Source organism: Cynocephalus volans, chromosome 9 (genome assembly GCF_027409185.1).
Source record: "Cynocephalus volans isolate mCynVol1 chromosome 9, mCynVol1.pri, whole genome shotgun sequence".
NCBI classification, from domain to species: Eukaryota; Metazoa; Chordata; class Mammalia; order Dermoptera; family Cynocephalidae; genus Cynocephalus; species Cynocephalus volans.
In genome coordinates this window covers 95,580,938-95,702,833 of record NC_084468.1, presented here as the reverse complement: position 1 = coordinate 95,702,833, position 121,896 = coordinate 95,580,938, and the positions used below count along the sequence as shown (strand labels likewise).

At 36.8% G+C, this 121,896-nt stretch overlaps 1 protein-coding gene and 1 pseudogene across 5 annotated transcripts; one reads left to right on the top strand and one right to left on the bottom strand.

The window, feature by feature from the left end:
* Positions 1 to 6,497: 6,497 nt before the first annotated feature.
* SEC24B (SEC24 homolog B, COPII coat complex component) lies at positions 6,498 to 90,473 on the bottom strand. 5 transcript variants are annotated; one of them, XM_063107986.1, is made up of 24 exons: positions 90,162 to 90,473; positions 70,332 to 71,078; positions 61,756 to 61,929; positions 54,065 to 54,169; positions 43,933 to 44,013; positions 38,337 to 38,566; positions 30,624 to 30,805; positions 28,063 to 28,165; positions 25,916 to 26,042; positions 25,047 to 25,156; positions 23,225 to 23,337; positions 19,699 to 19,817; positions 19,385 to 19,440; positions 18,926 to 19,132; positions 16,841 to 16,964; positions 16,295 to 16,453; positions 15,328 to 15,501; positions 14,563 to 14,673; positions 14,231 to 14,406; positions 13,287 to 13,424; positions 12,444 to 12,548; positions 11,522 to 11,614; positions 7,644 to 7,747; positions 6,498 to 7,399 (listed from the first exon to the last, which is right to left on the bottom strand). In XM_063107986.1, the coding sequence occupies exons 1-24, from the start codon at positions 90,286 to 90,288 to the stop codon at positions 7,285 to 7,287; spliced, it is 3,780 nt and encodes a 1,259-aa protein (XP_062964056.1). In that variant the 5' UTR covers positions 90,289 to 90,473; the 3' UTR covers positions 6,498 to 7,284. The 5 variants fall into 5 exon arrangements, with proteins under 5 accessions (XP_062964056.1, XP_062964054.1, XP_062964051.1 ...); XM_063107984.1 differs by lacking the exon at positions 54,065 to 54,169 and adding an exon at positions 81,861 to 82,055 and having other exon boundaries at positions 30,624 to 30,808; positions 90,162 to 90,218; XM_063107981.1 differs by lacking the exon at positions 54,065 to 54,169 and having other exon boundaries at positions 30,624 to 30,808.
* LOC134386640 (U2 spliceosomal RNA) lies at positions 21,105 to 21,231 on the top strand (annotated as a pseudogene).
* Positions 90,474 to 121,896: the final 31,423 nt, after the last annotated feature.

Below are 121,896 nucleotides of genomic sequence, written 5' to 3'. Positions count from 1 at the left end.
TCCTATAGGTCCCAGACATAGTTCTCCCTATCCTCTTATATGGCAGCAAATCAATTCCTCTTCATAATCAGGATCAATCCCCTTCCAGCTGTTGGTATAAAGAGCACAAAATGGCCAGATGGTAGTTATAACTCCCAATTCAGTGGGACCATTATTATGTCCTTTGGGAACTAGGCATATCTTTTTTGGGAACTAAAACCTTAAAATTCTGTGACTAGATTAAGAGGGAATGCTCTCACTTCCAATTCTTGATTCTTGGACCTGAGTGTTCTGGCTGTAGGAGAAAAATGTTGGTTGCTGATTCAAAGCATATACTGCATTTTGTAGGATAGTTACCCCACTGTCACTATAACTGAGTCTTCAGAATGACATTCTACCTTTCTATCAGGACAGCTGCTTTTTGGGGTGACAGGTGGTAGTAAGACCCATGAATTCCCATTGCCATACTTCTTTTGCTATAAAATGAGTTCTTTGATCTGAAGCTATGTTGTGGAAATCCTATGGCAATGATGAAGACATTTTGTAAGCCCATAGATGGTGGTGTTGGCAGAAACACTGCAGGCAGAGCAGGCAAGTCCATAGCCTGATGATGTGTCTAATCCACATGCTCTCAGGTGGTTATCTGGTTCCCCCAAGGAATATCATATTGAGGAACTAAAGTAAGTCTCAGCTGAAGTCAGGTTAGGAATACAGTGGCAGTAGTCAGATCAGCCTTGGTGATGGGACATCCATAATATTTAGCCCACGCATAGCTTCTATCTTCAGAGGTATGGCAACTTTGTACATGGGCCATTGAACAAATACTGAGGTAGCTACAGAAAAAGTCTAACCATCATAGGATAAGTCACCTCATCCATCTGATTAAGGTGGATAATTCTTGCTGCAGACACCCTTTGGTGTACATTGATATGGAACACAAATATCTTCATACTCTGTGTCCATTTCATGAAGTCTATCCAAATACCTGTTTTCCAAACCTCCTTGTCACCAAATCTCTAATCCTGTTCCTTCTAAGTCCTTGACCATCTAACTAGTCATTAGCCATTGCTTATGAAGCTGTACAGATGTACATCTCTTAGCTATCTCACTGTATCCAAAAGGGGCAATCAGTTTACTGCTTAAAGTTCTGCCCACAAAGAAGATCAGGACTAGACTAATACTATAGCAGTCCAGTTGGTGCCCACATTTTGTCTTAAAACCAGATTCTGGTATCTTCCTTAGTTAACTGATCATAAGGAAACTCCCCATGAGGCCACAGACGTGAACTGAGGGAAAGGAAGCAATGTAGCAGGAGCAGGTGTCAGAAGAGTCTGGGCCACCTGCTTATGACCCGATGAGCCTGATCTCTTACACACTGTTTTCACATAGTGATAGATTACTGCTGTGCATGTTCATTCTTACTGTTTGGTTCACACTAATCAGCTCAGATCACAAGGGCACTTAATAAATGTAGTAGACAGTTCAATAGCAATCTAAGAGCTGTTCTCAAAAAGTTAAGTTTTTTGCAGGAGAGTGCACGGCTGTACTCCAAACTCCTAGAGAGGTCTGATTCTCTGGCTGAAGCTCCATATGACATTTGTATTTGCCACAACCACTCCAAGTTAGATCTACTGGGCCAATATAAAGCCCAAGTAGCAGAGCAGTTTGCACTGCAGCCTGACTTGATGTAGGGCCTTCTCTTGCTCTGACTGCACCCCAGATTGACAGCCTTACAGGTTACTTGGTAATGGGTCAGAGCAACACACTGAAATTTGGTATACATAGCTTCCTGTGCCAATCGTTGTGGAAGGTAGCACAGGGAGCAGCAACTTGTCTTTCATACTGGAGGGGATCTTGCAACATGCTCCAGAGCACTGAACCTCCAAAAACTTCAGAGATGGTACACTCCTAAATTTTCATAAGGGTTATCATCCAACTCCTGGCTCTATTCCCATTCCATCTGTCAAGATTTTCTTAATTCCAATCTAATGTAGTATGTTTCTCTTCTCATCAAAAAGAGACTGTTTTTACCTTCATTTGCAGTTCTTCAACTCATTTTCTTTTTAACTTGGAATTATTTAACATTGATTCAACAATTTACTGAATGCCTACTATGTCAGGCATGAGGGGGCACTAAGACAAAGAGGACATAGGTCCTATGTTTAAAGGAGAATGTCAATCCTAACAGCATGATGGGGACTATCAGAGAGATAAGCAGAAGGTGATATGGTGACACGTGGGAGGGGTATCTAATCCAGATGGGGGAGCAGTCAGGAAAGGGTGCCAAGAAGTCGTGATACCCAGGCTGAGTTCTGAGGATGAGCAGGGCTCAGTGAAGTAAGACATAAGGGGTTGAAAGCCTTTTCCAAGTAGGGGAGCAGCATGTGCAAAGCCTGGAGGTGAATGAAGGGGAGCTCTCAAAATGATGTGGTTAGCCTTCTTTTCCTTTTAAAACTCCTTGCAAGCATGCCCCTTCTTCTCACCCAAAGCTCCCTGCCAAACAATACAAATGGCCAAAGATATATGTCCCATAAGGAAGAAATGAGAATGGCTTATCTACCTCCCATAAGGATCAATCGCATGATGCCTATATCCTGGTCTATGTCAGTTTCCACATACCCTAAATGAAATCTGGCTATCTTCTGAAGACACTACCTCCCTTGCAAACCTTTCAAGGGGCAGTTGTTTTTGATCCCAAATCACAGGTAGGCATCCTTCTACTCCTCATTTGTAGGAATCCAGATTATTCCTTCTCCTTACCTACCTCAGGTGTTCCAAACTTATGTCATCCAACCACAGCATATCCCCTGCCACTCTTCCTTACTGCAGTCATTTACAGTCCCCATTTTTCCACCACTACTCCTGTCATTTTGGGGGGGCAATTTTCATAATCAAATAGATATCCATTTAAAATCCTGGGCTCCAAGTTCTGACCTCCTCACCTTGAGTTATCTCTAATAACATCTCAATCACCTACTCTCACAGATTATACCCCAGATCTTATCATTACCAATATCTAAACTTCCTTCAAATCTCAGCTCCAAGCATCCCATATATACTGGTCACTACTTCTTATCTTTCTAGTTCATTCTTTCTAGTATCCATACTCTAAGAGGTCTTTGACCTCGACAGAACTTCCAAACTACTAAGCCCACTACCTTTTCTCTAACCATCTCCCATTTTGTGCTCCTTTAGCTTAAATTACAGTCACTCTCTTGTATACATTCTGAATTTCCTTGCTCCTCTTTTCCTTGCACCCAATGCTGGTTAAATACAATATTCCACCAAACACTGAACATAGCAAGAGGAAAGAGGCATAGTTATGCTAACTGGTTTCACCTTAAGTTCATGACTCACATCCCAAGATGGGCCTTCAGTGCTGCCTGACGATCTTACTATGTGCCACTTGTCAATTCAATATGTTACTCTAAGAGACTATTTCATAAAATCTCTAGTACTCTTTCCCCTTTCTCAGCTGATAACTCTACATATAGAAAAAAGAAAAGCAATCAGAAGGTAACTTCCACATTCTACCACAAAGTTCCCCTACTTGGACAGTTCTTCCAGATATCCACACGGCTTTAGGTCTCTGCTCAATTCTCACCTTTTCAGAAGGGCCTTCTCTGGTTACAATCAAAAACAGCATTCTCAATCCCCTTATCCAGCTTTATTTTTCTTCACAGAATTCATCACACTTGACAAATTATATAGAAATTGTCTTTCCCTAGTCTTCCACACTCTCACCCTAGAGCTTTGTGAAAGCAGGGATTTTGTTTTGGCTAGAACTATACCTGGCACATATTAAGAGCTTGGAAATATTTATTGAATGAATGACAAAATATCCAAAGACAAAAGATTTTGTCTTTTTTAAAGTAGAAATATCATACTTTTCATTGTAAAATTATGGTATTTAGTCTTAGAGTACTGCAGTTTCTCCTAACGCTCAATAAGATTCTTTCTGGAGGCAGCATGGTGTAGGGATGAGTACAGTCCTGGGGGTAGGGGGTTTGGTGGGAGTAAGCGGTGGGTGGAAAGAATATTTGGCTTTTACTATCAGCTCTGTCACTAATTAGTAAGTAATGTCATTTAGGGTGAGTCATATAACCTCATTTCCATCAGGAATGTAAGAAAGTACTTATATTTTTATCCAAGGAAAAGAGATCCACAAAAGCACAAACCAGAAAAAATCATTCCCCACATAAACTAAGAACCTTTTTCCTTCCAAAGTTTATTGATGAGAACTTTCATAGTGTACAAAATAAAATTCCATTCCACAACCTAATGAATCATTAACAGTTTTTATAGTAAATAAGCTGTTAGTCAGTGAGAGATTTCTTGATCAGAATAAAATCACTCTCGGAACACAACAGGGTTCCTAGACAGGAGCCAAGGGCAGCCCCCTCCGCCTGAAAACAGGCAAGAAAGCATGCCTGGGGTCCTAGGAAGGAGCTGAGGGCAGCCCCCTCTGGCGGAAGCAGGCAAGAGTATGCCCAGGGTCCTAGGTAGGAGCCGAGGGCAGCCCCCTCCGCCAGTAGCACACTGAAAACACCACTGCCACGTGGGTGGCCCATCATAGCCACAGCTACCACAAAAGTGGTTCAGTGCAACAGCTGTAGCCACAGCCCACCGTGGCAGCCCACCAGACACTCAACTGCATTGACTCAAGTAGAGTCACCAGTGCAGACCGGAAAAAGAAGAGGCCATCTCTCTCCTCAAAGCCCGCTCCAGATTAATATAAGCAACTGTAGAGATACTAGAAATACTTAAACCCAAGAAAATGTGACACCACCAAAAGAATACAGTAATTCTCAAATATCAGACCCTGCAAAGTACGAAACCCTTGAAATGACTGAAAAGGGAATCTGAGCAACAATCTTAAGGAAACTCAATGAGACACGAAAAGACTCAGGCAACGTAATGAAATGAAAAAGAAAAAAAAAAAAAAAAATCCAGGATATGAAGGAGGAAATTTACAAAGAGATCAATACCTTAAAAAGAGTGTAGCAGAATTCACAGAACTGAAAGATTCATGCAATGAAATAAAAAACAACTGAGAGCTTAAGCATCAGGCTAGAACAAGCAGAAAAAAGAATTTGATTTGAAGACAGTCTTTTAGAAATAACCCAGGCAGACAAAAAAAAAAAAAAAAATTAGAAAATGAAGAAAATCTAAGACAGCTAGCAGACAACCTTAAGAACACAAATAATCATATCATGTGTGTTACAGAAGGGGAGGAGAAAGCAAAAGGCATTGAGAACCTATTCAATGAAATAATACCAGAAAACTTCCCAGGTATAGGGAGAGACACAGACATCCAGACCCAGGAGGCTCAAAGATCCCCAAATAAATTCAAACTAAAAAGATCGTCTCCAAGACACATTATAATCAAACTGACAAAACTCAGAAAGAATCTTAAAAGAAGCAACAGAAAAGCATCAAGTCATCTATAAGGGAGCCCCTATCAGACTAACAGCTGACTTCTCAACAGAAACTCTACAGGCCAAAAGAAAATGGGATGATATATTCAAAATACTAAAAGAAAAAAACTGCCAGCCAAGAATCCCACCCAGCAAGGTTGTCCTTTAGAAATGAGGGAGAAATAGTGTATTTTCCGGACAAACAAAAGTTGCGGAAATTCACCACCACATGACCGGCCATACAAGGAATACTCAAGGATGTCCTGCATCTGGAATCCGAAAAATGATGATCACTACCACAAATACACAAGAATGAACAAAACCTACTGGGAGAACAAAAATGCAAATAAGAAAGAGAAAGAAACTAAATCTTACTACCACAAAAAAACCATAATGACAATGTTAATAATGCCCCTGCTTTATTTCTGACTTTGGTAATTTCAGTCTTTTTTTCTTGGTCAGTCTATATAAAGGTTTGCAGATTTTGCTGATCTTTTTAAATAACTGGCTTTTGGTTTTGGTGTTTTTCTCTATTGTTTTTTAATTCCCTATTTTGATATGCTGTGCTTTGATTTTTTTCTCCAATTTCCCTGTGATTTTTCTTTTTACCCACTGTTTATTTAGGAGAGTGTTGTTTAACTTCCACACATATATGAAAATTTCCTTCTGTTATTGTGGTCAAAGAACATATTTTCTATGACCTTAGTCTTTTTAAATGTATTAAGACTTGTTTTTTGGCCAAAGGAAAAAAAAAAAAAAACAAGAATAAAATCACTCTCAAAATTCAAGATGGCAATCTTAAAGTCAAATAAAGAGGATAGTCACATATATTATTACAATTTTCTTGCTGTAAGTGTGCTGGAAAAAATGCCTAACTTAAATGAGAAAGACAATTTAAGATTACATTTAGTAATTAATTGTATTTTGAAAGTAGTACCACTTATTTTTAGAAAACAAACAGAATAAATGCTTGGTAATGTCCACAGACTAATGAAAACTTATTGATTCACATATATTACTACCCAAGTAGTAAATTCAATATATCCTATGTGTAAAAAAAATACCACCAACCTGCACACAAAACAAAAACATCAAACCATATTTTCAAGCAAAATATTTTTAATTAGTAGGCTGATCATAAATAAATCCACATAAAAGATTTAACAGAATTACAAAGAGTTTTATGTTTCTTTTGTGAACTCAATTCATAATACGTTAGTCAATCTCATTCTCTAACTGTGACAAAAAGAGTTGTCATCCAACAAAGCAGCACAGTTTAAGCAATTCATATTCTGTAGTTACATTTTTACATTTTTTTACAAATGTAACATTTATGTACATTATATATATTTTTTCTATAGTTCATGTACTGAAACGCTATTGTTTTTACAGGGAAAATGTTGAATTCATCTAGTGAATATGAATCATTACTTGTTAAAAAGTAATTCATATAAACAAACAACAAGTTACCACTGCCTTTTGGCATCTATTGTCAGAGTTCAAGTCCAGAAATGTTATACTAATTATAAGAAAAAAGAATTTATCTAATTTTACATTGTAACATATCATTCCACATAGCTACATAAATTTGCCAGCTTGCAATGAACAGAGCACTGTACTGGTGCACTACTGGAAATGTGTAGAAACCAATTCAAAATGTACTTGGTGAAACAGCATCAACTTTACCAATTAATTTAGGCTGAAGAAAATCTGTCAAATTCTTTCTTCCCCTTTACCTTTTGGCCAAAGCCTCAAACAGAGCGATGTGCATTGTCTTATAACAATAGATGCCTTCATTTCAAATTTCCTATGTGCTTCTCTGACAGATTAGATTATGCTTTACCTACGTTATGGATCTTTTTTTTTTCTTATTCAATTTTATTCCACTTCACTTACAAATCTGCTGCTGAACATGAAGCAAAAACTCATAGTAAGAGAATGCAGCTTCTGTCCGGTCTTCAATCAAATGCTGAAAAAATTCCATTTTGGCAGGACTCTCATCTCTGGAATACAGAAAAGGGCATTTATCTAAAAATGCTTATTAATAAATAGAATAATTATGCACTTAAAAAGTTATTAGTACATGGAGACATTAGAAAAATGGAACATGGGGGTTATGAGTTAAATAACAACAATCTACCACCAGAACATATTTTGATATTATTTAAAGTTGCTTTGAAGATAAGCAATTTTACATAGATTGCACAGGAAAAGACAACTTCATGATTAAGTTACAAAAGTACTTACTTTACCACATGAAGGATTGGGCTTAACGGTCTGCCGTCTCTAAGCCAAGTTATAAAGGATCTGGCTCTTTCTGATGAAAGTGTATCTAGCTCTGGAAGATATGTCTGGTAAAAAAAAAAAAAAAAAAAAATCGTAATTAGGAAATTATTTCCTTTCTCATAGACTTTGGCAATATTAGAACTAAATCAAAATTCCCACTATCACCAGTCAACTGTCAGTACTCTATTTCCCAGCCCTGACAGAAGCAACCAAACAAAAAAAAAAATTAAATTATTGACAAATCTGTTTATATTGTTCTGGATAAATCAATAAAATATGCTTAATGATAACTACATCACTGACATTTTACCTAAATATATTTTTCTGGATAACTCAATAAAACATGTACAATGATTAGTATGTCCTAGTATTGTGTCGCACCTTTATGTATCTTCTAAAGGAAATATTCCAAAGAAGGGGGCTCCGATTAAGTTCCAAATTCACTTAATTATACATTATACCCTGTCCTAAAATTAGCCACTCAGGGAGAATTTCATGTTTCCTTTAATCCTTAAATTTTAAAGGCAAGAAGTTTTTAAAAACAGTGTGGATGTGTAAATATATTTAAGAACTATATGAAGGCTATTTTAGAAAGACCTAAAAGTCTAAGTCTATTCTCTCTCTCTCTCTCACTCTCTCTCTCTCTATATATATACACATATATACATATAAAAGGAAAGATTTATTTTTCTTTTACAAAGCCAAATGTAACAGTAAACTAAATATAATTCAAAGTATATAGTAATAAAATTTAAAAAGAACAGTTTGGTCGTGGCGCACTTGGTAGAGTGCTGCGCTGGGAGCGCGGCAACGCTCCCGCCGCGGGTTCAGATCCTATATAGGACTGACCAGTGCACTCACTGGCTGAGTGCCGGTCACGAAAAAACGACAAAAAAAAAAAAAAAAAAAAAAAAAAGAACAGTTTGGGTTAATTATAAATCATGTCAATATTTCAAAAATTTAAAATTCCAAAAATTAAAAATTACATTTTGATGTGATTTTTTCCAGATATTTTCTAAGTATATACAGCTACTATAATTATATATACAAACCACATTTTAAAAAGTACAAATGGGATATTACACATACTATTCTCTCTTCAGACTGTATTCTTTTTAATAAATGCACAGATATTACTAATTTAATGCTATAAGCATCTGTGTACATACACATACTCCTGTGAATACATCTATGGGACATGCTCTTAGGAGTACAATAATTTACTGCATCACAGAGTACATGATTTTAATTTTAACAGATACTGTCAAACAGTCATTGGTTTTCCATAAAGGCTGTATAAATACACACTCGAATCAAGAGTGTTTGACAGTGTTTATTACCCTACACCCTCTGCATTATTGCCTATTATTAAATTTTAAACTCTTTACCAACCTGGTAAATGAAAGAAATGCTGTGCTGTTATTTTACTTTGTTTTCTTTGCTTATGAGTGGGGCTGAATATTGTTTCATATGGCCAGTACTGTATTTTTCTCCTCTGATTTGCCTGTTCCAATCCTTTGCCTATTTTTTCTTTTTTTCTTTTTTTTTTTTTTTTTTTTTCCTTTGCCTATTTTTTCTTTTCTTTTTTTCAGGGTGGGGATGGGGATGACGATGGGGAAGTCTTTTTCTTAAAGATTTCTAAGGGAACTTTTTAATACTAGAGAAGTTAGCGCTTTCTCAGTCTTATGAGTTACAAATAATCATATGATTTTGTTTTTTGTATTTTGGCTTTATTTGTTTACTTTTACCAAACAGAAGTGTTTTATATTTATGCTTTCAGATTTAGTCTTTTGAATCACTGACGCACAAAGGCCTTACCCATTTTAATATTATTTAAAAAATCATAAATATTCAATAATGTTTCTTTTAGTGATCTGCATGATTTCCTTTTTTTAAAATCTTCATTTGTTTTGATCCATTTACAAATTATTTTGATATAATAAATAAGGTAATATACAGCTTTGGTTTTTTCCTAAAGGCTAATCAGTGGTCCCAAGATTATTTTTGTAATATTCCATTATTCCCACAGTGATTTGAAGTGCAATCTTTACCACATTCTAATTTTTATTAATTAGATCCATTCCTGAACTCTATTCTATTCCACAGATCTATTTATCATGCCAGTACCATACTGCTGAAATAACTACAGCTTTAAGAATAATAAGGTTTACCATTTTTTTATTTTATTTTTTAATAAATTGTAATTTTATTTGTGTCTCCCTCTGTCCTTTTAAATTTCATCCCCACAGCTTATTGGTTCACTTTTAGGTAATAAGTACATTTATTTATTTTCTTATTGAAACATAATTGTACATATCTGTGGGGTATAGCATTGAATATCAATACCTGAATGCAATAAGTGATGCTCAAATAAGGATAATTAGTATATACAACATTACACATTTTTTTGTGACCCATTATCAATTTCTTGCTAACACCCCCTTGCCTTCCCTCTTCCCCACCTCTGGTGGCCTCAGTTCTGTTCTCTCCTCTTGAAAGTTAGGTTTACTGTTTTATTGAGTAGAATTTATTTTTCATATGCTTTTACTCTGTGCTGACATTATTTTCCCTTTTCAAATGTTTCCTTAAAAGAAAGGAAGAATGAAAAGACCACAATAATACTTTAAACTTTCAGAAGGAGAGAACAAATTTATATTTACTAGAGGGGGTGGAGGGAAAGGAGAGAGGGGGATTGAGAAGATACTGGGTAAGGAGCCCAAAGAATAATTACAATTTGTAATAATGAATATGCTAATAAAAATAATGAATATGCTACTAATATTGATTTGATCATCACATGTTGTACACAGGTGATGGCAGTCAACACTTTACCCAAAAAACATGTAAAATCAATTATGTTTCAATAAAAACAAAACAAAACAATCAAAAGTTTCCTTATTATCCTTATTGGTTGGGTCTTAGAAATGAACTCTGCGATTAATTTGTCAAATTTAAAAAAATCAATCAAACAACAACAGATTTTAATAAGGATTACATTGAATTTATATTAATTTCAGGAAACAGGACATATTTACAATATCCAAGAATAAGGCAGGCCTTCCTTTTCAATTAATTAAATATACAGAACTGCTTTTAGAATATTTTCTTGATATTGGTTAACACACAATCGGTAAAGATCTGTTGAAAAAATTATGATTATTATCAGCAAAATAATTTAAATCAAAAGTCAAAGTTGTTGGAAAACAGTTTGGCAGTTTCTCAAAGAGTTAAACACAGAGTTACCATATGACCCAGCAATTCTATTCCTAGGTGTATACCCAAGAGAACTGAAAAGATGTTCACATAAAAATCTGTATGCAAATATTCATAGTAGCACTATTAACACAACAGCCCCAAAGTAGAAACAACCCAAATGTCCATCAATGAATGAACAAATAATAAAAATGTGGTATATCCATACAATGGAATATTTTTCAGTCATAAAAAAGAATAAAATGCTAATACAATCTATAATGTTGATAAATCTTAAAAACGTTATGGGAAGTGAAAGAAGCCAAACACAAAAGGCCACACATATTATGTAATTCCATTTATATAACATGTTCAGAACAGGCATATTAATAAATAGAAAGTAGTTTAGTAGGTGCCAGTGGAGGGGAGTAGGGGAGAATTGAGAGATACAGGGTTTCTTTTTTAGAGTTATGAAATGTTCTGAAATTAGATAATGGTGAGGGTTGTACAACATTGTGAATATGCTAAAAATCACTAAATTGTACATTTTAAAATGATTAAAATGGTGACTCTTGCTTGAGTTTTATGTCAATGAAAAAATTAAAAACAAGCAAACAAAAAGTTAAAGTTGTTTAAAATCCACTGACCATTTTCTGTGGTATTGATGTAAAATTAGGACACCCAAGCACATCCTCTATGAAGTTATTGTCACAGCCTTTTCCAATCCAAATGTAAAAAGCCTAAAAACAAAATGCAACAAAATATTAAAACTTTCTGTTAAGAAAACCCATTACAGCTAATTTTCTCAAAATTATCATGCATAAAAGAGATAAAGTACACTATCTCAAATAAAGTAGGAATAAACATAAAACTAAAATGGAAACGTATTAATTGGTACATTGTGAATCTATATGCAAGAATCTACAGTGGTTCATATCTTCTTTGCTTAAATTTTAAGGTTTTCGATAAAATATATTTTACCTTCTTTCACACTTATCTCCTCAATAGGCATGTAATGATTTAATCAGAGTAATAAACTCACAACATTTCCCATCCACTATTTCAATTACTGTCTCCATATTTTAACTCATGGGTTTTCTCCTCTTTTGTGGCTATCTAAATCCCTTCCCTGCTTCTAAGGTATTTTGAAGCTACCTTGACCACTATGACACCTTCACCACCACCCCTGCCCAGTGACTTCTCCTGAATTGTTAAATAAGATTTCTGACAATGGATGTAAGCTGAACTAGATCTTAAGGTCCCTTAAATTTTATAATTCTAGATGATAAAGTCCTTGAAGGCAGGAATTTCTCTCTATCAAGTACACATAATCCATGGTAGTAAATAATCCACGATAATAAAATTTATTTATCTATGATAATTAAATGATGTCCAACTAGAAAAGTTTAAAGTAAATTCATACTTCTAGTGTCAGTTACCAATTTATTGCCTCTCAACTCCAAATCCACCTTTCAATGCCTACTGTGTGATAATAGAGCTGAACCCTGTAAGTGTTTCTTTTTTTGCTAGCTGAAACAATGTAAAGCTTTGTTAGTAAAGGGTGCTTACAGAGCCACAGTCCATAAGGAAAGCACCTTCTCTTGTCAGCTTCTCTGCAGACAATTTTTGAAGAGGTGGCTGAGGTACAACCCTGTCATTAACATGTACTGCACCCTGAAAAGAAACAACATGAATGAGCTTACATTACTATTATCACAGTTTGAGAGCTTTCAGGACACTAACTCTATGAGATACTGGAAAACAACACTTGAGAATTTTGCAGGATGCAAAAAATATTGATTATATGTTACCATCATGGCTATAGAATCAAGACACTCAAATATATTCGAATTTTAAAAAGTAAAAACATGTACATGTAAAAGGGTCTGTCACATTTCCTTCTCCTTTGGGGTCAAGATATATTAAAAGTATGACTGCTGACTCTGCCATATAGCAAGCTACTTTTTTATGTTTCTTTACTAACATAATACTACATTTGGAATTAATACAACACAAAGAAAAAAGACTACACATTTGTACATTAAATTTATTGTGGATACCAGATTTAGTTTACTACTGCAATCTGATCATATCAGAAAATTAATACCTACAAAACATAAATGGAAATGTCCACTGTACAATTTAGTTTTGTAATAAATATTATAACCAAACCCACAAGATAAATTACTTCCCATATAAAACTATTTTTAAAAACTCCATAACCACTGATAGTATATGAGAGCCCCATCATCCAATCAGATTCATAGCTAGTGTTCTTATTTAATGTATTACTAACAAAGGAGGTAGAAAGAATGGGAAAAAAAGTCGATAATACATTATTACCGTAGCCATAGAATCAACACACTCAAATACATTCAAACTTTAAAATTTCAAATGCACTTAAATGCATACCTCATCTGTTAATCTGTCTATCCTGTATAAATTGGGATGAATCATTTTCATTAGATGTACAAGTGGCTGAGACTTTATCTGACACATGGCATACACACGATCATCCAGGCGTGTGCTCGTACCTGTTCTAAATGCTTTCTACAAGGGAAAAGATATACATTTTCAAATAAAATAAGAATATAGTGTTCAAATATTAAAACAAACATATACCATCAATCACAGAAAAAACACGGCCTTCAAAACAGACAGACCTGGATTCAATTCTTAGCTCTGACATTTAATAGGTATGTATGTGACACTGGAGCAAGTTACTTAGCTTCTCTGAGCTATATTGTCATCATAAGAAAAACAGGGAAAATAATACCTCTGTAGGTTGTTGTAAGTATTAAATAAGATGATATATATAGGTATATAACACCTACTGTGGTGCCTAAGACATGGAAAGATGTTCAATAAATATTAGATCCTTTTCCTTAGTCTCTTTCTAGAAACACATATTAAGAGTAGGCTATGACCACACCATTATTCAAACTGCTCATACATATTAAAGAAATAGCATATGGCTTCACAAGAATCATCTCGTAAAAGGGGTCTTCAAAAAGTTCTTTAAAAGATTCATATTATCTTATCTCTTTCTTTTTTCTGTTTTTGGAGGATGGCCTGTGTGGGGATCTGGACCCTTGACCTCAGTATTACAACACCACGCTCTAACCAACTGAGCTAACCAGCCAGCCCTCATATTATCTTTTAATTCTATTTTTCCACAAACTTGTAGTATCTTCCTATTTATACACCTTCATTTTCCACTGATCTTTTATTTTTCAAAACTCTTCCTCTGTACAATCCTCTAGTTAAGTATTAAAAAACGTAGATTTCATTTCTTCATATATGTATCTAAGAATTTTTTAATGCTTTATTAAATATAACAATGTATAGATAGCTACCTGTTTGAGAAGAGCCAAAACATAGAGAGGAAACAACTTCAGGGAGCTGGGTGCTATCAATGCAGAGTGCTGTAAATTTGAGATAGTTGAGCCATATGCAGATAATGAGTCCACTACAGCATTCACTAAAGCATCTCTTGCATCTGATAGACTTGATGAAACTGATCGATCCACAGCTATGAGGCAACCAAAATGAAAAGGTGTTTAACCACTGGAGGCCAATGAGCACTATGAGATAAAATTTATATGCATTATTTAAGAAACAAACAAAATTTATTTAAGTTTTTAGGACGGAAAAATACATTCCACCTGTTCATTCACTTTTTACTCACCCATGTTTGCCAGAAGGCAGATGGCGGCTTGTACATCCACTCCTGCATATACATCTGCTAGTGAACTTACCACTGGCAAACAAAGTGTATGCACTCTAATTCTCCGCTCACCTAAACAAAATGATGAATAAATGTCATTGCAAAATACATTAAACCAAGAAAGAAATAAAGCAAACAGGTCAAAATTTTATTCAAGTTATTGTTTTTGCTAGAGTAAATCACCAACAGCACTTTGAAATACAAAAACAAAGTTTTACAAATAACATGTTTTAAAGAAAATTAAACACCCTCCAAATCTGAAAGTAGACTATAAACATATGGTACATTTTGTATATAATTGAACATCAGGTTCTAGTTTTTATTTTAATGTCACTCATTCTAAATTATATCCAACAGAGTAAAATATCAGAACACTGAGACTGTCAAATAACAAATGAAGCCCTTAATTGCTACAGTTTTTTTTTTTATTTTCTGGGGCAAGAAATAATGCAAAAGATGGCATAGCTGGATTTAGCATGAGTTGTTTACCAGAAACATATAATTTTAGAAATACAAGTCTTCCACAAATCAAAAAGTATACTTTTTAAAGATTCAAAAGTAGGTGTTAAATAAAAAAAGAAAATAACAGAACACATATTTGATTAACCAATTCAAATTCTACTGCTTCCCACTGTGTATTCGTTCTTTTTCCTTGCCCACTAATGGGCATGTGAAAGCAGGGGTGAATTACTGCTGCAGGGTATATTTCCTTTCTGTTAACATTACCTTTGCTTGATGTATATAATAGGGCCGTTTGAAAGCACACTAAGGAAGTATCTGTCAAACTTTCTTCAATTGATAACTGTACTGCAAATCCAGCATCAGGATTGATGTTTGCAAGGGATAACAAATCAGTGGAACGAACAAAGAAGTTTCCATGAAAAGTGTGCATTGAAAGACCTAGAAAAGAGAAAATTTGATATAAAAGATGAAGTTAACAGTATCTTCACCTCAAGCTAAAGCTACCGTTTAAAGTCAAAGATGCCTCTTGTTTTGAATCAAAAGGATAACTGGGGAGGGTAAGGTTGGAATGTAGGTAGAGTTTCTAAAATACTAACACCAAAAAATGAGTGTAGGTTATATCAAAAGGAGACTATACATTTAACTTGTCCTGATACCTATTCTTGTTAACATTTTCTCATATATGATTTGAAACAAACGAGGGTTACTATACAGCTCATCTTAGATTTAAAATAAGGGATCAGAATCCCTCCAGCAAACATTCACATAAAACCAAGGAAATGTAAATTAACTTATTATGCAGACAAAAATCCTTAATTTGACAATTTTTATTTAAGATCTTCCCTATTCCCCTAACTCGTTCTCAAACCATTCCACTATAGGCTTTCTCTTAGGTTCTTCCTGAATAAACCAAAACATTACTTTTATCTACTTATTCAAGTTATTTTAAAAAACTGGGCAACGATTATTGAATAACAATAAATTTTTAAAACAGGGTATGCAGGCTTACTGAATCAAATAGAAAGCCTTCTTTTCTTTTTTCTTCTTTTTTTTTGGGAGAGGGGGCAGGTTGGCTGGTACAGGGATCGAACCCTGAACCTTGGCAGAAAGTCTTCTACGATGAACAGTCATCATCACAGGTAATTGATATATGACTCACTGATTTTTTTTATTTGCTCAATGATTTTGACTCAAGTATGTGACATAAAGCATAATTTTTACAATTTCATACCTTTAGTACACCTTATTCTCATAACAGCTTCAAATCCAATTTTTCTTGTGAGATATCGTTTTAGGTCTTTTTCTAACTTTTCTGCTTGTGAAGGATTGTGAGCACAGTGGAAAGATGGATAATAATAGATGCACCCTGCAGAATACTTGGACATGCAAGCTTTAAAGAGAAATACAAAAAGTATTAGCTATAGATATAATAACATCCCACTTGTCCAACAGTAGCATAGATTCTATATTATGAAGAAATCTAAGTCATAATAAGAAAACCCAGGCTGTCAAAATAAGTATATAAGTCTGAGAAAACAAGAAACATTTATAAAATATACAATAAAGTTTATTGTTGAGCAGAATCATGTAATATAGACAAAATACTAACGGCATTTTATATTTGTAGAGAGCTTTAAAGTTTACTGATAATTTTCATAGGTATTATCTATCTAATTAACATGACTTTCTTCTTAAAATATTAAGAATGCTTACTGAAAAGTTTAGATTTAATTATGTGCTAATTTGTAAAAAGTTAAACAAAATGATATCATCTTACCTAGAGAAGCAAGATCAGAATACTGTGAACTTAAAAGGAATAAATCCACTGCAGTTTGCTGTCCTGAGCAATCTAAAGCAAGTTTCTTGTAAAAATCAGTTGCAGGGCCAAGATGCTGTACCACCTAAGTTAACAAATTAAAGTTAAGAGCTAGAAAATTTTAATCATGCACATAGTTTATGTCTCTCATAATGTAATAAGAAAGAGGATATCCTCTGCCCCCCTACCAAACTAAGGAGTTTTTAAAATGTCTATGCGTTGGAAACAATTTCCTATAAAATAATAGTAGCTAATATTTATAAAAAGCACTCACTTATGCATCAGCACTGCTTGAGATGTTTTATAAAAATTAGATAATTTAATTTTCATAATAAAAACCCATAGGATCTACCTTTTATCGATGAGAAAACTGAGGCAAAAACTGATTAAGTAACTTGACCAGGTTACATAGTTATTGAGTGATGGATGCTGGAATATAAATCCAAAATGTATGGCTCCATAGTGAGTGCTGTTTAATCATTATTATGTACTGTTATATAACATGAGAGAGTAAAAGATTAAGGGAGGTTTTTCTTATTAGTATGAGCAAACTTAAATTGAGAAGGTGGCAATGGAGAGTCTCCAAGTTCTTAATCACTATGCCATATTGCATAACAAAATGTTTTAATCCTCTTAATTATATTAGTTTACTCAGATACGAAGGAATATACAAACCAGAACACATATGCAATCTTTTGAATAACAGGCAGAAAGAGAATATTTTTGAAAGTTAAAAGAGAAAAAACAAAACCAAAGAATTCTGTAAATATACAGCAGCTTTCTGTGTTCAAAACACAGCAGTAATTTATAATGGGCCATAACAGACCAATGAACTGAATGCTAGCTATATCTGTTGATGAGTTTAAAAAATATACTTGCCCCAATTTATTTTAAAATTAGCTTCTTGTTCAAAAGCAACTTGAAAATACAATTTTTATAAAAAGTACAATATGGCCCCATTTTTCTCCAGCAAATTGGTGATGAATAAAAAAGCAACAATACTTAATGGTGGCTAGAGGATGAGAATCCTTAAGAGTACAGGTTGATAAAAAAAAACGCAAGAAGTAAAATACTCTATTTAATAACTTAAATAAAGTTTATACCCTTTGACGCAATAATTTCACTTCCAGGAATTTATCCTAAGAAAAAAATGAATATGTGGCTAAAGACTAATGATACTTTTAAAATGGTTTAATTCATATTCAGAACTAATTATAATGGCATTTTCCCAAATGTAAGTTGAGGTCAGACAGAACTCATGTATAAAACAAAAATGAATGTTCTAGTTCATTTACTATTTGAAATAAGGGATTAAAAATACCCTGACCAAATCTTCATGTAAAACCCAAGTAATATTCAACCTCATATCCTTTTTTTTGTAACAGTGAAACTACTGGAGACATCTTAACTATTAATGTTGGGGAGGCAATTAATTTAATTAAGTACTTTCACATTTACTTAAAGATATATATGTATAGTTTTAGGGACCTCAGAGAATGCTCACAATATATCTGATAAAAAAGGCCAGTTAAAAAGTACAATATGTGTGATGCTCAATTTATGCTTACTTGTGTGTGTTTGTATAACTAACTGCTAACATCTTGATAGTAGATTACTGATATTTATATTAATCCCTACTTTCCAAGATATACAGTGATCTGTATTACTTTTATAATTTAAAGGTTTATTAGTGTGAGCATGTTAAATTATAAAAGCTCACATTTAGTAAGTTTTACCACTTGTGTGACACAAAAGAGCACTGGAGTCAGCAAATCAATTCATGGCAAATAAAAAAGTTATTTAACCTTTGGCAAGACACTAATCTGTTTCCTCATCTGTAAAATGAGGGGTTTTTTTTATGACTTGCAAACAAAATAATAAAAAGAGAACACTCTGCAACACAATACAAAATGATAATGTGAGTTAAACACTCCTTCCAGTTTTTAAAATTATTAATGAAGTAGAAAAGTAGAATAATAAGCAAATAATTACGTAGTCTATAGAGGTAGAAAATACCACCCTGAATATGACAGAGAAACTAAATACCTTTGTACTTGATCTCTGATTAGGATCTTCTCTGGACTGCAGAAGTCCTGCACCCAAGGAAGGTAACTGTGTCTGAAATACAGACACACGGCCACCTGTTGGAGACATTAATTTAAAGGCAGCCTGAAGTGCAGGACCAAGGGCACTGTGTGTTTCTCTTGTATTGGTGAACATATTTGGTAATGCATTCAATAAGTCTTTTATAAGCTGCGAAAACAAAAATTAAAAGTTGAATTACTAAGAAGACAAGGCAATATTCTTCTTTAAAACATTTCAGACTACAATATGTGTCACTGCATTTCTGGGGACTATAAAGTGAGGAGTCAACAAATACAATAACTACATATTGTCTATTTGTTTGCAATATTAATATACCAAGTAAACAAATATTAAATATCTTAGTAAAGAGTTGAAATAACAGAAATATTTTGGTACTTTAAGAAAATAAGTCAATCTCACCTCTTTACTTTCATATAGATTCACAAGTAAACTATCCGGTGTTGGTAGAAAAACATCTATAGGGAAAACATATTTTAATCAACAAGTCAAGTCAAAAGAACATAATAAATAAGAAAATATTTGTTTATCAGGTCATACATATAATGTGTACTATAATATTGCTTTATTAAATAAACAGTATATACTCTGTACATATTATATGTGTGTGTGTAATAAGTACACAGGTGTAAAAAGCAGCATATGACAAAATGTATTGTAAAATAAAGTCACCCCCATTTCAATGTAGTTAGAAAGACATTTTGCTGACTGCTTACCGTCTATATCAGACACAATTAGCATTTGAGGCTGTGATAATCCTTCTTGTAAATTATAGAAATGAATAGTGCTATCAAAGGTCATAAATCCTATTCTTGTTCGTGAATCTCCAGGAAGCCTAAAGATAAAAATGGCCATTTTAAATTCGAAGTGCTCAGTAAAATATTTTATTTCAGAAAATAACGAAACAGTAAACTAAGTCTAAGGATAATTACACATATACTTTTTTTTTTATAGGGGACAGAAAAATTAGCCCTACCTAAACCAATACATATCAGAGAAGAGCAAGGATGAAATATTCCAGTTTCAGATGAAACTATGGACATGCTTAGAACTGATACTTCAGAAAACTGAACGACATCAGTATTCAAAAATAAGAATAAACCAAAACTAAAAATAAAATGATTTAAAAAAATTAAAGACCTCTTGCTATCTTTCCTTTGAAACATATTCTTCTAAGTGAAAAATTACTCATACTTTCAGTTCCAATATTACAATAGTTTAACCATGTTTAAGCATTTTAAGGGGAGAATGATAAGTGAGTACTTTCTAAGAAAAGATTGAATACAATACAATGTGTAAAATTTTGAACAGAAACCGCATTTTTGAACATTAAAATATTTTATATATCAATCTTTTGAAAATTTTGTTAGAACTCAGTTTTCAAAAGTTGATGCCACAGCATAAAAGAATAAATTACCATTTCTTTGCCTGCCAAGCTTTCCTTATTAAGATAGATGTTACAGAAGTATATTTCAAAGTACCACCAACCATGTTAACTTCAGTTATGTAATTTATTGTTTTAGCAATCCTTTAATATATTTTTTAATATTAGAGGATGCTAAGATAGAATGTGCCTCAAAGCAAGAAACATCTTTACTATTTTGGATGATTGATCAGGCTACTCAGATACCTGTATAGTCCGCAAGGTAGGTTAAAAGCATTTCAGAGAACAGAATGCAATAAGTTATATGGGTGTTCCGCTTACCAATACTGGTCAAGATTTATAATGTTTCCGAAGACTAACAGAAGAAATCTTCCTTGAGATTTCTAAGTTCACTCAGTATTAGTCATTTGTTACCAACTAGAGTGGAGATTACTGACCTATCCCAAGTGCAAAATACAGAGTTGAGCTGGAACTCCTCCAGCATCAAACTCCTCTTTCTAAAAGATGTTTTCAGAGCTCTTTCCAAAAACATGTTACTGTATTTTTGCTATCCTATCCCCCTTACCTCTTTTTTAAAAAATTTTCCTAATCCTTCTATTTTCTGCTATGATCAAATAGAAATATTTTTAAGAACTATTTTCCATTCCCAATTTTATCCTTTTGGTTTTGCACAGTCTATTTAATTTGCAAATAGTCACTCATCTTTGTCAGGTGGCTCCTATCTGGAGCTATATCCCCATACTTTTCTAATCAAGGACAATATATTAAGAGGAATTTTAGAGCAGGGAGATGGAATAGGAGCTTGCTCTGTTCACTCCATGCATCAACCTGATATTGCAGTACCTCCAGGAAAGATGTTATCCCCTCAGGGGATTAAGCCTTGATGTGTGAAGACAAGAAAAACAAAACAAAACCATTTCTCTACGAAGTAGTTGTCCATTGCTACTCACTGCCATTCTGAAGTAAGCACTTGTGACTAAAATAAGGACAAATACTTCAACCAAGGATAAAAACATGAAAATTCTGAATTACTAACAAATACTAAAAGCACATCTTTCAATATCTTTTGATTTTTAAAATCTTGAACATCTTAATGTTATCAGTTTCATTTATAGGCCAAGATCAGTGATAGGTAGACTACGAAATCAGTAATATGCAGACTACAGTGACTAGAAGTAGCACTCACCAGGGCAAAGATCTCAAGTTCAAATGGAAGATGAGGAACAGCGTTTTGGAATCACCCATAGTATTTGTGACAAAGTATGAGGGTACGTAAAAAAGTTCATGCAAAGACTCGTATTATCTTTTAATTCTATTTTCACACAAGTTTTTGGAAGTATCCCTGTATTCACACATAACCACCCCCATACATCTACACATGTCAAGAACCACTGCAGAAGAGAACCACTCTTACTAACAATCTTAAGTCGTATCTCTTATGGGTGTTGAAGTAAAAAGAGAAATGTATAAACAACTTTGTTTTCCAGAGACTTGGATGGTTCGTTTTCGAAGCTAGTGAGGAGCTCCTTCAGGACCAATATTGGTAGACACGTAGGCAGGAATCAGTACCAGTATAAGCCACCTAACCTATACTCTGTTTCCATTTCCACAATACAGCTCATTACTAATCTGACAAAATGAAGAGCTTAGTTTTTGGCTTCCTAACATATTTAGCACAAAATCAGTTCCTTCCTTCTCTTTATCTGGTTCATTTTTTCATTAGTGCAATTAAAACTAGCTTATGAAAAAATTCCTTGCTCAGGCGTAAATTATAGCTAGATTTCTCTCATCCAAATTCCTTTTTAAAAATTAAAATTAAAACTTTTTATTCTATTTAAATTGACATAAAACTATTGCATACAACGTGATGTTTTGAAGTATATATATATATATACATCGTGGAATGGCTAAATCTAGATAATAAACATATGGACAACCTCACAAAGTTATCATTTTTATGGTGAGAACACTTCAAATCTACTCTGTTAGCATTTTTCAAGAATACAATATTGTTCTTAACTATGTCACCAAGTGATACAATCAATCTCTTGAACTTATTCTCCATAACTAAAATTTTGTATCATTTGACCAATATCTTCCCACCCTCGCCCCCATCCCAGCCCCTGATAACAACCATTCTACTCTTTACTTCTGTAAGACCAACTTTTTTAGATTCCACATATGAGTGAGATCGTGCTATATTTGTCTTATTTCTTATTTGTCTGGCTTATTTCACTTAACAAAATGTCCTCCAGGTTCATCCACGTTGTCTCAAAAGACTGAAATTTCCTTCTTTTTAAGGTTGAATAGTATTCCATTCTGTACAATATATACTACATGTTCTTTATCCATTTATTCACTGAGGGACACCTAGGTTGATTTCGTATCTTGACTACTGTGAATAACGATGCAATAAACATGGGAGCGCACACACCTCTTCGGCATACTGATTTCACTCCCTTGGGATATATGCCCATTAGTGGGATTGCTTGATTACACGGTAATTCTATTTTTAAATTTCTGAAGAACCTCCATACTGTTTTCCATAATGGCTGCACTAATTTACATTCCCACCAACAGTGTGCAAGGGTTCTCTTTTCTCCACATCCTTGACAACACTTGTTATCTTTTGTCTTTTTGATAATAGTCTCATCTCGATTCTTGATACTCTTTTCTTGGCCCAGTGTTCAGATCGGCTAAGTCAGATGGATAGTTAGACAAGATCTAAATTCTTGACTAAATATTAAACATGTAAGTTAACCAAACAATAAAATCCAATCCCATAAACTGCTAGTAAACACTTCATATTTATATACATTTATATACACAGTCATTATGAGTAAAAGAAAGATTCTTACTTGTCTAGATTTTCTAACAGTGACTGGCTCAACACTGTCAAATATCCAGCTTCTACTGCATTATGAGACACATCCAAAACAAACAAGTAAACTGCAGGTTGAGGAGGACGAAGCTGAAAGAAATAAAATAACGTACTTTATTTAGTAGGTACAATTTCTTTTACTACCGGGTATTTACTGAGTGTAATGTACCAAAAAATACAAAGCTAGGACTGCTGTTTTGTGAGGTTTTATGAGCTAATAAAAATGACATTCCTTTAATTTTTTTCTTGTAAAGTTGGTTGTGTATTAATCATGACAAGGCAATTATTACATGGTTAAGAAGAAGGGTTAAATGTTTTCCTGGTTAAAGGTATGTTGGCTAAGATATATTTTAAAGAAAAATTAGGCTTATATATTATTTAATACTAAGCTCTCTCTCTATATATATATCCTTTTCCTATTCCTAAAAACATTAAAAATTTTTTATTTTTAAAAATAAATTTTAAGCTTGTCAGCCTGTCACTAGCTATTGGGTCACCTGGTGGTGGCTGTCTCCAAAGGGCTAAGTGTAAAGAAAGTCCTTGTGATGGTATTGTAGATATGATTTTTTAAAAAATTCCTTATCTGTTAGAGATATATACTGAAGTATTTATGGGTGAAATGATATGATGTCTCAGATTAACATTCAATACAATCCAGAATAAGTGAGGGGAAGGCAGACTGGGGTGGGCTGGGAATAGATGAAATACATTTAGGAGAACGTTGATAATTATTAAAGCTTGGTGATAGGGATGGGTCATTATATTATTTTCTCTTCTTTGGAGTATGCTTGAAAATTACTGTTATATTAAGTTAAAATTTAAAAAAATGAAGCCTTTAAAAAAAAAAAGGCCAATAAAAATATATGCCAACCAAGGGTCATATGAATCATAAGGCAAAAATTAAAGATTATTTCTTGCTTCACCACTTCAACTAGATTAAGATTACTAAGGTCCCAGAACATGAGTTAGTAAAAGTGATCAAGAGAAAGCTTACTATAGTTAATATGGAAACAGACATGAAAATAGTATTTAAAAGGGCATAGGCTAAATTAGACTCAAAAGGCCATAGAGATTACAAAAATAAAGATGGGCTAAGCACCAAGAATTTAATGCACATCAGTTGTTCCTATTCACCTTTTTCCACTAGCAGCACCTTAAATTTTTGCAGACAGCAAAGATTAGAAATGAGAATACAGAAGAAACATAGTTATTATAAATGTATTAAAAATGAAAAGATATGATAAAGATGAGAACTCAGGCCAAGAATTCATTTTTGTAAGTGAAAAAGAAGAATGAGATCTTAGAGTCCATATAATTAAAGAACAGGTAGAATTTTATGATTGAACCAGAAAAAGAAAAATTAGAGTGAAGTCAACATCCATTTATCTTGATGTAAGTACTGGGTGAACCAGTAAGATGGTGATATAGGACCCTGAAGCTGCAGTTTTGGGCAGAAACATTCATTTTTCTGTTTTGAAGGTCTTAAGCAGTAAATGGTAAAAGAATATCAATATCCATTCCATGCACGTAACCAAATGAAACTGGTAATAAGTTGTAGATGTTAGTGCTTGCCATAAAACATTACTAATACTTCTTAGTGATATAATGCATTCTTTAAGGAGATCAAATAACCTCTAAAAAGAGTTTTCATCTGTTAAGTGTAAACTTTCAGTATTATTTTTAAAAATTAGTATCATGGGCAACTTCAAAATATGGACAAGAATTCACTTAACAGCAAATTACAAATTACCAATATAATTATATCCCAAGACTAATAGGATATAGTCATGAATAGTTACCATGTAATCTGAAGAAGCAATGAACTCCACAGTTGAATTCTGAACTTCTGGTCTTTTATGAGGTTCTCCATAAGATCGGGTAAGGGGGTTATACATAAATTCTTCAGGAACTAATTAGGAGGTAGAAATCCAGTACAAATTTAGCAACCATTTGCAATTAAGCACACATATACACACCTAGAAATAAACACCTTTATTATCAATGTTTATATGAGGTTTACCAACAGTTCTTTGAACATTTAATGGTAAAAACAAATCCCTTAAGCCCTCTCTAAAAAATAGATCATAAATATAAAAAAACTTATTTTCTGAAATCAGGACACAAGTTTCCTTGCTTCCTAGATTTGTATTCTATTGATTATATCACATGACATGGAAAAAATCAGAGAGAGAAACATAAATTTGAAAGTAATTATATATAACAGGGGGACCCGAGAAACGAGTGAAGGGAACAATAGACAGACACATACATAGGCATGTGTCCACATACTAGTGAAGGTCTACCTGAGTTGAATGAACCAAATATACAAACAGCAGACAATCTTAACTGTCAGCAACAAGCATAATCAGTCTGCATGAGGTCACCTGCGTGACTGTCACTATTTCTTTTTTTGGGGAGGCTGACTGGTACTAGCTGTCACTGTTTCTTTTATGAATGATTTTTCACTTTGCTCTCTCCTGTTACTCTCCTCATTGTCAATTATCCTTTTGGCCAGCCAAAATGAAGGATCCCTAGCCCTAGCCTATATTCTATTAAGAATGGCATAAAAGTTGTTTTTAAAGCAATGAGAAGAGAAACCAGGTAATGACAAAAATGCCAAAAAGTGTGGAAAATAATAATAAAACACACTTAAGAATCTGAAACTCACCATCATTAACTCTATAGCACAAATTGCATTTCCATCTGCGCTGATCAATGAAGGATACAAAAGGGTTGATATATGTTCGACAAGATCGGCACCTCACAATGGTATTTGATGTTATCACTGGTAATTGCTAGAGAATAAAATAAAGATGTTATGGCAGAAAAAAGAACCCCAGAAAAAAGAACACTGCTCTGCTCCATATACAGAACAGAAACCATAATTGTGTCTTTGTGTGGTTTTGTATTGAAGCATATTAAAATCCAGGGGTGTGCTGAGCAACACAAGCAGCTATCAAGTTTTCTCCTTCTCTAGTCACAAACCATAAGTAACACTAAAATAAAGTCATATCAAATGTAATAAAAGTTACTTGCTGACAAAAAAAAGCCTGGTTGTCTGAGAAAATAATAAGTTAGAGCTCATCAACTAGACTCAAGACATAACAGTGAGAGAGAAACATATGTCATATAAAAATGCCTTTGTCTTTGTTGACTGACTGTACCTGATTCTAGACTATCAGGCACTGCTCATTAGACAGACACAGCAGTGTGAATGGGAGCTGAGGTCAGAAGATGCCAAACACAGAGTGCCTTTTTAAAAAATAATAAATATCTACGCTTAGTTTGGGGAAAAAAACCCTTTATATTCAATGCAGAAAATATGAAGAAAAGTTAAGAGATCACATATTATTCTATCTCCCTGAATTAACCCCTGTTATCATTTTAGTATATTTCATTCTGGCTTTTTTTCCTATCTACATATAAACATTCATAGTTTTATATTTCAGGGTTTTTTTTACATTTACTATTTTATACATATACTGTATATTTGTAGTACAAGTAACTATACAGCCTTTGGAAAAAAATCAGGAAATATAACTAACTGAAAATTAGAAAAAAAAAATTGCCTAGAGAATGTCACTGTTAACAATTTAGTGTATATACTTCTAGAAGGTATCATACATGGTATCTCTATTTACAGAAAAATTATCACCTGTGTATACAGGAAATGGCCTATCTTGGTTTAGAGATAAAGACTGTAAGAGTACTATTGTAGGTGATTAAATAGTATTTGGAAAATGAATAAATTCATGGTACTCATGCATATTATAATTATTTGACTTTCTATTCACTTTGATCCTTTCTATACAACCTAGTAGGATGGTAAGCTCCATGATGAAGCTTGATGACATTTATATCTCTAACATTTAGCATGATAGATAGTCACAAGTATTTTTTGGAAGAATGAGAGCAAAAGAAACTCAGTACCAATAGAAGAGGTAAAAAATAATAGTAAAAAAAGTGTGAGGGAGGAATCCAACTTATGAAGTATAAATAAAATGCCTTTGGATAAAATTATTTCTGGAATTTAAAAACTTTAGCTTATAGAAAATGGTGCTGATAACACCAAGGTCTGCAATTTGACCCCTGTACTGGCAAGCCACCAAAAGAAAAAAAAAATTAGTTTAAATACAATTTATTTGCATGAAATACCAGAATGTATAAAAATCTAGCAAGCTAGGTATCAAACCAAATAAACTGTAAAACCTTAAACAAGTAATATTTTAATTCAACAGATGAAGTGTTTTTAACTTCCCCTAATACTATACAGGTTATGTGTGTAATTAACAAATGTGTTAAACTTGTTAAGAAACAATCAAACAGCTTTTCTCCCTAACTAGATATCATTGTTGGTACTTCATGTTTAATAAAGCACTCCTAAAGTTGATCATCTTCTCTGGCCACTCCAACTTCCAAAACTACTAATCTTTACAAATCCATCTCAGACTTCATCATTTATAGAAGACTTCTGCATACTGTATCCACAGGGAATCACTTCTTATAATGTACTCACTATCTAGGTATCTCATAAAATTTGGTTAATTGCATGCAGTAATTATCCTGCACTGTAATTATTTATTTTTACATCTTTGTCCCCTGTTAGATGTGAACTTCTTAGGGTCAAGGTCAATGACTTAATCATCTCTGTATTACCAGTGCTTAGGTTAGGGTCTGTCACAAAGCTGGCACTCAGAAAATGTTTGCCAAGTCAAATTTAACAGATTATTTCTAACTTCAAATATAAAATGTAATTACTTTGTACATAAACATACATGTCAGTACCAACAAATATTTTTAAATATGTTACTTTACCGTTAGGTCTCTGAAGGGATGTAACAACAATCCCAAAGGAAGCTTAGCTTTATTCAGTAAAGCCTGTGTCTGTGGAATATTTGTCAAAGTACACCGAAATGAACTGCAAAAAACATAAACAACATGGAGTACATTAGCTATCAGAAAAAAAATACACTGAAGTAGACAGGATGATTAAGAACATTTAAGGACATAGTAAAAATCATTTAGGCATATTATAACTATAAGCAGGAAAGTCCTGATTACTTTAAACAGGCATAAATGTAATAAACATCAAAAGACCTAAATTAAGGACTCAACATTTCCATGGTAGAAAAGTACAACACATTCAATAAAACACAATTAGTAGAAAACACAAGTGCCAAGGCATACTTCTTTGTCTTAAATGATGCTGTTCCTGATTTTCTGCTCCTTTTTCACTGATTGAATTCCCACTCTTACTAAAAGATTTGTCAATGTTATTGCTTCTTCTGAAACCACGCTAACCTCTACTTCCTCAAGTCAGAAGGCATGACTTCTTGCTCTGAGCTGTGAGATATGTTTATGCTCCTATGGTATCAATTAGTCTGATTTGCTTGAGTTGGTTGTGTACCTTATCTGTCTTCTCCACTTGAGATCAGAGATAATTTTGTTCTTATGGCACTCTAGCACTATTTCTCTCAACAGTAAGTGCTTATCACTTATTAAGCTGTAAGTTAAGGTCAACAGGCAAAGAATCAATAAAAAAGAACACAGAAGTAAGAAGCAGAAGTACTGGAAACTAGAAAGGGAATTTTAAGAAGAGTGGTTAACATGTAGAGAGAACCAAATATCTATTTACTCCAGACTTAGTGTTGTCCTTGAACACACCAAGCTTGTTCCTGCTTCAGAAACTCCACATTTGCTGTTCATGCAGTGTACAACACTTTCCACAGAGAGTCACATGGCTTGCTCTCTCCATTCAGATCTTTAATGTGAACACACTGGAAAAACTGTCCGGACTCAATTAAAATAGTCACACTTCACCACTCCTCCCTACTCCTATTTATGTTACATTATATACAGTACTTACTAGTTTGATGGTTCATAGTATGTCTTCTCTGATAGAATATAAGTTCCATAATTCCATAGAGATCAGCAACTTTTTGTTTACAACTCTATCCCCACTACATAGAAACAGTGCCTTGCACTTAACTTAGAAGGCGTTCAGTATATATTTATTGAATTAATAATTTATCTTAACATGTAGGCCCTATTATTATTCCTGTGTTACAGTTGACTACTGAGATTTGAGAAGTAAATTGCAGTCGCATAGCTACTTATTAGAACAATGGTGCAAACACAGGTCTGTCCAACTGTAAAGCCTATACTCAATAACTCTGTTATTTTGATAAGAGGGATATTTTCACACAAAAAAACACATAACTGGGAAGAAATATACACCATTCCTATACCTCGGTATATGAGGGTACTGGTTCCAGCACCTCATGCATATACCAAAATCTTTGGATACTCAAGTCCCTCAGTTTGCCCTGCGGAACCCACATAAATGAAAAGTAAGCCCTCTGTAGATATGGGTTCTACATCCACATATACTGAATTTTCAGTCTGCGGATGGTTGAAAAAAATCTGAGTGTAAGTGGACCTGTACAGTTCAAACCCATGTTGTTCAAGGGTCAGCTGTACTCATTCCCCTACTTAGGGAATGCCTTACCATTCATACTACAAGGCCATAATTCACAAACTCATCAACCCTACTTCTAAAAAACATGTAGGTCCAGAGGAATATCCTGTTCTTAGGAGACAGAGGTACTGAAAACATGCAAGAACAAAGAACATTTGGTTTTGGAGTTATTAAGAGTACAGCCTTTAGAGTTGGACAGACTAGGTTCTTACCATTGTTCTAATAAGTAGCTATAAGACTGTGTAATTTAAAGATAACAGAGCTCATCCACACAGAACGTATACCAGGACTTGGTGTCCGCCAGATGGAGTCTGTTTGCTAAACATCTCCACGAGATGAGGAATACTAAATAAAAAAAATTCAATTCTAAATTGAGGCTGGATCAATAAGCCAGAGGGTTAAAAGTTTTCACATTCTATACTGAGTAGAAAAAAAAAATTCAGAGATAAACCATTTTTTAAACCTGTTTTGGGGATTACATAAGTGAGGTCTGTGTTCTTCTGAAGCAAAACCTGAAGAAGGGTATACAATTTTAAAGATTTCACCTTACTTAAAAGATATCAGAAATTATTACTGAGGAAAGGTAAGAAGAAAGAGATTTAAGAATGAAATATATAGTTAGATTTGGGTTTCGGAAACTTTCATTCAAACAGAAATAATTTTCCTAGCATTATGTGATAGGGGAATGGAACTGGATTGAGACAGAAACGGAAATAGGAACAAATGACCTAAGTTGAATTTTACATCTAGAACTTTTACACAAATGAAAATAGAAAAGTCCGTGTTAACAAAACTTCCAATGAGAAGATCAATACCATTCTACTTTTACTATTTTTGAATGTCATACAATGTTTTCACCAAAGTATATTACTTAAAAGACTATAAAATAAATACCTACTCTGGGCTACAGTTTAATTTTTTGAGTTCTAAATTCAAGTTAGGTACAGGAGCCAAAACAGGAGTCATGGGTAAAATATTCCTCTCCTGAGTGAGGTTTATAGGTCTCAGGCTTTCTGGTTGTGGAGAACTCTGAAGACTCAATCCTCCTAGACTGGAAGACAGCTGGTTCATACCAGGATACTGCTGAAAGAGCAATTCAAAACAAAACAAAAGAATAATATAACAAACATGAATAAAATTTCTTACACTATATATAGGACATCAACATACAAAAAAGCAAGAAGGTAAGAAAATTGAAATCTGACTTGGTAATAGTAGAATGACTTAATACGACAGTTTAAATAAAGCATATTTCAAAAAAACACAAAGCAAAAATAATGAATAAATTTAAATCTTATTAGCAAGGTTAAAATTCACAACAAAATTTCAGTAACAATGCTTTTTAAACATCAAGAATTTGGTTTCCCTGAATACAGTTCATACAGAATAAAGGCATATTTTCAATGTTTTTTCAATGATCAATTTTCAGAGTAATGAGTTGATGTCATGGAAATGTACAACGATGTTCAATGAGTTTTGCTTTACTTATTTTTCTATGTTTCCTATATTTTTAATATTATTATAAATTCATGACTTTTTGTTAATTCAAACTGATTTAATGAATTACAGTCATTACTCATTTGATGTTCAAACTACCCAATCCTGGGCCAGTGAGAGCTCTTTCAAGCTGGCCCCAGTATCCTTTTGATATGAACTTGCTAGCCTTTGTTAACTTCCTTGCTTTCTGACATAACATTTTGTACTTTCCCTCCTCCAAACCTAGAACTAGTTATTTATCCAAAAAGGAATTCTGTTTCCTTTTAAGTAGGAATGGTATCTAGAAACCATGATCTGGTTGATAAAAGTGCTCATTGCCAGTGTGCTTTTATTACTTCCCAACTTTTGCAATGGATAGAAACAGAAAACATACATGTTTAAATAGAAGAAAAAAAACAATGAATTCACATCAATGTTTCCAATTCAAATTTAAGATGGCAGAGTTTTCACTTTTGATTTTATACCTGTATTTCTCTGTTGGTGAAAATCTTGATTGCTAATGGTTAACAGCATTATTTGTTTTATCCCATAATACACTAAAATAGTTTCAAAACAACACCAATATTATTATAAATCAGATTGTTAAATTAAATTGAAGATTTTTTTGTAGTTCTTTTTCATCTTAGATTATATCCAACTAAGATGTAAAAAATCCTGAGTTTTGAGATCGGCTACAATACTTTTCTCAGTTATCAGAATGTTCCCAACTTGATAAAAAGGTTCATTTGTTTTTGTTTTTAATCTTTAATGATTGCTTTTTATCTTTTTTGACTCAATGTTTTTTGAATAAACATAACATTGATATAATTCTAATGTCAAAACTTTACAATAAAGTAGATTTCGAGATATCGCATTCACTCTTGACACCTCACCTATAGTTAACTATTTTTATTAGTTTTTGGTTTAATCCTTCCATTGTTTCTATTTACAAATATAAATTAACACACAAGGGTACTGCAAAAAGTTCATAGAAGAATTTAATTAAAAGATAATTTGACTCTTTCCACGAACTTTTTGAAGACCCCTCATATATGCGGCTCTAAATATAGCCCTTTCTTCACCTAAAAAAAAAAAAAAAGTCCGGACATTGCCATCTCTGTATATAAAGATCTTCTACACTCCTTTTTATAATTACCCAGCACTCCATTATGTGAACGCACTGCAGAGTTCCAGCTATTACATGAATGATAAATTCAGGAAAATCACTATTTCACACCCCATACTGAAATAAAAGGTTCAGGGAATAATCATCTGGAACACATGATAAACAGATATCAACAGATTATAAAGCCATTAAGTGAAAGCTTAATGAGAAACTTCACAATGAAAGGATCAGAATGTCACCATATAGACTATTAATCAAGGCCTAGTACCACTACAAGTAAGACAACCAGATACTATTATGAGGTATGCATCACCAAAATATATCATATTCTGACCTAGGTGAATAAATTAAGTAATAAACCTGAATATAATCAAGCCATTAGGTAACTTCCAGTCCATAGAAAATGAAATAGAGGAACAAGTTAAATGAGACCACAAGGAAGCAATCAGCTAAATTCAGAATGTGGGACATTCTATCGCACAACAGTGCCAGTTTTTTTTTTTTATCAGATCAAAGACATGGAAAAAAGGGGGGTGAGGACTTGTTTTAAATTAAAACAAGAATTAAGAGACAAAACAAATACAATTAGTAAATTATTGTTTATATCCTAATTTGAATAAGCCAAGTATAAAAAGGCATTTCTGAAACTGGGAAATCTGAATATGAATTTAATAAAAGGGATCCTCTGAGTTTTCAGAAGTGCTGTTAAGAACGAGAAAAAAATGATCATATGGATCAACAGTAGTATATAATGGAAAACCCAAAAACAGACTCAAGTTTATAAGAATTTTGGATACAAAATACAGGTGGGATATTTGATAAGTGAGAGAAGCTAGATTACCTAATAAATGACATTATGAGCTAACCATTTTTGTGGGGAAAATGTGATTTCTTATTTATATTATGTACTAAAATAAAACCTTAGATGGATTAAAGATGCAAAACTGAAATCACCAAAGAACTAAAAAAAAAATATGTAGCTAGAATATCATCCTAATCTTAAATTTGACAAGAACTTTTAAAAAAATACAAACAAAGGTAAAAACAACAATAGGAATTATAATGTAACTATATAAGGTTTAAACATTTCCCCAAGGTCAAAAAAACCACTATTAAAATTAAAAACATATGTCAAGATGGGGAAAAGCTGCAATATACATTAGACAAAAGGTTTATATTTATTACAGATATACAGAACAAAGGTAAAAGAATATGAACCGGGATTTTTGGTAAAGAAACACAAATGACTAATAATTACAAAAAATATTTTTAGTTTTACAAAATAATTCTTATTGTACTTAGTAATGTAAAGAAATGGGCAATCATATATGAGGGTATTTCAAAATTTGTAGAAAAATGTAATTAAAAGATAACACAAATCTTTCCATGAACTTTTTGAAGTACACGCACACACTTTTGCTTAAATTATAAATGGGTACAATTTCTCCATATCTAACTACTAACCGTTGATCAACTACTGACTGCCTGATATCTCCATCTGGATGTCTATTAGGCATTTTTTTTTCTTCTGGCTGGCACATGGATGTCTATTAGGCATTTTGACTTAACATGACCAACTCGATTCCCATTCCCAGACCTATTCCTCCCTTTATCTTCGCCATCTAAATAAATACACTAACCTCTACCCAGTTGCTATGTGAAAAAACCTAAGACTTACCTTTGATCCCTTCCTTTCTCTCACCCACCACATTCAATCCATCAACATGGCAAAAATTATGCTTTATCCACTCACTTCTTACTATCTCCACTGATACCACCTTAGTACAAGGCACAATCATCTTTTTCCTGGATTATGGCAGAGCTTCAGTTTGTCTCCCTGCTTTCTGTCTTTTCAAATACTCCCATCCCTAATCCACTCCATACAGCAGCTGAAATGATTCTCTAAACATGTAAATTAGATGCCATTACATTACATAAAGTCTCCCATGTCTCTCCCCTTTGCATTCCAACTAAAATACAAACCTTTGACAATAGTCCTTCTCTAGCTCCCCGATCTCATCCCCATTACTCTTCCCACTGCTGAATTTTAGCCACTGGGACTTTATTCCTGGAACATGACAAACTTGCTCCTGCTCTAAGTCTTTGCAAGTATGTTTCCTCAGCCTGAAATGATCTACCCCCAGATTTTTCTATGCCTCACTTTTTCTTGTTTTTCAAATGTTAACTCAAACATAATTTCTACCATGACGACTTCTCCAGTTCCCTACTTCATATTCTCACCCCACAAATTTCTTCAACTTGTCTTACTTAATAGCACTTGTAACTACTTGAAATTATCTCATTACTTTATTTGTTTACTTATTTATTGTTTCGTCAATCTTGTCCTCCACCAGCTTTCTTGAGAGCAGGAACTCTGTTTTGTTCATTTAGCCTCCTGTGTCCTCAGTGCCTAGAATAGTGCTGCCACATAGTAGGAACTCAATAAATTTTTATTGAATGTGTAAATAGAGACTCTGAAATCTTATAAAATTAAGTGATTTGATTCAGTAATTCCACTTGTAGAAATTTCATCTAAGAAAATAAAGAGACAAATGCACAAAGACGTGTGTATAAAAGGATGCTGACTTTGACTTATGCCCAACAAATGGTAGACTGGTTGATTACAAAACATACAGGTTATCAAAATAATGAAGGACATACAATAATATAGAAAGGTCTCTTCTTATACTGCTAAAGAAATTAAAATATTTCTAAAGCCAGTATCCATATTTATCAACCTTTTTTGTTTGTTTACACAAGTTATTTGGATGACAAGCTTCTTTACTGGCTTTCCACTCAAGATGTAGAGCAAGAAACATGAAAAGACAGACCCCAAGAATTGCTGTTTATTACTTGATGGTAAGAATACTGGTTGATATTTACTGTCTTCTTTTTGTTTATCTCCGTTTCTATAATTGATCATGTGCTACGTTTGTTTAAAGAAAAAAAGCTATACAGAACAGGTACAAAACTATGCTATCTACCCTTAGTGAATCTGCGCAGTATATGCATATATTGAATCAACACAGTGTACCCCAAAAATACGTACAAGCAAATGTTAAAATTTACAAAAAAGAATTAGTTTTTAAAAAGCTATACAGTATCTGGTTTTTTATACATTCACTGAAAATATTTTTCTAATTTTTATTTTTAAGCATTAACTTTTTTCCTGTTTTTTAACCCTGAAAAACAAATTTTAAGTTTTTTTTTTTTTCTTCTTCAAAGGCCAACTGTTGGAGTTTTCCCACTACTCAGTAAAGATCATATCAAATTAATCAATACAAAGAAAGCCCTTAGATTTCAAAACCCTCCCACTCGGTTACAATATTTGCAAACTTTAAAGATACTTTATTATAGAAGACTGCTTAAAACTAAGGAAAGATATTCTTATCCTAACTAGGAGTTCAAAAACAAATAGCTTCTTGTAAACTTAGTTTGGTAATGTTAATCTTAGATAAAATTCTACAATATTTTTCAGTAGATAGGTAAGAATTTAAATGTAAGTCCTAATTGTATGCTTAAATAATTACCATTCAATGACCCTGAAACAATATTGTCCAAAATCTATCTTAAATTCAGATCAGATGAAAATAAATCACTACTTTGTAATCTTCCTTGGAGAAATACATATATCAAATCTGACACTGATTTTCTACTGCACAAGTCTCTACCAGTTAAAGGGGGAAAAATGTGGTTAATTCTGTACTGCAAGGACTTTTGCATTCTCAGGAACAAGTCTGGTCTTGGACAGGTGATTTCACTTATCTGAGTCTCAATTTCCTCACTTACAAAATGAAAGGAAGGTGATGGTCTAATAGAAAGAAGTCAAAATTCCAAGTGTTGACAAGGATGTGAAGCAACTGGAATTCTCACATACTGCTAATGAGATATAAATCAGAACATCTGCTTTGGAAAACTGTCTGGCATTAACTGCTAAAGTTAAACATGAATACCCTATGACCCAGCAATTCCACTCCTAGATATATACATTCACTTAAAAGACATGGACAGCGATGTTCACAACAGCCCATTCATAATAGCCCTAAACTGGAAATTTACTGTAATGTCCATCAACAACAGAACAAATAAACTGGTGTATTCACATAACGGAGTACTATGTAACAATAAAAATGAATAAACTACAACATAATAAGCATAAAGTTGAACAAAAGATTCTAAACACAAGAGTACATACAGTAGTATGATTCTACTTATATAAGGTTTAAAAATGGGCAAAACTAATTTGTAGTATTAGAAGTCAAGATAGTGGTTACTCTTGTTTGGGGTGGTTAATGACTAGAAGAGGCAGGAGAGATGCTTCTGGCTGGTTAAGTGAGTGTGTTCAATTTGTAAAAATTTATCAAATTGTATGCTAATTTGTATACTTTTATATAATATAGATTATATTTCGATAAAAAGTTAAAAAAATGCAAGGTAAAAGCAGATGATCTCTAACAATCTACTTCTAAGTATTTTGTGCCTTTATGATGCTCATTTCAACTGTGATTAATAACCCATTATATTTTTTAGTTTGTGTCTTTTCCCTTTGTCTAAACTCTTCTGACCCTTGTATTAGACATACAGTATAAAAAATTGTGATCACAGAATAGAATAAGGTTATATTTAAAAATCTGGTATTTTAAATATTAATTTTTATTTTTACTCCAAAGACAATCTCTTAACTTTTCTAAAATAACCTCTCAAATAAAATGGGATAAGAAAGAATACTTCCTATACTCCTATGTCACAGGTCAGGAAGCTTTTTCTGTAGAGGGTCAGATAGTAATTTTAAAGCTTTGAGAGTCATATGGTCTCTTTTGCAAGTACTCAACTCCACCACTATAGAGCAAAAGCAGCCATAGATAATAACAAAAGAACAAGCATGGCTGTGTTCCAATGTTTCAATAAAACTTTATTTACCAATATAAGCAGTGGACCAGATTTGGCCAAAAGGTCATAGTTTGTGGATTCTTGTCCTAGATCATTATATAAGAACACTTATTCAAAAATAACATTTTTTTATCCTTGCCCAAAACTTCAAAGAATCAATCCTTTCTTTGAACTTAGTTTTCTTCTCATTAAAATGCAGAACTAAGTAATATGACCTCAAACAGGAATTCATCTAAAGCACAAGAGTCAGGCAAGACTAACTTAAAAAGTGTGAATCATCTGGACCAACAGAGCCACAAAGAAAATCTAACAAGGAAATCTGTACTAACCAACCACATTTCTCCAATGCCTTTCCCAGTTTTATTCCTCCTTTTTCTGCACTTTACTTCTAAGATTAAACGCCATAAATAAATAATTTTCCTTTTTCTAATTTTTATTCTTTGTTCACCATAAGATGAAATTTCTGTAAAGTTAGTCTACTAAGAACAGTTTATTATAAGTAGAAATGCTTCTGCCATTTCAGCTGTTTCCCTATATTTTTTCTTAATAAACATAAATGTAAAATACTCTTCTTTAAGTATTTCAGAGTATGATAAATATCATAGCAGTTTCATAACTGATATTTAAAAGGTGGCTCTGGAACAGGTCATGTCAGCACAGGTACTGGCAGCAGTTAATGAGCATGCAAAATGAGGAGCATTTACGTGTGTGGAGGCTCTCACCAAAGTCAGTTATACTTCATAGAATTCTCCAAGTGAAGAGGGGGACCAAAATAAATCCCAAATCATATTTTACCATGTCATTTTCTGAGGGGAGTGCCAGCTCAGTAATAAAGAGATCTAAAAACCTTAACATTTACTTTAATTTCCTGATTATAAAATTAATACTTGTACATTGCAGATTCTGAAAACTAAAGGTAGAATGAAGGAAATAAAATAAATCACAGCTAATGTACACACACACACACACACAAAACTAGGATCAAATTCTATGTATGTTTGATCTAGGTTCATCTGTACTTGTACATGATCCATTTGAATCACCAGGGATTTGTTAGAATTGGTAGTTAAGTTTTACAATTTTTAGAAATGCAATGTCTTTACATGACTGAATACATACTTGAGGATACTGCTGGAATCCAGAATATACTGTGCTACTGGGCTGTACTCCAGAATTAAGTGGTGCTGTAGCATTCTGATAACCAGGCTGAAGAATCGGATAACCATAGCCAAAAGGCTTAGCCATTTTCGAAGGCTGAGGAGCAACAGAAGGGGAAGCTGGAGAAGGACCAGGGTCAGGATCAGGGGTAGGCTCAGGAGCAGGACTGCTTGCAGCTGAAGAAAGCATATCTAACAAAGGGAAAAATACAGTATTAGGAACTGAAAATCAGGACTCAATAAAGACTTGACTCTTGGGTAAGCCATAACCTTTGGCATTTCCATTTTAAAAAAATATTTATTATGAGAAATTTTGAACACACACAAAGTAAAGAGAATAGAATAATGAACCACATATACTCGTCACTAAGCTTCAATAACTATCAATATTTTGCAAATCTTGTTTTACCTATTGTTCTGCTAGATCTTTTTTTTTTTTACAGAAGTATTTACAAGAAAAACCCATATTTCATATCATTTCACCAACAACTACTTCATTTGGTATTTCTAACAGATGAGAAGTGTATATACATATGTAGCTAATACAGTTTTTAAAAAATTCTCTCAGCAGAAATGGGGCTAAGATGCAGAAAACAAAGCAAAGCAATAAAAAGGGTGTCAACTATTCTTTTCTCTAATTGCTTTTTACTCTGACACTGCAATCTATATAAAAAGTCCATGGAGAGAGTGACATGTTTCTACAATTCCCTAGAAGTCTGAATAATTTGCAGAGGCAAAATTGTAAGGTATGAAAAATAGTGTCTAGAACAGTGTGTAATATGCCAAATGAAGTATCTCAACACAATAAAGGCCACATATGACAAACCCACAGGTAACATCAAACTGAATGGGGAAAAACTAAAAGCTTTTCTCTAAGAACAGGAACAAGACAAGGATGCCCACTCTCACCATTCTTATTTAATGTAGTACTGGAAGTCCAAGACAGAGCAATTAGGCAAGAGAAAATAATAAAGGGAATCCAAATTTAAAAAGATAAAGTCAAATTTTCCCCGTTTGCAGATGACATGACTTTATAATATATAGAAAAACCTAAAGACTCCATCAAAAAACTCTTAGAACTGGGCTAGATGGTTAGCTCACTCAGAGCTGTGGTGCTGATAACACCAAGGTCAGGGTTCAGATCCCTATACTGGCCAACCTCCAAAAAACCCCAACTCTTTGAACTGTTCAGTTAAGTTACAGGATACAAAATTAACATACAAAAATCAGTAGCACTTCTATACACCAACCACAATCTAGCTGAAAAAGAAATCAAGAAAGCAATCCCATTTACAATGACTAACAAAAAATAAAATACCTAGGAATAAATGTAACGAAGCAGGTGAAAGATCCTTAAAATGAAAACTACAAAAGACTGACGAAAGTAATTAAAGTAGACACCAAAAAATGGAAAGGCATTCCACATTCATAGATTAGAAGAACTAATATTGTCAAAATGACCGTACTACCCAAAGCGATCAACAGATTCGATGCGATCCCTTTCAAATTACCAATGGCATTCTTCACAGAAATAGAAAAAACAATTCTAAAATTCACATGGAACCACAAAAAACCCTGAACAATCAAGGCAATCCTGAAAGAGTGAAGGTATTACACTAGCTGACTTCAAAATATACTACAAAGCTAAGAAATCAAAACAGCATGGCACTGACATAAAAACAGACACATGGACCAATGGAACAATAGAAAACCCAAAAATCAAACCATATACTTACAGACAACTTTTCTTTGACAAAGGTGCCAAGAACATACATTGGGGAAAGGATAGCCTCTTCGATAAACGGTGCTGGGAAAACTGGATACCCATATGCAAAAGAATAAAACTAGACCCCTATCTCTCACCATCTACCAAAATCAACTCAGAAGGATTGAAGGCTTTAATGTAAGACCTGAAACTATAAAACTACTAGAAGTCAACATGGGAGAAACACTCCAAGACATTGATATGGGCAAAAATTTTATGGAGAAGACTTCTAAAACACAGGCAACAAAAGCAAAATTAGACATATGGGATTACATAAAACTAAAAGGCTTCTGCAAAGCAAAAGTAATAATCAACAGAGCAAAGAGGCAACCAATTGAATGGGAGAAAATATCTGCAAACTATTCATCCCACAAGGGATTAATATCCAGTATACACAAGGAACCTAAACAACTCAACAGTAAAAAAACCTAAATAAGAAGGGCTGACTGGTTGAGCATTGGTTAGAGCATGGTGTTATAACACTAATGTCAAGGGTTCAGATACCCTTACTGGCCAGCAGCAAAAATAAACAAACAAATAAATAAAACCAAACACAAACACACATATTCACACAAAACAAATGAACACAAACAGAAAAACAAATCTGATTAAAAAATGACCAAATGACCTGAATAGACATTTCTCAAAAGATACACAAATGGCCAACAGGTATATAAAAATTGCTCAACATCACTAATCATCCGGGAAATGCAAATCAAAACCACAATGAGATATCATCTTATCCTAGTCAGAATGGCTGTTAATCAAAAAGACAAAAAATGACAAATGCTGGTGAGGATGCAGAGAAAATGGAACCCTCCTACACTGTTGGTGGGAGTATAAATTGGTACAGCCATCGTGGAAAGCAGTATGGAGGTTCCTCAAAAAACTAAAAAAGAACTAACATAGGATCCAGCAACCCCACTGTTGGGTATTTATTCAAAAGAAAGAAAATTAGCATACCAAAGAGATATATGCACCTCCATGTCTACTGTAGCACTATTCACAATAGCCAAGATATGGAATCAACCTAGGTGTCCATCAACAGATGAATGGATAAAGTAAGTATGGTATATATACACATGGATACTACTCAGCCATGAAAAAGAATGAAATCTTGTCATCTGTGGCAACATGGATGAGCCTGGAAGACATTATGTTAAGTGCAATAAGTCAGGTACAGAAAGATATATATCACATGTTCTCATTTACATGAGTGAGATTAAAATAAAAAAAGTTGGACTTGAAGTAAACTGCCACCTTAATCATACTGACTCTTCCAATTAATAAACATGACATACCACTCCCTGTATTTACAATTTCTTTAAATTTATTTTGCAATATTTGGAAGTTTTCAGTGTATAGGTCTTGAATATCTTTTATTAAATTTACTCCCAAGTATATTTTTTGGTGCTATTATAAACTGAGGGTTTTTAAAATAGCATTTTCAGGTTTTTCATTACTTGTATATAGAAATACAATTGACTTTTGTATCTTCAACTTTGATAAACTCATTTATTCATTTTAATCCCTATATACAGATACTGTAGGGTTTTCAATATTTGTAAGCATGTAGTTTGCAAATAAAGACAGTTTCACTTTAGAAAAAATAAAATTCAATTAAACTGAAAAAACTGTAGAAAATATAAATATCATATATAAGAAAAGCAACAACAAAAAGAAACTCTAAGAATTACTCTACTGCATATAACCATTATTAACATTTTGTTATACTAGTCTTATTTTAAAGTCAACTCTAAAATGTATATTCATTTTATTTCTTTCTATAAAATTAAGACATAATATTCTTCGCCAGCCATCATATGCTGCAAAAACATGTTCTTAAAGGCATCTGACTTAATAAAATTTATTTTAAAAAGTTTCTTGAGAAATATCTTCTTTCTACTGACTCTGTTGGTTCTAATGTTGAAGACACATTCCTAGACATTCTGCTATAATCTTGTGCTGACTAGGCAAGGGTCAGCTTACTGGCTTTCTGATAACCTTCCAGACTTCTTACAAGGACAAGAATTTCAATGTAGTGTCATAATCCTTAGATCTCCTGCTTGTCCCACCTCATGGTGATGGGAACATACATAGGTAGAAAGGTCTCTTAACATGATAAGAATCATCAGCATAAGAAATAAAAAACTGGAGTAAACATGGAGGTCTAAATCTTTTCCCCTTCTTTATATCATATATATCTCTATAGTCATAAGATCTATCATAGTGCCTGAAATAAGTAGACCTTTAATTCATTTAATATTACTGTTACAGATGTTCAAATATTTTCTTCGTTTTGGTGTAGTATAATACCTAGAAAACTTGCCCAAGGTCACTGACATACTGTCAAAGCACAGTTCATTATAAGATTAAAATCTGTTGATTGAATGAACAGAGTAAAGTCTTACTCTAAGGCCATGATCTTTTAACTACACCACACTGGATATTTCATTTCAGATTAATTTAAGCTCATGAGATACTATATAGTTATTTTCATCTTTTAGTAAATGAGTTAACTCTTCTAGAATACTTTGATAATAGTGGTTACTTTTGGAATAGTTTACAACTTCTTACACACACACACACACACACACACACACACACACACACACACACACACACACACACACACACACACACACACACACACACACACGTTTCCAGGGGAAAAAATCTTACCACTGAAGACTGAATAGCTTATTCAAGTATAGCTGACCCTTAAACAACACAGGTTTGAACTGTGAGGGTCCACTTATACTTGGATTTTTTCCAACCAACTACAGATCCAAAATACAGTATTCATGCAATGTGTATATGGTGGGCCATCTTATCATATACACTGGTTCTGCAGGGCTGACTGAGAGACTTGAGTACTTGCAGATTTTGGTATACATGGGTCCTGGAACCAATCACCCATGTATACCAGGGGACCCCAGTAGTCTTAAAATATTAAAAGAAAATTCTGTACTACCTTGAGAAGATTAAAGTTTTCTACTGATTCATAGGATAGCGATAGCAAGACAGTGTGTTTAGTTAAGTACAGCACACTCCAATTAAGCTTCATCCTGGATTATTATCAAAGTGATAAGAAATAGAGAATGGCAAAATTACTTCTGTTAGTCCTAACGTTGGAATCATTAGAAAAAAAGAAAGAGAAAGAGAGGTCAGGTGAGATTGTCAGGTTGTCAGTGACAGGAGAAAAGGAAAATCACAATATAAGATATTATAATAAAATGACTATGATTATCAAAGGGCTATTAAAAATCTTTTAATACTATCATCACTCCTATATCCTATGTAATGACTGAAGTCATTTCCAGATATGGTTAAAAGTGATGCCCCTAAACTGGCTCATCTATTTACCTAATGGAAGCAGCCAGGAGCTATAGGGGGAAAGCAAAGAGTCAAACACTATTTATATTCAGGGTCTAGCTGGAAGGAATTCAAGGACCTAAGCATGAGAACAGAAATAGGAAATTTATTTAAGGAGTCATTTTTTAAAAAGGGAAAAGAAGAGGAAAATTATTCACCATTAAAAGTCTTTTATTATGATAACAAAAATAAAATAATAAATTTACTTAGACCTCCCAGAAACAACATTCTTATTTATTACATGACAATTAACACTATTAAACTAAGGCTGAGAAATGCTGGAAAAATGTCCCCTTTTTTCTATTAAAAATATAGCTTGCTGATTATGTATAATACCAGTATACATTCATGCCTGAAAGCAAGTGATGGTCAATAACTTTTCAAATGAACATTAACCATGCACAAAACAACAAATTACCTGGGTAGCTCCCTCCTTCTAGGGCATCGTAACTGTTGGGCACTGGAGAAGCACTGCTTGTGGTAGAAGAACTGTCAATACCTAAAAGGAAAACCAAAATATCTACTAAGTTTAAAATGACAACGTATCTTAGAGCCACCTTTGGCAATTTTGAAAAAGATGTTTTTGCTGAACTAGGAAAATTCCTGACTCTAGTACAAAAGTAAAATGATTGATGTTTAAAAACATTTAAGACACCATGTATGAATTTCTGCTAATAAGAATAAGGGACAAGAGTGTGAAGAATTTGAAGGTGATGAGTAGAATAAAATTCAGTCAGACATATGTAAGGCATCTTAGAGAACAATAGACATCAAACTATTAAAAGTAGTCAAACACAAATAAAAATTTCAGGTTAACAGAAATGTTAATAGAGTCACACCTTAAAGATTATATCTACTAAATCTCAAGCTATTAAATACATTTTATCAGTATTAGGGTATTTTAATTAAATTTTAATGACTTTTATAACATAGCACAACTGTTTGAAATAGTCATAATGTTGCTTGGGTTGCTACCTAGAATGTTACTAAGCTTCCTTCTGTCTCAGTTTATTCATCTGCATAATGGAGATTAAATAATATCTGCCATACTGACCAAGGTAATATAAATGAAAAGCACTCTAATAAATGTGTTAGACTATAAGAAATTTTATTACATGTATTCATTCAAAACCAGTTATATTAAGGCTGACCAATTAGCTTAGTTGGTTAGAGCACAGCCTTGTAACACCAGGGTCAAGGGTTCGGTTCCAGCCAGCAGCAAAAACAAAAAACCAAAACAAAACCTGTAAGATTAAGAGGAAAATTCAGTGGCAATGTATGACGAAATTTGGTGATAGGTCACACGGATAGAACTTTCTTTCATTCACTTATTTCATTCATTCAACAAATATTTTATTGAGAACCTACAATTATCCTACATAAATCCACTAGAATATATACTCATGAATAAAACAGAAAATACAAATTGTCCTTCTCTGGTGTCTGAGATCTTAATCTGTTTCATAGTAAGACAAAATTCAATGGTACAGAGGTTATCCCTGGCTCTTAATACCAATATCATAAATGGAGTTTAAACTACATTTTAGGTTAACTTTCAACTATGATATGAAAAGAACAGGTATGCATATATCTTTCATTGAATAATATTGTGGGCTGGCTGGTTAGTTTGCTTGGTAGAGAGTGGTGCTGATAACACCAAGGTCAAGGATTTGGATCCCTGTCAGCCAGCCCCCCCCCAAAGGGAATAATTTTGGATAAACATGGAGTCAGGTATAATGACCAAGGACGTAATAACTAAAGTTATTTGTATAGGAACATTTTTACATCAGCAAAGAACATGATTTACAGGCAAAAGATAACAATTACATCAGACACTGTCATTTACTTGCTGTATAACTTTGGGTAAGTTACATCATCAATACTCTCTTCTGCAAAATAAAGATAATTTTTAAAATGTCTCATGTATACTTTTCAATGTCCTTGTGAGGCTTAAATGAGATAGTGGAGGTGAAGCCATTTATAAAAAGTATGAGGGCTATAAAATAAATAATAGGTAGAAGACACTAATATTCACTAAGTACCTTTTTTATGATAAATAGAAAATTTATGCATATATATGTCATTCCTCTTAATAAAGGATGGGAAGTAATGGCTCTTCCTTTTTAATCCTTATATTTGTGAATTTATAACTAAACCAGAATGCTGCTATATAAGGCCAAAAGCTTTGCAGTAATAGCATTTAAAAATGATATATCAAAACCCAAATATTCATGAATATTCACAGATGAATGGATAAACAAAATGCAGTATATCTATACAATGGAATATTATTCAGCCATAAAAAGGAATGAAGTACAGATACACAATGCAATGTGAACGAACCTTCAAAACATGCTAAGAGAGAGAAGTCAGACACAAAAGGTCACGTATGATTCCATTCATAAAAAATATCCAGAATAGGTAAATCCATAGAGACAGAAGTTGCCAGAGGCAAAGGGGAGGGGAAAATGAGGAGTTACTACTTAATACATACAGTTTTTCTTTTCAGGATGATGAAAATGTTCAGTTCAATCTATTATAGTATGTTTATAAAGTTAGGACTAGATAGAGGTGGTATTTGCACAACATTGTTAACATAGTAAATGCCACTGAATCACACACTTTAAAATGGGTAATTTTATGTTATGTGAAATTTACCTCAAAAAAATAAACAATTACCAAGACATTTCAGTGGGGGAAAGAATATTCTTTTTAACAAATGGTGCTGCAACCAACACAATATATCCGCATGCAGAAGAATGAAGTTGAACCCCTTCCTTAAGCCTTGCACTAAATTAACTCAAAATGGATCAGAGACCTAAATGTAAGTGCTAAAACTATAAAACTGTTAGAATGTAAGAGTAAATCTTCATGACCTTCGGTTAGGCAAGGATTCTAAGATCTGACATCAAGGCACAAGAAACAGAAGAAAAAATAGATCAATTGGACTTCATCAAAATTAAAAACTTCTGTGCTCCAAAGGTTACCATCAAGAAAGGACAGACAGCCCACAGAATGGGAGGAAATATTTGCAAACCATATATCTGCTAAGAGACTCATATCCATAATATATAAAGAACTCTTACAACTCAACAATAAAAAGACAGAAAACCAAATTAAAAATGAGTAAAAGGATTAAACAGATCTCTCTCCAAAGAAGATAAACAAACAGCCAACAAGCATAAGAAGAGGTGTTCAACATCATTAGCCATTAGGGAAATGAAAATCAAAACGAGATACCACTTCAGATCCACCATAACAGTTATCACCAAAAAGACTATTAATAGCAAGTATTGGTGAGGATATGGAGAAACTGGGAGCCTCATGTAATTTGTAAAATGGCGCTGCCACTTTGGAAAAGTTTGGAGTAAATGTTTATGTCAGAATTATTCATAAGAGCCAAAAAAATGGAAACAACTCAAATGTCCATCAACTGACAAATGGATAAATAAAATGTGATATATCTACATAATGGAATATTTTTCAGCAATAAAAAGGAATGAAGTACTGATACATGCCACAATATTGAAAATGTTGAAAACATTACATTAAGAGAAAGAAGCCGGTCACAAAAAACCCCATGTGATCTATTTATAGGAAATGTTCAAAACAGACAAATTTATAGAGACAGAAAGTAGATTAGTGGTTGCCTAGAGCTGTGTGTATTGTGTAGTGAGGGCAGAACAGAATGTAACTTCTAAAAGGTATGGGATTTGTATTTTGGAGTGACAAAAATGTTCTGGAATTAAATAGTAGTTATAGTTGCCAAACTTTGTGAATACAGTAAAAACTGCTGAACAGTACAATGGGTGAATTTTATGATATGTGAATTCTATCTCAATAAAATGATTATTAAAAAACCCAAGGTATTCTCCCTGATCAAGAAAATCTTTCAAATGTAAAAATCAGGAAATAATTATTCCTGAAAAAATAAAGTCCAAAGATAAAAGATTACTTATATATATCAAATTATTTCAAAGAACATAATACTACTTAATTATGCTGCTTAGCTTCTTTCATGTCAAATCAAAAGTAAATATTTAAAATATTGTCCATTTTAATAATACTATAGCTATAAGCTTTACAGTATTAATTTTGTAGAAACTTACTCTATTTTATTTATTGAATAATTTGAAACCTGCTAGTCTACTTTAAAATTCACTTTCAGAAGAGTGCAAATCTATATTTTGAACCTGTCAAAATATGAAAGCAATATTAATAGTTACAAATTCAGATGCACCACTAAGATAAACTAAACAAACAGACTTGAACTTTGCTAAAATTTATTAAGACTAATGCATTCTAATTAGGTCATGCCATCACTGTCAACACAAATCAAGGTAGTATTAAAAACACACACACATAATACATTATGAAACTTACACATTAACATTCTGAATATGCTTAAAAACACTTTCACTAATTCTACCACCATCTTAGATGGCATTAAGTCTCAATGCCTTCACACTGTCATAAAAGGAACTTCAAAATTTGGCTTCCATTTGTCCTTTTCACCCAGATCTCTTACCTGACCCTATATTATCTTCCCTCTTTTACCTTATGATGCAGTCACACCAAACTTCTTGTTCTTCACCATTTTTTCTTGTGTTTATGCATTATGCATTTTGGTCTGTTAGTCCAGATTTCCTTTCCTACTCATCCTTCAAATTTTAAATCATTCAAGGGGCCGGCCCGTGGCTCACTCGGGAGAGTGAGGTGCTGATAAATCATTCATGAAACCTTTCCCATATGCCCATGGAAAATTATTTCTCCTATGCAGGGGCATTTTCTCAACCCTGAATTACTGCACTTTTCAAGATGAACTGTAATCATATATGGTATCTGCTTCCCTATCATATTATAGGTATTTGAAGGCCACAAATGATGCCACTATACTTATCTTTGGAACCATGACACCAAGGCAAAATTGCTTGTACACTGAAACCAGTGTACAAGATGGTTTCAGTTGAACGAACAGCTTTGGTACTTGTCCCACTTTTCAACCTCAGATAGCTCTAGTTTGCCTCAGTCACTCCATATTACAATTAGTGATAAATATTCTGAGATCAAAGGGGGTTTAGCATGAATACAGTACTTGGAAAGAATTTTCCCTCATTCTTTTACTGGCTTTATGTCACAGCTTGAAAGAAAAAAAGAGGAAGAAGAAATAGAGGGAGAACTGAAATCTGAGGATGCAAGGAGAACAGATCGAAAGAACGGAAGTACAGGTTAAGTGTCCCTTATGCTTGGGACCAGAAGTGTTTCAGATTTTGGATTTTTTGATTCTGGAGTATTTGCAGAATACATACCAGTTGAGCATTCCTAATCTGAAAATCAAAAATCCAAAATGGTGGGCTGGCCAGTTAGCTCAGTTGGTCAGAGCATGGTATTATAACACCAAGGTCAAGAGTTCGGATTCCCATACTGGCTAGCTGCCAAAAAAAAAAAATCTGAAATGCTCCAATGAGCATTTCCTTTGCACATCATATCAACTTTCAAATTCTGGAGCATTTTGTTTTGTTTTTTATTTTTTATTATTATGAATATTCATGAGACACAAATTACCAGAAATTGCTTTTGTACCTTGTGTCCCCACCCTATTGTCTCCCAACCACCCTCCCCCTCCCCTTCTCCCCCCCACTCCACTTTGCAGCCCTAGGAATGTTCCCTCCCTCTATAAGAGCACTGCAGTACTGTGGGCTTTCTTTCCTTCCATCCTTACTCTCTTAGCTCCCACATACGAGTAAGCACATGTGGTTATTTATCCCTCTGTGTTTTGCTTATTTCACTAAACATAAGTTTCTCAAGGTTCATCCATGTTGTTGCAAATGGGAGTATTTCATTCTTTTTTATGGCAGAGTAGTATTCCATGGTATGTATATATATATACACACACCACATTTTCCTTATCCAGTCATCCATTGATGGACATTTAGGTTGGTTCCATATCTTGGCTATTGTAAACAGAGCTTCAATGAACATGGGAGTGCAGGTATCCCTTCGATATGATGATTTCCATTCCTCTGGGCATATACCCAGAAGAGGGATTGGTGGACTGTATGGAAGATCTATCTGTAGATGTTTGAGAAAGCTTCATACTGTTTTCCATAGTATAGTGGTTGTACTATTTCCAGTCCCAGCAACAGTGTAGGAGTGTTCCATTCTCTCCACACCCTTGTCAGCATTTGTTATTCACCATCTTTTTGATTATAGCCAGTCTAACTGGGATGACCTACACTGAAATTTTGGAGCATTTTGGTTTCAGATATTTGGGTTAGGAATGCTCAACCTGTAGCTGAGACTCCTTGAAGCTGGGGAAAAGTATTAAGAAGCATTTAAGCCTTTTTTAAAAGGCTTAAGCTGTTTTCTCTCTAAAAGACAAACAACATAGGTCAACAAAGGCCAGTGTATTTACTGATGTTGCTCACCTTTGAATTTACCAGATAATTTGAGATTTTATTGCCTTATAACTTGCATAAAACATGGAATAAACGTAAGTCAATTTCTATGTCCACCACTTACTTTTTGAGAAAAAATAGACACAAAATCTCTGAGTTGCTCTTCATTAGTAACAACATGTTTTATAATAACACCTATTCCACAGGGCTACTATTAAGATTAAACATATATATCAAATATACATTAAACAGATACTCGCAAGAGACTCAGGAAATGTTCTTCATTTTCTGTCTTCCTTCTCCCTACCCCCAAACAACACTACAAGTAAAGGAAAAAAGAAAAATCAAAACGAGACATGAACCTCCTGACTGATAAATCCAATTGTTTATTCTCAGATTTCAGCCAAACTTTCCTTAACACTTAATGTCGCTAATCCAATAACAACTTCTGATTTCCAAACCTGTAGTTAATTTTTCATCACTGTTTGATAAGTTTTTTAGAAACTGAAGAACAATTCCACATAAACTAAACACACAAAAATCTCATGAATATAGGAAAAGGAATGCCACTGCTTTGCTTAAAAAGCACTCCAAGGGCTGACCCCGTGGCTCACTCGGGAGAGTGCAGCACTGGGAGCGCAGCGGCGGATCCTACATAGGGATGGCCAGTGCGCTCTTACCGGTCACAAAAAAGAAAAAAAAAAAAAAAAAAAGCACTCCAAAAGTCTATTATATTGGATACTTGATATGTAATCTCCACACCAATTTGAGCCACTTCCTCTTACCTCTTTACATATCAAAAAATTTTTGTAACTAGGCAGGGTTTAAAAAAATAACTAAAATCCCTTTTAGGGCCAGCCCATGGCTCACTTGGGAGAGTGTGGTGCTGACAACACCAAGACAAGGGTTAAGATCCCCTTACGGGTCATCTTTAATAATTAAAAAAAAAAAAAAAAAAAATCCCTTTTAAAGCTAGGTTTTCTTCCCCTGCCCCCCGAATGTTCCTTTAATTTGCAATCAAAAAAAGTATCATTAAAATAAAAACCATGAATAGAGAGCACCAGGATTCTAGTAAAAATGTCAATAGTTTTATTGACAGCGTAATAAAAAGGCACAGGAGTTAAGATAGCATGTAAGTAATACTGTAGTGACTACTGTCACGCGCCCTTTACTTCCCTCCTACTCCAGCAGTTTATGTTCTCATTAGAGATGGAGATGCCTTCCTTTTTATACCTTTCTGCAGATAGACAGACCTCAGCTGGAATACCCACTCTGCGACTTAGCAGTTGTGTGACCACAGATAAATGTTACTTAACTTGTTTAGGCCACAGTTAAGTCATCCGTAACATGGAATTGTTTATTTCTTTCTTGCAGGATTGTTGAGAAGGACACAATTCTCCAGGTTAATAGTGATGGCTAATCTTTCTGAGTGGTTACTATTTGCCAGGCAGTTCTATGCTTGTTACAAAGAATATCTTCAATCCTCAAAAAAAAAAAAAAAAAAAGCCACATGTAATTGTTACTATTATTCCCATCTTACAGATGAGTAAATTGAGACTCAGTGAGTTTAAGAAACTTGCCTAAGATGACAAAGTCAGGATTTGAATCTAGAAAAAAATGACACAAAAACCTACAGTGACTTAGCTCTTTAGAGCTAGGACTGGCACATAGTAAGTACTCAAAAGTCTTAGGTATTAAAATCTGAATGCCTTGAGTTAAGAACTCAGGGAATTTTAACCTGTAATATATTCAAGAAAAAAATTAGTTCAACAAGATAAGGCAAAAGGAGAAAAGTTATAAATGCTAAATCTTTTTGATCTCCCAATTTTTTTTTCAATATAAGCAAATGGAATTTTCAACAATTGTACCTTATTGCAAACAGAACAAAAATGGGAGTAATTTAGGTTAACAACATTACACAAAATAACACATTTTTGAAATCTTCAAAATAACAACCATGAGATAGAAAAAGTGAGGTGTACCTAGGATCTGAATAATATATACATTAAGAAAATAATAATTCAGAACCTGGGAGCAATGATCCATCAGTCGCAATAAGCACATATTATAATCAGATATTGGTTTCTAAAATACCCTTCTCCACTTAAGAAACCGGGATTCCTTGGAGAAATGGCTCATTCCAGGGTTTCAGCAGGGTAAGTAAGTACAAGATGGGCTAGGAACATCTTATTGTTGCCTTAAAGTAAATGCTCAAAGATTCATAGGAACATTTAAAAAGACATTGGAACCAGTTTGAAGGAGTGGACACTGGCCAAATCTATGACAAGTTAATATCAAAATAATGACAGTAATGGATTATAACCCACTGAATAAAATAAAAATCCATGAATCAATATGGACCTAAAGAAATCAATATCAGAGAAGGGAAAACTTTTCATTATCATAAAACCCCAACTCTTCAATACAGAAGGAATGTCTGAGTTTCAAAATCACCAACACCAATAAATACCAAAACTAATGGGTGACAGTTTAATAAAGGACAGTCTCAAAGAATCTCCCCACAAATTACTTATTAATTTCAAAGGGGAAACGTAGTGACTCCATAGTGGAGAAACCTGGCAGATACTACCTTTATGAAATGACCAGTTAACTTCATCATTTTGGGAACAAATTGACATCATGTGCCTCAGATAGGATGCACTGAGACCACAACGTAACTTTAATGGTAATATTGCCAAAAAATGCATAATATAAAACTAATCATGAGGAAACATCAGACAAACCCTAACTGAGGGACACTGTACAAAATAACCAGTCTGTACTCTTTGATCAAGGTCAAGAAAGAGAAAGAAAGGCTAAGAAGGAACCATTCCAGATTGAAGGAGTCTAAACAGACTCCTTCATGACTTGATAAAACTAAATTCAATTCATTATCCTGAATTGGATCCTGGACCATGAAAACAACCATAAAAGATATTATTGAGACAATTATGTAATTTGTCTGTGGACTGTGTATCAGATATTATTCTACCAATGTTCAATTTCCTGGTAACTATATTGTAATTATGTAAAACAATGTCTTTGTAATTAGAAGACATACACGAGTATTAAGGGGTAAAGTTCATAATGTCTCCAACTTACTTTGAAATGGTGTAGGAAAAAAATATATAATCACAAAGAAAATGGGGCAAAAATGGTTTATCTAAGTCAACCAGATATATGGGAGTTTCTTTTACAATTTTTCTGTAAGTTTGAAATTATGTTAAAAGAAAAAATTACAAAATGTTTCGGATAGATGGGTTTTTTATATATTTAGAGTAAGAAAAATTACTTCCTACCTGGCATCTATTTTTACACTCCTCAAATTATGCATAAGGATTTGAATATTTTAAGAAATCCACAGGAAATGCAAACTTCTGGTTAAACAGATTGTGAAGCAAATACTCCCACTCAATAGTAACAGTAACAGAAGAAGAATCATGGTCACAATATAGTAACTTGAAAGATCATCGCTTATGGATTCAGTCTTAAACTATTAGAATTAATAAAGGAACTGAACTGCTTAATTTTCTGCAGTGTTCTACCTATCAAAGGCAGAAAAAGATATTAAACAGGTTGCAACACATAACAATATGCACAACTTCTTCAACTAGCAGAGTATGAACCACTACTTCATGAAGCATGAAAATGATTACACATTCTTGGCCTTCTAAATACATGACAAGAAGGGCCAGAAGGACCTTACAGAAACAATGTCCTATTTCTCTACCACTGTTATAAAAAGCCACATGGCTCACTTTGATCAGACTAAAGTAGCATGCAAAGCAAAAAATAAAACATTATTGCTAAAAGGGTACTAGAGCAATCATCAGCCAAAAGCTTCAGTCAGGACTCATTCTTTTGCACGTGACATGGGAGAAAATGCATCTCTGAAGTATGGAAGCACTCTATACCATCATGAAAGGTGTATTCTATTATTTACGAAATGGTAAAGATCTCCAAAGGAGGAAAAACAAAACAAACAGGCAAGCACCTTATGTAAAGTGACCCAACCTTCTATAACCCAAATCAAGTAAGTTCATCATGCTAAATCTTCAAAGACACTTTTTTTAAAGGCTAAGTAAGAATGTGGAAATAAAAAGAAAACTTAAGTAGGAAAAGATCAAGAACTGGTGTAGAGCTAAAGCAGACCTGCTTCCTCATCCTCCTCCTCCTCTTCCTCATCATCGGAAGTTGATGACAAGGGAGTTGGTGCGGAGCTAGCTTGATTATTAACATATTCACCATACTGCATGCCTGTAAAGTGGAAAGCACAAACACAAGAGTCAAACCAACAGGAAAGACAAGAAATAAAATTTTGACATTATATTAAAAGTGAGAAAGAACTCTGACACTCCAAAGAACATCCCAGCATGCATATTAATATTAGCAAATTTATTATCAAAACTAGAACAGTTAGAAAATCTCTGCAAAGCAGTTTAGTAAAAGCAGCTTTAATATGAACTAAATGGTTTAAGTGTGAAAAAAGTACCATGATACACTGATAATATTTAGGAAACTGCAATGATATTCTCTGAAAATTTCACTAAGCTCTATACACGTTTACCTTCTTTGACCTGAGGGCCCTTGTGGTATACTTCCTTTGGGACTGCGCATTCTTGGTGGCCAGTGATCATTTCTACTGAACTGAATCTGTACAGCATACAAAACACACACAGATACTTGGTGCCTTCCTCCTGCTAATGTCACCTTGATGGTAACTCAGTTCCCATAACGGAAAAAGAATGACAGTTAGAGAAAAGAACTGTATTTAGCATAGTTCTCTGCTTATAGTAGTTACTCCAATTTAAAAAAAAAAAAGAAGAAGCTTATTAACTGGGGCCTTACAAGTGTGACAATTACAGAAAAGTGAATTTTCTGAGATGGCCAGTCACGTCAGCATCATCCTACTGCCTCCATGTGAGTCTGAAGTAGGTGAACAAGACTGATCCTCTCTCTGTGTGAGCTACACTAACGGAAGGCAGATTTTGTGGAAAAGGTACCATAACTGATACTGGTAACTGCATAATACTTCTCTTAAAAATAAAGTTGAAAGTTGATTGCATATTTTTACTACTTAATTAGTCTGGTAAAATCAGGACTTAAAAAATTAACATCCACAAAATTGTTATAAGGGAAAATAAAATTAATCTTAATTAAAAATGAAAACACTTCATGAATAAGAATAAACACCCATGTCAGAAAAATCTTATACCACCACTTTGAAAAATATAAAAACCTGGAAAAATAGTGGGAATTTTCAAGAATATGTCATTATATTGCAAGCACAATGAAGCCCAGCCTCTCCAAAATCACATAGTACTCCTTTGATGCTCTCTTCATTTATTTTTTTTTTTCAGGTGACCATTTTGATTAGCATGGGTAAACATAACTCATCTCTATAGTCAGAAAAAAGCTATTAAAGAGTAAAACTTGAGTTTAGAAGAGAGCAAAGGTTAACTTGTAGATGAGTGAAGCTTTGATCTTTCAACTATGACTAAAAATGTCATGGAAAAATCTACTAGCTTTGCTCAAACATCGTTTAATATAGGTAAAATAGCAGTTATCACAAATTCATCTGAGAGAGTAAAACTTAATGAAAATAAGTTCAGGCAATACAAGAAACAAACCTGATACCTTGAAAGACCAAATTCAGAGTGGTATGTTCCTCTAACAAAAGCCTAGTTAAAATGAAAATTTGACTAATATTAGACCTTAGATTAAATATACTAAGAAGTTTATGATTAAACAGGTGAAGAGTAAAAAGTTTTTATAGAAAAGAAATTCTTCTTCAATTTAAGGACTTGTTTAAAAATGGACTACTTTTCCAAAATACAATTTGCACCGTACTTTAAAAAGTATACATATGTGTATGTATATAATAAAAATAAATGAGAAGAAATTCCATTTATCGTGCTGAGCTAATAAGCTGGGGAAAAATAAAAGGATCCATTCTTCTCATGACTGAATGAATATGCAGGTTGTTGACTGTTACTAATCAAAGGGGGCAAAGTACAGGGAAGGTCTATATGTATCATGAAATGAACATTTTCCTCCCTTTCTCTGTATTTACTGGATAAAAATATATTTATTTCACTTACTATTGGAAAAATATCCAGTGCTTAATTGGAAGCAAATGAGATGGCTATACAATAATAATAATAATAATAATAGTAAGTTATAGAGCAACTACTTAATGCACTGTAACAAACCTATGAATAAGAAAGATGAGAATATTAGTTACTATAGTATCATTTTAGATTATACTGTGGTTGTCAGTGTTCTACATTAACACACTGTCACACAATATACCCAAAGCTTCCTTTCCCGAAAAAAGGTGTAATCTGTTTTGAGATTATACCTTTTAATGGGACAAGAATATGACATTTTAGTTAATCCACATAAGAGTGGTAAGAACTCTAGAATAACAATCATTTCATATTTAAATGCCCTCCTATAGGTTGGGTACAGCACATACAGACTGCAACAAATGGGGAGTTACAGCCAGAAAGGGGCAGAGAGCCGAGTTATCTACTCTAGGATATGTGAATGGTTAATAGAGCTTCCTCAAGTGCCTCTATTCAGACTCTCTTTAAGAGCCAGAACCTATGTATGAGATACACAGACCCCATACATGAGGTTGTAGAATATGACTTTCTCTCCCAGAGCCTGGCCTGAAAACCTCTGTAGAAGTGTACATGGAGCACATACCACTACTACCACTACCACCACCATCACCACCACCGCCACCAAATGGAGAGGGAACGCTATATCTTAATTTATTGTCTTAACCGGAGCTTCCTAGTGAATTTACTAAACCAAGAGGCAAGAAAAACTTTGAAATCTAACATGATGAACAACTCTGTTATTAACAGGGCCCCAATACTTTAAGAAAGACTTTCAGCTTAAACTACCTACCACTAAAGTACTTTAGGCAAAACTTTCCAGACCATATCCTTGGGGCTGGCTTAATAAAAGGTATCTCCACTGTTTCCTATATAGCTATACTGGAGGTTCGCTGTTTTAAATTCAAGAGTTCAGACTTCTGAGCAACTATTACTTTTCCTAAGCTGGTTTTCAAACTGATGCGCATACTAGAAGACTTTTCAAGGATTTCCACAAAAATAGTTTTAAGGGAATCAATTTTCAGATATCAATTTCTATAAGTACTCTTCCCTAAAATTTATCCACCTGAAAAAGTGCCTTTGTTAACAACATCCTTTCTCTCACTTTACAAAGGTAACATGTAACCTTAACTTATCTAAAATTTTACTACAACACATCGCTTGGAGGTATTAAAATTTCTTAGGCACCAAAGAGCAAGTTTCATCCTTGTTTAAATGATAAATCAACATACCCTAAATCTATAGGCTTTCTGTTACCTTGACAGATATGTTTCAGTTAGGGGTGAAACACAATAGAAAGAACTGATTCTCACTGGAATATTCTTAATTCAGAAATATGGAAAGTAGGGTTGTGGGAGTAATGATATTTTATTTAATTAAATAATTCTCTTTATGTAGATCCTGACCACTACTGTCAAATAACTCGCTACTTTAGAGAACCAGGAGAACAAACCCAAAATAGTAAGAATACTGAACAGAGAAGCAGCATGACATTGTGGATAAAGACAGGGACTCTGGGTTGAATTCCAGGTTCTACAACTAACTACTTTTGTGCCCTTGGGCAAGTTACTAACCTGTCTGTTCTTCACTTTCATCATCTGTAAAATGGGGTAATAACTACCTCAAAGGGTCGTGGTGAGGATTAAGAGAGTTAATTTCAAATTCTTAGAATGGTGACATATGCTAAATACTATATGAGTGTTAGCTATTATCTCTGAACTTTAAAAACAAGTTTTTGGTTTATATTTAATTAAAGACAATTATTTTCAGCTATTCTTAGTACTCATCCATAGCGCAAGTCATTAGTCAAAAATAAAAGAACCTTCCACCAACCTGACTAGTGTATTTAGCAATGCTAATTCTCTTAAAAACAAGTCCCAGAGGACTATCAAGTTTTTTCAAGATACACTGGACAAAACTCACAGATAAAAATTCCATATAACTTCTTTCAGAGTCTATGTGAGATGTGCAATAAAGTATTTTAGAACCTATTTTATCATAAAATATTTATAATATAGTTAATTCTCACTTTACTATATCTTATAAGATATTTAATACTTTCCACATCCTTTCAACAAAAAAATATTTACCAGCAAGTGAACATATCAGTATTTAGTACTATATGTTTTGAGGGCTGTTTCTGCCAATTAGGTTATATGGAGACTCCACCCATAAAATAAATGGCCTACATCACAGCTTTATGTTTTTTCTAAAAACACATTTAAAGGATATGGTAAGATATTATATTGGCAATGGTATTAAGAAATTCACAATATTTTTAATAAATGCTGCGACAGTAAAACAAATACTGAGTTTGGAGGCAGGATGTTTGCTCTGGGTCTTGTGAATTTGTAGGTCTTTGGGTAAGACAACCAAACTCTCTAGACATCAATTTCCTTATTTATAAAAGGTGAGATATAACATGCCTGTTCCATACAACGAACAAGTAACACAATATAAGTTAAAGGTATTTGTGAATTATAAACTACTACATGAAAATAATAATAATGCTATCTACAATCTTGAAAATAAAATCTAACAAACAACAACAATTTCTGACACATATTCAGAGGTTAAAAAGATTTTTAAAAAGAGCAATATTGCTTTGGTAAAACTTTTCCAATACCATTCTTATCTACTTTATGCGAACAAAGTTTCTCAGCAATTATATGTTTGAAAATAGATATTAAGAATAAAGTTGACCTGAGTCCTATCATATTCTAACAATGAATCATACACAACCTAGATATGAAGATTTGGTGGGGAGGTGAGAGAGCCCATTTATCTCACTGAAAAGATGTATTTCCAGTAAAAATGTACTTTCCATATAAAAAGTACCAAAATTCATGATGTTTACGTTGTTTTGACCTACTATATACTAATAAAAATTATACTGATAGCTTAATCCAAAAGAAAAAATAGTAATATTTAGACATTTATGGTCATAGATAATAAAACAAATTTTAAAAATTGCAATGTATATATTATTGTGGCAGAAAAGTACAACAGAGTGATAAAAGAGTTTCTAGTTTAAGAATATATAATATTATTACATTCAGAAAAGGGGATATAACTTCAAGGAGAAAGAGGAAAAATATAAACTTTCCAAATGTGAAAGAAGGGCTTATTTGAGTACTTTTTAAAAGAACGATGGTAGGTATTCCAGTGGATACATTTAAAAGAACCATGTAACATATTGTTTTAAAAGTTTACATAATATGTTGAAAATTACATAAGTGCAACTTTAAATTTTTGATGAAAAATTTTAGATATCAATGTCAAAAAAAGTTATAGTAGTTACACGGTTGTTCCAAAATTTTTTAGGAAATACTCAAGAAAAATTTGAAGTCTCTCTTCTAAAAACCAGTTAAAAAATGCTTAGTCTTGGGAGAACAACTAAGCAAGGTGTCTTTACTGGGGGAAAAAAGACTAGTCTTTTAAGTATTAGCATTTTTTTTTTTTTTTTTTTGGAGGCTGGCTGGTACATGGATCCAAACCTTTGATCTTGGTATTACAACACCGTGCTCTAACTGACTCAGCTAACCAGCCAGCCCATGCATTATCATTTTAGTAGTCATATCAGGCCCACAGCAAACCCTGTACAGATGGCACACTGCACAGTTTACGAGTCTCTATTCATGCAAACTACAACTTGTGCAACCATATGTGGTAGCCCTGACTCACATGAACAATTAGGCTGTGTGCCCCAGATCTATCCAAAGGCAAAGAGGCCACTAAAAGGTCAAACTCCTACTTAAGAAAAAGGAGCAATAAAAGATATAACTCGGGCCGGCCCGTGGCTCACTCGGGAGAGTGTGGTGCTGATAACACCAAGGCCATGGGTTCGGATCCTATATAGGGATGACCGGTTCACTCACTGGCTGAGTGTGGTGCTGACAACACCAAGTCAAGGGTTAAGATCCCCTTACCGGTCATCTTTAAACAAAACAAAACAAAAAGATATAACTCAAATCTCTCCAGTTTTTTCTGTTACTTAAGAAAGGAGCTCATCATAGGTAAATCAAGAGTCTATCAACAGTCAACAACAAAATTCAGCCTCATTTAATAGAAAGAATACAACACAGAGAGATTTGAGTTGAAAGTCTTTAGCTCTGCTGTTTATTAACGTGTAGCTTTGGGCAAGTTACTTAACATCTGTAAATTTTACTTTTGTCATCTATAGAACAGAGATAATATCTAAGAGCATTTCGTAGGATTAACATGGGTATTAATGAGGTAGTAAACAAAGTATCTGGCACCTTGTATGTACTCAACAAATGTTAGCTTTTCTTTTCAAAATCTGTTTTATTTAAAAAGAAAAAACATAATTATGGTTGTTTAGTGGGAAAGTGGTCTACCACATGATATTTATAGTAAGATAGTAGGATGGTATTTAAAGTAAGATGATCAAAAAGAAAGTAAGTAAAATAGGAAGAAAGAAATCAGCAGGGGCAATGTAAAGGGTCAAAAGAAGCAAGATATTTAAGAAATGGGAGGTAGCCACCAACGTAGAAGACACAAAAAGACACCATTCATTTAGTTATGGCTTCTACATATCCTTAAGTTTTTTCTACTCATGATAAGCAAAACTTGCCTACCAGCCCTTCACTTTGAAGGCAAGTGCTCTTAAGAACTAGATTCTATTCCGAGAATATCCACTGGCTTGTTTGGTGCTACAGTTGGTTTTCCTATAAAACCACATAAAATTTATGATGTAAAATCTATTGAAAGGCCTCTATTGACCACATAAACACTCAACAGACATAAGCAGTGAGAAAATCCTAATAATCTATGGTGCTTTTTCCTTTTCTGAACTTCAGAACATAAAAGAGAGGATTCTTCATACTCAAGGTTAGGAGCTGTCATTACATTGCAAGTCTCTAAATATTACAGTGGTTGCTCTGGAAATACAGATGATAGACTCCTGAAAACAGTTCAGTTATCTCTGATCAAATGAAAAACATGGTATATTAACCCAAAACATCAATACTTTGGTCTTTTAGCCAGGCAGAAAGTAACCAAGAATACTGCCAAAACAAAGGACAACGTGGGGAAACAGGGTAAAAACACATTTTATTACCTGTCACTTATTTAACACATGGAGAATATTAAACAAACAAATAAATGATATAGTTTGTAAATGATACAAGAGTGTGGGTTACAATTTCATTTTCATCCCTCATCCCCAAAATTGTATCAAAGATTACTTGCTATTAACAATCACAATGAGCATAAAAATCAAATAGGATATGAAGATGGACTAAACAAGGAAATTTTGGTTGCTTTATCCTAAAAGAAACTATAATAACCTTTCAAAAGTAGAAAATAAATGTCCCGTGACAGAGGGATGGATTAATGAATCATAATACAGCACAATGAATTATTAATTGTGAAAACAGCTATAAAGACTATGTAGAAGGCTGGCTGGTTAGCTTAGTTGGTAAGACTGTAGATATGTGAAGAATGTGTATAATAAATGTAAAAGCAAAATATAAAATGGTATATAAGCTATGATTACAATTACGTAAAATATATAATCATAAACAGCAGACACTGGAAGCTAATATACCAAAAAGAAAATAATTGTGTTTGGATGATTGTAATTTTTCCCCTATATTTCCTATAAATTACAGTATACAGTTTGACTTTTAAAAATCAGATATCTGAATATGTGTGTGTGTGTGTGTGTGTGTATAAAATAATAGATATTTCTAATACCTTTCTGTTGTAATAGCTCTGATGGCTGTGTAACTGAGGCCACAGGCTCAACTGGATGGTTTGCAGCAGGAGGCATTCCTGTTGATGAGGCTCCTGACAAAACAGTGGACACTGCTGGGCTCGACTTGGGAGGATGAACATTTTGTATAACAGGACAGGATAAACAATCTGCAACTAAAAACGAAACAAAAAAATCTACAACTGAAGACAAGAAACTATTTATCCACAGCAACAAACTTGGAATATATTAAAGTATACTTACTAACAAAATAGTTTATTTGAAGTTCTTATAGAAACTTGAGTAGCATCACATTATCTAGTATATTTTTAAAAGAAGGTAGTCCAAAGAAATTCTTTCCAAAAAACTGAAAAATTACTTATCAAATGTTTTAGTAATTTTTAATGGTAATTTTCCTAAAATATTACACATGCTTCCCTACCTTCTTAAACAAAATGAAACCAAAACAGCTTTTCTTTCCTAACTAATGATCTCTATTAATAGTAATTATTATATTATGCAATGGTACCTCAGGTAAGAAGATGAATGTAGGTTATTTGATTCTGTAGTAATGTCCCTGAATTCCATAAACACTTTTAGTATCAGCTCAGATATCATTTTGCATTGTAAACTGCCACTTCTCACTTTCTGTTTCTAACCAGATGACTTATTTCACATCTACCTAAGTAAGGCCCTGACCATTACACTAGGTTAGACTTCTGGAATAAAGTACGTGTGATTCATAGCAGGCCTTTGTGATATCTCAATTTACCAAATGTCTCCTAGGTGGCAAAACTGCCCCTGGTTGAGAAACACTGACATATAGGACAATCTTCAAGACTGTCGAACCAAGAGATAACTGAAAAACTTATGGCAAAAGACTAGTGGTGAGCAGTGACTATATACTGAATAAATACACATATCTGTGTATATGTATGATGTGCGTGTATGTATATATGTAAACAAACTTAGGTCTAAGACTGAAACAAATGTAGGAATATGGTGACCAAACAAAATGTATTATATGTCCTGGTAGTGTACAAATGATATAAGTATGGGAATGGGGAAAGAAGGTAGAGGGTAGTCTAAATAAGCTGACTGCATCATCATTTTTAGTAGGAAGACAAATTGTCATCAAAGACTGAAAACACAGTCACTGTATTTTGTAGTTCCTTTCATCAAGGTGGAGCCTATTTTCCCATGCCTTGAATTGGAGCTAACCTTGTGATTGGCTTTAGTCAGCAGAATGTGGCAGAGGTAAAGGTATGTCAAGTCCCAGACCTCAAGTCTCAAGAAGCCTTGCGGCTTATGTCTTTGGCAATGGATACCATCATGTAAGAAAGCTGCTCTAGTCACATGGAGAAAATCTAGGTACTCTAGTAAAGAATCTTCACCAGCTTACACATTTGAGCTAAGCCATCCAGAAGCCACATAAGTGAGTACAGAAAAAAACCAGCAGAGGAATTGCCCAACCAACCCACAGAACAATGAAAAATCATAAATCATAGTTGTTTTTAAACCAGCAATAGATAATTGATATCATCATTAAAACTGCCAGTGTAACAAAGTAATAAGAATATTTAATGGTACACAAGGAAAAATTAAGAAAGATATAATCATCTAAAATTAGGTGTATGTACATGTATGTATATATATACATATATACCTGAATATATATATAGACGCATAATAAAAGACATATCCATGAATTCAGTATCCAAGTTTGAAAATAAAACATTTCCAATACTGTTGAAGTTCTTAGTGTACTCCTTAGTGTTCTCTGCCCCCTCTTGAATTGTGTTTATTATTCCCTTATTTTTATTTTTAGTTTACCACACATATAAGTAACTCTAAACCTTATTTTTGCTTGTTTAACTTTGTAACAATAGCAGACTACATGTATTCTTCCATGACTTTCTATGTTACATATTTTGGATTCATTCCTGTTAGCGAGTGCTTTTCACCATTTTCACTTCTGTTCAGAAGTACATTGGAAGAATATAATTTATTTATCCATTCTACTATAAATGGACTTTTAGGTTGTTTCCAATTTTTTTTTTTTTTTCATAAATAGTGCAGCTATGGATGTTGTGTGAACATGTCCCTGGTGCAGATGTGTAAGTTTCTCTAGGGCAGAACTTCTCAATGTGTGTGTCATAGTTTGAATACGTGGACGTATGCAGCAAGAGATACTCAATCCCTAAGCCCTGGGGGCAGCCCTTCAGGAAATGAAGGCTTTGGCCTAGAAAGCAGACTAGTCTATTTAGCCCAGTATCCCAAACAAATATTATCATTTGCCATAAGTGCTACACATCTAAGACAGAAAGTGGTGCTCTAGAGCCTTCCTTTTCAAAGTGAAGTCTATGGACTAGAACCCCTTATGTGGAAGCTTATTGGAAATAATAGACTCTTAGGCCAAGCCATACTAGATCCAGTGGTCAGACCCTGCATTTTAACAAGACCTAGGGTGGCTTATACGCACAAAGTTTGAGAAGGACTTCTTTAGAGTAGACAGAAGCGGGATAAGCCACACTTCAGGGGTGGTTATCTTCAATATCAATACTGCCAAATTTTCCTCAAATATTGAACCAATATACCCTCCTACCAACAAGGTTTAAGAGTTTCCTGTTACTCCACATTTTTACCATATTGTCAGACATTCAAATTTTTACCAAGCTGATGCTAGGTATAAGAAGATATACCATTTTAGTTTTAATCTGCTCTTTCCTGATTACTAATGATACTGAGTATGTTTTCATTTCACCTTCTGTGCAATGCCTGTTCCTATATTTCTGTCTTGGTTTTTGGCCTTTTCCATATTAATTTATATGTGTTATTTGTGTATTCTGGATAAACACTATAAATATTTTTCTCCCAGTTCACAGCTGTCCTTCTGTTTTATAATGTCTCTCAATGACGAAAAGTCCTTAATTAGAAATTAGTCAAGTTTATTAGTTATTCTTCATGGCTTGCATTATGTGTGTTGTCCTTAAGAAATCCTTCCCTACTCCAAGCTTCTGGACATAGTGTCCTATATTTTCTCTGAAAAGTGTTAATGTTCTGCTTTTTTGCCTCTACATATTTATTTCACCTACAATTTATTTTACCCATGGAGAAAATTCATCCCTCAGATTGCAGCTAAAATATCACTTCCTCATGACTAATAGCTCAAATGCACCTAAAGTACACTTTCCAAGTAACATATATGAGAATACTGCAAAAAGTGCATGGAAAAATAGAACTGAAAGATAATACAAATCTTTCCACACACTTTTTGAAGTTCTCTTGTATATATGCTTCATGACAAATAATAATAGCAATTTTACATTCACTTGTCTTTATTTGGATAATGTTTTCCTCCTTAAGTGGACTGAAAAACTGTATGAGGATAAGGATCAAGTCTTTTTTCTAACTTTTATCTCCCAACACTAGAACAAACCCTGGCACACAGATGGCTTTCAAATATTTGTTGGCTTAATGGAGACAAGGTCTACCAACATTAACGACCAGAAAAGCATGCCAACCAAGAAATTGTTCCTTTCACAAAGAGAATTTGACAGAAGAAACAATGTATAAAACTGGCACTATGCAAAATGAATTGATACACTACTTTTTAGTTTATGGGATGTTTAGAGACAGAAATCACGATTCAAGAATAAATCTTTTGTCTTTTTTGATAATTAAGGTAGTTCCTTAGTTTTTACTAGCTCCTTGGTTACTTATTAGCTTCTTAGAACTCACTTCCTCATATATATCATGGATTAGGTATCTAGACAGACTCCCAAAAAATAGTCCTATATTAATATTGTATAATCCTATAAAAGTAAACTCTATCTTCAGTAATTGTGCATAAAATTCTTTAAGAACTAGGAAAGATTAAATAAATTCTCAGTTAATAGTACCGCCACCCATTCACATTGTTCAAGCTAGAAATTTTAAGTCATCTTTTATTCTTCCTTTTCCTTCATAAACTATATCAATAAATCCCTGTCATCTCTGTCATCTGTCTTCTGTCTAAATGAATCCCAGCCCAGGTCATCATTCTTCACCTAGATAATTTTACTAACTCCTTTCTAGCTGGTCTTCCAGCTCCAGGCTCTTCCTCCTTCAGTTATCTATCACACTGTTCACAGAAGAAAGTTCTGAAACACAAATCTGACAGTGCCACCACTTTCCTTATAAACTTTAGATGGCTACTCGTAGGACTAAGCATGTGTTTTTTCTTAATTCCTCTCACGTATCCAATGTCACAGCCCAGCAGAAACTGAGAAATTGGACACTGGCGACTGGACACACTGGAGAAGGGACAACTAAAAAGGCCAAATTCTGAAGGATGTGAACATGAAAATGTACATCTCATCTTTAGAGCTTGGAGAACATGTGGAAAAACTGACAACTGCTGGGTACAAAGTTGAGAAAAGATGATAAGGTTAAAGTGTAGCTTTAGAAAAACTGAAGGAGCAGGAGTGTGATGGAGCAAAATTATGTTATTCCCATCTCACAACTCTGCAATCTTACAAATATCCAAAGCTGAAAATAATCTCTTGTACTGCACTATTTATACCTTTTAGGAGCACTATTTTTCCACTGCAATTGTCTAGTTTATTTCTGACATATTTCTTTGCTCACATAATCCTCTCCTACAGGGTATTTATTTTGCTTTTCCTCAGGCACATTACCACTCAGAGATGACAGATATAATATTAACTTATCAGTGACTATATCTTAGTGTCATGTATGTAGTGAAATCTTATACAAGGATTATATAAATGTTTATTATTTTTACACAAGTAGCTTTTTAAATGCTTCTTGTATAAAATTGTACAGTCAGAACAATAAGTACCACATGTTCTCATTCATATGTGGGAGCTAAAAAAAAAAAAATGTTGATCTTATAAAAGTAGAGAGTAGAACTGTGGTTACTAGACACTGAGAAGGAAGGGGACAGGGAGAGGTTGGTTAATGAAAACAGAATCACAGCTAGATAGGAAATATAAGTTCTACTGATGTAATATAGTGCCAAACATCTATAATTAAAAATAATTTATTGTATGTTCTCATCACACACTGTATATGTATATTGAAATGTAACTCTGTACCCCATAAATATGTACAATCAATACATGTCCATTAAAAAAAATTTGTGTAAACATTTTTTTTAAATTGTGCATAGTAAAATAGTGTTAATCAGACTATTTTATAATAAGCTATCAACATGTGGTTCTTATTGAGCAAGAAATATTCCAAACAATTAATTTTAATCAAAATAATTTTTCTGGCAAAATTCTATATCCTGGCAATAAGATTTATCTCTCTAATTTTAAAATTATGTGCTTTTCAAAACAAAGAGATAGTAACAATAAATTAAGAAAATGACTTTAAATGAATCTACAGTTTTGGTACACACTTTGCTATCAAAAAGGGATATCTTTATATCCCAAAGTCACACACTCAACCAACTTCACCTCAGACTTAAGAAAAAACTTCTGAACTTATCACAGCTACTTGATTGTAACTATTTACTAGATTACTTGATTATACTAGAGATTCACCTACAGTGATTGCTTAAAAATTTTAAAATGGCCTAATGAAATGACACCTTGTAAACACTAACCAAAAGTTCAGCCTAAATTAACAACTTAACATAGCACCCAAAACATACATACTTGAAGTAGACTTTTTAATAAAATAATGTGAAGTTCTAGTGCTGATTTATAACATACTAACACACTTTTCTAAAATAAAGAGGCAAACAAGATGACATTTAAAGGTTCCTATTATTCCATGTTTTGAATATGAACTCATCAACTGCCTAAAAATAACAGCATGATCCATCACCATAATTTTTATATTTGCTTAACTCAAGTTTATGCTTTTGGACCTACAAACTTTTACAAATTTTTCAAAGACTTTTAATGAAGCTAGTATAATCAAGTAATTAAAAAATATAGTAATTTTTGTCAGTTACTCGAAGGTTGAATTTCACACAAAACTATGCTTAATAAACTCAGATTCTCATTTTAAATGTGACAAAATAATTGAAAAGTGTACAAAACAATTAAGTTGCCTGTCTTTCTAGAATATTAAACTCAATATTCCCATAGTCCTCAAACCTTGTACCTAGGCACCCCTGGCACTGCAACAAACTCACAGGATTCTAAGGAATGTTTTAAATTTTTAAGAAAAACATAATGATATCTGTCAAATACCTTATAAACTACTACTACTACATTATATGGGGGCACTGTAAAAAAATATTGAGATATATCAACTGAGAAAGTTTGGGAACCTCTGTAATATTCAGATTCAAAGTAGGTTTTAGGGGTGGCCAGTTAGCTCAGTTGGTTAGAGCTCAGTGTTATAACACCATTTGGATCATTGTACTAGCCAGCCGCCAATCAATCAATCAATCAATCTTTCAATCAATAAAGCAGGTTTAAAAAGTAATCTTATTCCTTTAGAAAAGGTTAAGAGCATGTGTCATACTAACCTGAGATATATTTAATTTGTCAACCTCTGAACTACAATTAAAAAGTAGTCTACCAATCTAAAGGCAAAAAAACCCCACTTCTTCACATGAATTAACTTCTATTCATTATGGCTTTCACAGTACAGTACAAGGAGTAAAAGAACAGAAATATACTCTACCTCTCTGTCTAAAGGACCAATTACTACAGTTATTTGAATAAAAGGTAATTTTGTAATTATTCTCACTTTTCATTCAATTTCTTTTTTTTCCTTTCCCAATTAGTTGTTGTGTTTATTGGCCAAGTGATCTCATACTTCCCTGATACATCTCAATATAAACTGGTTCCATCCAGTGTACCATTCTCATCTCAGAAATAAGATAGGAATTATCTGTATTTCCTTTGTCACAAAATGCTTAAGTCAGAGGGACCTTAGGATAAGCTGATCTGTAAAAGGACTGCTGAAAGAAGAGAGAAGAAAAGAGAATTTCTAGGGGACAGAAAGTCCTGGTTCTGAGAGGGATAGACAGTCAGAAGAAACTGACCTCCCAGCCACGCTGTTTCATTAATGACCACAAGGCAATTCAACTTGAATAGCTTTCCTCATTTGTAAACAAAAGGAATACAGTACATTTTGGATCTGGTACAAAGCATCACTTAAAACAAAGTCAGAAACAGATTCCCAAGACTACCCTGGAGATCCTATTCTAGCCCAGTAAACTGGGGTTGAAGATCACAATCTGTGCAAGTAGTTCTAGTGCACGGCCAGATTTCAGAACTGTGACAGACACTTTTAAGTTGATTCGCTCAAGATCCAGTCAATGCTAACCGCCCCCTTTTTTTTGTTGCCTACATCTACTATGGAGGCAATATTCATTTTCCAGCCTTCCCTAAAGCTAGGAATGGTCTTTAAAACAGCTATGGCAAGTGATAACGTAAAATGAAGTCTGTCAGTGCCACCATCCCATCTTTTCTTTCCCTTCTTCCTACTTTTAACTCTAATTTGATGTCATAGGTACACAAATATCTTATTTCTATAAACCAACATGCTAAAGATGGCAGAGGAGAAAGAGAGAAAGGATAAGAACATCTGGATCTACAGCATCTGCCTAGACTTGTTATGTGAGAAAAATACCTTTTTGTTTATACCACTTAGTTGCTTATAAGCTGAAAAGGATTTCTAACTGACAAAGCAATAGAAGAGTAGATAATCTCAAATGTACAGTTCAGGTCTAATATTAAAGTTCTAATTTTAAATCTAATTTTCCAGGGAAGGATACCTTTCTATAACATCTTTGGCATATGTCTATGCAGACACTGATATACAATCTAAAGACATCGTTCAGAAAACTAACACAGCTTTACTGCTTTACCAATTCCCATTCTTTATATATATTTTCATTCAGTTTCAGAGCAGATTCTGTTAAATTCAAGTTCACAAATTAAAATGAGTAAATTCTATTAGTAAATCCTAATAAGTTTAACCACGTCTTGGGAAGGTCAGGAAGCCTAACTACCAGGGTATTTTTCATGGGCGTTCCTTCCTCTTCCCCATCTTTCATCCTAATATACCAACTCAAGAATAAGAAAACAGTTTTTATGTGTAGCAAACATATGTTCTATGAATGTCACTAACAGGGGCTAACTTAGGGAAACCAGTGTAGTATTGCAAGCCATCACCTTTTCTATAGTGAATGGGGTTCCAGCTGGAAAAGATAACTGTCCCAAGGTGGGACTAGTATAAAAGAGAAAGTAATGGCCAACAAGGCATTTCCTCAACATGGACCCTTCCGTTTTTCCCTATACCTAACTCACATTAAAGACAGTGACTGCAGAGGCATAAAATATATTAATAAATACTGACTGACATCCCAGCAAGGAACCAGCCTAGACAAGGAAGATGGCTGGGTGGCTAATTGGGAATGGGTGATGGGGGAAGGATTCAGGAAGATGCTGCAAAATACTACAATATACAAAGCAAATGGTTTGCCAAACTGAGCTATTTTCTGATTTTTCTATTAGGTGATATCATCTTAACCTTCATGTAAGTAATATCCTGATTGGAAATACACTCATTTTCAACGTTTTGGTGAACTTTTCATTCAACCTACCAGTATTTGCTGAGTTGTTGTTGGCTATAGCCAGGGATCCTGTGTTGTTTCGTTTGAGACTGTCTTGGGTCGGAAGGCCTGGAGCTGACAACCACGATAGAGTACTGTATTCTGCAAAACTTTGCTGCTGGTGTTGTTGTTGTGATGGTGGAGGTGGAAGTGATGATGGATGGCTGATAGCTGTATTCTGACCAGAAAATGAATTATCTTTAGCTGGCCTGACAGGTGGAGCATTCCGTGAGGTGAACATTTGCCCATATGGATCACCAGCAGGCACAGAGGGATATGAAACACTAGGATATGCAGCATTAGAAACAGTTGACATAGCATAATGACCACAAGTAGAGGGAAATCCCTGAGAAGCAACAGAAGAGTTGGCAGAATACACTGCTGGACTATTATAGTGATTCACAAAAGAGGAATATGGCTGGGAGGCACTCGTATGCAAATGGGATGCTGACGATGCAGCACATTGGAAAGATCCTAGAGTGGATCCCACAATATGAGGGGCAGGAGGAACCCTGCTATACATTTGCTGTGCTCCTGGTTGTTGGTTTGCTGTGCTAGGAGACACCACATTTTGTGTTGGTACTGTATAGAGACCAGAGTAGTAATCACCACACTGGCTATCCAATGGCAATGAAGTCATTTTCCCAGGTCCTTGAGAGTAATGTCCTGAGGGAGCAATATAGTTTTGATGATGCAATCCATACCCAGATGGAACCTGCATTTGATTCTGTGCTGGACCTGAAAAAGAAAGCAAGTGTTTACAGAAACAGGTAAAGAGAGAACTAATTTTTAAACACAGTTCTCATCCAAATATTAACCCAATTAAATTTCTTCTACATAATCCCAATTTATTACAACAGATACACACTGTTAAAGACCCATTGTGGCAGCTAGCCTCCAGATGGCCCCCAGTGGTCTCCACATCCTGTTTATCCACACCCTTTCACAGTCTTTTCTCACTATGTACCAGGACTGGTCTGTGTGACCAATAGCATATGGAAGAGGTAACAACGTATCCCTTCCAAGATTAGTTAGCTCATTCTTGGGCTGTGGATCTCTTTCTCTCAGATAACTCAGTCTGAAAGAAGCAAGCTGTCACGCTGTAAACTGCCCTATGGAGAAGTCTAAGAGGTGAGGAACTGAACTTTTTGGACAACAGCCAAAGAGAAAGTAAGGCCTGCCAACAACCACGAGTGAGCCGCAAATCCTTCAAACTCAGTAGTGTCTTAAGATAACTATAGCCCCACTTGATGACAATCTCATGACAGACATGGAGCCAAAAACACCCAACAAGGGTGCTCCCAAATTTATGTCTCTCAGAAACTGTGAGATAAATATTTGTTGTTTTAAGTCATTAAGTTCTGGGGTATTTTGTTATGCAGCAACAAGTAACTCTAAAAGTAACAATATACCTATTGCAAAAAAAAATTTTTTTTTTCAAACAATGAAGAACATAAAATAAAAAGTAAAAATCCCCTTCTCTCCCTGGTAGCTGGTATCCTAGTTCCCAGATGTGCTACAGTTAACAATTTCTTCTGCATTCTTTGTATACCCACGTATATATGTAATGCATATGTAAGCATACACAAGTATAACATTTTATTTTTTAAACACACAAATAGGATCATATTACAGTTCTGCAACTTGCTTTTCTTCACTTAATATACCCTGAATATTTTTGTGTTAGCATATATAAATGCTCAATATTTTTTTTAAAAATTGATATACTATTTCATTGTAGAGATCTAACATTATTTACCATATTTCCATTGATAAATATTTATTTCATGGGGTGAACTAATTTATATATATGAGGTCAACTTCTGATGAATCTGTAACAATAAGTTCCTAGACATGAAACTGGACATTCAAAGGGGTTGTGCTTTAAAAATCGACCATTATTGACAAATCTCTCTCCAAAAAGGTCTATCAATGTATACCTCCCATCAATAATGCTTAAGAACATCTCATCTTCACAACATTGAGTAGTATTTTAATTTTTGCAAATCTGAAAAGTGAGAAACATCTCAGTTTGCAATAGTTAACTCTGAATGACGCTGAGACTTTTTAAAAATATTCATCACCCATTTGGGTCTTTTCCTTTTACCTGCACTTTTTCTATAGGGTTGTGAGATTTGTAAGTGAGAGAAAATCAGCCTTATGTTACATGCTGTAAATATTTTCCTCCAGGTTATTGTTCATCTTTTGATTTTGTTCACGGTGGCTTTTGTTATAGTCTCTCAATTATTATGTAGTAAAATGCTTCTATTATGCTTGATAGATTTTTAAATCATATTTAGTACAGCCTTTTCCATTCCAAGATTATAAAACTCTACATTCATGCTTTCTTTTAATGTTTTCATACTTTCATTTTATGTATTTACATCTTTGATCACTATAGTATATTTTATTAATTCCAATAAAATTAACATTTATCCAAATATTAATTTTATTAAAATTAATACTATAACTATTTTAAACATATTACATTATATGCTACTCGTTCTAAATGCTTTAAACATACAGTCAAGTCATGTATTGTTTAACAATGGGGATATGTTCTGAGCAATGTATCATTAGGTGACTTCATCATTGTGTGAAAGTCACAGAATATACTTACCTATGAGTAAGAGTATACAAACCTAGATGGCATAGCCTACTACACACCTAGGTTATCTGGTGTAGCCATTAGAATCTTATGGGACTACTGTTGTATAAGTAGTCCATCATTGACCAAAACATCATTACGTGGCACATGACTGTATCAACTCCTTTAATCCTTTGAAATAAATAGTAGTATTATATGCACTTGATAAATAAGTTAAATGAGGCACAGAAGTTAAGTCGCTTAATAAAATCACATGCTCTGGAAGTAACGGGACTAGGATTTGAATCAAGCAATCTGGCACAAATCCATGCTCTTAACTGATGATTTGCTATCCCTCACTACACTAAAATTCAGCTTGCTTTCTTTCTATAGTCCAGCAAATGGCCAGTTTTCCAAACAATGGAATTCTAGTCTTAGAATTTTTGGGTTTTGGGCAAATCTTAATTATCCTAGTATCTAGTTGTCTTGTCTTGTGGAAGGAAATAGATATCTATGCCATACCTCAAATGAAAGGATAACAACAACAACAACAACAAAAATCACAAGCTGTTTCAAATTCACTGACACAAGTGTACAAAGTACCACCATATTCCTTGCCATAATAATGTATTAAAATATTTGCTTACAAAAGAAATAAGAATAAAGCTTACGTTTCCTGATATTTACAAACCCTACTAAAGAACACAGTAGAATATTTATTTTGTAAATAATACATGTAATACATATTCTATGGACAGCACAAAGATAACTTACACAATCAAGCTTTAAGGGAAAAATAGTATCCACACTTTTCACCTGAAAGAATTCACTTAAAAGGAATAAAGTCTATTTGGAATCTTTCATTAACGTGACAAAAAAATGTAAAATGTTCTCCTCCTCTCCCCTATTTAAATATATAAAAAATTAGATTTGCTACCTTTCACTATAGTCTCAGAAAACTCTACACTGGTAGAATTTATCAATGAAGAAAAGAGTCAAGTTGTATTTACGGAAATCTGTTTAAATATCTACCACTTAATGACTGATTTGGCTCATTCATGCTACATGATGTGAAAAGTGGAAAATAATCATCAGTATGTCCAAACCTCTCAAATGTCATTCTTCTAAAAATAACAGGAATGGTGTATTGCTGAAAATGATCAGAAGTGAATTACCCACCAGAGAATGCCTATTTACTTCCCAGTCCATCAAAAAAAAAGAAAAGAAAAGAAAAAGAAGAGAGAGAGAGAGAAAGATACTTTGGAGAAATATGGGGGTAGAAATACCTAAATATATGTGGGTGCTTACTATTTCTTATTCTATATCAAGATCTAAATGTTACTAATGTATGAAAAAGTATCTGAAAATAATTTAAATTAATCAAAAAAGATAAATGTATATCATTTTAACATGTATTCACTATTAAAAAATTATTGAGATATTTTATTTTTGTACTATTTCTTCCAAATCCACTGTTTATTTTAGACTTACAGTACTTCTCAATTCCAATTAGCCATATTTCAAATGCTCAATAGCCACATGTGCAGGTACATAGCATATATCTATAATTCCAGTTCTTTTTGCCTCTCCTAACAGACCCAATTTCTAGCCCTTAGGTTTCCCTCAGCCCCATTCTTTCTAGAGTACCTGTTTCAATTTTTTCCGTATTTTACTTAAGCTCTACAGCCTCCAAATAATATTGTATTCTAGAAAGGAAGGAACTATTTTTCTAAGAATAGCACAACATAGTGCATTATCACATGTATACACATATTATATTTAACTTATTTGAAGATAATTTCTTTTGTAATAATTATTGAAACTGTGATCTTTCTTTGGATTCAAAATGACTCCACGGCATGTATGAAAATATTGGTGGCATTTGAATACTTCTGAAACGGAGAGAGACAAAGGTTGTGGAGGGGAGAATAAATAAATTATGTAGGTGGATAATCAATTTTTGAAAAATAACATTAGAAGTACTTTTCTTATTACAAATGTGATACAGTCATTGTAAAAATGGGACAGAAAGTGATCAAACAAGATAAAAATCATCCATAATCTTACTACCTGACATAACTGCTATTAACAATCTGATGTATATCCATCTGATATTTTCTTTTTGCATATATATATTGCATTAACTAATTTAGTTAAGTAACAGTGGGACTATAACATACATTTTTACATTATTTCGTCATTTAGCATGACAAATATTTTTCCATAATCATTTTTAATGTCTGAATAGTATTCCATTACAAGGATTTACCATATTTTAATCAATTCTCTATTATCAGCCTTTTAGGTTGTTTTCATTTTTTAAACACTAAATCACATGATAATGAATACATTTCAGTAGGCAAATCTTTGTGTTCATTCATTTTACTTTTTTTTCCTATCAGTAATCACTGTTAGGTCAAGTCCCCAGTTGAGAGCTTAACTGTGCCAACAGAACAGATACCAGGATGCCAAGGAAAAATGCAAACAGAGACCAAAAGCAAAGTAAACCCAGAAGATGAATTTAGCAGAGAAAGACTTTAATGCAACCATTATAATTATATCCAAAAAAAGAAAACAAAGTATATTCAGAGAATTGGAAAAAAAAGCTATCATTGTATAACAGGGAATATCAAGAGGCAAAAAACATTTTAAAATGGAAATATTCACAATAAAACCAAAATAAATATGCTAGATGAGCTAAACAGCATGGTACAAGAATCAATGAACATTAAGACTGATCAATAAATTAATCCAATCCAAAAAACAAAGAGGTAAGACAGAAGAAAAATGAACAAAACTTAAGTAACCATGGGACAATATGAAGTAGTCTTACACTTGTGTAATCAGTAAGCGTCTAGTGGGTTGAAGATTGGCCACCTCTCCCCCAAAAGATACATCCACATCATCATTTCCAGAACATGTGAAAATTATTTTATATGGAAAGAGTGATTATTACCTTATATGACAAAAGAGATAATTAGGTTAAGGATCTTGAGAGGAGGGGCTTCTCCTGGATTATCTGAGTGGGTCCTAAATGCAATCACATGTATCCCTATAAATTACACATACAAAGTAGAAGACATACACACACAGAGAGAAGAAAGGCAATGTGAAGATGGAGCAGACAGTGATGCAGCCACAAGCCAAGGAATGCGAACAGCCAACCACAAGCTGGAAGAGACAAGGAACATATTCTCCCCTAGAGCCTACAGAGGGAGCATGGCTGCTATGGTTTAAATGTTTGTCCCCTCCAAAAGTCATGTTGAAATTTAATTGCTATTGTAACAGTGTTAAGAGGTAGAACTTTTAGGAGGTGATTAGGCCATGAAGGCTCTGCACCCATGAATTAATTAATGTTGTTATGGTGGAAGTGGGTTCATTATAAGAAGGCAAGTTTGGCCTCTCTCTCCATCTCTCTCCCCCTCTCTCCCTCTCTTTGCCCTTCCACTGTGTGATCCCTTTGTTATATGATGAAGAAGGCCCTTGCCAGAAGCCGACAGCTTGATCTTGGACTTCCCAGCCTCCAGAACTGTGAGAACTGAATTTCTGTTCATAGGTTTCTGTTTACTATAAATTATCCAATCTCAGGTATTCTGTTATAGCAGCACAAAATGGACTAAGAGAGTGGCCCTGCCCACACCTTAATTTCAGAGTTCTGGTCTCCAAAACTGTGACAGAGTAAGTTTCTGTTGTTTTACACCACCCAGTTTGTGGTAATTTATTACAGCAGTTCTACGAAACTAATACAGTAAAGATACAGAACAGCAATTCTCAGAGTGTAGTATAAAGAACCCTAGCAATACCAGAGATTCTTTTGGGAAATCTACAGGTAAAAACTATTTTCATGATAGTACTAAGATGATATTTGCCTTTGTCACTGTATTGACATTTGTACCAATGGTACAAAAGTAATGATGAGTAAAATGCTGGCCCTGTGGCACAAACTGAAGCAGTGGCACAAAGCAATACTAGTAATTACCATATTCTTCACTACCATGCACTCACAGGAAATAAAAAAAAAAGCCAGCTTCACCTAAGAATGTTCTAAATAAAGCAGTAAGAATTATTAATCTTATTAAATCTCAACCCTGGAATATAGTAGTTGTGCGTTTTTAAAAAAATATTGTCTGTGATGAAAATGGGAATAAACATAAAGCACTTTTATTGCGTACTGAAATATAAATGTTATCTTAAGGAAAAGTACTTGCTTAGCAGTGAGCTTTTTCTTGAACAAAACATTAGTAAATAGAATACCGCAATATATACAAAGTAAAATACATCATGACCAAAAAGGGTTCATACCAGAAATGCAAGGCTGGTTCAACATTTGAAATACTTTTAATGCAATTCACCATATGAACAGACTTAAGAAAAGCCATATAGTCACATCAATAGATATAGAAAACGCATTAAACAAAAGTCAACATCCACTCACAAAAAAAATTCTCAAAAAACTAGGAATAGAAGGAAACTTTCTTAACTAATAAAGAATACTAAAAACTTACAGCAAACATCATACTTAACATTACACTTCATGGGAAGACACAGACAGCTTTCTTCCTAAAATTTATAAGATGACGAGATGTCCTCTCTCACAACTCCTATTCAACAATGTACAGGATGAACTACCTACTTCAATAAAGGAAGAAAAAGAAATATATACCATACAAATTTGAAAGGAAAAAAATAAAACTGCGTTTATTTGCAGAATGACATGACTGTCTATGAAGAAAATTCCAAAGAATCTTCAAAAAACTGCCTGAAACTAGTAAGTAAGTTTATTAAGGTCAATACACAAGAGTTGATAGCATCTCTAAAGGCCAGTAAAGAATAAATGGGATTTAAAAATTTTAAAAAACAATACAACTCATAGTGGCACAAAAAAATACAAAGCACTTAGGTATAAATCTCATAAAATATGATCAGAATCTATAGGCAGAAAACCACAAAACAGTGATGAAAAAAATCAAGGATTTAAATAAATGGAATGATATATCATGTTCATGGATTAGAAAAATAGATATTAAGATGTAAATCATCTTAATCTTTGATCTTTAGATTCAGTGCAATTGCAATAAATATACCAGCAGGCATTTTTTTGTAGATATCAAGGAGCTGATTCTAAAATTTCTATGGAAAGGCAAAACAAACAAACACTGAAAAGAACAAAATTGGAAGACTCACATTACCCAATTTTAAGACTTACTTTATAATCAAGAAAGTATGCTACTGGTAAAAGGACAGACACACAGAACATAATAGTGAGTCTAAAAATAAACCCACAAAAATATAATCAACTGATTTTGACAAAGGTGCCAAGGTAATTCAATTGAGGAAAGACAGTCTTTACAACAAATGGTGCCAGAATAATTGCACATTCATATGAAAAGAAAAACAAAAAACACCTCGACACATACCCCAGACCTTAAACAAAAATTAAGTCAAAATAAATCACAGATCAAAATGTAAAATAAAAAAAAACATCTAGGAGAAAATACAGAGATTATCTACGGAAATCTAGGTTTGACAATGAGTTTTTACCTATGATACTAAAAGCATGATCAGTAACAAAAATATTGAAAAAACAGGGGGCGGGGGACTTATGTGGGCTGGCCTAACATTAGCTCAGTTGGTTAGAGTGTGGTGTTGATAACACCAAGGTCCAGGATTCAATCTGTTACTGGCCAGCTGCCCCAAAAGAAAATATTGATAAAGTGGACTTTATCAAAATTAAAAACTTTGCTATGGGAAGAGCATTAAGGAAATGAAAAACAAGATACAGACGGGAGAAAATGTTTGCAAGTCATATATCCGATAAAGGACTTGTATCTAGACTATTTTAACAACTCTTAAAACTCAACAATAAGAAAACAGACAACCCAACCAAGAACTAGTGAAAGATCTGAAATGATAATCACCAAAGATATATGGGTAGCAAATAAACACATGAAGAGATGCTGATCATTAGCCACTTGGGAAATGCAAAGTAAAATCACAAGGAAACACCTGGACACACTTATTAGCGTGACAAATAAAAAAGACCGAAAATATCAAATGCTGACAAAGATGTTATGTAACAGGAGCTCTCATTCACTGTTGGAGGGAATGCAAAATAGTAGTCACCTTGGAAAATAGTTTTGCAGTTTGTTATAAAGTTAAGTATACACTTAACTATGTGACCCAACAGTCCCACTCCTACATATTTACCTAAGTGAGCTAAAAACATGCATTCCCACAAAAAAGCCAGTACATAAATGTTTACAGCATCTTATTCATTACCACCAAAAACTGGAAATAACTAAGATGTCTGAGAACAGAGAAATGGATAAACAATCCTGATCATACATACAGCAGAATACTACTTAGCAATAAAAAGGAACAGACTATTGATTCATGCATAGATGCATGCAGCTAAGTGAAAGAAGCCAGATCCGAAAGCTACATGTTGTATGGTTCCATTTATGTGACGTTCTAAATAACAATATGGAAAACAGAGCAATGGTTGCCAAGGACTGGAAGAGGGGTGAGACACTGACTATAAGGGGACTACATGAGGACATTTTTTATGGTAATAGAACTGTTCTACATGGTATTGTGGTAGTAGACACATGATCACAGGCATTTGTCAAAACTGAAAGAACTGTACTCTACAAAGAATGAATACAAATTTATTACATGCAAATTTTTCTTAAAAAATGAACCAAGATGTAGAGAAAACCTAGGATGGAATGCAGACTGTGACAAATCAGTCTACCTGTATTACAAATGTATGACAACCTAACTGAAGGATGTTTAGGTAATACAGATACAGATAGATACAGAAATAATTACAGACATGTTTATATACATGGGCAGTGTACACACACACTCACCACATACATTTCCCACTTAGAGAACCTAGAAGTAATGACTCCCCAATAGCAATGAGCACATCCAGGACCCAGTTCTTGGTTTCTAAATACCATGCCCCCAACAAAAAGAACCAGGGTTTCTCGGCCAAAAGGCTGATTTTAGTGCTGAGGTGTGGCTAGTACAAAATGAAGTATCTGGTAGTGTCAGAAAATAAGGAAGTGCTCAAAAAACACGTGAGTTTTTTGAACTTTCAAGTGTTGAAGCCCTAACACCCAATTTGGTGGCATTACAAGGTGTGGCCTTTGGGAGGTAAGAAAGTTGAAATGAGGTCATGGAATTGGTGCCCTTACAGGAAGAGAGAGATCTCTCCATGCGCACATACCAAGGAAAGGCCACGTGAGCACACAGCAACAAGGCAGAAAGAGGGCCCTCACCAGAACTTTACTGTCCTAACACTCTGATCTCAGATTTCCAGCCTCCAGAACTATGAAAAAATAAATATCTGTTTTTTAAGCCACCTAGTCGATGGTATTTTGTTATAGCAGCCAAAGGTAAGACACCTCCCCTTAACCAAAGGGCCCATCATTAACACGATCAGTAATAAAACAAGTTGGTATCATGTCACCCAATATAACATAGATAAGAAGGGTACTTCACCTCTGTGGTATTCTTACTAAAAATTCATACCCCCAGTCTTATCACGAGAAAGCATCAGCAAACCCACAGTGAGGGACTGTGTTCAAATTGTTAAGGTCATAAAAAAGGAAAAGATTAAGAAACTGTAGCAAACTAGAGGAGACTAAAGGGACATGACAACTAAATTCAACATGTTATCCCGAATTGGATCCTGGAACAGAAAAAAGACATTAGAGGAAAACCTGGTGAAACCCAAATAAAATCGGTATATTGTATTTCGTCAATGTTAATTTCCTGGTCTTTATAAATGTACCAATGTTTTATAAGATGTCACCATTAGAGGAAGCTGAGTGAAGGGTATTGCACTTACCGTACTATCTATGCAACACTTCAGTAAGTCTAAAATTATTGCAAAATAAGAAGTTTTTAAAACACCAATGGAAAAAGTACTGGAAATGATCTATTTAACTGACACATTTTTTAGATAAATGACTACCCCAAACATAGCCAGAGTGATTTTCCTAAAAAGCAAATCTGTTAGAACACCAAGGTCAAAGGTTCAGATCCCAATACCAGCCAACTGCCAAAAAAAAAAAAAAAGGATACAAAAAGGAAATCTATATTACTTCCTTGTTAGACAGATTGAAGTCTGGCTTGAGGAAGTAACCGCTTGAGCTAAAGCCGACCCGTTACTTCCTTGTTAAAACTGTCTAATGGTTTCTCTTGCCATGAAAAATTCAAATTCTTTAACATGGCCTATAAGACATATGTTCATGACCTAATCTCTGGAACCTGTGAATATGTTAGGTTACATAGTGTAAAACTACAGGACTATGCCAATTAGCGGGTTACACCAATAGCTACACTAAAGCCAAAACTTTTCATTATTTTAGTTATACTAAGTTTCCATTTGTATTCTCAGGGCTTGGGCTCAAACCCTTCAAACACATTGTACAGACTGGGTGGGTCACCAGACCCCTCACACTCAGGTCCACGCTAGGTAATTGGGAAAGATCCCAGGAGCCATTGGCAGAAGACACAAGCTCAGTCCTCGCACAGCAACAGCAGCTTACAGCAGCAGTAGCAGCAAAAGCAGCAGCAGCAGTGACCTCTCAGGAAATCCTGGGGGCACCGACAGCAACAGCCTCCAGCGGCAGCAACCGCCTCCAGCAGCAGTAGTGGCCCCCCCTGGGGGCGTGGGGGCACTGTGGATCAGAGCCACTCATCCTTTATCCTTAAGTCCATAACCCAGGACACCTGGGTGTACATATGCAATTACATTAGTCAATAGCCAAGGAACACCTGGGCACACGTGTATATTTACATCAAATGCTCGGCAAGATTCTGAACACCTGAGGGGCCCTGACCATTGTCCTATATTTTCCCAGCACATGGCAAAGGAGAATTAAGGTTGCAGATGATAGTAAGGATGTTAATCAGCTGACCTTAAAATAGGGAGAGTATCCTTGATTATCCAGATGAACCCAATGTAATCACAAGAGTCCTTAAAAGCAGAAAGAGGAGGCTGAAGAGTCAGAGGGAGATGATTACAGAAGAATCCTCAGAGAGATGCTGTGTTGTTGGCTTTGAACATGGAGAAAGTGGGCCATGAGCCAAGGAATGTGGGTAGCCTCTAGAAGCTGAAAAGACAAAAAAAACAAATTCTCCCCTAGATCCTCTAGAAGAGAATGCAGCACTGCAGACACCTTGATTTTAGCCCAATTGGACTTCAAACCTACAGATGACAAATTCATGTTGTTTTAAGTCACCAATTTGTGGTAATTTGTTGCAGGAGCAAATAGAATAATTCAAAGGCCCTTCACAGTCTGACCTCTGCCCACCTCTCCTGTTTCGTTGCTCACCTTCCTATAATGATTTTAAACAACAACACCTTAACATACTAGTATATGGCAAGTCCTTCACATGCCTCTACCAAAGTTTGATCAATAAATAAAATTTAATTTTGCTACAACTAAGGATGCCTACTGATACAGTGAACTCAAACAATGCTGAGCCAGTAGGAAGAGGTATAACTTGCCACAAAAAAAGCAAGAAGCCACAGCACCATATCAAGTAAGATTGTATGCTAGAAGCTTTGCCTCAAGAGGCCCTAAAAGAGGATGATCAGGGTAGAATACAGTTTTACTTTAAATTGCCTTTTAAAGGCTTCTGAAGGGGATCAAGTGAATGCGTGATACTTTTCTGAAATTTGCTTTTTTTTATTACAAGTGTTCAAAGTTTAATTTTTTCAAGAGAATGCCACCAAAAATTTTAGCACTAAAGAGGCCATGAGTATGAAAAGGCTGAGAATCACTGTTCTAACACTCATCCTTAATTTTTTTTCAAGCCATGCTTCCTCACCTCTGAATCTTCACACAGTTCTTTCCTCTACCTGGAATCTTCCAAATTTCCCTATTGTCCCTTTACCTGACCAACTCAACTCTTCTTCAGATCTCAGCTCAGTTCTTCCTCTAGAAAAACATTTTCTAACCCTACAAGTAAATGCCTGCCTAATGTTTCTTCTACAGTATCTTGGACTCCTATGACAGCACTTTTCACATGGAATTGTAATCATCTCATTATAAACTCTATAAGTGAAAAAATTGGGTCTAGTTTGCTTTTAGCTCTATCATTTTGCCCAAGGCTTAATCAGCATAGTGCCTGGCTTATGGAAATCACTACTATATATATTTTTAAATTAAGTCTACTAAATCATCATCAAATATTTCTATATCAGGCACTTACCTCACCATAATGTGTCAACAAGGAATACTGTATGATACTTAAAGAGAAAGATCATAAAACTTAGAGCTTTCACTATGTAAAATAATTTATACAGTAATACAAAAATATAGGTCTGAATCATTTTTACTTTGCCATTTTATACTTTTTACTCTGTTCAAGTATAAGAAAGTATTCATAACAAAAGGAAATTAAAAATCTACTGTATTTCATTACGTCTAATGTGTTTTGATACCACCCCTTTTTTTAATCTTAACAGGTGTATTAGTTTCTTACTGTTACTGTAACAAATTACAACAACCTTAGTGGCTTAAAACCACACAAATTTATTCTCTTACAGTTCTGAAGGTCAGAAGTTCAAAATCAGTTTCACTGAGCTAAAGTCAAATTGTCATAGGGCGGTTTCCTCCTGGAGGCTCTGAGGGGAGAATCCATTTCCTTGCCTTTTTCAGCTTCTAGTGGCCACCTATATTCCTTGGCTTATGGCCCCTTCCTCCTCCTTGAAAACTCATCACTCTAGCCTTGCTTCTGTCATCACATTACCTTCTCAGCTGGCTCTGACTCTTCCTGCATCTCTCTAATAAGAATGTTGTGACTTTTTATCAGGCCCACCCGTATCCAGGATAATCTCCCCATCTCAAACTACTTAGCTTAATTAGAGCTGAAAAGTTTTCAGGGATTAGGACATGGACATATCTGGGGGGCCTGTTATTCAGCCTACCACAGGAGGTGTCAATAGCAGGTTTTTACACAAGTATATCCACTTTATGGAAAGCAATTTTAACATTCCTCTAGAAAAGCATTCTCTAAGATGTACTACAATTTTAGAGGTAAAAATGTGTCTTAGAATCAATGAAATAATTTAATTATTGCACACACCAAATAGTACAGCATCACCATTCTATCCTCAAGCACCAAGACCTGGGGGGGGGGGGGGGAGAAGAGTGAGCATGAACAAATAATCTCTGAACAATTTTTACATTCTTAGCTTTAAGTGAAGTATGTCAAATAAAAGAGGGAAACAGATTATTCTAACACATTATCTTCTCACTGGTACCAATCTTTTTCTTTTATCATTATTATTCTTTTTCACTGGTACTAATCTAAATTGAGAAATAAACTAAAGATTTTTAATAAATAGACTATATAACTTTTCAATGGAGCTGCTTAGCTGGTCAGCCTAACTGATATCATCATGTACCAGCTAGATAGAATCTCTGATTTTCTAAAAGCATCTACAATCTATGCCCTTCTCAGCAAGACTGAATTATCACAAGATCACCCCAAGAATATATCTGCCTCAGTGACATAATCTCCTTTCAGAGACTAGATTCCCACCAAAAGAAAATTGATTCTATTCCTGTTTTAAGAAAACCTGACATGGAAGTTGATGGAGTTTGGATGTGCTGTCCCCTCCAAAACTCATGTGGAAATTTGATCTCCAATGTGGCAGTGTCGGAAACTGATTGAGTCATGTGGGCGGATCCCTCCTGAATGGATTAATGCTCTCCCTGGGGGAGGAGGGGTAGTGAGTGAGTTCTCACTCTATTAGTTCCCGTGAGACCTGATTGTTTAAAAGACCCTGGCACCTTCTCTCTCTTTCTCTCTCTCTCTCTTGCTTCCTCTCGCCATGTGATATACTTGTACTCTTGCTTCCTCTCGCCATGTGATCTACTTGTACCCGCCGGCTGCCTGCCACTTTCTGCCACACGTAGAAGCAGCCTGAGGCCCATGCCAGATGCAGCTGTCCCAGAATCGTAAGCCAAATAAACCTCTCTTCTTTATAAATCACCCAGTCTAAGGTATTTCTGTTATAGCAACACAAAACGGACTAAAACAGAAGTCAAAGTTTACAAAATATGCATTTCATGGAATGTCTACTCAATGTACAAAAAAACATAGGATCTCTTTAAATAAATGAGTTTCTTTAGGGCACATGAAATATGAGTTGGTTTGAAAATTTTCAAAACCCACTGACTTCCCTTTATTCTACTTTCACTGCCCTCTAACTCATAACCAGTGCAAACAGAGCACTTTTTTTTTTTTTTTAAGATGACCCGTAAGGGGATCTCAACCCTCGGCTTGGTGTTGTCAGCACCACGCTCAGCCAGTGAGCCAACTGGTCATCCCTATATAGGATGCGAACCCGTGGCCTTGGTGTTATCAGCACCCCACTCTCCCAAGTGAGCGACGGGCCGGCCCTCAGAGTACTTATTTTTAACATTCCTTATCACACAACCTTCAGTGGCTCTTCGATCCAACTGCAGTCCAAACTTCTTAGGATAATTTCCAAGATCCTCTGTCAACAGCACCAACATACCTTTAAAAACTATTCTTTTATATCGACAAAATAAAATTTAAAAAAAAAAACTATTCTTTTATTACTCTCTCGTGTGAGTTTGCACCACTAAAAGTACATTTTTAAAAATTCCTTGCCTTTGATTCATGTATTCTCACCTGACCACTCAAAGTCTGTCCATCATTTTAGATACATCTGAAGTTCCACCTGACCTCTACCCTTAAGTTTCTCCTATTACTTCTTCAAACAAAAAGAATCAATTCCTCTTCAGAACTCTTAGCATCATTCTCTCAGGGCTTATCAAGGAAATAAATGTTCAGTGCTTACATTCCTTTCCTCTTTTACTATAGTGCTGAGAACTCCTGGAGTGCAGAAAACCTTCATATTTGCATCCCCACAGTATCTAGCACAAGATATTACACAAATAGGAGCTAAATATACATTTGCTAAGAATTGTGAATTAAATTTATGCATACTGTCAGGATTACACATGCACAGCATAAAAAAAGTTAATGTGCTTAAGATCAAAATAGACAGTACAGGAGATAACGAAAGGGACAAAGTTCTAAGAGAAAGGGAATGGAATTCTGTACCCAGATAATCTGGATATGTCTCAGATAAGGCAAGGATAAACATGCAGGAAGAATGATAGATTTAGTGGTGGGAAGATGAGTGCATTCTCTTCAGACTGCTTTCAATTTCTTAGTAAAATAAGGTTGTCAGTGGATAGGGAGAGAGGGAGAGAGGATATTGAGGGTTTGAGGAAACAGGGGAAAGTGGAAGGGAGTAGGGAAATACTGTAGGACTAACTGGTACTGAGGGCTCAGTTAAGAGATGCTGTCACAAATTTAAAGTTTTCCTTAAAACCTCAAGGAAAATAAACAAACCATCAAAATAGAATGATTCCAACATTATATAGCCATATTACAGGGAAAAAAACGTTACATAAAAAGGTTACCAACCCTACTATAAATATGCAAGATTGACATAAATAATTGGGCTGGCTTGTTAGCTCAATTGATTAGAGCTTGGTGCTGATAACACCAAGGTCCAGAGTTCAATCCCTGTACCACCAGCCACACACACACAAAAATGATATAAACATACAGCAAAACACAAACATATAGCGAAACATCTGAATAAGATAATAGTCACAATTTCCACTACAACACAATTGTGATTAAAAAAGAAAAAAAAAAAAAAACTGAAGAGAGAGAAAATAAAAAAACAGCAAACTGTCTCCAGTTCTACTATTAATCCTAAAATTTCTATAATAGTACGGTCACTCCCCTAGTGACAGGGAAGCAGCATTTTTAATATCGAGCATATTTGTTTCATTATCTTTTCCTGAATCAAATTTCAATGCCTTTTTTGTTTAAAAGCCAGATTAAAAGTTTTCATTATCTTAACACAGACCATCAAGGTCAGTAAAGTAAAACCTCCTCAGTCTTACTGAGATAAATTCATACCAACTTTGAGATGTAGAATCAGATCTCGGAATGTAATTCATTCATCACTGAACTACCAAGAAGTGGGCTGATAGCCAGTATGCATCCTAGTATGCATTTTAACTATCACCTTTGTTAAAATATTAAAATACTTCTGAATCTGTTGGTAAGTAGGCATAGCCCTGGTCCTGCTCCCCCCTTTTTCATCCCACCGTGCTAGTCCCTGCCCTAAACCTTCTCATGACCCATGAGCAACTAAAGGACTAATGCCTGGCGCAGTTGGAGGCTTATAGGATTCTGCTCTGGTGTCAAGGTTGGTATCCACTGAGTGGTCAGAACACACAGTACTGATTACTGAATATTTTGAATATACTACCCCTGCCAATAAGGTATCAATAACAGTACTAAAACACAGATTTAATCTCCAGGCATCCCCCTCCCCCTTTACTGGAGATTGATGGGTGGAGACTGAAAGTTCCCTCTAATCACTTGGTCTATCTGGTGACCAGCCCCGTCCTGAGGCTGTCTTGGTGCTCACCCTCAGGTTGCCTCATTAGCATAAACTCAGATGTGATCAAAAGGGGCTCATTATGAATAATAAAAGACTTCTATCATTCAGGAGATTCCAAGGGTTTTAGGTGCTGGTTGACAGGAACTCGGGCCAAAGACCAAATATATTTCATATTATATCGCACCACTAAAGTAAGTAATCTCTAGGTATCATTCCAGTTTTATAATTCTGTCTTCTGTGATGTTTTATACTCATACTTCTGACCTATTTCTTTTCACCATATCTAGAATTCCACAGAGATAAATTAAAAGGCAAACTAGTTTCTGTAGAGCTGAAGAATAAATCAGAAACTCAAATAACTGCTTAATCTTTATCTACAGATGCTGATACCACATAGCAAAAATGATTTTTTTCTGAGATTAGCAAACAAAGCAAAAACAGATTTGATCTTGCCATTTCTCTACTTAAACTAATCCCTTCCGCAAAAACAAAAGCAAAAAAGCCTGGCCCTAGTTCTTTATTTTATCTTAAATTTCCAAATTCCTTAGCATGACATTAAACGCTTTTCTGCAACCTGGCCCCTTTTAGTTATTCCTTTCAGCTTCAATGCCTTGGCTTTCCCTACCACCCAACGGACCTTTGTGCCTCTTCATTGCTTACAGTTTCTAAACATGCCTTGCACTTTCACACTTCAAGACTTTTGTTCCTTCTGTAACTAACCTCTGCCTAAAGATAGCCTTTCCCTCCCAACCCTACCTGTCAAATCCCTCAAGGGCAGCCAAAAGCAATTCAAACATCACCAAAACACAAGTCAAATTAAGAGAAAGGCAGGAATTCTGTCTTATATTCATAATACCTTTCAATTCTATTTTTCCATGAACTTTTGGAAGTGCCCTTGTGTTTGGCATCAAAACATTGATTCGTTCTTATAGGTTTAATATTCTGGCATTCCTTGAATGCTCACAAAATTTGTAAGGCTAAAATAAATATTTGCCACTTTAAAATTGTTCACTAAGATGGTAATGCATATTCAGAAAAATCTTGAATCACTGTTAAACATGGGTTTACACTGTTCTAAAAGACTTGAGATCTATTCCTAAATTATCATGCTCTAGTTCCTTCACACGCAAAGCCATTTTAAAAACAAAACAAAACCAAAAATTTATATTAAGGTTACAAGAACAAAAATTGCGGGCCGGCCCGTGGCTCACTCGGGAGAGTATGGTGCTGATAACACCAAGGCCCCAGGTTCGGATCCCATATACGGATGGCCGGTTCGCTCACTGGCTGAGCGTGGTGCTCACAACACCAAGTCAAGGGTTAAGATCCCCTTACCTGTCATTTAAAAAAAAAAAAAAAAATTGCTCACAAATAATATTTTTACATATGTTCAGGACAGGTGTGCAACAACAACACTATTCACATTCAAAACCCCTTATAGTAAACAATGACTACTGGAAGTAAAGCATATAATATTGACAAGTATGGCTTTTGATTATGAAAAAATTCAATCTCGGATTCTCAGGATAAGGGATAAACTTCATATCTGAAAAGCATGAGTTGTAAAACTTAGAATGTTGGTTAAGCTGATTTATAAAGTCCATTAGCAAATTAAATAAAGTAGGTCAGACAATCATTTGAAGAGTACTAAGTATAGTTTGTTCTCTTACCACACAGGACATATTTTTCCAAATTCAGTCAATTACTTTCGAAGGATCTCAACTGACACACTATCACGTCTACGAAGAGAGTTCCCCCTCCCCCGGCCCGGCTCCCATCCACAAAAGTTCCAAATCTCAAGATTAGGGAATGGATATCCTAGAGACGATCACTTTTCAGCTGAAACTCCCGCATACTAAAAGCCTACGACCTTAGTATGAAAGCGGCTTTCACGTTACATTGGCTGCTGCCTGTATGAAGGCCTTGCCTCAAAGCAGGGCCAACTCTGGCACTTTTTCTATTTCTGAAAGTGGAGCTAGGAAAAACACCTAGATCTAAAGATATTCGTTTAAATCCGTTTGACACCTGTTCTCTTTCAAACACTACAAGCAAACTCCAAAAGCCTAAGCAGCAGCAGCGGCAGCAATGACAGATCTGGAGGCCGAACTGGGTCAGGGTTACAGTTACACTTATGTAGCATATTTACACCCTTTTGTCTACAAACTTGAGTGCAAACTTAAGTTCCCTTCAAGGCAGCGTGCTCTCTGGGCCTCAGAAATCAAAGCAGTTTTCCTGAGACAGGAAGAGCACAATCCACCCTGCTGGATGGGTGGCTGCACTAGCCTTCCCCAGACCACGCACTCCGCGGCCTCGGCTTCTCGCCGGCTCTCTCAGCAAAGGGGTCGCCAGGGGCAGCTCGCCCGCGCCCAGGCTGGGTAACAGGGGTTTACCTGGTGCGTGGGCTCACTCTTTTCTACGGCCCCCACTCACCCCCGGAGGTTTCGGGCCTGGAGTCACATTACATCAACAGCCCCAGCCCCTGCCCTCCCGGTCCGGCCCCGGCCCCCACCCCCACGCCTGGGCGCCCCTGCCCCCGCGCGCCCCGCACCGCTCATTCCCTGCCCCTCTCCAGCGTACAGGGCCAGCCCCGGGCCCGACCCCGGCCCCGCGGCCTCCGCATCGCAACCGCCACCCGGAACAGCCCCCGGCCCCGACGCCCCCTCCCGGCCCACCCCGCCCCGATCCGGCCGCGCAGGCCGCCCAGCCGGAGCTAGGCCCCGCGCTCCGCCCCGGCCGCCCGCCTCACCGTTCTGCTGGTGCGGCGCCGGGCCCGGGCCCGCGGGAGCGGCGGCTCCTGAGGCGGCGGCTCCGCCGAACTTGGGCGGGATCCGGGCGCTGCCGGCCGGGTGAGGGGACCCGGCGGGGGCCGACATGACGGCGCTGCTGGCGGCGGCTGCTCCGCTCCGGAGAGGTGGGCGGAGGGAAAGGAAGGCGGGGCCGGAGAGGCGAGAGGAAGAGGAAGGAGCGCGCCCGGCGTCACCGAGGGAGTCACCGGGACCGCGGCTGGAGTGGCCACCCTCCACCGCGGAGCCCGGCGCCGCCGCTCGGCCGCCGCGGGCGCGGGGATCCAGGCCGGCCCCGCCTTGCCCGCGCCCCGCGTCGCGGGACTCCCACCTCTGGTCGCCCCCCGCGGGCTCGGGCCTCGCATCGCCGCCTCCACCACAGTGCCCCCTGCAGGCCGAGCCTGAGCTGGCCCAGCCCCGAGGCGGGCCCAGGGTACCGCCGCCGCTCCGGCCCGGAAGAGGCCTCGTTCGCTTTGAGGCTGGAGGGCTGGGCCTCGGTAGGTGAGGGGGCCCTGTGACCCGCTCCCGCTGGGAGAGGATTTGAGAGCTGCGGGGTGATGTCCGGAGCCCTGGGCAACGCCGGACCCGACTGACCCACCCACCCTTTCTCTGAAGAGGAACCCCGGGGTTTAGTTTTGGTTTTGATTCTTGATTTTTTTCCTCCTCAATTCCAAAGGAAATGTGGCATTCAAGCTCCATGTTCGCTGGGAATGTATAATTCATCAGCAAAGAACGAGGAAACGTTTCTCTGTGATAAACACACAGACTGTCAGTAAGAATTCAATAATTCAGAACTTTTCCCACTGGTAAAGTATCTAGGGAAGAAGGGGAGGATGGAGTGAGGGAGACCAGGAAGACAAACTTTATCTTTCATTTTTGTCAAGGGTGGGCTCATCCTGTGGGTATTCGGAGAAACTATGGCATCCAGAACAACCCAGCTTGCTTTGTCTACCTTAGACAAATCTTTGAATCTCTCTGGTCTGTCCCAGCATGCTAACTGGCAAGCTCTGTACTACATTACCCAAATTATTTTGTCATCTTGGAATCCTGAGTGTACCACCATCATACTGTATTGGAAATGAAATTGCTCAGGAACATTGAGTTCACCAAGTAAGGTGATAAGAACTCTAATTTACGGAAAGATTATGGAAAGCATAAAGTGTGTTGTAGTCCTACAACACTTCAAAGCTTCCCTTTAGTTGTGGCCATGAATTAATGATACTTAGCATTTTAATGCACCAAATGAACTACAAATTGGATTTTAGTAGTTGGATTTATACTTCTGAGTTCTAGGATTTTCAACTATATTATGCTTCACTTACACAAAAGGGGCAAGCCCTTTTCCACGTTTCCAGCTTCTCCCCAGGAACCTAAGCCCCACAGGAGCAAAAGATAATACTCTACTTCATCAAGGAGATTAAACAATTACAGGTTCCGGCACTTCCCAGGAGTCCTTTGAATTTGGATTAAGGACTACCATTATGTGGGTAAAGGAATAACTAGGCAATTGGCTTTCTGCCCCTGGAATATATCCTCTTGGGGGTAAGAAGCCTATTTCAATCAGTTATGTGGGATGAAGGTGAACCCTGTTTCTTGAGGGGAGACTTCTTAAGGGGAGGGTTGGGACCCATTGTTTTAATAGATATTTCTCACAATCTTTAGCACCTAAGCTGCTTCGACTTGTCCACTAATTCACCATAGTATTTTTCTAGCATGTTTATGACAGTGTTCAGGACACTCTACCTGAAAATATGACACCTTAGCATACTGAATATTTTAAGCTGAAGGAATTTGAGAAATGGCAGGTGTAGGAAGGACTCTTTCTGATCTTCCCCTGAAGCAGGTCGTAAAACCCTCATGTGAGAGGTGCTTTCCCTATACCTAGAGTAAAGGCGCATCCCCATCTCTAAAGACAGAGGAATGCTGAGAGGAATCTAAGTGAACAGGCCTTGCTAAATTTCCCCCCCGTTTACTACTGTTAGCTCATACCTGTTTTTGTCCAATCACATTTTTCCACGACTCTCTACTCTTCATCAAACCTAGTATGAAAACACTCAGGGGCTGGCTGGTTAGCTCAGTTCGTTAGAACACATTGTTATAACACCAGGGTGGCAGGTTCAGATCCTCGCACTGGCCAGCTGCCAAGAAAAAAGACTGAAAAACACTCAGTTTTAACTTCATTCCCTTATGAATGTCATACTGTCATGTAAAACTTATATTAAATAAATGCATATGCCTTTCTTTTGTTAATCCGTCTTTTGTTATAGGGACCCCAGCTGAGAGCCTAGAAAGTAGAAGGAAAAGATGTTTTTCCTACTCTAATTTATAAGAATCTTTTGCGTGACAGATCCTAGAATCTTTACAAAAATATGTTATTTTACTCTCTTCTTTAGGTCCCATCACTGCTATCAGTGAAGAAAAGGATGAAGGACTGCATGAATACTTAATACTTAATATGTGCTAAGCACTGTACTTATCACTTTAGATGTACATTTTTTATTTTTTATTTTTTATTTTTATTTATTTTTTTTTTTTTGTCGTTTTTTCGTGACCGGCACTCAGCCAATGAGTGCACCGGTCAGTCCTATATAGGATCCGAACCCGCGGCGGGAGCGTCGCCGCACTGCCAGCGCAGCACTCTACCAAGTGCGCCACGGGCTCGGCCCTAGATGTACATTTTTTAAATTTATTCACAATAACTATGGGATATTTTTCTTATCCCCATTTAAATGGCGAGGAAGCTAAGGCTTACAGAGTTCAAGTACTGTTAGTAAAAATCATGAACCCATGATTAGCAGAAACAGAGATCAAACCTAGGTCTATTTAGCTCTAAAATCTTTGCTCTTTTCACTATGAACTATACTAGGTTAATTTACATTTTTCTTCATAGATCTATGCTAATTATGATATAGTATTTTGCTTGGCAAAAGATTTTCAGTTTTATATATTTAGAATGTGTTCCAGTATTCTTTAGAATAGTGGATCTTGAAATGTTTGAAATGCAAATTCTCAGGCCCAACCCCAGACCTACTGAATTAGAAACTCTGGAGATGGGGCCCAAGAACAAGCTTTCCAGGCAATTCTGATGCACAGGTAAGTTTGAGAACCACTGCTTTTGAATAGTTAGGTTAAGCTGAATTGGTTCATTCTTTTTAACTTTGGGAGATGATGGTCCTTTTCTTCAGGACAGCTCTCCAATCTTTTGCAAACCCTTAAAAGTGATATGTTGTAGATTTGTAGACAGTGCCACAAATGCCAAATGTGATAGTTCCTGTGTCAGCTCAGATTGATGTGCAGTGTTGATGCAGATGTTGAGGCCAAGTCTATGTTCAATGAGAAAGAAGAATTTCTATAACTGAAATCAATCCGTGCCACATATGCAGAAGGAAAATTTTGATGATTGTCAAATCATGACATGTATCATTATTTGTCATCCCCAACTTAGGACCCGTATTCGCTATAACAGAAATTGTAGGAGTCTTGGACAACTGAATACCTGTTTCTATCTCAAGAGATAATAGTCCAGTTTTTTCTCTATTGTGGCCTGGCTTTCCATATTCTTCCACCAGGTTTTTTATTCACTAGTTTTTAAATCACATTTGATCTCTGTAAAACACCCTTTCTCTTTTAGTGGCATTCTGTATTACGTGTCTCTCTCCCAATGTAAAGAAACACTTTGCTTCTTTCTCCTCCTTTATCTGATCTATTTACAAATTTACTGCATTTTTAGTAGGCCAGGTGTTGAGGATACAAAGGTGAATAAGATATAGTCTGCCCCAAAGATATGCAGGATATTTTATGTATATACCCATTGACCTATATTTGGATTTCTTGATGTTTTTCTAAAAACTTACTGTATTAAGTTTTCATCCGTTCCTTGTAAATCTTTATTCTTGCCACTGTTCTAATTTGAGTTCCACCTCTCATGTTATCATGGGAAGAAATAATTTCACTGACCCTAATATTATTTGATCATTTATGTTGATGCCATTTAACTGTCATTTAATTCTTAACTGTCTAAGACACAACTGAGATTTTAAAAGAAAAGGATGAACTTATTAGGTAAATAATTACTACACAGTCTACCTCTGTACAGAAGTGCATACATTTACAGGAAATTCACATTTTCACGTAGGCTTTTTGGCTGTTTATTTTAGACATACTGTCATTGCTTTAGTTATCTACTTATCCAGCCCACAGCAGATTAGAAACAATGAATCATAAAGCAGGGGAAGGAAATGCTGTTGATATAGGTAAGTTGAGAGCAGCTTTCAGTAGTAGTTGGCAGAATAAGTACAGGAAAGACAAGAGAATTGGAAAAATGGAAAAATTAAAAATGCACAGCAGTCTGAGGTAATTAATTAAATTGAACAACCCTACATATTCCACTGGGAATATGATAAACATAACCCCAAGTCTCTGCCATCTGAGAATTTATAATCTGGTATTCTGAAGGTAATGGAATGAAGGGAACTATCATTTACTGAACACCTGCTGTATAACTTGATAGCTCTTTAGGACATTACTATATATCAGGAACAAAACAGATACTCATAGTTTTGGCCCTAAGGAACAAAGAAAATTAAATTATGCTCTGCAGTCTGTTTCAGAAGACAGGAGGGATATACATTCCATTTTAGAACTTTAGAAGCTTTACATATGAACAGGTTAGGTTCCAAAGGCTCTGTTGTTCATAAGTCCTCATATACATAAGTTCAGAGTCAGTAGAAGAGTTTACGCTCATAGGCCACATATGCATTTTCACCAACCAGAAAAGTGAGCCAGTTTTTTGAAGCTTTAGAACCAAACTTACTCTTCTCTTTTTTGCCGATGTAAGTTGTAAAGTGGTACCTCTCAATCTTTAATGTGCGTATGAATCACTTGAGGATCTTGTTAAAACACAGTTTATGATTAGGTAGGTTTGGGATGGCCTGAGATTCTGCATTTTTAGCAAGCTCCCACGTGATGCTGATGCTGCTGGTCCACAGACGACACTTTGAGCAGGATGGTTCCAAAGGACATCTTTTCATGTACATTTGAAAGTCCATTATGGAAGGAAATGCTTCTGCCTGAAGTTCCTAAGAAAGCTTCTTAGCTGCTGCAGTATATTCACACCTGCTACCGCTCATATTGATATTGTACAGATTAAAGTGTGCCTGGCATTTACCTGGCTTTCTATGGCAACAGTGCTTTCTATGGCAACAGTACTTTCTTAGGCCTTTGAGATACTCGAACCATCTCCTAATGGGTTAATAGGTGCCTGATGTTGGCACAGATCCTCTCACCACATATTCAACAGCGTTTCCATTTTGTCAATTACTTTTCTTCTTGTTGATTGATATTTGTTGTATAAAAATGGTGAATTTGTCTGCTTGGGCTGTCATAACAAAATACCATAGACTGGGTGGCTTAAACAACAGAAATTTATTTTCCCATGATTCTGGAGGCTGGATGTCTGAGATAAGGTACTGGTAGGGTAAGGTTCTGGTGAGGACTCTCTTCCTGGCTTGCAGTTGGCCACCTACTCACTGTGTCCTCACATGGCAGGCAGAAAGAGAGAGCAAACACTTAGGTGTCTCTTTTTATGAGGGCACCAGTTCTATTGGATCAGGGATCCAACCTTATGACCTCATTTAACCTTAATCACCTCCGTAAAGGCCTTATCTCCAATATAGTCAAATGGGGGGTTAGGGCTTCAACATATGGATTTGGGGGGAGTTACACAATTTAGTCCATAGCAAATGGCATTTTCACAGATGGTATGATTCACTCTTTGTTCTTCAGAATTATTCCTCCTTTCAAATGGGTTATTCCATTTTTTTGTGTTTTATTATTATGAATTTCTGTTTTGTTTGTTTTTGGCAGCTGGCCGGTAAGGGAATCGGAACCCTTGACCTTAGTGTTACCAAAACTTTCTGTTTTTTAAATTAATTAATTAATTAATTTTTGGCAGCTGGCAATGGGAATTTTGCTTTCAAATCTCTGCTCTCATCTTCTTCAAATCGCTCTTCCTACTACCAGCTTCAAAATTCTTACTGCTTTCTCTGTGACATAGATATTGGGATTAATATTTGTAAAACAAATTTTTTTTTTTTTTTTTTTTAAAGATGACCAGTAGGGGATCTTAACCCTTGGTGATGTCAGCACCACGCTCACCCAGTGAGCCAACCGGCCATCCCCACATGGGATCCGAACCTGTGGCCTTGGTGCTATCAGCACCACACTCTCCCTAGTGAGCCACGGGCCGGCCCTGTAAAACAAATTTTAAAAACATAAACTTATGAAGGCCCCAAATTAATAAGAAGACTCAGGGCACATTGTGGGCTATGATTCATTAAAAGATGTGCCAAGATATCAATCCCTTTCAGACACTGGGACAGCTGAGACAGTCCTCAGGTGATCTTCAGGCTAGTCAGCAGCTAATCTGGATCCAGCAGTATTGGCACCCATCAAGTAGAAAGTTTGCTTCATTGTAATTTTTCAGTCAGAATTGTGTAAGCTGAACTAGTTGAGGTGTTTATGGTGTTGGCTATTGTTTCTGCTGTTAATCATCAGTCCTCTTCAATTAGGACATGAACAAGATTAATTTTTTCTTTGCAAATTGACGTGGATGGTCTGCTACTGTGGGCTTCATCTTCAACATCATCTTATCCCTTCTCAAAATGAGTTATCTATCCATGAGCTTTTTGAAGACCCCCTTGTATATTTCAAAATTGCAACAAGAGTAGATTTTAAATGTTTTCACCACAAAAGATTATAAGTATGTGATATGATGGATTTGATAATTAGCCTGATTTTAATCATTCCACAATGATTTAATGATTTTAATCATTTCACAATATACCAAAACATCACATTGTACCCCATAAATATATACAATTACTATTTGTCAATTAAAAATAAAATTAAAAAAAAAAAGCCTTGTGTTTTAGACAAACCAAAGAAAGAAAAAAAAAAAAGCTGGTGATATGAGAGATGTTAAGAAATTGGGGGATTTCAGTTAAAGAAGAGAACCCCATGGGAAAATGATAAACGTCTTAAAGTACTGGAAAGTTATCTACCGAAGACTTGTTAAGTCTGCTGCTCCAGATGGCAGAACGAGGGCAGATGAATTGAATTTTGATACATGAGATATGCTCAAGGACAAGATATATGTACTTATGTTGGGATTCCTGAAAAAGGTATTCCCATATTGGGAGGGAGGTTCTACTACATACCCTCTGAGCTTTCCCACAATTCCAGGTTCTGTAATCTGTGGTTCTATTTGACATTTGGATTTCATTTAGTTTGATATGTTTAATAATCACAAAAACTTTTATTAATGTCCTTAAAATTTTTAAAGGCATGTCTGACTTTAATTCCAGTGTAATTTACATATCCTTCCTGAGGAGTTCTTCCTTTTCTCTGTGTTATATTCGAGGATTGAAGTTGATTTTCTCTATTTTGTCGGTTCACAATCTCTTTCAACAAGATTTTTCCTTATAACAACTTTCTTCTTCACTAATGAAAAACAGAAATCAAGTAGAGTCCTGTGCACAGTTGCTATGTTATAGAGTCTTCATCACACTCTGCCAAAACTTATATAATATTATAGGTCTTGAGTTACATGAAACTTGGGGTGGAAGAGGGTTATTTTATTTTATTTTTTATTGTAACATAGTTGTTTGTATGTGACTATGAGGTACAGAGTTGAATATCATTACCTGTGTGCAATATGTGATGCTCAAATCAGGATAATTAGTGTATTCAACATTACACAATGCAATCATTTTTCATGGTCCTTTACCAATTTGGAAGAAGATTATTTTAGATAGGAATTTCTGTTATTCCCCAAGAATTCTCTGTGAGAAATTTTCTCATGAGAAAAACATTCAGGAAGAGAGAAATATACATTCTGTGGGTACCATCGGTTTCTTGCCAAGAAGAAAGATAGAAATGGGAATCTTCTATCTGTCCTCTGTGCTTGGTTGGTGGATAGGGCGACAAGAAATCTCTCTTTTTTTTTTTTTTTTTTTTTTAAAGATGACCGGTAAGGGGATCTTAACCCTTGACTTAGTGTTGTCAGCACCATGCTCTCCCAAGTGAGCTAACCGGCCATCCCTATATAGGGATCCGAACCCACGGCCTTGGTGTTATCAGCACCACACTCTCGCAAGTGAGCCACAGGACGGCCTGAAATCTTCTCACTTTTACACCATGTGCAAGAAGGTAGTGAATAAAGTAAAAGTAAAACTGAGAACAAAGTGGAGGGATTGGGGAAGGAGACTTAACAGCTGTCATGAGTAGGGAACTTTGCAGACAGGAGAGATATAGAGAGGTCTTGTAAGAAACTTTACTCTCTATTTTTCTGTAAGAGACCCCTGTAGTATACCTATAAGGAAACTTACAATAAAGATCTATATTATTTATCAAAATTAGTGTCATCATCTTTGAATCAGACCTCCCTCAGAAACATGGCATCTCAGTTGTAGATTACACAAACTTAATCCAAAACCATCTCTAGGCCTAGCTGTTCTTATTTCCTGAATCTAGGTGATTTATGATATGAGTGAAGTCTGTCGATTTTCCAAAACTAAAAGAATCCTCACTTTGTTTTCCATGGAAATCCAATGGAGCTATAAGTTGTATAGCTGAAACCAGGTCATATAATCCATACACTTTCTCCATAACTAAGGGCAGAAAAAGGCAATGGTTGTGGTATCTGTCAGTTTTCCCTGTTAACTGAAGTTTGGAAAATATGTGCTCTGAGATACTCACAATCTGGGCTTAGGTAACATTTCTTCTCTGTGTGTTTTATGTTGTTGTTGTTGTAGTCAGCCAATCAGGCTAAAGCAAAAGAAATTGTCCTGGCTGCAAATGTGTGAATTCTTCATAGACATAAAATATAGACATATTGATAGTTAATATGCACGTATATACACACAATGGGCAGAGTTATAATTTTGTTACGTGATTTCTAGGCACAATGATAAGAAATGTACACAAAACAATGTCACATGCTTACTTTCAAAATAAAAGTTTGAGGTAAAAAAAAATTTTTCCCCACTTTTGGAGCACTCAGTATGTGCTGGACATTGTTCTACATTAACATATTATCTCCAGAAAAAAGAAGACACTTAAAATAATTCTAGAAGGGCCAGCCCGTGGCTCACTCGGGAGAGTGTGGTGCTGATAACACCAAGGCCGCGGGTTCGGATCCCTATATAGGGATGGCCAGTTAGCTCACTTGGGAGAGCATGGTGCTGACAACACCAAGTTGAGGGTTAATATCCCCTTATTGGTCACCTTTAAAAAAAAAAAAATTATATATATATATATATCAGCAAACTTTACCCAGGCGGTGGTCAGGACCATAGTGTTTCATTTAAAAAGAAACCGGAGGGCCGACCCTGTGGTGCACTCTGGTGAGTGCGGCGCTGGGAGCGCAGTGGCGCTCCCACCGCAGGTTCGGATCCTATATAGGGATGGCCGGTGCGCTCACTGGCTGAGCGCAGGTGCGGCTGGTCACAAAAAAGACAATAAATAAATAAATAAATAAAAAGGAACCGGAAAATGTAATCTAGATAGGTTACTAAAAATACTTTGTCATTAACATATCATTTTTAAAATTTAAAATAAAGGGGGGTAGCCTTTTAAAAAGCCCAATATCTGAGGCTCTAAAATGCAACAGTCCTCTTCCATTTAACAATTAGTTTTAAAACAGATAATAAAGTCCCACCCCCCTTCTGTCTTAACTCATTTTTCCTCCTTGATGGTCTAAAATGTCGATGGTCTATATGACAAACCCACTGCCAATATCATCCTGAATGGGGAAAAGCTGAAAGCTTTTCCTTTAAGAACAGGAATTAGACAAGGATGCCCACTCTCACCACTCCTATTCAACATAGTGTTGGAAGTACTAGCCAGAGCAATCAGAGAAGAGAAGGAACTAAAGGGCATCCAGATTGGAAAAGATGAAGTCAAACTGTCCCTGTTTGCAGATGACATGAGCCTATATATCGAACAGCCTAAAACCTCTACAAAAAAACTCTTGGAATTGATAAATGATTTCAGCACAGTAGCAGGATACAAAATCAACACACAAAAATCAGTAGCATTTCTTTTCTCCAATAGTGAACATGCAGAACGAGAAATCAAGAAAGCCTGCCCATTTACAATAGCCACCAAAAAAATAAAATACTTAGGAATTGAGTTAACCAAGGAAGTGAAAAATCTCTATAATGAGAACTACAAACCCCTGCTGAGAGAAATTAGAGAGGATACAAGAAGATGGAAGGATATCCCATGCTCTTGGATTGGAAGAATCAACATAGTGAAAATGTCCATACTACCCAAAGTGATATACAAATTCAATGCAATCCCCATCAAAATTCCAAAGACATTTTTCTCAGAAATGGAAAGAACTATCCAGACATTTATATGGAATAATAAAAGACCACGTATAGCCAAAGCAATGCTGAGCAAAAAAAATAAAGCTGGAGGCATAACACTACTGACTTTAAGCTATACTACAAAGCTATAATAACCAAAACAGTATGGTACTGGCATAAAAACAGACACACTGACCAATGGAATAGAATAGAGAATCCAGTAATCAACCTACACACTCACTGCCATATGATCTTTGACAAAGGCACCAAGCCTATTCACTGGGGAAGGGACTGCCTCTTCAGCAAATGGTGCTGGGATAACTGGATATCCATATGCAGGAGAATGAAACTAGACCCATACCTCTCACTATATACTAAAATCAACTCAAAATGGATTAAGGATTTAAATATACACCCTGAAACAATAAAACTTCTTAAAGAAAACATAGGAGAAACACTTCAGGAAATAGGACTGGACACAGACTTCATGAATACGACCCCACAAGCATGGGCAACCAAAGGAAAAATAAACAAATGGGATTATATAAAACTAAAAAGCTTCTACACAGCAAAAGAAACAATTAACAGAGTTAAAAGACAACCAACAGAGTGGGAGAAAATATTTGCAAAATATACATCTGACAAAGGATTAATATCCAGAATATATAAGGAACTCAAACAACTTTACAAGAAAAAAACAAGCAACCCAATTAAAAAATGGGCAAAAGAGCTAAGTAGGCATTTCTCTAAGGAAGATATACAAATGGCCAACAGACATACGAAAAAATGCTCAACATTACTCAGCATCCGGGAAATGCAAATCAAAACCACACTGAGATACCATCTAACCCCAGTTAGGATGGCTAAAATCCAAAAGACTCTGAACGATAAATGCTGGCGAGGTTGTGGAGAAAAAGGAACTCTCATACATTGTTGGTGGGACTGCAAAATGGTGCAGCCTCTATGGAAAATGGTATGGAGGTTCCTCAAACAATTGCAGATAGATCTGCCACATGACCCAGCTATCCCACTGCTGGGAATATACCCAGAGGAATGGAAATCATCAAGTCGAAGGTATACCTGTTCCCCAATGTTCATTGCAGCACTCTTTACAATAGCCAAGAGTTGGAACCAGCCCAAATGTCCATCACCGGATGAGTGGATACGGAAAATGTGGTACATCTACACAATGGAATACTACTCAGCTATAAAAACGAATGAAATACTGCCATTTGCAACAACACGGATGGATCTTGAGAGAATTATATTAAGTGAAACAAGTCAGGCACAGAAAGAGAAATACCACATGTTCTCACTTATTGGTGGGAGCTAAAAATTAATATATAAATTCACACACACACACACACACACACACACACATACACACACACACACAAAATAAAAACGGGGGGGAGAAGATATAACAACTACAATCACTTGAGGTTGATACGACAAGCAAACAGAAAGGACATTGTTGGGTGGGAGGGAGGAGAGGGAGGAGGGAGGGAGGTTTTGGTAAGGGGCAACAATAATTAACCACAATGTATATCGACAAAATAAAATTTTTTAAAAAATAAATTAAATAAATAAATAAATAAAATGTCGATGGTCTTCCATTGCCATCTGGTGGATAATGTGTAAATGTGCTCTGGCTTGAGAAGACTTCAGCCCCGCCCATCGCAACTGTACCCACAGGTCCAGTCCCCCTTAAAGCACACACACGGGCCCTGCCCCCACCCCAAAACACTACCATGGGCCCAGCCCCACCAAAGCACTACCACCGGCTTAGTGGTGCAGGGGAGGCTCTGAGACTACTCAGAGTGCCCCCAGATGCAGATGGAAGGAAGAGAACCCCGAGCTGGGAGGACTGAAGAGGAATATTAATAAGAAGTTGAAAACAGTGAGAAGACGGTGTCATCTCAGAAGATGACAGAGGAAGCAAGGGACAAATGAACCATGCATGGTGCATGGATGGAGGGGAGAGGAAGGAGGTGGTTAGCGGGGTCTGACACTGGCAGCAAGGGACAAATGAACCATGCATGGTGCATGGATGGAGGGGAGAGGAAGGAGGTGGTTAGCGGGGTCTGACACTGGCAGACACGCCAGGAGGGGTGACACTGCCCCTTAGCTGAATGAGTGCGGGCAAGTTCTCTAACCTTTCTAGCCTTCGTGAGTAATAACCATTGTCAGTAGTGACAGTAACAGCAGGGAGAATCATAAGGCCCGAAAACGACGAACACATTCCCCTAAGCTGGTTCTGGGGGAGGCTCTTTTAACCCTGTTGTTTCCCTTTTCAACCACTAGAGGAAGTCTGAGAACCAAGGGCAAAATGTCAACTGGATTTCCACTGGGTGCTAGGGCAAGCTGGTGGAAGTTGTTGCTGGCAGGATTTGAGGTCACGGAGCTAACACAGCCATCCTCAGGTGCTGGCAATACACAAGAGAAGTTCAAGTAGCCTTGTGTTTGTCCCTTTGCCAGATACGACCTCCTGGGCTTGTGCTGGGCTCTCAGGATAAAAGAGAAAGGAGACCCAGTCACAGAACACAGGACCTGGGAAAGCACAGGCCAGCCCTGCGCCCATGTACCAGGGCCTAGGGCTCCAGGGGAGGAGACTGTCCTCGTGCAGCTTGTTCAGGGAAGTGGGCATGGGAAGCCTCTTGGGAACACTGTCTCCTTTGGGGACAGACTGCATCCCTTCCTCCTGGGAGTCACCTCTGCATCTACCTGGGTGTCCCCAACTAAAGTGAGGGTACAGGGAATCTAGGCAATGCTCCCCTAGAATTACGGGCTATCACTTATTTGCCCACAGAGGCAAATTGGTGGGATGCAGATGCACCATGAATCCATGTAAACCTGTCCTCCCTCTATACTCCCTGCATCTGTCTTGCATTCCCAACATCGATGGCATCCATTTGTGTCATGAGAAGATGCAGTTCATAGATTGACCTAGGTGGCAGCCATGCACCTCTAGGTAAGTGACTTGATCCCTCTCAGTTTTTGTCAACTACAAAGAGCTGAGTGATATCAGGAGTTAGGGAATAGACAACCCATCCCCCACCTCCACCCCCAGCCACCACCAGCAGCTCCTCTGTACTGTCTCCAGGGCTTAGATAAGAATTAACCAGGCTGGCTGTGTGGCTGGCAACTTAGCACAGTCTATTCAGGCTGGAAGACTCCAGACCCCTCTGTTTACTGATGGGGGAAACAGGCCCAGAATGTGGAAGTGACTGGCCTGAGGTCACACAGCAAAACTGAGATGGAACCAGAGCTCAGACCTCCCAGGGACCCGACAAAATCTGCTGCCCAAAAGCATGCTGAAATTGTGCTGACACTGCTCTTAAAATCACCCAAAGCACTGATTTTTAAAAAGCAGATTCTGTAGACACCTTACAGACCTACTAAAATTGAATATCTGAGGCGGGGAGGGGCCAGGGCATCTGAATTTTAAAACACAAAACCACCGCAGGTGGTGATTTAGGTGATGGGCAAGTGTGGGCATTTCTGCTTGACTTCACGCCTCTGTGCTAGGTTTTCTCCACCTACCCCCAGCCTCTATCCACCCAGAGGCAGGCCCATGTGAAAGGCATCACCCAGCCTCCTGCCCTCTGGCTTCCTGTTGGGTTTGGCCAGTGAGAGGCAGGGTCCCAGGACCAGAAGGCAGCAGGGGAGGGAGGGTGGATGTCTATCTCTCCTGCTCCCTGGGTGCTGGCTGGCAGGTGGGCGAGGGCCACGGCTCCTGCAGGGCAGCGTCTCTTAGAGCTACTCCCTCTCCTTGTCCCTTCGAACCCAGCAGTAGTAATGGCTCCCTGCTGTTGCTAGCCCTGTGGTGCCTCACCACCTCTTGGAGATCCCCTGGGCTTGCTGACACCCCTGTCTCTTTATTCCACTCTCTTCAGTGAGACCCCCTCTGGATGCCATCTGCTTCCTGATGGGAACCCTGACCATGCAGCCCTTAATCTCTGTCAAAGTGTATCTACCACTGCCTCCAGCCCTAGGAAAAAGGTTCTGGAATCTGTGTGATGGGACTACAGAGGAAGGTCACCCTACCCACTCGGCAGGGTCAGGGGCAGCTTCCTGGACAGGGTGACTCTGAGCTGAGTCTCACAGGGAAGAGTGTTGGGAAGGGAGGGCAGGCGAGGAGGCTGTATTTATAACAGGCAGAGGATGCAGCAAGCATCACAGACTGCCAGAGTCCAAGAGTCCAGCCTGAGGAGGAGAGGTGAGGGGTGACCAGGACAGCTGAGGAGCAGTGAGACGGGCTCCCGAATGTGACACTAGGAGACTTCCCACATCAGCGGAGGGCAGGTTCTGACAACCTCTCTGGCAGGAAGGATGAAAGTGGAAAATGACTCTCTAAAGACCACTTTGCGAGGAGGCAGAAGATGCATGGTGGCTTGTGACTGGGCTACCACGCATGAGCCTCAATTTCCTTACCCACAACATTGGAGCCACAATCCCACCTGTCCCCCTCCCTGGACTCATGGGAAGACTTATAAATGTGAATCTGTTTTGCAAACTGTTAAGTGTTGGACCCAAGAGAAAAATGATGACCATTCTTCAGGCACAAGTGACAAACGGGGGTGTCAGCTTTACCAGAAATGAAGGCTTCCTCAGCACTTGGAGCATTCTCCAGTCTCCCTGAGGAATAACCAAGGCTTAGCTGCTCTCCGGACAGACATGCCTTCAGGTGTCTCCACAGCCCCTGTCTCCAGGACGGCTGCTCCTCTGCTCCTGAGCAGGAGCAGAAGGTGCCAAAAATCTATTTTCAGGCTCTTTGATTAGGTGATGACAGCTTGGTTTTAGCGAATTAGATACCATTTTCATTCATGTATGTCAGGCCCAGAAATGGGGGCATATGTTTTAGGACGACTTCCCCCTTGGGTCTCTGTCTCTTCCACATTTCTGTTTCTACCACTGCCCTAAGAGCATCAGCCATGCAGGCTCCCAGTCGCCTTCTGTGCTAGGTGCTGGGGTCCAGGGTGAGACACTGGCCCCAAAGAGTTCAAAGTCTAGTGGGGAAAACAGAGATAACTGACTACTCCTCTAATATTCCTGAACTCCTCCCCAGTGCCAGGCAATATACTCAGCAACACCCCAGGCTTGGTCCCTGTCCTCATGGAGGTTTCATCTTAGTGTATGAAAACAAACAAGAAAAAACAAATGATCACCACACAATGTTCTAAGACCTACAAATGATGACAAGAAGGGCATCATAGAGGACAATCACACTCAAGCCATGAGAAGATATCCAGCCGATGGCCTGTGCCGCTCTCTGAGGCACTTGTCACATGAGATCATGAACTCTGCATGGGAAACTCAGTTTTCCCCATCTGGAAAATAGAATAATAATAGTCTTTTCTTTATAGAGCTGACATGAGGATGTAATGAGGTGATTTGTGGAGATAATTTTGCTCAGTGCCTGGCACATAGAGATGCTCAATAAAAGTCCTTTGCCATGATTAGTTTTGTTATTATTTCTTGGCCAACTTGACTTCCCTAGAGCCACTGTGCTGGGCAAGGTCTCTACAAAATGCTGGCTTGATGACGGGATCAAAATGTAGTTGCTGAATGGCTCCCGGCATGGATGGGGGCAGTGAGGTCTGGAACACAGGCCAGGGCAAGCCTAGGTTCCATCCCAGTCCACCTCTCTGGGCCTCTCTAAGTCTCAGTTTTCTTATTGTTAAATAGGATGATAATGGTACCTGTCTCATGCATATGTTTGGAGGGTTAAATGAGAAGAGTTAGGGAGGCTCTTTATTTTTAATATTTTAATGGTGGTTATGGTAGTTGCTATTGGTACCATGTATTTTTTTTTTTAATTGGCTTTGGATGGTGTGTTAGACTCTTAGAGCTGCCATAAAAGATGACTACAGACTTGGTGGCTTAAAACAACAAACAAGTATCCTCTCATCTATCGGTTCTGGGGATTAGAAATGTTCCATGAGGGTGTTGGCAGGGCCACACTCCCTCTGGAGGCTCCAGGGGAAGATCCTTTCCTGCCTTGTCCAGCTTCTGGTGGCTGCCAACAACCCTGGTGGCTGTGTCACTTCAATCTCTGCCTCTGTCTTCCCATGGCCTTCTCTTCTTCTCTCTCCTCTTCTGTCTCTTAAAAGGACATTTGGTCATTAGATTTAGGGCTCACCTAAATAATCCAGGATAATCTCATCTCAAGATTCTTAACTTAATTACATCTACAAAGACCCTTTTCCCAAAGATCTGTCCAAAGGATGTGGAAATATCTTTTTGGGGGCCATGATCCAACCCACTCCAGCTGGGGAGGGCAGACACAGAATTTTCCTCTCCATAGGTCTCTTGTGCAGTGCCTGGCTCTCTGGGCATCACCAATACCCACTGAATGAAGTTGGCAACAAAGTGTGAGGAAAAGAGGGGTGATCTAGGGCCTCTGCCCTGAACTGTTGAGTGACCGTGGAAGTGGGATGTCACTTTCCTATCCTGGTCTCAGGCTTCCCGTTATAAAATCGGGAAGTTGGGTGCCATAGCTTCTGGGTAACCTCCTGAAAGCTAGGACTGGATGTGCTTCCAGAAATAGACCTGGCAGCCTCCAGGTATCAATAACCCCGAAAGCTGGAAATAACCCAGAAAGTTGGGCACCCAGAAAGTCCAACTTCTGGCCAGGCCCTGGATTTCCTCAGTGGCAGGAAAAGCGCCCCCCTACAAGATCCTGGAGAGAGGGAAAGGAGTGAGAGTAAAGCTTCAGACACCCTGCTGAGGGCTTTATCTCATTTAATTTCCCCCACAACATTTACAAAGACAAGCATTATTCCCACTTTTCAGCTGTGCAAACTGAGACTCAGAGAGACCAAGCCACTCACCAGAAGCCACCCTTCTAGTACCTGTCTGTCTGCTTGTCTTTTTGGGGGGAAAAACTCTGGCCTCTGCCCAGTGATGCTGGTGTGAGGCAGGCATTTTGTTGGCATCTGATGCACGTCTTCCAGCCAGGCATGTGCTAAAAGCCTCAGTGAGCTGGGTCCTCTCATCTCTCCTCATTCTGCCCTGAGAGCTGGTGCCATCGCAATGACTTCCTTTAACACACAAGACTTCAGCTTCAGCAGCTTCAGTAACCTGTAGAAGGCCACAGGTCCGTCTCTTCAACCATGGAGTATTCTGAAGCCACAGAGCGAGTTTACTTGTGCACTACTGAAGTATGGAGGTGCAGGGGTGAGAAAAGAGAAGCAGAAGGGGCGGGAAGGTGCCGCTGGCTCTGACACAATGCCATGGAAACCAACCAGTAGTAACCTCGATTTACCTATGTTTATTACAGAATGATTCAACTCAGCAATATAAAATTAGCTAGTCTATCTCAACTAAATCCTCTAATACATACTCCTAGCTCCTCACATATTATTTGAGGTGCTTTCACAGCACCTGTAGCAATGGTGGGTATGGATGCCTCACTGAGGGTTAGAACATGGTGAGAGACCAGAGCCTCTGACCAGAGACTCACCATCCAGCATCAGGAGAACAGAGAAGCACACACCCCTACGAGTGTCTTCAAGCTATTCAATCTCAGGGCCTTTACCCTAAGTGAACCCTAAAGTGTTTGACCTCAAGCAGATTGGTGCCTGCACTCACTCTGCTGTCCCGACCTGTTGGCCTGTGGGTTGACCTGCCTTATACAGTCAAGTGCTACATAATGAAGTTTTTGTCAATGATGGATGGCATATATGCCAGCGGTCCTTATAATGCTGTATTGTCACTGTTCCTTTCCTATGTTTAGATACACAGATACTTACCATTGTGCCTCAGTTGCCTGCATACTCTGTACAGTAACATGCTGTCCAGGTTTGTAGCTTAGGAGCCATAGGCTATATATGCCACATAGCCTAGGTGTGCACTAGGCTATACCACCTAGGTGTGTGTAAGTGCACTCCAGGATGTTTGCACAAAGATGAAATTGCCTAACGATGCATTGCTCAGAACGTACCCCTATCTTTAAGTGACGCATGCTGTATACAAATTTGGCAAACCCTGACACGTTGATCCTGATAATATACACATGTATGTATGGGGAGGAGGAGGTTGTGTTAACGGGAAGGATTAGATCATCTGAAACTTTTGAGGGGAATTACACTGAAGCCCTGGTACCTCTTGTAGCCTGCACTGGGCACAGGCAGCTCTCCTGGGGTGGTTCTGACAAAGCCCAGACTGGGGCTCAGAGTCAATTTTCACACATACCAGGGGCTCTCAACCTCCACACTTTTGGTATCTTCGCCTGGATAATTAATTCTTTGGGTTTGGGGCTGTCCTGTGCATTGGAGGTTATTTAGCGACCTCCCTGGTCTCTACTCACTAGATGCCAAGAATATACCATACCACCTGCTTCCACCATTGTAACAACCAAACAATACCCCCAGATGTTGCAAGTGTCCCCTGAGGGCAAAATCATCTCTAATTGAGAACCACCGGTTTATGTGAATGCTCTATGCTCACCTTCCAGAAATTCACTTTAATCTGGGGAGCATCCCAAGTAGAAGATTTTAGAGGTGGAGGTTGTATTCATTTCCTAGGGCTGACATAACAAAGTACCACAAACCTGATGACTTAAAACAACAGAAATTTATTCAGTCACAGTTCTGGAAGCTAAAAGTCTGAAATCAAGGTGTCAGCAGGGCAACACTCCCTCTGAAGGTTCTGGGGGAGGATCCTTCCATCCCCCTTCTTAGCATCTGGTACTTGCCCGCAATCTTTGGTGTTCCTTGACTTGTAGACACATCACTCCAATCTCTGCCTCTGTCTCCCCGTGTGTCTCTGTGTCTCTTCTCTTGCTGTAAGGACACCAAAGTCATATTGGATTAAGGATGTGCCTTACTCCAGTATGACCTCATCTTAACTATTTACATCTGCAACGACTTTATTTCCAAATAATGTCACATTCTGAGGTTCTAAGAAGGACATGAATTTTAGGGGGATAGAGGACACTGTTTAACTCATTCCAAGACCCTGCAGAGATAATGGGGTCCATCCCTGACTTTGCAGTAGGGAGGGCCTGGAAAATCTGGCTACTTCTCAGCATCAGCCAGAGACAGAGCCAGAATCAGTGCCAGAATTCCTGACACCACATCCAGCCTCCAAGGGCATGAGGAACAGTTGGGACTAAAATTCTGTCCATGGGAGTCCACAGCTAGTCCACTGCCCAGCTCCCCAGTCCCACCCTCATACCTGCACATCCCAGCCCGAGGGTCCTCACAGGATATTCTCTGCCTACCCAGGAATCCCTCACATCTTCCTACTACCAGTCAGATGCAGTCACCAGAGGAGAAGAGTTTTGTTGGTTAATTTTTTTACCCTTCAAAAAAATAAATTCAGCTCTGCTGCCTCTGCTTCCACCAATTTGCAATGTGAGACTCCTGGGTCACTGTTGCCACCACCAGTTGGACTTTGGACTTCCCAGCCTCAGAAACTATTAACAAATGGTTAGTAATACCCAGTGTTGGCTCTGGAGCGTCTTCCGGCCGCGCGCGAGGGTGGTCCGGCCAGCCTCCCTGACATGAAGGGATACAGCAAGAAGGCGTCCCTCTGAAAACTGGGAAGAGAGTCCTCACCAGGAACTGAATGGGCCAGCACCTTGATCTTGGACTTCCCAACCTTCAGAACTGAGGAGTTGCTAATGTTTTGTCAAATTCTGAGATACAAGGATGATATGAGACTTGAAAGAAGGCGATGCATACAGTTTCCTCATAGATTTAGGGCAGCAGCGGAGGAAGCGGCAGCAGGGGCAGGAGTGGGGGAAGCAGTGGCAGCGGAGCTGGCGGCAGTGGAGCCGGTGCAATGGTGCTGGCAGCAGCAGCGTGAGCGGCGGCAGTGGCAGCAGCAGGGGAAGTGGCAGCGGCAGGAGCGACACCCTGTGGTACCGCCCCGTCACGCAGCAGCCTGGCAGAGTCCAAGCTGACCAGAGAGGTGGCTCCCCGGAGAGGCCCAAGACCCGAGGCAACCACACATGCAAGGTACTAGTGGCCAACTGAGCAGTCACGGAGGTAGCCAAACCAAATTGGCAACCACAGCAACATCTTAGTCAGTCAATAGTGTCAAACCTGTGGACTGTGAAACCCCCTGCCACAATGAATAAACATCCAAGAAAAGACACCAGAAATACAAAAAATCAAGAAAGTACACCACTCAAAGATAATAAATCTCAAGCTCTAGATCCTATAGAACAAAAAGCCCTTGAAATGACTGACAAGGAATTTCGAGTGATAATTCTAAGGAAACGGAATGAGATACAAGAAAACTCAGCTAGACATCATGATGAAATGAGGAAAAGTATACAGGACCTGAAAGAGGAAATGTACAAGGAAATCAATGTCCTGAAAAAAATGTAGCAGAACTTGCCTAACTGAAGAAGTTATTCAGCAAAATAAAAAACACAACGGAGAGTTTAACCAGCAGGCTTGTGGAAGTGGAAGAGAGAACCTCTGAACTTGAAGATGGGCTGTTTGAAATAACACAAGCAGACAAAAAAAAAAGAAAAAAGAATCAAAGGCATTGAAGAAAATCTGAGAGAGATATCAGACAACCTTAAGCGCTCAAATATCCGAGTCATGGGCATTCCAGAAGGGGAGGAAAATGGAGATTCCATTGAAAACATATTCAACAAAGTAGTGGCAGAAAACTTCCCAGGTATAGGAAAAATCACAGATCTTCAGATCCAGGAAGCTCAACGATCTCCAAACGTATTCAACCCAAAAAGTTCTTCTCCAAGACATGTTATAGTCAAATTGGCAAAACTGAAAGACAAAGAGAGAATCTTAAAAGCTGCAAGAGAGAAGCTTCAAATCACCTATAAGGGAGCCCCAATCAGGCTAACATCAGACTTTTCATCACAAACACTAAAAGCCAAAAAGGAATGGGATGATATATTCAAAATACTAAAAGACAGAGAATATCAGCCAAGAATACTCTACCCTGCAAGGCTATCCTTCCGAAATGAAGGGCAAATAGTATATTTCTCAGACAAACAAAAACTGTGGGAGTTCACCACCACACGACCACCTTTACAAGAAATTCTCAAGGGACTACTGGGTTTGGCTCCTGAAAAATAACTACCACTGCCATAAAAACCCAAGAAAAATCTAAACCCACTAGTATAAAAATGGCATTCATGAAGAGAAAACAAACAAACAAAAAGGCTATCTACAACCTAAGGAACCAACAAACACAGAAACCAAACAGTAAATCAGAAAGCAAGGAACAAAAGACACCTAAGACAACCAAACAACAATCAATAAAATGCGGGGAATAAATCAACACCTTTCAATAACAACTCTTAATGTAAAAGGCTTAAATTCCCCAATCAAAAGACACAGACTTGCTGATTGGATTAAAAAGGAGGACCCAACTATACGCTGCCTTCAAGAGACCCACCTCACCCATAAAGACTCACATAGACTAAGAGTGAAAGGATGAAAGAAGATTTACCATGCAAACAGAAAAGAAAAACGAGCTGGAGTAGCTATTCTTATATCTGACAAAGTAGGCTTTAAACTAAAAACCATAAAAAGAGACAATGAGGGACACTACATAATGATAAAAGGACTCATCCATCAAGAAGACATAACAATCATAAATATGTATGCACCCAATGTTGGAGCAGCCAGATTTATAAAACGAACTCTATTAGACCTAAAGATGGAAATAGACACTAATACCATAATAGCAGTGGACCTGAACACCCCACTGTCAATATTGGACAGATTATCTAGGCAAAGAAATAGCAGAGAAACACAAGATCTAAACAATATTCTAGACCAATTGGACATGGCAGATATCTACAGAACATTCCATCCAACAACCTCAGAATATTCATTCTTCTCATCAGCACATGGATCATTCTCCAGGATAGATCACATATTAGGTCACAAATCAAGTCTCAACAAATTCAAAAAAATTGGAATTATCCCATGTATTTTCTCAGATCATAATGGATTAAAACTAGAAATCAATAACAAACAAAATTCTGGAAACTATACAAACACATGGAAATTAAACAGCATTCTACTTAATGACATATGGGTCCAAGAAGAAATCAAGCAGGAAATCAAAAAATTTATTAAAACTAATGAAAATAATGATACATCATACCAAAACCTGTGGGATACTGCAAAAGCAGTATTAAGGGGGAAATTTATTGCATTAAATGCTCACCTCAGAAGAATGGAAAGATGGCAAGTGAACAACCTAACACTTCACCTTAAAGATCTAGAAAAACAAGAACAATCCAAACCTAAAGTTAGCAGACGGAAAGAAATGATTAAGATCAGAGCAGAACTAAATGAAATTGAAACCCAAAAAACAATTCAAAAGATCAATGAACCAAAAAGCTGGTTTCTTGAAAAGATAAATAAAATTGAAAAACCATTAGCATGGCTAACAAAAAAAAAGAAGAGAGAAGATTCAAATAACAAAAATTAGAAATGAAAAAGGTGATATTCAACTGATTCATCTGAAATACAAGGAATCATTCGAGACTACTATAAACAACTATATGCCAATAAGTTTGAAAATCTGGAGGAAATGGAAAAATTTCTGGACACACACAAGCTCCCAAAACTGAGCCATGAAGATGTAGAAGATCTGAACAGACCAATAATAATAAAGGAGATTGAAGCTGTTATCAGAAAGCTCCCAACAAAGAAAAGCCCAGACCAGATGGATTCAGAGCAGAATTTTACCAAACATTCAAAGAGGAATTGATACCGATTCTTTACAAGCTATTCCAAAAGATTGAAACAGACGCAAATCTCCCAAACTCATTCTATGAAGCAAACATCATCCTGATACCAAAACCAGGTAAAGATATAACCAAAAAAGAAAACTACAGGCCGATATCCTTGATGAATATAGATGCAAAAATCCTCACTAAAATATTAGCAAACAGAATACAGCAACACATACGTAAAATTATTCACCACAATCAAGTGGGATTCATCCCAGGGATGCAAAGTTGGTTCAACATACGCAAATCAATAAATGTGATACACCATATTAATAAAATCAAACTCAAGGACCATATGATCATCTCTATAGATGCTGAAAAAGCATTTGATAAAATCCAACACTCATTCATGACAAAGACCCTCTATAAGTTAGGTATAGATGGAAAGTATCTCAAAGCCATATATGATAAACCCACTGCCAATATCATCCTGAATGGGGAAAAGCTGAAAGCTTTTCCTTTAAGAACAGGAACTAGACAAGGATGCCCACTCTCACCACTCCTATTCAACATAGTGTTGGAAGTACTAGCCAGAGCAATCAGAGAAGAGAAGGAGCTAAAGGGCATCCGGACTGGAAAAGATGAAGTCAAACTGTCCCTGTTTGCAGATGACATGATCCTATATATCAAACAGCCTAAAACCTCTACAAAAAAACTGTTGGAATTGATAAATGATTTCAGCACAGTAGCAGGATACAAAATTAACACACAAAAATCAGTAGCATTTCTTTTCTCCAATAGTGAACATGCAGAACAAGAAATCAAGAAAGCCTGCCCATTTACAATAGCCACCAAAAAAATAAAATACTTAGGAATTGAGTTAACCAAGGAGGTGAAAAGTCTCTATAATGAGAACTACAAACCCCTGCTGAGAGAAATTAGAGAGGATACAAGAAGATGGAAAGATATCCCATGCTCTTGGATCGGAAGAATCAACATAGTGAAAATGTCCATACTACCCAAAGTGATATACAAATTGAATGCAATCCCCAACAAAATTCCAAAGACATTTTTCTCAGAACTGGAAAGAACTATCCAGACATTTATATGGAATAATAAAAGACCACGCATAGGCAAAGCAACACTGAGCAAAAAAAATAAAGCTGGAGGCATAACAGTACCTGACTTTAAACTATACTACAAAGCTATAATAACCAAAACAGTATGGTACTGGCATAAAAACAGACACACTGATCAATGGAATAGAATAGAGAATCCAGAAATCAACCCACACACCTACAGCCATCTGATCTTTGACAAAGGCACCAAGCCTATACGCTGGGGAAGACAATGCCTCTTCAGCAAATGGTGCTGGGAGAATTGGATATCCACATGCAGGAGAATGAAACTAGACCCATACCTTTCACCATACAGTAAACTCAACTCAAAATGGATTAAAGAATTAAATATACACCCTGAAACAATAAAACTTCTTAAAGAAAACATAGGAGAGACCCTTCAAGAAATAGGACTGGACACAGACTTCATGAATACGACCCCACAAGCACGGGCAACCAAAGGAAAAATAAACAAATGGGATTATATCAAACTAAAAAGCTTCTGCACAGCAAAAGAAACAATTAACAGAGTTAAAAGACAACCAACAGAGTGGGAGAAAATATTTGCAAAATATACACCTGACAAAGGATTAATATCGAGAATATACAAGGAACTCAAACAACTTTACAAGAAGAAAACAAGCAACCCAATTAAAAAATGGGCAAAAGAGCTAAGCAGGCATTTCTCTAAGGAAGATATACAAATGGCCAACAGACATATGAAAAAATGCTCAACATCACTCAGCATCCGGGAAATGCAAATCAAAACCACACTGAGATACCATCTAACCCCAGTTAGGATGGCTAAAATCCAAAAGACTCTGAACGATAAATGCTGGCGAGGTTGCAGAGAAAAAGGAACTCTCATACATTGTTGGTGGGACTGCAAAATGGTGCAGCCTCTATGGAAAATGGTATGGAGGTTCCTCAAACAATTGCAGATAGATCTGCCACATGACCCAGCTATCCCACTGCTGGGAATATACCCAGAGGAATGGAAATCATCAAGTCGAAGGTATACCTGTTCCCCAATGTCCATTGCAGCACTCTTTACAATAGCCAAGAATTGGAACCAGCCCAAATGTCCATCATTGGATGAGTGGATATGGAAAATGTGGTACATCTACACAATGGAATACTATTCAGCTATAAAAGCGAATGAAATACTGCCATTTGCAACAACATGGATGGACCTTGAGAGAATTATATTAAGTGAAACAAGTCAGGCACAGAAAGAGAAATACCACATGTTCTCACTTATTGGTGGTATCTAAAAATAAGTAAATAAATTCACACACACACACACACACACACACACACACACAAAAAAAAAAATGGGGGGGAGGGGAAGAAGACACACAACTACAATTCCTTGAAGGTGATACGACAAGCAAACAGAAAGGACATTGTTGGGTGGGAGGGGGAGAGGGAGGAGGGAGGGGGGTTTCGGTAATGGGCCACAATAATCAGCCACATTGTATATCGACAAAATAAAATTAAGGAAAAAATAATAATAAATTCATAAATAGTCCTTGGAAAGTTGTTTACTACCCGGCTTTAATGGCCTGTTTATTACCTTGAGCCTGCGTCTGTTAACACGCCTCTCATCATTTTCCCTCATTAACTGTCAATTTCGAAGCCAGTTTTGGCATTAACCATGCCTAGCCCTAAATGGCTGTGGACAGTTGATTTTACTACTGTGCCTTGTCTTGGGAATGTGGGGGCTGTCATCAAAGAGGAGGGCTGCTCAGAGGGGTCTCAGCAGCAGGCTGTGGGAACATGGGGATTGCTGGCAGATAGGCAGGGCAGGTGGGGATTTGGAGCCTGTGACACAGGAGTGTGGGGGCTCCAGAGATGGACTGCCCTTCTTTTGGCTGTGGAAGGACAGGAGCATATTTAGAAGGAAGGTAACTTTGTAATTTAGAAGGATTTTCAAGAATCTATGATCTGGGGGAAAAAATTGCACTCACAGGAATGTAGAAAAGAAAATGCCTTTTTGGAAAATAACCATGACTGCTTCATGCACTGGCTCTGAGATTGATCTCAGGCTTCTCATCCCTTTGTCCCCATCTACTCTGTGCCCAACCCTTCCAAGGTATAGGAGACACAGAAATGAATGAGAGATGGCCTAGCCTCCAAGATGCTCGTGTATAACAGGGAGAGAGATGCGTGCACAGGTCTTGACATGCCAGTGAGCTCCATGAACTCGGGACCTGGGAGGCCAGAGCAGGGGCCAGGCAGTGAACTCACCAGGACTGCTCAGAGACAGTCCCCAGGGGGCTGGCGTGAGCCTGGAAGGATGGGACATTCATCACAGAGAGAGATTTATAAAAGAGCGGTGGGGTGAAGCAGCATGTTACCCACTCTAAACAAACCCGCAGCGTTAGTGTAATGTTTACAATCCTCCACAGGCTGAGAATAATATCCAAACGGTGAGGGAGGTTTGCAGGTCTCAGCCCTTTACCTGGTCCCCAGCTGTCTTCTGCCATCTCTCCCAGTCACCCCCTTGAGATTCAGCTACACCATCCAGTGGGATAAATAGCATCCCCCCAAAATTCATGTCCACTTGGAACCTCAAAATGTGCCTTATTTGGAAATAGGGTGTTGCTTTGCTTCCCATGGATTTGTCACCCTTTTTCCCCTCGGTGACGGAGCTGCCAAAGACTACTCAAAGCCCATCTCTTTTGAGCAGTGAGAAGTCCCAGAAAGGGGTTAATATCCCAGGACCCTCAAGCGTGAGGCATCCTTCCATTTGAGAAATTAACCACGAATTGGGGTTCTCTTCCTGCATTTATTCTCCAGACCAAGAAGTTACAGGAAGAGACATAGGTGGGGTTTTGCTAAGTACAGTTTAACAAGTTTTTACAATAGAAGCTGGTAACATCAGTAAAAACAAGTCAGATGACATTCTATTAGACAATTAAGTGATCCACTAAAAAGGCTTGATTTAGCAAACATTCCTTCTCCCTCCAGCAGATTTTTAGTATCTTTACATATTAATCAGTAACCAGTCTGTCTTTGAGCCAGCAACCTGGCTGTGTTATCAGTCTTTATCTAACCACAGAGACTAAATATCCTGGGGAAAATTTCCTGTTTCTTGCAAGGTTAATATTTGAAACTGCAAGGCTTTGGAAAACCAGGCCCTGTGAAGTACATTTGCTTTATGAATCCTCTACAATAGGGCATTTGCAGATGTTATTAGTTGAGGTCAAACTGGATTAGGGAGGACCCTAAATTTAATGACTGGTATCCTTAAAAGAAGAGAAGAGGAGACTCAGAGACACACAGGGTAGATGGCCATGTGATGACAGAGGCAGAGTTGGAGTGATACAGCCACAAGCCAAGGAATGCCACAGATTGCCAGGAGCTACCAGGAGCCAGGAGGCAAGGACGGAATCTTCTTAAAGTCTCAAAGAAGGCCTGGCCCTCCCAAATCCTTGACTTCAGACTTCCAGCCTCTAGAACTATAAGAGAATAAATCTCAGTTGTTTTAAGCCACACAGAGTGTGGGACTTTGTAACAGCAGCTGGGGGAAAGGAATACACACCTCCACCCGGTGGGAATGCTGATTCCTCAGTGTCCTTCCGAACTGTCTTTGCTGTTCAAAGGCCTGGCCAAAGAGTTCTGGGTTAAGAGAACAGACTGAACACACACTTTGTCTGCATCTCACTGCTGCCATCTGGACTGGCTGTCCCTGGGCCTGGTGCACAACCTCTGGCCTGGGATCTCCAGAGCAGGTTGTCCTGGTGCCGTCACTAAGATCCCACTGTCCAAGTGCTCCTGTGGCCTGGCCTATCCTGGCCTGACCCATCCTTGCTCTTGACCATGAGTTGATGAAGCTCCTGCTCTCCCCAGCAGACTCTGGGTTCCAGTGGATACAATCATGTCACCCCCAAGAAGTCTTCTGTTTTGACCTACTCCTGAGCGTGCAAGCAGAAATACACACAGCCACTTGCTGGCACCCGTCCCTGCTCACATGGCAGCCCCTCCAGATGCCCATGGGGTGGAGAGGGGGTTGATGTCTCCTAGGACCATGCCTACCCTTCCCCTGCTTTTCCTTCCAGGGAGCTCGCAGAGAAGCTGAATTTGACTTGTCCCAGAGACTATGGTCAGCACTCAGCTCACAGCAAACACATCACCCTTCTTTACACAGCCAGGTTTGTGCTGTTTTTCAAAATTAAGCAGTGTTTTGGGGAGATGCCTACACAGGTGGAAATGCTAACTACAAGTTGATAGAGAATTTTCTGGTGTGGGGAGGGATGGGCACCACTGAGAATTGCTCATGGGACCTCAAAAGTAGCTCTCCTGCAACTCCCACGTGCACACATGTCACCTGGTTCTGGGTCTGAGCAGGGGCCAGAGATGCTGCACTTGCAACAGAACCCCAGGAAGGCCAGTACTGCTGGTCTGGGAACAATGCTGAGAACCAAGATTCTGAGTCACTGGTGACGTCCAATTTCTCCATCTGGGTAGAAAGTAAGGATGTGAATTTTCTTACTGTCTTTAAACTATGGGTATACACTTTATGCTCTTCAGTACTTATATAAGGATACTTTTAAAAGTTCATCAAAAAATAGAACTCAAAGATAATACTGATCTTTCCATGAACTTTTTGAAGTACCTTTGTGCTATACATCATAATTAAAAAAAAAAAAAAAGAAAGAAAAGACCTGCTGAAATGTCACCTTCTCTTAGAAGCCATTCTTACTCCTCTCAGACCATGCTGGTCACATCCTCTCCTGTGTCCCCAGGGCCAACAGGGTTCCAACAGGGTTACAAACTTCAACACCTACAGGGACCAGGAAAGTGACATCCTCCTACTGAGGCTGGCAGGGAAGACCCACCCTTGCCAGCTAAAGAGATGACTGATTGTTACCTACAGGAATGTGGGCCCGGGGCCATCAGATGTAGCTTTTCAAGAGAAACTGGATATTCTGATTTTTGTGTAAAAACTGATTTTCTTTTCCAAAGACACCTACAAGCTGGAAGGGGTCTGTGTCTTGCCAAAGCTCTGACCCCAAATCATAGCTCTGACCTAGATCATGAATGATCTGCTCACATAATCCCTGAGCACATTGTGAGGTCCTCGAAGGTGGGGCTTATCTGTAACCTGGTTGGTCTAGGATCTTCATCGTCAACAATAACAACGACAATAATAGTAACATGCACTCAGACAGCAGTGACTGTGCCGGGCCCAATTCTAAGTGCTTTTACATGAATTAACTCACTTAATCCCCATAAATTCTGTGCCAGACACTGTGCTACACTCTTTAGGTATTTCTAGCTGACCGAATCCTTGCAAAAATGCTTGAAAGCTGATGTCAGCTCCATTTGACATATGAAAACAGCTGAGTCTCAGAGCAGTTGAGGACTTGCCTGGGTGACTTGTCTTGGTTCACAGCTGGTAGGTGGTAGGCCTGAGCAGGAGTGCCCGCCAGGGACCATGTTCCCACACTGTGCTAGGCTCACTGACTCATCTACAACAGATGTATATTCCTACTTTTATCAGCTTTGTGACCTTAGGCAATGTATACAACCTTTCTCTAGCTTCAGTGTTTGTGTCTGCAAAATGGATATAACAATATCTCCTGGGCTCAAAAAATGGAATAAGGATTAAATTGTATGAAGCAGGCAGTGCACTTAGTGTAGCTGCTGGCACAGATTAAGTGGTGGCTAAATTGCAGGAAGTTTCCTTATTTTGGTTTGTTTATTTTATGGATGTTAATTTCCATCATGACTTCAGCCTATGATTCCAAAGTGGTCCCTGCCGTGCATAATCGCTGTCATGGCTGTGTGCTTAGGGATGCATTCTCCCCCATCCACATGTGGGATTTGGGAATCTATATATACCTGGGAAGTGCTGGCTGAATGTGGAAGGGAGAAAGGAAGATGGGGAGAAGGGAACAAGCAAAGGAGACTAAAAGGAATGGAGGAACTTCAGCCTCAGCAGGAGATGTCTTCCAAGGAAGGAGGCAACAGAACGTGATTGAGCTCCTGCGTGTGAGCTGTGGGCTTCCCGGGTGACACAGGTGATCTCGTCACATCCTGGATGTTTTTACAGGAGAGGAAGCTGATGCTCAGTGTTCCCAGCCCACTCCTGTGTCTTCCCTCCGAGCTGGCAGGCTGGCTCAGCTGCGAGTTTGCAGAGCTCCTACCATAGTAACCATAACATGCCTCAGTCCTCCAGCCACTTCCACTTTTGCCTCTGGAGGCTTCAGCTCACAGTAGGACCAAGCTACAAAAACAGGATCACTCGGGCTGGGAAAGGACCCCAACCCACCATTGATGGAACTGCCATTTGTTGGTAAAATCCTTTGCCTGTATGTTAATCCCATTAATTTAATGATTATTCTAGGAGGCAATAATAAATTAGAATTTTTATTTTATTGTCCTATTTACAAGACATTTTTGCCTATCTCATGTAATCCACTTAGCAACACTCTGGGTCCTCCCCTGACTCTCCTCTTCAGTCTTGTCACCTGCAGCTTGTTGGGTATTTGAGTTGCTACCCCCCTGCCCTCCTCCCTTAAAGTATTCCTCAAGGCAGTAGTGATCCATTTCTCCAATCTTTTTATCTTTCTCCTAGCACAAAACTCAGAGACCACCAAAAAGCAAAAGTATCATTCTGTTTATATCTTGAGGAATGAGAGGATCCCTTTTTAACATCAAAATTGTTTCTGTGACGTTGCTTGCTATTTTTCTAATGGGATTATAGGAATTATTTATGTATCCTCATTATCATCCTTTGTTATAATGTTGAAGGTGAAGTTGTATTTACCAATCTTATCTTCAATGATTGTGCTTGTTTAGAAAATACTTCCTTACTTGGAGAACATATGAACATCCTTCTATACTTCTTCTAAAAGTATTAAAACTCTGCCTTCCATTTACATATTTAATTTATCTGTATCTTGTCCCGCGCTACCGTCTCGCCAGCAAGAACGACGCGGCACACAAAGGATCCTTCTGCAGATCAGCTTTAATGCATCTTGAGAGGGAGAGCATAAGCTTGCCAAAAATGGAGACCCCGAGCGAGGGGAGCCGCGCCCCTTATATAGAGACAGTCCCTCGCCTAGGACGTGTTCCCATCTGATTGGCGGTCGTGCATCAGCCCAGATGACGCCACGGGAGAGGCAGAGACTAGAGGTGGGGAAATTCCCAGCACATGCGCTCTAGACTTGTTTTTGCCGATTGTCAGTGTCGGCCGGCGCCATCTTGTAATGGCGATTACGGTGTAACGTGGGCAGCTCCCCACAGTATCTAGTTTTTCTTATGTGATGGGAGATAAGAATATATTTTCATTTTTTTCTCTGTAGATCACCAGTGGTACTAACTTCTTCTACAGATTAGCTCCTCTTTGCTCAGTGGCCTGTAATGCCACTGCAATCACATATAGGTTACCAAATGTAGTTTGAGCTTGTTTCCGAAATTTTTATTAGGCTCCACGGTCAGTTTCTCTGTGCCAACAACAGCCTGCTGTAATCCGAACAGCTCTGTAACACATGCCAGCATCCTTTGCACAAATCACCTTAACTTC

Coding starts and splice junctions, on each gene's coding strand:
- SEC24B (XM_063107986.1), bottom strand. CDS start 90,288: ATGTCGGCCCCCGCCGGGTCCCCTCACCCGGCCGGCAGCGCCCGGATC. Junction 61,930..70,331: donor CAACAACTCAGCAAATACTG/GTAGGTTGAATG, acceptor TTTCGTTTTTAG/TTGCAGATTGTTTATCCTGT. Junction 54,170..61,755: donor AGAGCTATTACAACAGAAAG/GTATTAGAAATA, acceptor TCCACTTTACAG/GCATGCAGTATGGTGAATAT.